Genomic DNA, 142,649 nt, shown 5'->3' with positions numbered 1-142,649 from the left:
TATCATGAACTCTTTGACTTTATTTTCAATCATATATCAGGTTGCTGCTTGGCTGAGACCACCTTTGGCTGGACGTATCACTACATCAACAAGACCATGAACTGGACCAAGGCCCGAGAGTGGTGCCAGACCACGTACACAGACATGGTAGTCATCCAAAACCAGGATGAGAACAACTATCTGGTGTCAAAGCTTCCAAACAGAACTGGGTCCCCCTATTATTGGATAGGAATCACTAAGCAACATAAGAATGAAACCTGGACCTGGATTGGGAATAACAGCACATGGATTGGTAAAGAGTCATGGGCGGCCAATGAGCCAAACAACAACCACAGCACTGAGTTTTGCGTTGAAATCTACGTGAGCCACAATGCAAATAGAGGGAAGTGGAACGATGAGAAATGTGCTAATAAAAAATCCCCTGTCTGTTACAAAGGTAAATAAAAAATACTGTTTTTGGAGGGTTGTTGGAGCTTCAAAAGTGGTACAAGATGGCTTAGTGTTGCTTTTTTTTCTTCACAGCTCAATGTGAGGAAACATCTTGTGAAAATGGGAGATGCCAGGAGTCCATTGAAAACACAACCTGCCTCTGTGAACCTGGCTTTGAGGGGGACAGGTGCCAAACAGGTGAGTAAAGAGCTCTCTAAAATCAAGCCAGTGTGTACATTAATTATCTCGTACTCATATTGAAGCAAGTTTTTTCTACTGACACTTAGTTTACAGTGAAATGAGTGGTGGATTTTACAAAAAGAATTAGCATGACAATGGCAATTGCCGTTGCTGAACTATGATCGGACAGTGGCTCTTCTTCTAATCTTAGCAATCGACCACTTCCCAGCTAACAATTCTTTGAGCTATACATTTTCAGAATGCATTAGCTGCTGTTTCACAGTAGTTAATGGGTTAGCAAAATGTGTAATTACTTGAAGTATGTCTGTGAGGATAGCTCAACTATGATTGCTAATAGCACTTACTAACTTAGCAAACAGTTTAAATTGAAACATGAGCTTATGTCCATGAGGATATTCATTTTTACTTGTCTTGGGTGATCGAACTTGAGGTAGTAACGTTTTGACAGCATTCCTGAATTTTACATTCTTAAGACTGCCAACGTGGTACAGCATATATATTATTCATTTTAACATAAAACATTTTCCTCTTCCCATTCATCGTCTAACCTATGTTTTAAAACATTTGTATGTGCCCACATAAAAACTGATTTGGTTGCTATCCTTTTTAAGTAAATGAAAAAAGAAAACTGAGTTTCATAGGAAGAATTGGTCGTAAATAAAGAGTGATTTCATTTCCATCCATTGTGAGCTTTGAAGCCAAAAGGTCGCTATAATTTGCATTGTTGGAGCCAGGGCATGCATACAAGCGGCCAGGCTGGGTGCGACATGGGACTGACGTTACAAACATGACGCTAAACAAAACATGTATTAAACTTGTGGAAACATGTTGAAGATCCCTCAGATCCCTTCAGCCCACAGCAGAACAGATTCTTGTGTTGATTTGAAGCAGGCACTTATGGCTTTGGAAAGACCCTTGTGGTTAAGTTTGCAATGTTTTCTCTAGCTGTTCGTCCAATGCCCACATTGGTCAACAGAGCTGTCAATCATGATGTCACTTCCTCTCTTTTTAAAATAATTAACTAATTCAAACTAAACTTCTAAGAAAAATGAGCACTTGGACAGTGGCGGTTCTGGGGATGGGCCAACAGGGGCCGGTGCCCCTGTAAAACTGAACCTGGACCCCCCTGTGGACCCCCCCTCCAAACAAATATTATACAATAAAAAAAGCTTTGGTATCGCGCCGATGTTACAGGCGGAACACATGCGTGTGACACTTGGTTCCAGTCCCTTAGAGCGCTAATGGACTCATGTTGAGTATAAACAGCCAAACAGCTGCTGTCAGTCTGCATTTTGATATAGTACACAGTACTATATATGTCTAGTATATAGGGATGCACTGATGTTTAGCCAGTTTGTTCTCAGCCGGTCCTCGCCCTTCTCAGTCTCTTTTGTCAGGGTTGAATGTGTCCCTCTGACAGCACCCTTGGCCCCAGCCTGGCCCCCCCAGTAAAATTGGACTAGAACCGCCACTGCACTTGGACAAAAACTAACTATCATGGCCGATACTGTGTTTGAGAAAAATGTTTCTTACATGTATTTAAATTTTATAGTTTGAATGATGTTTCCTCTAGAATAATGGCAGAGGCTTGGTTATTACCTATACTGCAGCAAGTCAGCAGTGGGTGCTGTAAATCTCCTGGCTTCAATCAGATCCAAACTGACAACATCTATTTTTATTTACAGTTTCACCACACAGAAACTTCAAGCAAAGCAAACGGTTCCGTTAGCTAGGAAGACAAATGCTAAATTTCCCGTTGTTTGACATAAGTTAGTGAGTTATTTTTAAATATGGCCCAGTGTCCCTGACTGTATGATATTATTTTTAATTGTCTCAAAATACAGACTTACTGAAGCTACTTAAAAACAAGCAAAGTTATACTAATATGACAGATTTTCCACATTAATATGACATAATACAGTTATTATCGCTTCCTACCATATGCCTAAGGTTTTAAAAAGCCCAATGCAGCTGTATTGCTAAATTTAATTTTCAAAATTTTCCATTTCCCAGTCCACAGCTAAACTGCTGTGATTCACTCTCATGCACTATACCCTGTAAGAGACACACTGAAAATAAGCAAAGTTAGCTCACATGGTACATTTATTGAACATATGCTACTTTTTTCTAAGCTGCATAAACATTACACAGAAGTGACAGCGTGGACAAAGGAGACACCAGACAGGGCAATTAAAAGGCGTCATTACAACAGTAGCATTTTGATCTCAGGGATGATGATCCCTCTCCATAACTTTTTGGTTTCCTGCTTTGGTCTATCTGCTTCCAAAGAATATCTTCTGCATAGCTAACTGACTCACAGTGCTCTTCTTTAGAATACAACAGTTCTTTTTTTGTCTCATGTAATAGATTGTTATCACAGGTCTTACATCTGCTTCCTGTTTTTCAAGAGGCTAGGCTAAAGATCACATGTAAAACATCTATCAAAATGCTTGCATCAGCATGAAATGAAAAATGTCTTATTTTCACAATAGACAGTTTGAGTTTGGTGTTACATCACTTCATCCTTAGTTACACTTTGACCTGTTTGTGCCCCTAGCTGTGCAGTGCCCCCCTCTGTCTCATCCTGATAACGTATACCTGAGCTGCTCCGGAGGAAATCTGACAATCAACTCAACCTGCCAATTTAAATGTCACTTAGACTTCCTAATGATAGGACCAACAACTGTCACCTGTGGGGCCACTGGGATCTGGAAGGGCCCAAGGCCTACTTGCTCAAGTAAGTCATATAAATTAATGTGTATAGTTAGACATATGATTTTAAAAGTGTCAAATATGTTTTTTAGTTATAATAAACATGTCAACGGTGAATTATTTTAGGGTACGAACAGGCTCTAATGGCTGTGGCTGGGTGTGGAGCCCTCTCAACCTTCTGCTGCATCTGTTTGTGCTGGATGAAACGCAGAAAACGTTGGTATTTCTCAATTTCATACTCATACAAGTGTGGCAAACAAGTGTCGTTACAACAGACCTCTACAGTGATCTGTATGTCTGTTCACTTCTCACAGGAAAGAAACTTGCACAAGAAAGGTGAGTGTTGAAATGTCAACTGTTCATTGCTGCATAAAAAGCAAACTGCTTCAGTCTCTTGACATGTTGAGATGTTGTTTCCTTTACCTTTAGTTTCCCTGTAATGTTTATCCGATTGTTCTTCACAGGCAGCCTGAAGAAGCATTTAGTCCACCCAGTGAGGCACTGGGATGAAGGACAACTGGAATTTATGTTTTACTGTAATATATTTATAATGACCAGTGTGTTGAACAAATATCCATTTTAGTACTTTGTATAAGACTAAACTAAACGACAGGCTGCATGCTGGAATAGTTGGTTAACTAAGCCTATATGTCTAATGTGGTATATTTTTAATCTTAATATACATATATCCTGCATGAATATAAAGTATGTAGTTCTAAAGTTTTATTGGTATATACGCATGTTAGCTCATAAAAGTCATGTAATAATATTGCATTTTTTGTAGTCTTTACTTAAGATAAAATAAAACCAAATTAATATGAGTACTAGAAATGTGCACACACGTGTGTCCTCGTTTGTGAGCATAAGTGTGTGTGTGTGTGTGTGTGTGTGTGTGTGTGTGTGTGTGTGTGTGTGTGTGTGTGTGTGTGTGTGTGTGTGTGTGTGTGTGTGAGTGTTCCAAGAATGTTATGGGTGTTGGAGTATTGCCCTTCCTGAGAGGAAGTTCTAGCACAGTGATATTTCAAAATTTGTGATTGACACATCTGCTGAGGGACAATTAAAATTTTGCCATCGATCCTCGGCACAGCGGAGTAAATGCAGAAACAAGAATGAGCAACTGATTTCGGATCAAATAGTAAGATACCTGATATGTCAATGTAAGTGTTGTACCTTCAATCCTGCATGACTAAACTTTGCCTTTTCATGCTCATATGCAGTTGAAAAAAATACTCTGTTTTTGTTTCAGATGTTTCTGGAACCTAGTGATACAAAACCAAGCCTGGCTCAAATGGTGCTGATAGCTGCACTCATTGTTCTTCCCCAAGGTTGGTTTTCTCTTGCAGATTCCTTTTTTTTCATGCTTCTGTAGTATAGTTTTGTTCATTATATGTGTACCTAATTATAGACCTGAGCAGCAAAGGAGGAGCACAGGCATGGAGCTACAGCAGCAGTTCAAACCGCAGATGGCTTGAGGCCCGTCAGTGGTGCAGAGAGCACTACACAGACATGGTGTTCATCAGGAGCAAGGAGGAGAATGACTACCTCAACAATCTGCTGCCATTTAACTCAAAATATTACTGGATAGGTGTTCAAAAAGCAAACGAAACATGGATTTGGGCTCGAACCAATCAGCAGGTGCCTCAAGAAACTCAGAATTGGGCACCCAATGAGCCAGATAACTTACAGGCCCAAGACTGTGTGGAGCTTTACATAAAGAGGGAGGTAGACACAGGCAAGTGGAACAATGAAGGCTGTCGTAAAAGGAAGGGAACCATCTGCTACAAGGGTAAAACACTAATCTTTCTTTAGTCATTGGACTACTGAATCATGATTTCTGACTCCTTCAGACTTATTTCAGCATTTCTCTTTATATATGCAGCATCTTGTGAACAAAATTCATGCAGTGCCCATGCAGACTGTGTGGAGACCATCGGGAACCACACCTGCAAGTGCCATCCTGGCTTCATGGGATCAACCTGTGAAGAGGGTGAGCGATACTGTCAGAATGTATTTAAATGACCCATGACCTCTTAAAATGAGGAGTTGAATAATGTCTCTCGCTGTGTATCTAATTCTCTCTCTCTTTTTGAGGTTTTATGAAAATGTATTTTACCTGTTTTTAAATTCAGCAATTGAATGCAAACCCTTGCTGGATCCAGAACATTGTTCTCACTCCTGTATCAATCCCTATGGGTCTGCACGTTTCAACTCTTCCTGCAATTTCCGATGTGAACTTGGCTTTCAGTTAAAGGGCGTTCCCGAATTGCTCTGCCAAGCCAGCGGTCAATGGAACCATCCGGTTCCTCAGTGTCAAGGTATTATGGCTTAATACAAAAAGTAGTCAAAATGTAAATCGTACTCAGAAAATGACTCTCACTGTCTGTTTTAGTTAAAAAGTGTCACGTTCTCAACGACACCATCATCAGCGCAGGTAGTATGAACTGCAGCCACCCTATAGCACCTTACAGCTACAACTCCACCTGCAAGTTCAGGTGTAATGAAGGCTTTGAGATCAGGGGACAGGACCAGATACGATGTGATCACACCAGCAAGTGGACAGCCAGTGTCCCAGCATGTACAGGTAGAACAACTGTCATTAATTTAAGTGTTAGACAGAATCATTGTCTTAACCTAACTGAATTGTCATTGCTTGTTGATGATTGTAGAGGCAGGGATGGGCTTCTCACTTTTCACTGGGAGTGTGGGTGTGTGTGCGTGTGTGTTTGCGTGTGTGTTTGCGTGTGTGTTTGTGTGTGTGTGTGTGTGTGTGTGTGTGTGTGTGTGTGTGTGTGTGTGTGTGTGTGTGTGTGTGTGTGTGTGTGTGTGTGTGTGTGTGTGTGTGTGTGTGTCACTGGGGCTGACTGATTGCCTAATGAATATCACCTGCAACTGCCTGTGAATCTGTTTGCCTTGTGCAGGGAGAGAGGAGGCAGGGTGCTGATATTTCTGTTGACAGCTAAAGCTTTTTACCACCACATAGTTCTGTTCTGCAAGTTCATCTACATGAAATATATTTTTGAAAGTATGTTTTATTGAGAAGGTCAAATAAACACCCTCGAATTGCAGTAACAGCTTCATGTATCCTCCCTTGGAGTCAGCGCGTCAGACAGATCCCTGTATCCCCCTCTCTGTGACTAATTTAGTTTTTGATGGTCACGCAACAATCATAATGTCTATTTTCTGCTCTTTAACTTTTTATAATACTCAACCCTTATTACAAGAATGACCACCCTCTTGTCCAAAACTTAGCTGAGTCAGTTTGTACTCATACCCTGTCTAGACAGTAAAACAGATTAGAATCAGGTCACATTATCACACCACTTTACACTCATTTATGCTAACGCTACACAAACATCATTGTAAATTAGAGTGGGTAGCCTGTTAAAATTTCCTGTGACTGCAAATTATGTCAGCATGCTCATTCATACTCCCACACCATGCTCATGCTATGTTTATAAAAGTGTAGTCATAATATGCAGAGCACTGATTACCATGTGTCATTGATATCTGTGTCTCTCACAGTGAAAAAATGCCCCCCTATTTTGTTTCCTGTTACGGGAAACATGACATGTGTGGACACTTTGGGCTCATTCTCCTTTGGCTCAAGGTGTAACTTCACCTGCCAGGAAGGATATGACCTGACCGGTGACAACACACTTGAATGTCTGGCCTCGGGAAAGTGGAGCAAACCTATACCTTCATGTAAAGGTGAGTCACAGAAATAAAGTCAGGTCTACCTCAAAATAACACACGCTTCCTGAAAGTACAATGCTCTTTAGGGTAATTATTCCTCTTCTTCTGCAGTGGTACAGTGCAACAGTCTGAAGGCTCCAACTCATGCCTCCATGCAATGCCAAGACCTTCTTCAAGTGTTCAGTTATGGCTCAACATGCAGCATCGAATGTGAGGAAGGATTTGACTTGATTGGCACAAACATGACAAAATGTTCCTCACAGGGGGACTGGAGTCATGCACTTCCTGTTTGCAGAGGTATGAACACAACTGACTCAGTGCTGAAGTATACCCAGACCCATTGTGCAGTCACTGCTCCTTAAGTTCAAAAATTATATATTTATGTTTTAAATGTGTGTGTGTGTCACCAATAAACTCTCCCCCTCATACCCTCATGTTTGACCCAAAAGGGGAACGCTTCTCAATTATTTGGTTTAGGGGGATTTACTGCCTTTTTTGTTTAATGTGTAGACCTATTAAAACAAAAAATTGGTCTATCCTTTCTATTCTTACAGCAAGGAGATGTCCCTCTCTGAGCTCCCCCTCTCATGGCTCCGTACTCTGCTCTGATCCCTATGGAGGGTTTAGTTTTGGTTCTCAGTGCCAATCAACCTGTGAAGAGGGCTTTCTTCTGAATGGGACTGCAGATACAGAGTGCATGTCTCTCGGCAGGTGGACTGCAGAACTCCCAAACTGCACAGGTAAAAATGATCTCTAGCAAAATCTATGAATTATGAGATCCATATTCCCACAGCAGTCATTTTCCTCTGCTAAACTACTAAATACAGATAAGAGATAAGATAAACTGTATTGGTCCCCTATTGGGGGAAATTATTTTGTTACAGCAGCTTACAACAAGGGACAGGGGAATACAACAATGTACTAACGTAGTTAAAAAATAAAACAACAATAATAATAGCAATGATAAAGGTAAAATAGAATAGAATAAAATAAAATAAAATAACAAAATATAATATGGCAACTATTACAGATGTATACACACTATGTACACTTCTATCTGATAAATAGATAAGGTAAGTTATTGCACGAATAAAATTGCACCAGGTTATTTAAACAAACATACACAGTATGAAGAACAGTGCGATTCAGATGGATACAGTATTTATTTGTGAATGTGCCAAGTCACATAGTAACTTCCATGTAGTGGAATGAAAGATGAGAACAGATGATTAACGGGACATTGTAGTGCTGGTATTAAACAGTCTGACTGCAGATGGGATGAAGGACCTGCGGTAGCACTCCGTCCTGCAGGGTGGGAGTCTCAGTCTGCTGCTGAAGGAGCTGCTCAGGGACCCCAGAGTCTCATGCAAGGGGTGAGAGGGATTGTCCATGATGGATGTCAGCTTGGCTAACATCCTCCTCTCACCCACCTCCTCTATGGAGTCTAGAGTACAGCCCAGGACAGAACTGGCCCTCCTGAACAGTCTGTCATTTCCTGTCCCTAATGGACTACTAAACTAAGATGTTGAAAAGTTCAACTCTTCCTAATGCTAATTCATCTATTAGCAACTTAAAAAATAAATTCCTGTGAAAATGATGAGGGACGATGGTCCACCGTATATAAACCATATTTCACAACCAATTTGCTACCAGTAAATGATAGCTTGTTGTCATTACTGTTTGACACTGTTACAAGCTTCAGTAGAAAATTCTTAGCTAACTTAAACGTTAGTTAGCAAACAAAACATGTCAATTGGTTAAAATTGCTCTATATTTGGAGAGAAACAGTAGCCTAACTGGTTGAATGATCATTTAGAATGCTGTCATGTATAGCTGCTGGTTTTCCTGTTTTGTTTTACCCAGAAATTAAACAATGTCCCACAAGATTTTCACCTTCAATCATACCTATGCAGTTAGATTATTAAGAGTCAACATGACAACTGTTTGTCAGTTTCCTCATGGATATGTGATTTGGAAATCCCAGAACACATCAGTCTGACATTGTTACACAACGTGGGCTTATATGAGGCCACAGAGGAGGAAAACGGCTGGCTTGTGAATACGGTTAATTAGCTAAAGAGCTTGAATGTCATAGTTTGTAGAGAGTGCTTATGTCACTTTCAAGCTCTAAAATATTTTTTTGGGTGCTTCCTACTTTTTTACTTTACAGCTAAAAGATGTCCCACTCTGAGCTCCCCCTCTCATGGTTCCATGTTTTGCTCTGGTCCTCATGGAGACTTACATTTTGGCTCCCGTTGCACATCAACCTGTGAAGAAGGCTTTGACCTGGATGGGACTGCAGACACAGACTGCACCTCTTTGGGCAGATGGAGCACAGATATCCCCAAATGCTTGGGTAGATATGTCAATGATATTCTGTAAATTGGAATCCTCTTTATTTAATGTTTTAGACGTCCTGACTGTAATTCTTCCTCTTGTCTTAAACATCCTTGTCTCCTCTCCTCCAGCTAAGAAATGTCCCACTCTGAGCTCTCCCTCGCATGGCTCCTTATCTTGCTCTGGTCCACATGGAGAGTTTAGGTTTGCTTCTCAGTGCACATCAACCTGTAACAGAGGCTTTATCCTAAATGGGACTGCTGAAACAGTATGCACTTCTCTGGGAGAGTGGACTTCAGACAGGCCACGTTGCTTAGGTGAGACAAATATATTTCAAATGTGTTGTTCCAAATCCACAAAAGAACTCTTAATTTCATGGCATCGTCTATACAGCAATTTATATTTGAAACTCACGCTAGCTTTTGCGTTAACTTGTCTTTAAAATGTTGTTCTTGTTGGAGATATCCCATTATTTTAAGAAATCATTCAGTTTGAAGTTATGCTCATTTTGTTCGATGCCATCCACAGCACACCCATGCCCTCTACTGGCCAAGGCTCCACAATATGGGAAGATGAATTGTAGTCATCTGCACTCACCTTTCAGTTTTGGCTCCCTCTGTGACTTTGATTGCAGTGAGGGGTTCAGCCTCACAGGAAATCCAACTCTGGCATGCAACCAGTCAGGTCTCTGGAGTCAGAACCTCCCCACTTGCCAGCGTGAGTGTCCAGCATGAGCCTATAATTTTGAGTTTTGTCTTTCTGCTCTGATCAAGTCCTTACAATTTCCTGCCTTCTCTCCTTGTAGCTGTACAGTGTGGTGCAATTCAGGCCCTGTCTGTAATTATTTCAATGAACTGCTCACATCCTCTAAGAGAACACAGCTTTGGCTCTCAGTGTCACTTTACCTGTAGAGATGGATACTCTCTGAATGGCACAGAGATGCTGTTTTGTTCCTCTGGTGGAGTTTGGAATGACAGCCTGCCACAATGCATGGGTAAATAGATTTTTGACTGCATTTCAACATGTTTTAGTACAACATAATTCCTACTATGGTCCTTTTCTTAATTTAGAATGTTTACATACACAAAAGTATGTAACTTGAATGTTTGACCTGATGGTGACATCAAAAGTTAGTTAATAAGTGATCAGAATTGATTCTGAGGGTCATATGTTATGATATGTAAATTTAATGTCGATCCATCAAGTAGTTGTAAAGATATTTCACCAAATACCTCACAAGTAGAGAGATCATCCAGATTAGAAGGATACATCCTCTGGGAACAAAAAAATGCTGCACAAAATTTCATGTTCATACTTTTGCTCAGATGGTTAAGTTATCACTCTCGGGGTGAAATTTTTATGTCATCTTTATGTGTTCCAGTGGAAGGTATCTCACTGGGGGCTGCCCTCCTGATGTATACCGGTATAGGAGCCGCCGCTGTTGCCGTGCCTCTTCTTCTGATTGGAGTGGCTTTCTTGATTATTATACAGTTAAAGAAAGGAGGTGAGACCTTCTGTAATTGTCCTTGCAGTTTTGCACTAAACATACACAGCATGTTGTGGCATTAACGATTCATTCTTTATTCTATTTTTTGTCTTTGCAGATGATTCAATCTTGTCTAATACATCAGCATGGGGAGACAGAGAGAATCCAGCGTTTGAATTTGATTGATGGGTTTCTTAAATACTCCAATCTAATGCATGCATTTTTATTTCTGAACAAAAAAAGGATTCAATCATAATTAAACACTTGAATATTTGAGATTTTTTTCATGCACTTTCTCTGAAACCTCAATTCTGAATAATCACTTTTTTTATTTTTTACAATTCATGAATGATATATGACATAAAGTAAGATGCGTGAACTCCTGCTTGTATTGCTTCTCAATAAAATATTAATAATTCTTCATTTCCCCCCTTCTTGATTGATTTATTTTCCTTTTGATGGCTCACCACATACAATACTAGTATGTTGTGACCCTGGCTTGCTGGTACAGTTCAGTGTGCCCACATTTGACCTCCCCTTTCAGGAACTAACACAGAGGGGTAAATTGGGGAAGTGGCCAAAAACCTCTGAGATTACCAAAGTGCCACAAAGTGTCAGTTTAGCACATTTAGTGGCCAGAAAAACCCTGTCACAGAGTGGTAAGTGGGTGATTTATTATCAGTGTCAGCTCAATGTGTCCGACTGTGCACAGATCCCATATTGTGGGGTAATTCCTCACCCCTACAGTAGCCACAGAAGATTGAATCTAATGAGCAGAATCGAGACTCACACGGGTTGAAAATTTGAATCAGAATTTAGACTGTTTGCATTTTATTCTTAGCTATTTGAGTCAAATCCATTATTTCATTAAATTGTGGCGTTTCTATTGTATGGTGTCTTTTATTCCTGTGTATCTGTGCCAAAAGTATACCATGAGACTTTAAATATGTGCTGCAAAAGGCTAATGGAGTATCTTCAGCAAAGCATGTGCATCTGTCTTGGCGCTGCAACAGCATGAAGCCAATTATAGCGGTTAAAAGACAGAGGGTTTGTGGCCTGTGGTTGGCATGAAGGGTGCAATAAATAACCAAACTGTTGACAGGGAAGTGTTTGGCTACCGTCAGAATAATAATGAGGTTATTGCTACCCGCTGTGGCCGTATGATCACGGTTTGATTATTTTTTTCATGCCACCCACGGCTGCTGGCAGCCATGTATGCATGCCAACTACACACAGACTCGCGCACAAGAAGGTAAAAGACCCCGCAGGTGCCCACCTTGGCTTCTTTCCCTGATATTCAAGTCTGGCTTTTCTTCCTTAAGGCGCAAGGAAAGAAACCTCATGATGTTTTTACTGGCCACAACAAAGAGTGCTTTTCCTTCAAACACATGCACGCCAACAGACACCTAGAGCAGATACAGACACAGATACAGAGGCAGACTCAAAAAAACACACACTGTATACTCTGCTGCACACTTCTTGAGCTTTGGTTGGCAGTGGCATACCTCGGTGACAGACAGTTAGATTGTTCCTGACCATTGACTTGCGCTCTCTGCTCTGCAAGGTCTGATTTCATAGTGGGAAAGATGAGACGGGTCCAGGAGAGGGTTCATGGCTGGGGCAAGGAGGCACTGCATACAGTGGGGGCTTCATATCTCTGTGTCACCCTGGGCATTCTCCCCTCACACAGCTTTCAGCCCCTCCGTTGTCTTGAGGGTTTTCTCAAGCTCCCTCCCCAGGATGGGTGCATTCCAGCTGGGCATAGAGCCTGGGTGGTCCCTCCCTCCCCAATCCTGTGCGCTAAGACTAGAGGAAGGAAAAGGCAGAAAAATGCAGCGAGGGCCTTTGACCATGAGGAGCACAATGTGAGCGTTGATGATGGCGGCGTGGATGTGATGCTTACCTGCCACTGACCCATACAGCTGTCACAGCCCGGAGTTTCACAATCTGATGATCCGCCCAAAGACCTGGGGAAGATGCCTCACTGACCTGTCACCTAGATTGGACCGATAAGCACCGAGGATGGACTGACCTGGCTTTAACCCTAAGCATGAATACCCCGTCTTTATGACAAATCAGCCTGTTCTTTATATTCACTTTACACTAAATAGTCACTGTAACATAACCATTATTTATTGATTCATTCAAGTTGATCAGCATACACGCCTTGTAAGAATAAATACAAATACACACCCAAACAGCTATGTACATTAGTAGATACAGATATAATCTTATAACCAACATTCAAACAAAGTAAGAGAGGTCAGAAAGTATCGTGCATACACAGTCTGTGTGTACAATGGGACTGTAAAGCGTAAGAGGCAGTAGTGTATTAGTGTTTATATGGAGGTGCACATGGTATATTGCCTGGTATCACAGTGTCCCCACATCCCCTTGGCATCGATTTTTGCAACCACTCCTTCAATGTTCTTGTGCACGGTACAGACAGATAAATAAAGAGACCAGAGTGTCTGAGCTCCCCCCCTCAGGAAGTGAAGTAAGAGTCCTGCATGGAGTAGAGGCGGTCAATAGGGGTGAGCAGAGAGGAGTCACCCAGAGACAGGCAGTCGCTGTTGGTCATGTGACACAGAGGGTCTCTATCCATGTCACTGAACAGACCTTTGAAACCTAGAACAGAGACAACATCACTCATCACTGGGGAATTCAGCTGTATGATTAGATCAGTATTGATAAAAGGAGCACCTCACTAATTTTCCTCATAATAAGTTGAGATTAGCTCGTTAAATCTGTTGTTAAATGTTGCCTGTTGGTCTGAATGAGATTTAAAAAAAATATTTGATATAATTTAGAAAGTCTTTGTTTGTTTTGTTGTATTGTTCTGTTTTAACCCAGTGTTTTGTATCTGCAGTATCACAGCAGTACCACTATAAGGAAATATATAACTTGGAGAGCTGTTAGAAGAGTCTGAAATTTAATAATCCCTCTACAAATGACAGTGAAATCAGAAGTACATCTGACAGTATTTTAAAAACCACGTAAGACCAGCAAAAAACACACACTTCATTTAGAAAATATGATCCTCATTTATGTTGTCGCTGCACATGAGAGAAGTTGATTCAGGCTGTCATTGTGCTGTTTTGTTGTATTTTAATATGTTATAGGATATCCGTTTGGGGTGTTTATTTCCATAACTTATCCACCCATGAAATATAACCTAACTCTGATTGAAATCTGAATGATAAACAAGCTTTCATGTCAGAACAATACAATCTTAACTTTAGCTCCTGAAACTGCATATTATGTCATTTTGAAATCCCTAAAGCTACTGTGAGTAACTTTTATTTAGTGTAGGTTTTGGCGCCCCCTGTGGACAAAGTGGTACATTTTGACTTTGAGTACCAAGAAAAGCACTACAAAAAACCTATCAATTATTGTTATTATTATTATTATTATTATTATTATTATTATTATTATTATTATTTTAACATGAGTGAGTGCTTCCCTTTTTTCTTTCTTTCTTTTTTTGGGCATTTTTGGAGCAGAGAGCTGGGCAGGATTAGCAGCTAATGGCCGTGGCCAGGAGTCGAACCAGTCACTGCTGTGACAAGAACCACAGCCTCTGCTCATTGGGCTTGAGATAAAACTGCTAGGACAATGGCGCCCCAATGAGTATTTCTGACCAAAATTGTATACCCCTTTCCAAAGCTTGATCCGTAAGGGAAATGGACTGGTAGAAATTCTTGAAGATGCCTTACAGATCAAGCTTTGGATTACCATGACCTGGATGACTGAGAACCTTCACAGATGTATACCCCTTTCTTTAGACAGTCGAACAAATCTCCTTCTGTAAAACTTTGTTCTGAAACATGTTAACAAAGGCTGTCTTTGTAGTGTGCTGTCAAACACGTACCCCATGGCAGCCTATAAAATACCAATATAGAATAAATCATTCTTCTTGCTGATGGTCTCATTTGTTGAGTTGTCAGTATCAACTTCATGACCGGCCAAAAAATTACTGACAGTAGCTTTAATTTATCATTTTACCAATAACACATAGATCACTATTCGAATCACTTAACCCTCCACTGATGTTTGGTAGAGGTCTTTATTTACCGTAGGGGTGCATGTGATCCCCTGGCATCTGAGGAGGGGTCAGGCCCTGTCTGAAGGGGTCCATGTCATAGTCCTGCTGCTCCAGTGTGGTGAGTCCCATCTGCTGCTGCTGCTGCTGCTGCATATGGGTGTAAGAGGACCCCAGGCGCTCTATCTCAGAGGTCAGACTGCCACGGGAGGGCGCTGTGGAGCACACACAGGAGATGAGTTTAACTGCTGTCTGTTACAGTTGTGGCTTTCAGAGAGTGTTTTTATTTTCTCTGCTTTACAAACACAGCCACTTTGGAGCTATAATCCTGACCATGCAACTCTGAAAATTCAATCAAAAATCTTTAGTCACATTAAAAGATGAGTTTAACCACTTTTTGGATGGCAAATCACATGTATTTACTTACTCTCTGAAACAAACGTATCAAACATTTTAATACCTGTGTTATGCGTTGGGTGTTCCCGCTGCTCCTGAGTCTGCTGCTGCTCTTGCTGCTGCTGCTGCCTCCTAGCCAGTTTCTTCATCTAAAAGCACACATATCAAACACACATATCAAGCACACATACTGTACAGGCCAAGTGTAAAACTTCTTTTAAAACTCCACAGTCCCTCTGCCACCCAGGCATAAGAGTGTGTTCACTCAATTGCAAAGTATTAACAGTGAGGTAAAGGACATCTTTCAGTGGAGCAGGGAAACCACACATGAGCCCACTTTGTGAGGAAATATGGGCTTTAATCTCCAGTGATCTCCAGTGAGATGTCATCAGTTTCCTGTATGGACAGATAACCAGGCTGATTTCTACGCTGGCATACAAACACAGTGCAGAAAGAAGCCTTTTATTAGTAGTGCATATGACTGTGTGTGTACGTGTGTGTGTATTACTTTGGCTCTTTGGTTCTGGAACCAGACCTGAACCACCCGGACGCTCAGACCAGTCTCTGCTGCCAAGGTCTCCCTTACCTTGGATCAAGATACAGGGGGGAAGGAGGGAGTAAAAGAGGGAGGGTGAAAAATCAGAAAAAGAGGTTATTTGAAGGTTGAAAATCAGCACCACTTCAGTAACCTTACTCAAACATGGAGGAAAGCATATCGTATTAATTAAATATATATTTAAGGGAATAACTATTGTCCTAAAGTAAGGGTGGTTGGATGTTCCTCTTTGTAACTAATGGCTAAAGCATACAGTCATGGTAACTTAACTGGACTCTCATTCAAAGGCAACTCTATGAACCTGCTGTTAAGTTCTCACACAGTCTATGACATTTTATGGTTTATGCAGCAAAGCCTTAGTCTAAACTGGCATATAAACTATTAAGTGAAGCATCTTTGGAGTAACACAAGTCTCCCATGTGAATACTGAAATACAACGTCTACCTTCCGGCAGGGTTTGGATGAGACCTCAAAAGAGGCTTTAAAAGTCCGTCTTTGTTGCGTGGTCAGAATAGTGCGCGGCCTTTTGGGACGTTTGCTGTCTGAATCTTCTGATCGGACTCGTCTGCCCGTCGTCCTCCCAGATTCCTCTTCCTCCTCTTCTTCCTCCTCCTCATCACTTTTACCTGGGGAAGAAAACAAGACAAACAATGACAGACAAAAGTTATTCACTGATAAAGTGTTTTCTGAGTTCAAACTTTTCCCCATCAATATGTCCAATCACTGGTTTTGTTTTCCCTAGAACACCTTTAAACAACCTTGAGTCCCCAAAAACCTCTGGACCACCAGAATGTAGAAGTTGAGGGAACAGCAGTGGCCATTAAAGTTTCAATCATAAACATCAAAATAAATGCACAATAACATTGTCTCATACATTAAAAATATCTTCTTATTGCTGAGTTGCAGGAAATTGAGCCATTACCAGGGTGTTTTTTCACACACTGTAGCTGTTATTTTATGATATTACTAGTGATGCACCGATTCAATCCTGGTATCGGATATTGGCTAGATCGGACTCAAAAAGCTAGATCGGATATCGGTGACAAGGGGCCGATATATAGTGCCGATCTATATGGCAGATCTATTCATCTCAGTTTTATGCTTTTCTGTGTTTACAACAGCAAAGTGCGTCTTCTACGTCTGTGCATTTTTGCCTGGTGGAGCATGATGGAGGATAACTAAAGAGGCTCTGCAGTTTTGGTGCATGTCAAGCTTCTTTTGCTAACAACTCTGCCAGAAACTTGCAACATGTGCAGCGGTAATGTTTCGACAGATGGCAGTCGCGCTGAAAAATATAATGGAAGCCCAAAGGAGAAAGTTTACGTCAGCTGTAGCCTACTGCAAAGAAGCAAGAAACCTTCTATTAATGGATTTACAGTATGAAAAAACAGGTTATTGGATTTAATTGTTCCGACAAAGTCAGAAAAGCCTGAAGTTGCCAAAACATGATTCTATCCTCACATTAAGGAATAGAGATTGTCAAATCAATACCAGGATCAGATCGGCTAGTATCGGTATCGGCAGATACCAAAGCCCAGGTATCGATTTCGGTATCGGCACCTAAAAAGTGAGATCGGTGCATCCCTAGATATTACTGTCAGATTTATTACCTGAACCAAAATATGATTATCTAAAGTCTCTTTAAATCACAAAAAGTTCAGTTTTTCCTCAAAACTGTCTCACATATCTTGATAGTTCATAACAGCATGCATATGACTTGTTAAGTTGCAAAAGACATGCATCTTTCAACAAGCAGTAAGAAACAGTGATAGGTCAATTCAAAGAGAAGCAGAGACCACAGCAGTAAAAAGATATTCACACACAAACACAAACACACACCTGTGTCGGAGGAGGCCGGGCTGGCCACACACTGGTGGTAGTCGTCTCTGGCACACAGTAGCTGTCCCTCCCTGAGGACGCAGCGGTCTCCGGTCTGCAGGCGGCAGGAACAAACGCTGCAGGTGAAGCAGCGCAGGTGGAACACAGCGGCCCCTGCACGCAACACTAACTCTGCAGGGGAGATGGCCTCCGTACAGCCCCCACAGCGCACGGCAAACAGACTGCAGGGAGGGAGAGAAGGGTGGTGGTGGGGAGGGGGGGTTACAAGGGAGGAAACAGAGAGAAATAGTGAGAGGTCAGTAAATAACTTTGAGTAGTGCTTTTGTTTGGCTGACTAGAGTTTGAGTAAAAGCTGGGACACTTGAAGACCCCTTGCTCCTCAGGAAGGAGGACTCCATGAGAAAAAAAAAAAAAGCTTGGTTGACTCACGGAATGTTGCTGAGTCGAGCTGTCACTCAAAACAACTGCCAACCTGCCTCCTCCTCCACCCCTCCTGCCCCGACCACGCAGACACATACCCATAGCATGGCGGGTGTGCATCTTAGCGCCTGGCAACCGGCACTGGTGGGCTCAGCCTCAGAGACTGTTGCCGTGGCTCCGGCTGCCGTGTCCGAGGCTGTGCTCCTGGGGAGGCGAGAGAAAAGCTCTCGGCAGGCCATGGCTCCAGGCAGAGGGGGGGAATCAGATGTCTCGGTGGGAGAGGCTGAGCCGCTGGTCCCATGAATTATCTGTGGAATTATCCCTAAGTCTGCTTAACCAGAGCGGGACAAAGAGAGAGCCAGCCCCCGAGCAGCAGGACCATTGTCCGCTGGCTGACACCACCGCATTTTGGGTCTGTCACGCAGGATGATGCGTCATCATTCTGGAGCTGGTGTTTGTCTCAGTCCTGACTGGGTCACCAGACCAGTCAGCCCGGAGGCATGAGAAAGGGATCTGCTTTTTGCTCCACTATTTTGTCTTCACATGGAAACACTTGGAGGGGAGAGTTAATTTCAGATTCTCATGCAAAAGTGGGAAAAAGCCCTTAAGATACAAACTTACATTGGCCTTTCAGTGCTTATGTTGTGTTGGTCACCCAATGTAGATTTCACCATGTTGTTGTTGTTGTTGTTGCAGAAAAACTTTATTTTTCAATGCTTTTTTTCAATAATTAAACATTTTAATTGTACATTTGTCCAAAAAGACAACATTTTTTTGATCAATGCTTGTATTCAATATTTGAAGTTAGTCTTCAAGTTAAACAGATATTGCATTTCAATGTCTTTTGTAATCCATGCTATCAAAATTCAAGCATGTTGTTACAAACAAACACAAACTCTGTCTAGGCACAGAGCAAACACATCCCTGTAAAAAGAGCTTCAACATCCTGAAGTCAAACATTTCTCAGACCTCTCCTTGTTGCCGTGGGGTCGCTGGGGAGACACCAAAGCCCCTTCCCAGCAGCTCAGGAGGGTCAGACGAGCTGCTTGACCTGTCCGAGTTGTCTGTTCCATGGCTTCACTGGTATGCGCTTTAATATGGCCAACATACCATCTGTGGTATGTGCATGCCTGTGGCAACACAAGATGCATCTAAGAATCATTTTCACAGGAAGTGTGCTGGAGGAAATGCCCCGAAATGTTCCTGTATAATGCAGCAAAGTGCTTCATATAATGTCTCAATGTGATGCTAATGCTACATGGCAGCGATGGAGAAACCCTGCGCATTAGTGTTCTTATGTTTCGAGAATCGCTTTTCCATTATGCACCTTGTCCCGTTTGTCTCATTATACCAAGTATTCTTAAGCGTTGTTAATGCAAAGGTAAGAGTACCTCCCATACTTATGGAGCAGCTCAAGGTGTTTAATATTTCAGAGTTTCCGTTGATGTGATTGGCGTTTGGAGGCCCTGCAAGGAGAGCGGGAACACTCAGTCACGCTGGATTTAGTCATTGCAATTAGTGACAAGATCATAATGGAGAAATACGTCAGCAAAATCCAAGCTCATGCATGAAGATGCAGCCAGAGTCAGGCACTCTAAAGGTAGATGCACTTTACAGTAACAAACACGCACATTTAGCCCAGAGAAAGCCCTCCTCTCTTATTGTTCCTGACCAGACCTCAGTGCTGGCCTTGAGAAGTCAGGCAAACAGACTGCTGGTCCAGTGGACATGCAGAGGCACAGATCCTGTTTCTGGATCAGGTTAACCTGGATCATTCCCCGAACACACACTCTGACACAGAGTGTGTATCAGATACAGATCGGCGGGTCAAGTGCACTGACAGTCAGGTTGCTGAACTGGCGACCAATCTGATGTCCAGTTCACCTGTCCGCTGAACCGTTCAGCCAAGCTGAATCTGCAGACAATCTACCACACCTTAACATCACATTACACTGTAGGACAGTGTACGTGTTGTGTGTCTGCTACAGGTCAAGCAAGATAACTATTATACTAACAGGGGCAATGTCAGCTGTATTTTACATTTTTTTAACAACTTCTTTTCAAAAAGTCTTTTTTTTGTTATGAAAACCCTGCCAGAATAAACCTCATGTACCATATTTTTTAATAATGTTCATGATCATGATCATTAAATCATGCACGTTATTATAAATCTAAATATCTTTTCTGAATGCAGTAATGAAAGAAACATTGAAACAAATCCAAATTTGTTTGGTAAATTTGTCCAATCATCAAGATCAAAAATCATGACAGTGTCTGAAATTTGAAAAGGTTATTAGGTTAATCTTGGTAGGAAAAATGTAAACCAGTCAAATGAATGTTACACATAGTTTCACTGAGTTTTTAAAAAAAAAAATTAACCTTAGACATGAATAGGAAAGACGAAAACACTTTACTTCAGTTACATAATTATCAGCTCATAGAGATTAAGTGTCCATAGTTTTAAGATAATTAACACCATTGTTAGTCCTATAAATGTTCTTTTTTTCTTAATGTCTGGCGCTGCACTGCATAAGATCAAGATTCAAACTATCACCAGACAGCCTGAAGGTTGGTACAGGTTTGAGAAAAACGTATTCTACTTACTTTAACCCTCCTGATATGTTTGTTTCTTAGGGACAGCAATAATGTTTTAGGGTAAACTTGACCCAGGGCGAATTTAATGATTCAAAAGTGTCAGAACCCAAAAAAATCCCAAAATATTTTTAAAATCTCATTATTAACTCCATTCCTAACCATTTAAATCAATATTTAGTGCATTGGTTTTATCTAATCCTCACAGATCATAGTTCAATGAGGATAATTCACTCCTTTTTTATGAAAATTCCTGTTAAAACCTTTTTTATGTACATTGGAAAGTGATTGGGGCGAAATATGTCACACAGTTGCAAAGAAACATTTAGTATTTGACCCTTCTGACCCCTTTTAACCTCCACTTTGACTGCAGGGTCAAATTGACCCACGAACAGTATCTTTGTAATATAAACATGCAGGGGGGGTTGCAAATGTGTGAAATGTACCATTTTCATTTCGTTTTCCACGCTAATTAAGCAAACCAGCAGAAGTTTCATAGCGAAAAAATACTTTTAACATTTGCTTTTTTGCTTTTTGAGCTTTAAAATGGGTCAATTTGACCCGCAACATAACAGGGGGGTTAATCATTTGACCAAGTACTACATGAGTTTGTGTCTGCTTGAGCTCATCCACAAAGAATTTAGTGAAGTCATATAGTTTGCAGTGTTTGTTAGTTTAATATTCTAGTCCATTCTTTAAGGTTTTAGATTTCGCGACAGCAGTTTGTTTTTCTTTAAATTGTTAATTTAATGGTTTTTACTATTTTTGACTAATACTATTTTTTTCTGACATTGGGAGGAAGTTGGTTTAAAGTTGCCTCTGTCCTGCGTTATCTTTATGTTTGAAGATACTAAAAAATACATTCCTTTGTTCAGGCTATATTCTGGTATTATTGTCTTTGAGCTTCCATGGTGGTCTATCACCACACAAGCACAGGGGAAAACAGGCCAAATTCAGGCTGGAGATCCAGCGTGTGTTAGGAGACAAATGTTGTCACAGTGCGGAATAATCGTCACTTATGGGCTGGCTTCACACTCGTCCTGGACGATATGAAAGGGAGGGAGCTGAACACAGTTTGAACTGCGAGAGAAACACTGGCACAGTTTTTAAAAACCCTCATGGTAGACAAAAGCGGTGCTCATGTGTAATAAGGAGCCGTAACCACACACAAGGATGGAGCAGGGCGGTGGAGATGGGAAAGCTCGGAGGCAGAGCTCTGGCACTCGGCCTCCTGCTAATTGGTCAGGTCAGATAACTCACGGTTGGCTGGGCTTTGTCCCATCGCTCGACACGCGGGCTGCTGTGAGTCGAGCCTTCCAGATGCCACAGCACATAACGCCAGGCTCATGGAGCGCTCTGTCCCCCAAAATAAGTTCACACCAGCGGCAGCGGTCTCTGTTGTAGGGATGCAGCAGACCATCTGACATATGGCTCTACTCTCCTAATTACCCCTCAGTCCTACTCTCTGTGATTCAGCCAAGTGCTATCACCTCACGCTAAGTACTTTAATTTGAGTGCTTCATAGGAATCCACTAAGATTTAAATTTCGTTATGTGAATGGTCACAAGATTCAGCATCTTAAATGTATATACATGACAACTTTAAGAATACGTGGAAAACAGACACAAGTCACTTTTCTGTAAATGTGTTAACCTTTTCTGACTTTATAACAAAGTACAGTCTCGATAGAGTCTTGATTCTTTACCTCATTCTACAGTCTTTTTTGTTTATGTGCCTGTTTTCTTCTTAATTTAGTGTGTTATTCATTTTCATATAGAAGCCAGAGATAATATTTTGAAAAAAGAAATGTATGATCATCACCTAACATACACTCTATTATATAAAGAACACAGGCCTAAAAAATGACTGAAGTGTTATCTACAATACCACAGGGTACGATAGGATATGATATAATATGATCACTACAGCATGACATTGCAATTTGATATGCTACCTACCTAGTGTAATAATTTGATACAATACGATACAATGCAGTACATGGTACAATATGTTAAACTATGATATGATACCAAAATCATACAATACCATTCTATATGATTCGGTATCATAAGGTTCTGCTGTGCTGAAGGTAATTGGATCCAATTAAACAAACAAACAAACAAACAAACAAACAAACAAACAAACAAACAAACAAAAACTTTAGGATACCATACCATACCTCAGGATATGATACGACATGACAGGATAATATAAGATACAATATGTTACTATTCCATACCATACCAAACACTTTGACACACTACAATGTGGTACAATATGTTATTATTTTAATATAACATAGTCCAATACAAAATGGCATGACTATGTTACGATAAACTTTAGTGACCCTGTAGGGAAGTTTATGTTTACAAGTGCTGGAAACAACATTTGTTTCACCTACCGCCACAGCACAGTTATTAAATAAAATAAAATAAAAAACCAATAATCCTCCAGTAAATTTAGACTAAGTGAGAAGCACTTTCTGTTAATCTAATAACTGAATTAATGGCAGAGAGCATTTTGGACAAGTAAGAATAACATTTCATGTTTTGGCAGATCCATGACCACTAAATTGTTCAGAAACAATGTGAGCTGCTGCCTGTTAGGGGTGCAGTTTTGGTCTCGGCTCTTTAGGTGAGAGCATGTTTGGGAAGAGGAAAGAGAGGATGAGGCAGTGGGCGGCGATGGGTGATGATGGTGGGAGTTTTGGAGGGGGGTGCCTCAGCGACTAGACCATATGTTGTCCCCAGCTTGCAGTTGCCACACCGATGGGCCTCCAAATTTTAACACATTTTGACAATGTGTCAGTTGAGCTCTACCCCTGGTTGTGTGCTGTATGTGTGTTTGCTGAATGTTTGTGTGCAAAGGTGTGACTGTGTTATTTTGCTTGTGTGTACATGCCTGTCTATGTGTGTGTGTGTGTGTGTGTGTGTGTGTGCATACGTGGGTGTCCACTCTCCAAAAGTGTTCTCACATTCCAGCTCCCTCACCACCCCTTCCTCCTACAGTCACCTTGTTCTCTGGGTGCGCTGTGCCAAGTTATCTTGAAGTCAACTTACACTATATACTGTACATGACTGTTATCCAAGCTTACACACAAAATCAAAACGCCTGTGTCTTTAACTATAAAATATACCCAGAAGTATGGTCCGGAAAGGTAAAGAATACACTTTTTTGAAGGTTCAATAAAGAGAAATCACTTCTTTCTCCACTCTGCCTCACCCTGAATCCCTCACTTTCTCTCTCTCTAAAACACGCGTACGGTACACACATGTTCTTTGTCAAGGTCAGATCTGGACAAAGGTTCTGTTGTTAAAATTGGCTTAATAACACAAAATAACTTCTGCCTGTGGGCCAAAAAAAAGACAACACAAAGTAGACGTAAACTGATGTTTAAACTTAATCAGGATTTGTTTTCTTGTAAAGAATACATTTTAGGAAGTTTTTTTTGCAATATATATGTGTCAAATGTTAAAACATAGGACAGGATGGCAATAATTACTATTGAACATTAAAAATATAAGAAATGAGTTTGCTTAGATGTGATCAAATGAGAAATTGCACAGCTCCTTTTGGAAATTTACATTAAAGATCTAAATAATAATAATAATAATAATAATAATAATAATAATAATAATAATAATAATAATAATGAAACAAAAAAATTCGGAGTAAAGAGGCCCACAGTGTGGAACCAGGCTTCCTTCATCAGTCAAATCTCTTCACCCTCACTTAACTGAGGCAAACAATTAGAGCCTAAATTGTGTCTTTTGTGCGTTGATATCAAGAAACAGATGAGAGGATGAAAAGAAAAGTTTAAATCCATCACTCACTCAGCGTAATCCCTCTTGCAGTAAAGTTTATGGTCCCGCAGAAAACAGGAGTTGGTGAGCGCGTCCCCGCACGAGGCGCACCGCACACACTCCTCGTGCCAGAGTCCGTCAGAGACCCTGAGCAGGAATCTGTCTGAGATCAGCCGGTGGCATCCGGCACACACTGCCCTCTGATCCATATCTGCAAGCATGGAAATCCTTTAATTAGAACACTTTTCTGATTAGCAGGACGCAGTTCAATTTTGGCCTCATTTGATTGAACGAAGTTTGAAGGAGGGGGCCACAAAATCCTGATTTAAAGGGATAATGTTTGTTAATATGGCACCATAACAGACAAGACTGGACCAAGTTTCTTTGAAAAACAAAGCCAAAAAACAGCAAAAATTGTTTTAACCAAAAATGAACTAAAATGTGCACTTAAAAGTGTGTTGAAACGTCAATACTGTATAAGGAACGAATATGAAGTGTATTTGGCACACATCCTCCAAGAATGGTTCAGAAAATCAAATACTAAAAGTAAAAAAACATATTAATAAGTTATTTTTAGAAATATGTATAACTGACCCTTAGTAACGTAATAATGTCATCACGTTTTAACATCCTTAACATCCTTTACACAGATTCTGTTGCCGATCCAAATTATTTGTGTAGAAGTAGGTTAATATAAAATACACGTGATTGAAGTATTTTAAAAAGACACTGAAGTATAAAAGGAAGAAAAAGTTCTGAATTATTGTTCGAAAATAGCTGCCATTAGATTTGAAGAAGCTCTTACCTTTTACGCAAGCTTTACGTCGGTAGAAAAGTATTTGAGCTCTGGGTCCCTCTCAGAGCATCTCCGGTTGTAGGCTAGAGACTCCTGCTGCAACTTTCTGTCCGCAGCAGAGAGCAGAACGACCTCCCTGATTCTCTGTTATTGACTATTTATCTATCAATTATCCTATTAGGACTGAACGGGAAGAGGAGAGAGAGAAAGTTCCTCCATGTGCAGGTGCCGGCTACCTCTCTCCCTTCCTCTCTCACCCCCTCTCGCTCTTTCTCACTTTCTGACCGTGTGTGTGTGTGTGTGTGTGTGTGTGTGTGTGTGTGTGTGTGTGTTTGTGTGTGTGTGTGTGTGTGTGTGTGTGTGTGTGTGTGTGTGTGTGTGTGTGTGTCCTCCCACGTTACAAGTTATCCATCAGAGACCTACATGATACATTTATTTTTCAGTTAAAAACAATATTACTTCAGTGTTCAGGAGTTAAAGTGCAGGTTGAGAGGCCAGATGAATTGATCTAGATCAGATATTCCCAAAGTGTGGGTCGGGACCCTCTGGGGGGTCGCAAGATGTCTTCCAGATTTTTTATGATTTTTTAGGCAATCAAAATGTGCTTATTTTACCCATTATTGTAAAAATACAGACTAAATAGTAGTTACATTTGAAATAAAATCCTGCAAATTAGTACATTTCATAGCCTTTCTTTGTTGCCAGATGACTCCTAAAGTCAGGGTTCAGGTTAACGAACAGTTACTGTAATTCACAGAAGGATCAGTTGCAGCAGGTTAATTCACAGCAGCACAGGAAACACAGACACGTGCCTATAGGTAAACTTATTTTGAAGTATGGAGTAAATGAAGTATGAAGCAATATTTAATCACTTGGAGGGATAGTGGGGGTTACAAGTGGTACCTATATATTGGGGGTTGCAGGCTGAAAAGTTTGGGAACCCCTGATCTGGATGGATGGATGGATGGGTGGATGGATAGATAGATAGATAGATAGATAGATAGATAGATAGATAGATAGATAGATAGATAGATAGATAGATAGATAGATAGATAGATAGATAGATAGATAGATAAATAGACTTTGAGTCAATTAGAACAAACACATCTAAATGCTATATCATTGTATCTTAAAACATGTTTCACTTAATATTTTGAGAGAATAATGTCTTTGTCACATTACTACATTATTGTTTAAAGGAGTTCATTTTTCATTTAGCAAACGTCATAATGTATCATGTTAGCAGATGAAACGTTGCATTTAGAGTTCTCTGACAGACTGGAAAAGGTGGGAAGCATAAATACACTAAGCTATCCTATGCATAACTTGAGTTGCAGTTTGTAGCCTATGGACCTACTTGAAGGATTGAAATTATAACGTTTTGGTAAATTATAATACTTCAACACAGCAATTCTTGAGCTAAAATGTGCTTTTTTCATTCCTGTGCATTGCTCCCATATGATATTATTATCAACAGACATTTGTAGCTAGCTAGGCTACTTACTTTTGGTGAATGACCACTTTACCAAACAATGAATCGACCTGTCTTATATCTTGTTCTGTGTCCATTATGTTTTACCGGTTTGTTCCTCTTTGCCCCTAAAGTTCTTTGTAATTAAGTCTTCTTGGTGGTGAAGATGAGCTTTGAGGTTCAGGAATCCTCAAAGACTGCAGGACATCAGACATGCTTTAGGGCAGGGGTGTCCAAACATTTTTCAAAGAGGGCCACATTTGATGTTGTCAGAATACCTCAGGGCCAGTGGCTCCTACTGAGACTTAGGAATCATAAAAGTTATATATGAAATCTCTATTTAATAACAAATATTTTACTTTTTATCTCAATAAATCAGTAACTAGGTAGTCCTCAGTTCTCCACAAGCCATGTAAACATTAGCAAACTGTATCTTCTTCTCGAGGAAAAATGTTTTTCATTTGGGTCGGGCAATGTGGGAAAAAAATATTGTCTCGTTTTTCTATGGCAGGATCACGATCTGGATTTCATCACACTTCTTTTTCATGTTGTTTTTAAGACTTTTCTGACCAGCAGACAACATTTTAAGAACACAACCATTCTTTTCCTGTGTTCTAAACAATTTGTATGCACCAATTTAGCCTTTTCTGGAAAATTTTCTAATTTTGATCTTGTCTTGTGTCCTCTTTTGTGTCTTCTGAACTTTTATTGACATTCTCACATCGTGATAAAAACATTAATTTGAAAACCTCTCAACTTTAAGAGTTCTTGTGTTTCTTCTTTACTGCTGTCTTGCAGAATTCCCAGTGTTTTGGCTTTTATACGAGTAGTCCATGAAGCTTTTTGAGACGTTTCTGGATTGACTTTAGTTTTTTTTGTGTGCTTGAAAGAAACTGCAAACGTACAGATGATTCAGAATGTGATTTATTTCTGTGCTATACTTAACACATTTTAAGATGGAAGCTTGGGGCCATAAATAAATAGATCATGGGCCGCGATTGGCCCCCGGGCCGCACTTTGGACACCCCTGCTTTAGGGCATGTTTTTTTTTCCCCATTTACACTTTGAACGCCATCTAGTGGACAAAGCCTAGAAACTAAATGACAGGACAACAGTTGCTCTATTCTGAGAAACTCTTGAAATAATGAACATTTTATGTTCAACAAAAATGTATGTACTTGTTTTTAAGGCAAAAGCTGGTTCATCATTGCTCACGTATTGTAGTTGGCATATTGATAAAGTTTCCTTTATTTCTTTATGTATGAGTCATCCATCGGATGATGGTTTAGTTTTCTTTCAACCACTGAAAACTCCATATAAAATGCTGTTGTGTTGACTTGGAGCAACATAATAATAATGCAGTTTTACATGATCATGGGTCAAAGCAAAAAATTAATAGATAAATATTTGGAATTTAGTAACATCAGGTAAAACTTTAAAATATAAAGCACTAGCTTCAAAAGCCCTTTTTAATTCAGCTTGAACTGTGATGGAGTTTTGTGCTCTCTTATATATGAAATGAAAATAAGACAACACAAACATTACAGAAACATTTTTAAATAACTTTATTCTGTAAGAATTCTCAAATGTGTTTTAAGAAATGCAAGAATGGTTCTGTTTTTATACAATTCCTCTTCGAATAAAATATGATTCCTTTTTAAATTGCATTGGGTTGCTCTTTAAATGGACACCTGAAATTATCTATTTACAAAAGAAATCTGTTAACAATTCTATTAGAATTCATTTTGACAGCGTACTCCATCCTCCGCGTCATTACTCCATCCTCCCTACAATCTCAAAATATTTTTTATTTCATTTTTAATTACAATGTTGTGCTAGGTACAAAATATGCTGTTTTGCAGGTTTAATCAAGTCTTTCTTTAATCCATCTTCACATCGCTGGCAACGGGGGAGTATATACAAGGGGGAAGGGGGGGACTGGTGTCATGTGATCTGATGCGGAGCCTCCAGCATCTCCATCAAAAAGGTGTCGATGGGTGTGTCCCCGATCAGCTTGAAAAAGAACAGATGCTCCAGACACTTGAGGCCAATGGAGCGCAGGGCAGGCAGGCGGAGCAGCAGCTTGGCAAACCTGAGAAAAGAGACAGAGAGAAGACAAAGGTGACTTCATCATTATCATCATATTAATAGTTTTATACTTGTGTGACATTCATATGAAAATGTTACGCAACCATATTTGGAAATTCACATTCACAATTATAATAGTATAATTATATTATAATAAAAGTATTTAAGTGCACCCCCTTTTAAAACTTTTTATCTTTCACAAACAGTCTGTGACATATGTTTTTTAATCAAAATTCATTACTAATTAAGTGAGAAAGAAACCAACAAACAAGAATTAAATATATCAATTGGCATTTAACAGAGGGACGGGCATTTCAAGAACAGTAGAGTCACTCATATTGCAGCTTTCTTTGTAGTACTCAGCTACAACATAGTTCTGTTATATATCACTTAGTTAGATACCCTAATACACCCATCAGCCATAACATTATGACCACCTGCCTAATAATGTGTAGCCCCCCCCCTCTCATCGGATGAGGACCAAAACAGCTGTAACCTGATGAGACATGTACTCCACTGGACCTTTGAAGGTGTGTTGCGGTATCTGGCACCATGACGCTGGTAACAGATCCTTAAAGTCCTGGAAGTTGTGAGGCTGGGCCTCAGTGGATGAGACTTAAAAAACCATAGAGATTTGACTACATTGAGAGCTGGGATAGTGAATGTTAAGTCAATACAGCTGAGTTCCTCCAGAGCACCTTCTTCACGGGTCCAGTTCTGATGCTCACGCCCCAATTGTAGGTCCTTCTGCTGGTGAACAGGGGTCAGCATAGACACTCTGACTGGTCTGCAGCTATGCAGCCCCAGCCTCTGATGCACTGTGTGTTCTGATACCTATCTTTCAGAACAAGCATTAACTGTTTCAGGAATTTGAGCTCCAGTAGCACTTCTGTAAGATCAAATACACAGGCTAGCCTTCAATCCCCTCCCTCGTCAAGGAGCCTTGACCGCTATGACCATGTCAGCTTACCTGTTTTTCTCCTTTGGACCACTTTTGGTAGGTACTGACTCCTGCAGACAGGGAGCACACTACAAGAGCTACAATTTTGGAGACGCTCTCACCCAATCATCTAACCATCACAATTTGGATTTTGTCATTTGGATTTGGAAGTTGCTCACATCCTTAAAGTTGCCTATTTTTCCGTTTTACTTGCTGCCTAACATATCCCACCCACTGACAATGCCATCTAAACAAGATAATCAATGTTATTCACTTCACTTTCAGTAGTCAGAATGTTATGACTGATCTGTGGATATTTGGGTTCCACTTCTGGATGCCGAAGTGTAAGCTGTAGCATAATATAATTTATCTTGCAACATTTTATATGAATGATCAACTGCAACCAATTTCTATAAGTAACACCACAATTAGCCCATATCCTTTTAAATGTAAAGCAAGTAAAGTGTATAAGCTGAGTAATGTACCATTTGTATCAATATGCACTGGTGTCATGTGTATATTTTTGCTAAAATGAAATATATTTCCTACCTGCCAGGCTGGTCTGGGTATTTCTGTTTCGTATATGACTCCAATGATGCGTAAACTTTTTCCCTCAGACCTTCGACCTCTGGTGGGTTTGAAAGACCTTTTGCATCTAAAACAAACAAATACTCAGAGTCAGGCCAAGCATTACAATCAAAAAACATTAAATCCAAGATCTGTCTTCTAGATGGGTTTACAGTGAAGTTGTCATAAGGGTAGTGAGGGTATCAAATTCATAACAATCCATCAAGTGCATCATGGGGTTGTTGTGGTAAAACTTAAAAGTCAGCAGTTCAGTATTTTTGTCCTGAAAGCAGCCATCCATCCAAGTAATCACCTGGGTTGAAGAGGACAATTGCTCGTAAGCAGCCAAGCTCTGTCTTATCCATCTGCATGTCTTTCATTTTGGAAACCAGCTCTGTCAGCACTCTGCAAAACATTGCATGAAAAACATTCAAGGGTGAGTTTCACTTCAGTGAAATTGAAATACTGTACAAACAAATGCAACAGAAGCCTATACATGCCTTTGCCATATTTTCTGCCTTAGTGTACAACATATACTCTACATCTGTGGATGTTGGGTGGAGTTGTTGATTGATACATACAAAAATAATATATACTCATATATTTATATACATCACTTTATAGATAAAAGGGCAAACAGGACTCAAATTGTGAAGAAGTGGTTCTATAACATCGTTTCATGTCTTGTATGATAGATAATAATCTCTTTCAGTATTTCTCTTCAGTGTAAAAAGATAATGCAACATCTCTGAGAGGTGATTGGAGCTACTGAATTCATTTAACTCTTGCACTATCTGAATGATTCCTACCTATCAAAGATGGAGCCCACTCCAGCACTGTGGGCGCTGCTTCTGTGTACATGGAGGCCCGTTGCCAACAGGATGCCATCTTTTACTGTGACTGAGCGATGCGAGAATGAAGCAATAAGAAGCTCGTTCCAGCCTGGAGGGGAAAGAAAACACAAAAGCTGTGAACTCTCCATCTATGTATTGAAAAACCTCTCTTAAGTTTGCATCACATCACATTTTCTTTTCTGTGACTTGTTTGTCCATTCATTGTTAGAAATACATTATCAGGTCTGCATCTTCACACCCTCATTCAGGCCTGTGTGTGAGATCTCTCACCAGCAGGGGTCAGCAGTGGTGCAGCTGCAAAGTGCACTGTTGGGACTTGGCAAATAGTCCAGTTATATTTGGTTTCACTGCTCCATTAAACTAGATGGCAAAAATGTGTTGAGCAAATGTAAAAGACTCAAATAGACTGCCTGCCGGGGGATGAATAACTGCCCTGGAGGAAATATAACACCGCCATGAGGACAATGGGTTACAGAGAGGCCTGTTTACTGTAGTATGTATTGTAGTAAGAATATCTATGAGTGTGTTTGTGTGTGTTTCTCCATGCATACACGTCTGGACACATGTCTGCTGAATGCATGGGACTGTGTGTGTGTATGTACCTGCTCGTAATAGGATGACCTGGTCGTCGAGGGGTAGTTCAGAAAAGTGCGGGATCCTTTTGGCCCACTCCACCAAGGTGAAGAGCTGCTTGTCTGCTGCTTGGCAGATATTGGTGACAGGGTCATTGGTCTGCAGGGGAACAGGAAAAGGAAACACAACAACAACAAAAAGTCAGATCTATCAGTGATTTTAAAGTTTGTATTATGGCAGTTTGCTTTATAAACAAATAATTTCCTCACAAGATTTTTGAACGTTTAACACTAAGGGACAAAAAAGTTCAGATTTTATTCCACCATTTAGCTTTGCAAAAGCCTGCTGTATTTAAACTGGTTACACATATTTTGCCCATTACTGATGAGACTTACAAGATGAAGCAGCATATTTTTAGCATACAGCGGGTCCCTGAACTGTTAGAAGCTGCCTCAGCTTCACGATAAAAGAACAATGATTAATAGTTAATGGGTTTAACTATATCAGCTTCGTCTCTGCTCCTTACTGAGTTGCTGGGGCTGCCTTCATTGTACGTCTCTGTTTTGGGCTCAACAGCCAGCTCAGCATCCAGGATCTTGTCCACAGGCATTTCTTCGTTGAAACTGCTGGTAGATTCCACCTCATTCTCCCCCCGCTCTCTCCCACGCTGCCTCTCTTCCTGCACAGCTGAACACACAAGCACACACAGACACAAACATATATGGTTAAGGTGAAACGATTTGTGAATACTGCCCTGTACTAGATGTCAACAAAACAATTAACTTTACACTAGGCAACATTAAAGGAGTTTATCAGATCATCAGTTTAAACATAAGCAGGCGTAGGAAAAAAAGGCATTAAACATTTGAATCCCTAACTACCAACGAATACCTGAAGACATTAAATTCAGTTTGTTAGATGTATTCCCACAGAGTTAAGTCTGGTATATTACTTTGGATCTTGACTAGAATTTCAAACACAACTCATCAGGGTTGAGCTTGCTTATACCCACAACATGAATTTATCATGATGGTTTTGTGGGGTTTTAAATATCAAAGAACCCAAGCCTACAGCACATGCCCACATCTCTCCTGACGCACTCACACAGATGTAGGCACACACCTTCTCTCTTCATGCCCATGGCCAGGCACTTCTGGTAGCGACAGTATTGGCAGCGGTTTCGCTGGCGTTTGTCAATCAGGCACTCCTTCATGTCTCGACACGTGTAGGTGAGATCTTTACGGACTGTCCTTTTGAAGAAGCCTTTGCAGCCCTCACAGCTGTACACGCCATAGTGCTTTCCTGTGCAAACAGAGTCAATAGTATCAGTGATGCTGTGGGCCAGCAATATGCCACTTTCTCTTAGTGTATGTAATTCAGTTTGAAAATGAATGGTAATGGTGTGATGTGAAATGGTATGGTACTTTACAATTTGGTGTAGTACGGTATGGTACGGTACAGTATGGCACGGTATGGTATGGTACGGTATGGCATGGTATGGCATGGTATGCTATGGTACCGTATGGTACGGTATGGTACGGTAGGGTACGGTAGGGTAATGTTCCTCGTGTGTCTCACACAAGCGCCGGCCAGAGAGCTTTCTGTTTTTATGCTCCTAAGCTATGGAACTCTGCCTCTGGACATTAAAAAGGCGAGCTCTCTGGGTATTTTTAAAAGTAAACTTAAGACTTACTTTTTTAATCTAGCCTTTAATTTGGAGTAATTTATTTTTTGAACCTGGACTGCATTATTATAATAATAATAATAATTATTATGCAGTGTGGTATGGAAGAGGATGGAATGGTATAGTATTGTATGGTAATGTGGTATTGTATGGTATTGAATATGAAGGCTTGACAGTAACAAAGCCTCAGCAACAGCAAAAAGCAAGGCAAGGACACTTTATTTGTTAGAACATTTCATATACAAGCGCACTTTGAAGTGCTTTAAAAGCAATAGTTTAAGTAGATGGAACAAGATTTAGCTGTTTGATAAATCAAAAAATTGGAAATAAGGTGTGAGAGAGGTTTGGTTTGGAATCATTCAACTGAAATAAAAAACTTTCTCCATTCTGAATGAACACCATTCATTCTTGAATTAATTTGAGATGATAAAATGCTGGATTTAATTATTGCCATGATGTTACTGCTGAAGGACAAGACCAAAGTTGACAAAAACGTCAAGGTGTATAACTCAGGTTTCACCTTCATATATCAAGAATTATGCTGCAAAATGACTTTCCTCCTCCTTGTAAAACACAATAATTTCAGATTGTAAGAAAAATAACGAAGACCATACCACAGCTGGCCATTGGTGTAATCTGTGTAGCCATAATATGCATAATAACTGAAGTACATAATTTGACATTGATGAAACATGTCACTTTGAATAATAGTGGTCCAAGAATTAAACCCTGAGGGACTCCACATGTCAAATTGATCTGGTCAGACTTGTGATCACCAATGGCAAATATATTACCAGGGCATTTAAGGAATGATGTGAAATAACTGAGGACTAAGCCAAATAATTCTACAAACTATCTCAGTCTGTCAAGATGTATTTTATGGTCCACAGAATCTAAATTAACCCAGCAGTTTTGTTTTAGTTCTTATTGAGACAAATATCATTCAATACAAGTTAGTGCAGTTTTAGGGCTGTGATGAGGACTGAAGCTAGACAAAACTCTCTCTTTAAGGTGATATCATATTGAAAATGGTATTGAACAGTATCAACTTTTTGTTTTTTCACTAAAAGGAAGATAACAAATGAATCTGTAGTTAATGGATATGGAAGGGCTTGCGTAGCTTTTATGGAGACATAGCTTTACATTAGATTTAAAGCTGCTGTAGGGAACTTGTAGCTTGTACTCATTTTGGCATCCCCTGAGCTTATCTCTTTGCTGATTCTGTCCTGTACATTAAAGCAGTGCATTTTTCTTATCTGCACCAGCTTTCTTCAAACTGGAAAATGTATCACTTATTGAGAATCTTAGCTAAAAAAAAACCCAACAAATTACAGTGTGCTGCTAATCACTTCACCTGACACCTACCCTGTGACAGAAGTGTCAGGCTTTTAAAGTTACAAAATATGAATGTTCCATCTCTCTGCTGATGGTCCTGTTTACTTGTCAAGGTCATAAAGAGGCATCAATATTACTTTCAGGCTGTTTCATGACCAGCTACAAAATCCTCACCAAAGCTTTAAAAATATGTTGATATTAAAAATGACAACAAAATATTTACATTATTTAGGAGCGCTTACCTTGTTTGGTAATAGGTCATATTCTCAACATTTGTAAACAAGATTTATTTACATTCTTTTTGGTGATATTAAATAAAAAACACACTCCTATTTCTTTTAGATATGTTGTCAACAATGACTTTTTCTCCATTTGTACTCATTTCCTGCAGTATTCTTCACATATGTGACTTAATGTGTTTTCTCATACTGCTTCCTGCTATGAACACGAGGTTTATACTTTGTAAAGCCTAAAGATGTCCATAACTCTTAGGATTTCGAAATTTTGAAAGCTAAATTCTAAAATGTACCGGTAAACCTGATAGACAACTTACAAGTAAATGTGAAATCCCTTCCTTCCATTAAAATGGTGATAAGTTAAAGGGGATGTACATTTTTTATGCCCATCCCTCTCCCCTATCCTCATCATCTAACATTACCTGAGGAGCGGTCCCCACATATGGAGCAGATGTGCTTTGACATTCCCCCGGGGCTCGGACACTGGTAGTTGATGTTTCCCAGGTTCTGTAGGCCTGGCGGAGGCTTGATGTCCTCCGAGCTGCTAACACTGTTCATTGAATTCATCTGAGGACAACAGGAAGACAAAAAAAAGAGCAAAAGACACAGAGTTAAAGCTGAAGTGAGCAGAACTGAACGGAAGCAGAGGGGAAGTCAGTGCTTGGCCATCTCACAACACTCTCCCCCTTCCCCTATTTTTTTTTTTCTCATTTTGTCTTCCGCTCACTCATATTATTTTTTTCTCTCCCCTCCCACGCACTTTATTGTGAAAGTGTCTGCGGGTGTGATCACATGCTCAGTTAGTGGGAGGGGCTTGTGTCTGAGGCTTGTCATACAGGTTTTTTGTTTGTTGACAGGGGGGGAGGCTTGTGAGGGGAGTCACATGTTCAAAAGGTGCAGCTCCTGGACTCAAACAGCAGAGGGAGCTCTAAATGTGTTGTTCAGACACATAGATGTCACACGCACACACATTAGAGCACCACTCTGACCTTTTCTTTCTATTCATCATCAGCTGCTTAAAATGGAATCAAAGGCGGGTTGAAAACAAGAAGCAACCTAAAGTGACTCTAATGCCATAGGACATTAGAAAGTCTCTATGATGCATCAAAAGGGTGAGATTACAGAAGTGGGAATACCTAGAACCTCAAACTACTCAGCAGAGCAAATAAAACCTGCCCTTGCCTGAGCAACAAGTCTTCCTTCCCCAGACTGCTTCTTGTATCTCTCCTTCTTATCATTCTTGCTCAGTTTGACTGTTTCCAACTCCTGAGCGCCAGGTGGGATGCATGTTAGTGTTGTACATTTTTGTTTGTTTGGTTGTTTATTTGCTAACATCTGCACTCCAGGAGGAAACAAGATTGACCCAATTATGTCCTGCCGTCCTATATATTTGATGCGGCATGACATAAAGGACATCGTTCCCACAGTCACCTCAGGCTCTTCCTATCACTTATTTACAATGAGCACTCTCTTCTGAATATCCTCCGATGGCCGACTGAACTCAGGCCTGTGACCTTGCAGCAAAGGACAATGTGCAAGAGATTTTCTTTTTCTGTCTCTCTGTTTTTCTTGAGCTCACTAGATCTTTTCACCACCACCTACTTCTAGTCTAGACGGTAAACAGTCACACTTATATGAACATTCAGCCCCTTGCCTGCTTTCATATGCACACCGCTTGACACAGTTTTCACAAATAATTGATTTTTACACGTGTGGTAGGAAGAAAATAAGCCTTGTGGTGCATTCAAACATTCAAACAGTTGTTGAGACACACATGCGGCCTCAGACAGACAACATACTGCTGCTGTAAAGAGCTACAAGCACTGTATATGGATTATTGATGTGTCATACATTCTTTATATAACACATGCTATGAGGAACACTCTGCATCATACATGAAAGGTTTACTACAGATTTTAATGGGCTAGACTCATGTCTCCACTATTCACAGAAAAGTCTTGGATCTCTCAACTTAATTTTTATCTCAAACAGAATTTAACCAATATCTGATAAGATGATACAACTAACCCGCAAACATTCTGATAATGGACTACTTGTTTGATTTAATCTAAGCCAAGCGGGCCAGCATTTTGGGGGATGGAAGCATCCTTGGTTAAAATATTTGCTGGTTCCCTACTCTCATAAGATATATAACAAAAAATCTTAGGGTTTTGAATTGTTTGTAGATAAATCAGGCAGTATTGACACGTCAGCATGACAATCAAATAATTAGCTGATTGCTAGTTTCAGGCCATATGCTTAAAGACAGCATGTAAAATTAACAGTATGTGTGGGAGCAGCTATTAATCACAAACTGTTTGATAGAGATATTACAACATTAATAAAGATTCATAAACTCTGTATTTCAGATGCTTCATATTGCTGCTGTTAAAGGCATGGTTGTAACTAAATGAAGCAGTGAAGTGGTACAAATCACTTAAAAAATTAAACTGTGTGTAATTATTCCATTATAGGTGTCATACACTAACAGAAGGGATTGAAAACATAAATAATTACAGTACTGACTCCTACTATCAAACCCGTACATTCTATGTACAATGCTATAACTGGAGCACTGAATATATTTATGCTGCCATGAGCCAGCACTGTACATGAACTCCAGTTCACCCATGATAATAGTATAAGATGTTACATGACACAGTGACCTGACGGAGGCTTGGTTGCTGGCTGTTGGCGATCAGTGAAAAGACGGTTTCACCAAACATACAATTGTATCAATGCTGACAGAGCCGGAAGGCACAGATCTATACTGTGATTGAACTAATGTATAGAACTGTCTGCTGTGCCCTGCAGCACTGGCCTGGATCCTAGCTCTGAAGTACTTCATGTGTATGTACATATGTTTTCACTGTGTAGCCAATCACATGAGAGCACAGAGAGCACTTAAAGACGCAGCTCAGCAGTAAAAAGAGCAGTTTTGTGGATGTTTCTTTTATTGTTTTAACTCAATGTAAGAGCTGTGCCACTTGCAACCTTACAGAGGAAATGAGGTGTGTTTGCATCGAGGGCAGCTCGGGTCAAAGGAACACCATACAGTATGATTTGGCTCCCACCAAAAGATGAATGATGCAGATCTGATGTGCAATACATAGTTAGATAGATGTGACAACAGAGACTAACATGATGAAAAAAGGTTACTGTCTCTTTAAATTTTAAGGTGAACACGTTTCAATCACATGATGAAAAAAAAGATACAATATATCAAACCTCTGAGACCTGACTTTATTAAAATACTGATCTGAGGAGAAAAAAACACAATATATTTTGTCAAAATTTTAAAAACTATTTGAACACCATTATTTATTATTTGCAGGTACAGTTATACAAGACAAACTGCAGCTTCACTTCTGTTTATTTACTTAATTCACTCACCATTATTGCCATCGCTATCTCTCTGGGTATATATATTTATGTTGTGGCTCCTTTCAGTTGTAAAAAAAAAAATAGCATAAGATTCTATCTTAAAAGAAATAAGGCAAGGACTTTAAAGCTGGGGTTGGTGGTCAGATTTAGATACACTTTTTGTTATACTGGTTAAAACTTTTGTGTCCCGATGGCAATCAATACATAATGTGTTCTTAAAAAAAGAGTGAAAAAAAAGCTGCTATCTTCAGCCGGAGTAAACCTGGGAAAACACCAACCAATCCCTGCCATCGGAGCCAAATTATGGAACCAATCAAATCCTGTCCTGCCATTCTGCGCGCCTCATGCACGTACATTTCAAGTTTGTTTGTGTTTTTAACTTTCACTATGATAATGTTTTGGTGTTTTCTTACCGCTGAGTGAGACATGAGTTGACTTAGTGCAAAACATAAACCATGTGCTGAGGACCGGTTTTGAATCAGTCGTGAAGCAGCGGCGCTCATGTATGTGAGCGGGGGAGTCGTTTTGGAGGAACTTTGGAGGAGGGAGGGGGGCGGGTTAGACGGAGTCGTGAGGACATTCTACATTCAAATTCATGCTCGTTTTCCGTGACTACCAACCCTAGCTTTAACAATGCTACAATTTACTCATTCATTTTTACATATATTTTTTTTAATGGATCTGTAAATGAACCACCCTCATTGTGTTAATTGTGTTTGTCAGTACTCTGAGGCAATAAAAAAGCCAAACTCAGACTAATTCTGGCAGGAAAAGTCACAGGAAAAGGGAAAATATAGGAAAATGAGGAAAAATGTTTAGGAAGGACAAGAAATGGCTGAGAAAAAGAGGGCCTGCTCTTTTTCCCCTTCCCCTCATTCAGTCATCCATTAAATGGGGCTAAGAGTCGCACTGCATCTTAAGACCCCTCGCATGACAGCAGTAACACAGAATTCAGGGATGACCTTTAGGGCGAGAAGTTTAAAGGTCAGGAGGAGGGTAGGAGAGAAAGGGAAGCCAAGGTATGCCTGCCAAACACTTTGGATATGGCTAACCTCCAGTCTCCTGTCTGCCAGACCAGATTCCAGGAATTAGAGGCACATGATCAAGTTAATAACATGATAGTTTAGCGCTGACAGACTTTGCAGTAATCTAAAAGAACATAAACCTTTGTGGAGGAAGTTGAGAGCTTGACAGAGTTAAGCAACTCTGTAAACACAATATAACTTCAAACTAACTTTTACAAACATCACTTTGGATATATCAAGTTAACACCATAGCGGTTTAAAACATGAACAAACTCAGTGAGTAAGGGGAAGCATCCTCTGAAGGTCATGGCCAACGTAGCCAGCAAAATGTGCTGAGGACTATTGGGTTATCCGACAGAATCTTTTTACGTCATCAGCTATTCTGCCCTTACTCTCTTGTTGCAAAGTGCTGCTTGTGTAGCATCAAGCAACCTATAATGCAAGATATCATTTGAAATGTCAAGGCTCAGTTTTGTTAATTACATTTGTTTTCCAGCAATTCGATGGAACCAATAACTTACATTGAACAGTGTGTTACTTGGCCACTTCAGGGTACGCAATCTTGTTTTAATTGGTGCGCAATGAATCATAAGATATTTTGGGCGGCAAAGGATGCACCCGATGCATCTTTTGTGGACGATGGAAAAGTAGGACACATTTGAAGGAGCCTTTTATACAGTACAGCCTTTGATGCACTGCAGTGACGCAATGGCTCTTAAAATAAATAAATGGATTAAAAAAAAGCAAAGAGGTAAAGTTGAGACCAAAGCCCTTCTGCCTGGTAACGATGATAATCATATGTGACTCATAGCGTTAACATTACCAAAACTGATGACCTAAAAAAAAATTCACCTCCCACACAGTTTTTCTAAATAAAGAAATGGAGAGAAGAGTCAAAAACAGATTTTGTTCCGGTTGTAGAAATATTTAATTATTTTTTAATCTTCCTCTGTAAACTTAGGCATGTTTTTATGTGCTCTACTTGGTTTACACTGCCTTTTCTGGGGAAGCCTCAAGTGGGCAATTGAGGAACTGCAGTTCTTTGCACTTCCACATTGGCTTTAATCTTCATAATTGGAGGTTTCATTATTAAGCTCTGTCATGGCCTGATACAGAAACATGGAGAAACTATGGATGAATTTTAAAATTATATTCACAAACAGGATGCACTGAACACTCTTTTCCCTCATTCCTTAGACTTAAGTCCCTTTCTGATGACCACTGAACCACCCACATATTCTCTTACCTGTGGACTGTTGAGTGGTCCGAAGTTCATGTTGGGTGTGGACGGTAGAGATACAGCGGGTGAGCCGAGAGAGGATGTAATGACCGGGTAGGGTGAGGCCAGGCCATTCATCGGCGAGCCCAAGGTGGACATGGGAGACGGTAAGGGTCGCGAGGTGCTGATGACAGATGGGTGGCCCATCATGCCACCCATATGAGGGTGGTGTGTGTGGGCTGTGCTCATTGGGCCTGTCGAGTCTGGAGAAGAAAATATTTTTTAGAAGAGATACCAGGTAAGAGATTGACACCTGTACAGTCATATGCAAACATTCTTTGGACATGTATATTTTTTTATTTACTATAAAAACATGGTTGGGCCAAATTGAGGGGATGGAGAAGTCAGAGTGTTTTATATGGAACAGTACAAATACAATTTAACTCAAATAAGTCTGACCTCCTGAATTAACCTTCAAATGGGAAACTCGGTACAACATGTACAGCAAGCATAAGTTTTAAACATGTATCAACATTTTTACAGTCATCATTAATCAAAGCTTTAACTATTGCAAGCTGCAAACACAACACTGACAGACAATCTATTTATGGTCAGAGTCACGTTTAAGCTTTTTACCAAATCTTAGGTTGAATTTGTCCTTTAAGTTGCAGATTGTTCAACAACTAGTCTCTGCTTTCTCATGATAACCAGCGGCGTGTCCAGGGATTTTTGACTTTGATGGCTCAACTCGGTCACTGACTGACTGATGCAGGGGATGAATTGTGTGCTCCCTACATTTCCTGTCTCTCTTCAGCTATCCTATAAGATAAAGGCAAAAAGGCCAAAAAGGCCAAAAAGGCCAAAAAAAAGGCCAATGCCAAGTCAGGATTTTGAGTACTGAAAAATTTACAAGCAAACTCCAGCACAATATCAAACTGTCAAAAATGTATTTATAGTTAACATTTCATGACTGATGGACTGGTGAACTGGCCCCTCTCCTAAACACCTGGCATTTAAAAGAGACGTGTAATTTGTAGAAAAATATTTTTCAACACATTGAAGCAGAAAAAAAACATATAAGTATGTCCATTTTGACAGAAATCATGCCTCTAACGTAGCATATTGTCAATCATAGTTCAGAGTATCAGGGTGGCACCTTAGGTGGCCAATCAGATTTCAGTGGGGAGGACATTAAAGTGGCTGACCATCAAACCAAAACAATTGCTGAGAGACACTCTCACTACCTATACAACAGTAAAATTCATGGCTAGTTTTTGAGCTTTCATTTCAAAACAACAACTTTTATATTAAAGTTCATACATTTTGTTGGCATGGTTTAATTGACACACTCAGAATAAGTGGACCACCAACTATAAAGAAAACACAAGCTTAAGAATTTTAGACACAACAAAAGTAAAACAATATGGCATTTGAGGTAAAACAGTAAGGTACATTTACAAACTTCCATGTCTACAATAAAACAAGTCTGGAAATCGAGAGAATAAATGGTCAACGACAGAGTGATATGTGTGTATCCTGTGGATGTAGTATAAATAAGGCTCCACAAAGTGAAGCCCGCCTAACTTTAGTCACAGGGTGCTGACTTTGCTTTGCATCCATTGATGTGAACCGACAGGCTGGCATTTACATAGATGACCTACTTAGAAAAGCTGTCAGTCGTTTGGGTGACTGGGCGTGGTGTGTAATTTCATGCATGTGCTGTAGCTGTGAGGACATTCATTCATCACCAACAAATATAACAAACAGCAGCCTGCACATACAGTACGTACTCATAGGGACTGACATGTTCTATGACATAATACATTCAAATGTCACGGGCTGTCACAGTTTGTTCTGGCGCCAACTGATGCATGAAGCCATATCTCTCTGGGCCAATATCAATGAGTCAAAGAATCAAATTATATATGTACTTTTTTTTAAAGTATAACTGATAAAGAGTGGCATTGAGGGGTCATTGAATGAACATAAACATCTAAACATCAAAGCTTTGGTTTGCATGTCATTGTATCATCCCCGTCCCACCTGTAAAAATATACAAACACGCTCTCAGTATGAATCTGGGCCCAATGCCACTGTTCCTCGTTAAATGTCACATTATTCTGGTTGTGTGTGTGTGCTGAGGTGTTCAGCGGTATGACACAATGACTTTCACTGAACAGCACCTCTGTTTATGTTTCTGTAAAAGTTTGATTCTGTTTCTACTTCAAAGCTTCACAGGGAGCTCAGAGATCACTTTTCAGGAGGCAGACTTTCTTGTTTGTTGAACCGCTTTCAATAGGCTTCATCACAGGATGCACAACTCCTTTACTTCTCTAAAAAACACTAACACATCTAGTCTTAGAACCTAAATAACATTAAGCTTTATCTCTTAAAGGTGGTTTTATGTGACACTTCAAAATGTCTTTTCAAAAACACAATAATGCACCCAATTGATAGTGAGCCAACACATTTTCTAAAGTTGCATAAGATAAAAGTTTAATTATCAAGCAAATATTTCATTGATTTGTTTCAGTGTCTTTCTCCAGGCTGCCCTGATTTAACCTCAGTTTAATTGCAGCATGATGTCTCTATATTTATCAGTATTGAGATTAAATTGGAACTATTTTTCCAGTTTGTCCTGGAAGCTATTATGAGAAAAAGATCATCATAATGACCCCAGTGATATGTTTTTCAAACCTTTTTGGTAACTCGCTCACATAGGTTTGTTTTACATAATGACTTGTTATCAAAGGCCCTGTTATATATGTACAGGCAATGCTATAGGCAAAAAATATTCTGGTGATGTAGTCATGTGATGAGAAATATCAAGAAAAACGTGTTACAACACCTATGCACTTATAATGTAGTGTCATATTTCTCACTTTGAACTAGCTCACAAAGACGAGAGGTCACTGAATTTGGTTCTTTCTTTAAATCTAACTTCTCCTTTTGACCTTCCTGATACTGAAAATGCTGTTTTTGATTAATTCCACACAGATAAGATCAGCACATACATTTGGAATTTGATTTGTAATGCTACATGCAAATACTTTCAGACTGAATTCAAGGAAGAAAAAAACTTCTGCAAGACTACAAGTATTGTCTGTCACAGAAACATCCACTAAGATGAATTTCTTGGTGTCTTATTTCGAGAAATAATTGCTCGTGTTCACAAGCAGCCCTGTGTTTTGACAGTTCACGCCTGCAAATTGTGTTAAAGTGACTCCAAAGAACTTATTGTCAAGTACTTTGCAATAGTTTTGAAATCACTCCCTCATATTTAACCTTTTGTCAGCGATTAAGCCCACATTTTTTGTTTTTTTCACCACTGGATAAGACAAGAATAACCTCCATTAAAAGGAAATGGAAGCTTTGAGTAATACAACCTTTCACATTTCAAGGAATTGGGAAACAGAGAGGAATGACACATTGTCTGCTTGGATGCAGGGCTTTTTGCATGAAGACGCTCTAAATCACACAGCTGGCCGTTTACTCCCTCTCTCAATGCCAAGGAACAGATGTTGTGCAACTTCCTGTTTAGGACTGAGACTATAGCCTCCACCCCCTTTCTCCCTCGCCCACTTTCTCCAGCCTTCCATGAGTGATCCACAGGCAAATATGTATCAGGGCCTCCCTCTCTGTCCTATAGAGCTGACTGAATACACAGCATATACTGCAGTGAAACATTATCTGAATGAAGCTTAAATCTTTGACCTGTTTGCTACCCTTATATTGCAAAAGGAACACTTAATGTTATATCTTTCTAGGGAGTGTGTTCCAAACTTTTTTTCATAGCACCAATTCATCTAAATAATGAGCTTATGTAATGGTGGAGTACTGTACGGCATGTACTGTGTCTGATTTTGTGCACTGACCCCTCTCTTTATGTGCATGACAAATTCCCTTTGGGGCTCGTAAAGATCTATTCTATTCTTGAAGTGCTGAGTAGGAGATATAATAGCAGGGCACTCGTCACTCCTCAGGCCGGCAGTCTGACAACGTGCACTCAAAGACATTACAACCAGCAAGTATTCGGATTGCTCAGGCCAGACTTGGAAGATAAACAAGATAAAGGTTATTGTGAGGAAAGATGTGGAACATGACGACAGATTTTTTGGGACAAACACTTGAAGGCAAAACTTTTGCAGTTATATTAATCATGCAATATCACACATGAGGGAGTGATAATATAACCACAGATTGATGTGCTGACTCTGACATTGTACATTCATCTGTATGTTTACAACCAGTGAAGTAAGAGTGCTTTGTGTGATTCCGAGGTACAAGTTTGATCAATCTAGACAAAGATCGCCTACCATATTGTTAACTGTATTCAGAGCACCTGGCTGAGTCCGGGTAATACTCCCAGTAAGTCCCACTATGTTGTACTCTGCATTAGCACTCATGGAACACCTCTTTTCCAATCAGATTACTTGGTCAGAACTAAATGTTGTATAAAACTGTATATACAATGAAGAATGGACTGTAACTTGTTGTACCCTTAAAATCAGGAGAAACTAGCGAGTCAACCATAAGTGAAGATCAATGTTTACAACCATTGCTGCAGGATTTTAAGATGTTCTGAATAAAGACATTTAGTTGATGAACTGACTTAACGTAATAACCCTTGCTACACCAGAATCAGTAGTTGTTTAAACAAATTGGTGGCCATATGTATGTCGAAGCAGTAGTGTAGCCCATGGCTGTAGCTCCGGTTAATAGCTACCGCCTTAATGCTATAATGCTCTACTACCTGGATGTAAACAAGCACAGATGACGGATGCCAGCGGGCGCAGTTTGGCAGCACTTTGATCTAGATAATGGGGATTGAGTTGTATGTCCGCCATGTTTGGTTAAGCTGGCACCACTCAAAGTTAGAATTCTGCATCCGGCACAGGCATGTGAACGTTAACCTGCAAGAGGGACTGAGGGCTCCGCTAACTTATGCCACACTTGGCAAACTGATCTGACATTGTTTCCCTGCAAACTCTGTCCTACTGTGTTGAACAGATTGTACTGATTTCTGTCTGCTTATTTTTTTGTTTTTCTACACATCAGACTGGGCAATGAGTCAGAAATCTAAATTTCTGTTTCTCTGACTAGGACATTAGTTGCTTCAGAACATCCAGAGTTCAGAACCAACCAAGAAACTAAAAAAAAGAAGAAAAAAAAGAAAAAGTGAAATAAAAAAGAAGAAGAAGAATGAATCGACAGTAATTCATTCATCAACCTTCTCTGGTTCCAAAGTTTTGAATGTTTGAATTTGCTGCTCCTTGGTTTGTAGATTTATGGAGCTGTAAACTGAACTTCTTTGAAAATTGGACTCCTAGTTTGACAACAGTCCAAAAACAACCACAGTCCTGTTAACCTCAGTGAACTTTTGTAAATTTACTAAATATATGTTTAAAAACAACAGACTGATCAATCCAAATAGCCAATACATTTCTACTTACACATATTCAGTCTTGGTCTCGGCTAAGTGACGTTTATGTCAACAAGACTTAAAACTGTCTTCAACATGCTTTACATGTTTGAGGCAAGTCGAAAGAGGCCTGCACTTTGTCCTCACCTGAGAGTCAGTGGGGCTTCAGCACATAGGGGTGAACAAAAGCACATGTACGTATACAGTCAGCTGGTGGGATGCCTCACAGGGAATGGCTTGCGAGTTGAGCATGCTTCTGAAAGGGAGTGTGTGTTTGTGTGTGTAAGAAAGCCAACACGTTGAGCAGAGGAAGCATAAATTGGCCCAGGGCGGCTAAAGGGGCTTATCCTTGCATGACCCACCTCAACTGGCTGTTCTATCTCCATTATGTGTAAATCACCTCAACTCAAAGAAGCTGCAGGAATGTACAGACTTGTAACAACGCAACTACAGAGAGAAAGATAAACTGGGAGGGGGTTCATGGACAGCCTGAAAAAACTCATACTAATAAACTTGCAGCTTTCACAAAGATTGTGTTCCAGCACTTCTTCCTGACAGTCTTTGTTGAAATCTATACAGTGCTGCAAAAACACAGGCTTCTATCTGAGAGCAAGCAAACAGACACAGCAGTGAAGGGCACCTTTGACCGCTGGCGCTGCAAATCAAAGGTCGCCTGTTGCCAAACTCTTGAACCAAGTTCAAAAGAGTTCCTATCTGCAGCAGCACACAGATACACTGATCATGACCACAAATAACTGTCATCTACACAAAAAAACCTTGACATTTACTGCTGGAGCTGAATGTCTTGTATCTTTCTATAACTGCTTCAACACAGCAACATTTCACTGAGATTTAAAGGCACCAAATTACAGTAGTACACCAAAGGGAACTGCAAAGCATTCTTTAGAATCTCTACATTAAACCTTTAGAAAATGAATCACCAACTTTATCAATATTTTTTTTGACTATTATGAGTGGAGCCTCTGTTAGGCGAAGCGGTTAAATCACATGTACAGAGGCTACAGTCCTTGGAGCGGGTGAACCAGGCTCAATTCCAGCCTTGCAGCTCTTTTTCGCATGTCATCCCCCACTCTCTCTTTCCAGTTTCCTGCTCTGTCCACGGTTCCATCCTCTGAATAAAGGTCTAAAAGCCCCAAATTAACTTAGAATTCTCTGTTTGTATTTTATAATGTGTGAGGATTCTCTTTTGTAACTATTTGAAAGCATTAGAAATTACATACTTTGAGTATTGGGACAGTTGGTAAAACAAAACAAGCAAGCTTTATGAAGTGCAGTACTTAAATTCATGATAGGCAGAATAAGATGGAGAAATATTTGATTGAAGAATTTGATCATGAAAAGGACTGTTTACATTGCAAAGGCATTGCTTTATATAATTACAGTTAGCTTGAAATGCTGCGTAACGTTTTTATGTCACAATGTAAGCAACCAATCGGAATCAGCTCCAGTGTAAACAGCACAACATCATCATCACTATCAAACAGCTGCTGTCTGCATTTGAAGATCATTTAAATAGGCCAAACCCATTTCATCCTTCCCTTAGTAATAGAGGACAGCCAAAGCCACAAATAAAACCACACATGTATCAATCTAATCCAACAGGTTCAAAGAAACATCACGGACCACAAACCCGGTAAATCTCTCACTGTTAATTACTGGTTACTGGCTGGATGGAGCACTCCTCTGTGTGGTAATTCAATAAGCTCATGGCCCACTAACTAATAATATCTCCTGTCTGGAGAGCAGAGTAGAACTGGGAGCATACGGTGGCCAGTGAGGGATATGTGGCAGGGATTGGGAGCGACAAATCGACTCCTGAAGAACAACACAAGCCTCAATATCAATCTGATTAGCCGCTATGAAGACGAATCTTCAGCGCGTGCATCGATCTGTTTAATACCTGCTTCGAGTGTCTCCCATGGGTGTGTGCGTAGTACGAGCACATGCTCTCGTGCTCACATGCTCACATGTGTGGCTGACAGTGCTGCAACCATATGACAGAGAGCAGATCGCCTCCTAAAGTAATCAGACGGACAGCCTGCGGAGCTCATTAGATACAGTGGACATGTAATTAAGAAATCGCCTTGCTGCCAATCCGGCTCATGTACAAGAGCTACAAACCCTTGTTCAAAACACACTCATCATGAGTGCACACACTCACCATCTTTTACATCAAAAAAAAAAGAAGAAAAAAACGTGCAGATTGTTCATGCACTGTAGCACAAAATCACAACCCGTTAAACATTCATTTCATTGCTAAATGAGGTTGATGTCTGATCAATTGTGTCAGTAAATCCTCTTATCCCCGGGTAAGTATCTGCAGCTCAGCAGGCCAGCTGTCAAGAAGGTGGGAGGTGGAGGATGAGGGGACGGAGTGTGGGATGGAGCCAGAGAGTAGGGGAGGAGAGGGGGTGGATGGATGGAGGGATGGTTGATGGAAGGAATGATGGGTCGACGGGGGAGGGTACTGCCCATCTCTGAAAAAGCTTCCCATCTGAAAGCGCACATGATCCCACCATGTACTCACAGACAGACACACACAAACACACACATACAATGTTAATCGCTCGGCCTGGCTGGGTATATTAGATCATCAATTGAGAAAAGCCCCTCTATTTTCCTACAGCTGTGATTTAGGAATTAGTAATGGTTATTATTGGTTGGAGAAAAATATTCTCTGTTACATTTTCCGACTGCTTTTTTAGAGTGGAACAGCCAAAATAAGCACATCCAATAATACAATTGAACTATATTAAAAAACTGATGCTATAGTTGCTCAGCATCCCACAATGAATAGAAAGCATATGGCTGTGAAAACATAAGCACTGAAGCATGTGAACTTTTCTGACCCTAAATTCTGCTCTGTAGTGAACTCTACGGTGAACTCGGGCACAATTTCCATGAAAAGAAGAAAAGTTAACCCTGACTGTTTTTGTAGTTCCTTCTCCTCAATCTATAGAAGAGCAAAACAAAACACAACAAGAGTCAAGTCAACAAGTCAATGTACATAAGGTACATGTTCATACTATATTGCCTAAGTTTAAGCTGTGTCTCTGCATCCACAAATCCTGCAGTCTTGCTGGTGGGATGCATTTTACACTGAGGATCGATGAGGAGGCCAGGGCTGAGACAGAGACCAGATAAAAATTGTTTTGCGAGTGATGAAATGAGTTTGGAACTTGAACAACAGGAGATAACACAAGTCCGCTTGCACAAACACGCTGACCAAGCGCTCCTGGAAAACAAACAAACAGGCAGACCAGAGGGCCCAGTGCAAACCGAAGCATCAATGCTAGCAGCTCTGCCTGAAGAAGTATTTAAATACAGTTCCTATTCCTAAAGGTTTTCTGTTAACACGAGAGGTGGGTATGTGTTGTCAACATACACACACACACACACACACACACACACAGACACACACACACACACACAAGCACACACACACACACACACAGACACACACACATACAATACACACACACACACACACACACACACACACACACACACACAGACACACACACACACACACACACACACACACGATACACGCTAACCCATTAGTCCCCTGCTGTGACCCTGTTAGTGTAACCACAGTGACCTGACCTCTGAACCTGTGACCAGGTTCTCGAAGAACTGCCAGACTACACAGCCAGCTTACGAGATACAGTTAACTTGAGTTCAGTCTGGTTGTAATATGGCATCAGAAACAATATGTAACACTATTTAAAGAAAACAGAAATGGCAAATGATGTTCTAGTTCTTGTTTAAACTTTCAAGTCTGTGTTGATGAATGAGAAGATCATAACCCTTAACAAACTAATATAGGGAACACAATTATGTATCTCTATCACATTCTTTCATTTGTTTTGGATTTGAGCCCTACTTTAACTCATTTTGCCCTTTTTTTCTCCAAGGGTTAAACAATGACTGACCAGAGAATAAATGCACTAGGTCATTGAACTTGACCACTTGAACAATTGACCTGCTTTAAAATGATCTCTTTTTTTAGTACATGACTACTGTGTTCAAGCTGTTTGAGTTTTCTACTAACATCACTTAATATCTTCAAAATATAACTGGTTTAAAACTTTAGTTATTCACATTTTTTTTTTAATATATATATTCAGGAAATAAGTCAAATGAGTTCCATTTGTTGTCAAATCTGGTCAGGAACAGGAGCAGCTTTGTAGGGCTTTACTTTTGTACAGTAGTACTTTAGCTAAATGCCTATGCCTCAACGCTAGCAGCTCACAAGGACAATACTGTCATTGTGACGTTTAGCCAAGCGGCAGCCTCCGGCTGTGAGAATTGAAGCTGATGCGGTTGTGTTAAAAACGGCTAATTTCTCGATCGACACACACTGTACGGGGGTGAATTTTTTCATAACGCAGCAAAATATTAAGATTATGAGTTTTCCATCCAGCTGACTTGATTGACAGGCGGGAACACTGTAGCTGTTGGCGACGCGTCTCAAAGCCCGCCTCTTTACCTCTTTAGCTCGACAGTAGTTAGTTAGTTCAGCATTTTTATTATGTTACCTGCCGATGATCAACTTCAAAACAGAATGTTTAGAGTGCCTAATAGTTCAAAGTTTGTCTTCTTAGCTGAACAGATACTTAGGAAAAACATATTAAGCTGTTTGCAAGTCCACAATTATCTTGTCATAAAAGTATTTGAAAAAAACATATAATGTGAAGTTAAGCTCTTAAAGAAAATGCAAGCGATCAACAAAGACATCAGACTACATCCTTCTGAGGGGATGATACATACTTGAACATAAAGTCAGCAAAGCAATTCATCACATAGTTGTGGAGATATTGCAGTAGCCTGGACCGACCTGAATCATGAATCAAATAGACTGACAATGTCACCGCTTGAGCTATGATGCCAGCATGGCTAAAATGGTCTTTCAATGACTTTAAGCTTTGCATCCGTTTCCTCTCATTCTACAAACTGTGCTCATTTTTCTATTACTGCTCCCGAGTATCATCATAAGCAAAGGATAGAGTAAAAGTAGAATAATAAAATGGAACCAAGAAAATGTTAATTTCTTTGTTTTTTGTCTTTTTAGTTCATTTTCTAACAGATTACCTTCTTTTTTGCACAAGCTCTAATCACAGCATGTTCATTCTTACATCATACATGTATGACAAAATACAAATCAATGCCTTAAAACTGCTATAGATAAGAACCAGTGTATGGAAATGGGCAAACCTGTACTTCAATTTCAAAGCTTTTATTAAGCCTATAGGGCAGTGGTTTAAGGGAATTGGGACTTCCAATAAAGCCTCAAAGTTCTCTTCCATCCAATACTTCAAAGGCATTATTGCTGTTTAATGATAAGCACAATGACTTTAATCATCATGTCACAATGTACATGAAATATGGATGGATTAGCGTGGATTTATGGGTCAAAATCAGAGACAAGAAAAGCTTTATGAAGTTTGTCCACAATCCTCAATCCCTTTTCAACCCTTAGCTGGGGAGTGAATGAATATCTTTATGGTTTCCAGAGAGGAGGAAGTACAGTTGTAAACAGGGTAGTCACATGCTTCTTCCCAGGACACTGTGGAGAAGCATTCGTCCTCTACTATCAACACTACACACACACACATACACACACACATGTGCACACAGTGAGTCAGTTAATAGGCCGACTACAGTGTGGATGTGAGATCAACACTTCCCACACCTATTCAAACACAGGAAAGCGGAAAAGGTGGAAAAGCTCATCAGAGGGAGTGCTGATGGAAGGAAGCGGGGTGACGGACAGCAGACACAAACAGAGAGAGAAAGCAGGACGGAGAGAGCTAATAAGATGAGACAAGTGTTGAGAGATAAACAGATAGGGAAGGACAGAGCAATGGGAGATGGAAGTGTACTTCTGGGTTGACTGGCATCCCTGCTGACCACACTCACAAGCTTTCGACTGGAAGTGCAACAGCACTTGTAAATCCTTTTACCTGTCACAATCGGTTAAAACGATCTGATGATTTTAAAGGCAGGAACTAAGCAGTTGGGGGCCGATAAGATCATGAAATCTGGACTTAAAGTTGCAATCCTGGGGGAAATTAAAGTCCTCCAATCAAAGCAAGACATGTCTAACAGTGAGGGTGATCTGCTTGGAAGAATCTCAAATTTTCACCACAGATAAGAAGAAAATCCCCGGATGAATTTGTTTCGCAAGTTGCAGTTTTCTCCTGCATGGGACATGACTTGTTTAAAATGCACAGGGATTAGAGGCTGGTAAAACAGAGCAACAGCAGTGAAAGCAGGCAACATCTTTAACCACATAAAGTTACTTCTGATTTGACTATTTCAAACAGAAAGCATGCAAACACACACTTAAACACACAGAAAGGAAAGACCAAACCCAGCTACTCACAATGGCCATAACCTATCTCCCTCCCAGGGCTTCCTCCAGTTGCAGGTGATGCCATGGGGTGCCACATGCCTACCGTGAGAGTGTGGAACTGGCAGGGTGCCAGTCACTCAGGACTGGGACTCAGACTTGAGTGTTGGCTCGCTGACAAACTCAAAAATGATGAGGACGCTCTGATCAACTGCTTTTCAGGACGGATCAGAAGGGTGGACGTGGAAAAGGGGTGGGGTTGGAAGGGGTGGGGTTGTGTGTTAGTGAAGAGCAGAAGAGGCGGAGTTCCCCTGGCACTGGTTATAGGATTACCCAGATTATCCTTCCCCTGAGATCAATCCGACAAGAACTGTTTGCTGCCCAACTGCTGCACAAATCAGCCACCCTGCCGCCCACTCGTCACGTGTTCCTCTCTCTCTGTCACTCAGAGTGTGTAAAACTATCTGTTCAGAGACACCTGTTGTAATGGTAGAACAGCCTGTCTGGCATGGAGGGTGGGTGAGGGGATCTGGATAGGGGGGGTAAAACATGGTACAACATAAAGTTTCCAATTACCCCTCTAAAAGGGGACAGAGGCTGTGTGGTACTGATTTCCCTGAAGTTCAAAGAGGTTTTTGCCTCTTAATGACATTTTTAAACAGATGTTCTTATGTTTTGCTGAATGTTTACATCTAACATGACAGTCATAAAAAGGTGTATGAACGTTGAGAATGGAAGTGACAAGAAGTAAGGCAAAGGCCTAAGAAATCTACCTCCATTGAGACAGCTTTAAATCCCCTCAATGCCAAGTGATATCTGTGCCAGCATGCAAGCTTAACCATACCAATGTGGCCTCTGCACACATTGTTTGTATGTTTGTGTGTTTAACAAGTGTTATAGCATTCCAGGAAGTCAGGAATTGTCTTTTTCAGTGCTTTAGGATGGTCGAGCAAACATGCAGCAAAGCGAAAACCCAGATGCAAACAAGGCCAAAAATATACCTTAAAGGCAGCGAGGAACAATACATGACAAACGCTAAGTGGAAGTTAAATAAACCACACAATTCATGCAGATAGATTCAATCTAGACTTCATAGCCCTTTTGAATAAAATGCCTTGGTGAAACAAACAGCAATAAAACCAGCCTGCAAGAAAGTTAGTGTCAAGCTTTCAGAAGAATGGTGCAGGCAGCATGTGTTCTTGACCACGGAAGTGTTTCATATCATTATCACCAAAAAGTAGCCCAAGCCAATCAAGATAAAAATGGCACAGATAATTAACCGCAGCTGCCTTTTTCAATTTATCCAGCCAGACTATTGAATGTTAACCGGGTTCTATCCTTCAAGTTTTTGACAGACAGAACAACTTGAGAAGTCTAACCCCCATCTGTTTGGCTTACAAGACTCAACATTGCTTTCTTTTCCGGAGCACCTGCAGGAAGCTGGATCAAATGTCCATACAGTGCTGGAAGGATGGTCACCTGTAACCAGAACCACTCAGTGACAGCAACCTGGCAAGATACCTAGCAGCCCAAGACACAAGACGAGGGGAAAGACAGAGAAGCATATGAGATGCTGGCCTCTCTTATGGACCGAAACAAATCCCTCAGGGAGCAGCTAAAATGATACAGTCCTTTTTGAACGAACGCTGCGTTACAATAGTGTGTCATGGCCCACATAAAACACACCAAATTAACCCTGAGAGCCATAATTAGCATTCATAGATGTATCACTGTGAGGAAATGGGAGGATAATAATTGGCAACCCTTAATTTAGAATACACTCTTAAATGTCAATTCTGAACTTCTAACAATCTAATCCGTTTTGTCATCTCTGTTGTTCATATTTGTGTCTACAAATAGTAAAAAATACAGGGGGAAAATATTCAGACATCATGGTCAGAGGTCTGTTCGAAGGAAAAAGCAGACAGAAAAGGAAAAAACAGACAGTAATGTGTGCTTGGATGTCACAGTTATATGTACACGCTTGCATGTGTGGGTGTGAGACAGGACTAGAATGGCACTCAGAGCTCTCAAAATAGCCCAACGAGGTTTCCACACGTTCTTCATGTCTCCTGATGGAGATGTTTAATGAGATGTAATGAACAGGTTGTTAACCTGTAACTCTCAGTTTGTGCTCCTGTTGGGCATATAACTCCCTCAAATCAACTTCTACTAAGTCATTAATTCCCCCTTATTAGTCCGTCCCATGAATTTAATTCATCTTGTTAATGGTGTAAATGAGCTCAGTGGTGATTAAACTTTCTTATCACTTAGTTGATTTTGGACCAACTGAAGGTAGAAGGCTATAAAATGAAAGACTGGTTTCCTTATTGATCAATCTGTGGAATAACTGATTATTTAGTCTATAACATGACAGAAAATCCAATATAGAAGGTTCAGCTAAATCTGATATCCCAAATTCTTGGCACCCAAAGTATTACATTAATAGCTTTCATTTAACAGCCAGCTGTCTAGATTCAGTGTATTAAATTTCACATGATATCAAACATTGAACAGCAGAAAATCCTCACATGCGAGAAGCTGAAACAACAAGATCTCTGGTTGGCATTTTCTTGAAAAACCTTATCATTAATTGAGCATTAAGATGGTGATCATTTCTTATATCACTCACAAGATTAATCAACCAATCCTTTCGGCACCATTAAGTGGAATAACAGAACACTGTGTAGCTTTATAGAACTGTGTCAAACGAATTTACACCCTAATTCAGGTCCTGTATGAACTTGCAATGTTCTGCCTTTGTCTGCCACTTTATTCCCAAACTCCATTATTTTTTCACTCTGCTGTATCTATTTTATTTCAGGTATGATTTTTTTTTTAAAAAGTTCAACAACATTATGAATCACCCAACTGTTTATGAAGAAGTTTCACCTCACCTAACTCCAACATTTGCACTGGATGGCCAGTCTTCTTGAACCTGTGTTTAAACTGTGAGCATTGCATGCGTGCAAAGAAGCATTACTGACCATGAAATATGAGGAGCTATTTTTGACTGTATAGATGCATTATTTTCAAATCAATAGAATAACTTATGAGTCAATATTTTGTGTCCGTTTGTGAATGTCTTTGTTTGTTCGGTAACCAGGTAATAAGCAAAATATGGGCCTTGTCCACCCTGTCGGGAATCTATTTGGCATTATCAGCGGCTAACTAAACATTAGCCTACTAATTACTCCGCTACCAACTAACTATACAAACAAGGTGACACCGAGTATTGATCTAAAGGTAATTTAATTGATTTAAAAATTATTTATCTATTCAGCTAAAAAAGTAGTCCCTCAACAATGATATTCTTATCAGATGTGCTGGACTCCAGCGCAACAGCTACTACTACTACTACTACTACTACTACTACTACTATTATTTGTCTCATCACTATCATCTCTCTCTCTCTCTCTCTCTCTCTCTCTCTCTCTCTCTCTCTCTCTCTCTCTCTCTCTCTCTCTCTCTCATTCTCCTGTATCCCTCTTTCCAACCCCAACTCGGTCAAGGCAGATGGCTGTCTAACATGAGTCTGGTTCTGTTCAAGGTTTCTTCCTGTTAAAAGTTTTTACTTGCCGCTGTAAATAGCTAAATACTGCGAGGTGCAATGATCAAGGTGGATTAAGATGAGATAAGATTGAGTCCTGTCACTAAGAGGGGACTTGAGATACTGTTTGTTGTGTTTTGGCGCTATAGAGATGAATTGATTGACTGATGATTGATTGATTGAACAGCCAACTTACAGGTTATGTATTTTCAGTTATGGTAACGTATAAACATTATCCTACTTTACTGTAATAAATCACATTAAATTTAACATTTTCATACATGGGGAAGTCAAACATTGGCAATTTTGTGTTGGCATTATTAGCAGATGCAGAAAACAACAGTAGCACCTGTATAAGGCCCTCTACCCCATGGCTTGTCTCTTTTTTTCAATTGTCTCTTTCCCTCGGCTCTTTGTGCGTTTAAACATTCCTTCCTATCTCTTGTTTTTTTTCATTTTTTCACTGTTCACCACTCAGCTAATAACCCCCAATCTCAAGTTGTGTGCTCTTTCAATAAATGATGATTAATAATAAAAAAATCCCCCACATTGTTTACCAATGCTGTCAAAAGTGTCAACAGGAAGAGGTAAAATGTATGTATAGATGCGCTACAACTCCTTTTCATAGATTGGTATGTTTGAAGTGTGTGATCTGGTTGTCTCGAGCGTTGCTTGTGCTATGCAGAATTAATAACCAATGTCGAGGGATTTTGACCAATCAGATTCATGGAAATCAGGGATATACATTCTCTTACACAGAAGTTCCTAACAGGAGCTTTAAGAAAGACTTTGTACCCAGGACTTTTTTTCCTTTAGTGGAGTATTTTAGTGTGGCAATAAATTAAACATTCGGAATTCTTCTGTCATCACCGAAGACATGATTATTTTTTAATGGCCAGCCTAAAATGTTCCCTCTTTCTGACTCTAAAGAACTCAGTGAGATAACCCTTTGAGAGAAGATAGTTATTTATTCATCGTTTGATGTCATGTTTATATATTTAGCTGTTGTGCCTTGAAATTGATGAATTAATCAATAGTAAACACTGAAATGGATAGATGCTTGACATCAGAAAGATATGTCATACATAACGTTGTGTATGGAAATTACAGTTGGTGTGCATCTGTGTGTAACATGTATGCTGTTGCTGCATAATTAGAAAAGAAAATAGCTATTTACGTCCCATAAGCTAACATCGCTGCAGCCTGTGGGCCTCTCAAGGTTCTCTGCTTGATTAAAGCTGGAATTAAATCAAGGCTTTGACCTTCTTCACTAATGACTTATTACTGGCAATTAGCCCAGAGAATGGCCTCCGTATGCCCCTTCTTTTCCTTCATCCTGTTCTCACAATTAGCACCCACTCAAACACAGCCAAGACAAGCAGGCCCTTTTTTACACTGATGCATAAATACAAGACACTCAATCAATCGTGCCCCGGTATAACCCACTTTGTGTTTTGTGTGCTAATGCAAGTGTCAGCATCGCAGGTCTTAAGCTATAGAATTCTTGAGTAAATACCTGCAGAGAGCCACACCCTCTACCTGTGTGGTTTATCTATCTCTGGAGGAGTGGGTGGGGAATGCTCTGTGTGCACGGATCAGCCAAGAGAGCAGGTTAAACACAGTGTTATAGCACGGCCCGCATTCTTTAAGTCACATGATATCACAGTCACATTTTTCTGGACATAGGAAGTTGGTGTATATGCAGCTGTGAAGTAAAGGCACGAGTGTGTGTGACTAAGTGTGTGTGTGTGTGTCTCTCTGACCGTGTGTGAACTGGGAGGTGAATCATTGACCCCTGGCAAGTGATGAGAGTTCACATCAACTAGGGTGACCCCTCAATTTCACCAACCTCCCCACCCCCTCCTATTTACTTCCCCTTTATCTGGCTCCCTTCACTCTCCCATCCTGTTCTTCTTCTTTTAGCCGTGACTTCCCTGAACACTGAGGTAAAGACGATCTCACTGTCATCAGAAGGCAGTAAGAGCTCGTCAGCGTGTCTAGAATCACTTCCACTGACGGAAAATAAAAAATGCTGAGGAAGAAAAATGTTGATTCTACTTAAAGGCCTGCAGTGTGGCTGCATCAAAGCTGCTGAAACACAACATGTCTGGGAAAAAAAGCTGAAAGGATCATGAAAAATATCCATATATATCCACCAGACATCTTTAGGAGATATTCTCTCCAGTCCAAGAAATGAGTGGTGCTTATGGCCTTATTTTCCTCCTTCATGTTTTGGTGCTTGGACTGTTGATGCAAAAATACACCACAAATCATAGCTGTAGGCCAACTCAGGCACAAAAACAAGAACAGTTCTTCCTTGTGATGTACTTGTGGTGGTTGTGGCTTTCACTCAGAAAAGGCTCAGTGGCTTAACTTCTAACTTTTATTACGTAAACTCAATACAAGATATGAGCCGTTCTCAGAGAAGGTTAAACTGACACTCTTAAATAGCTGCTATTATAGTCCCCCATTTTGACATATTTATACTACAACAATTATGAATATTTTGCTTTTAGAATAGTTTGTTGCTCATTGCACGCTAATAAAGCTGCCACTGCGTTGCTGTTGGACCGTAAAGGCACAGCATAACTGCAAAGAAACCAAGAATGATCAAATTCTTTGAGAAGAGAAGTTTTCAAACAGTAACTCTCAACGCCCAGAAAACATTGATAATAACAGAGAATCAAAAGTGCTTCAATGATGTAACTGAATAATATAAGCTCATTAACAATAGATAACATCAGCACAGCAATGCACCAGTTTGATGCTGTCCTGATGTGCATAAATATTAGGATGCCACCACTCTCTGATCAGGGTAAATCTTTAAAGACAGACATGAAAGACTGAGTGTCCCAAGAGACAGCTGTTCTGTTACTCCTGTACACTGTGGGCTTCCCTCCACATGCTCTCACATCCAGATGTCTCTCTCATTCCCCTGGGAGCAACATTCATTACACAAACAATTTCCAGACCTTCCGAATGGTGTCGAGATATCTGTGACAACATAAAGGGGCTGCTAGATTTAGTCTTCAAAGAGTGTTTTTTATTTGCTTCCTTATAAACCCACATTATCACCCCCCACCCTTTGAAAAGTGAGACAGTGGTTTTTAGGCACATGGCGTTTCTAGCACAGTGGTTTGACAATGAGAGTATCTTCCAGGGGAGAAAAAAACATCACATGATAAATGATGCATATAGAGTGTGACTCAGTGAAGCTTAAAAAGCCTCACTCTCCAGTTAGAGTCTAATTTGAAACGGTTTGGTCTACAAAAACAAAGGCCTGGTACTTGTTTGGCATTCTTTCGAGCAGCATATGTACAGTGTCCCACATGTTGAAAACTTGCGACACATGTCTCCTTCTGTGCTGGTTTTATGCTGTCACAACAATCCTGATAATAGACGAAAGCTATCAGCCGGTTCAAGGGCAAAGTCACCGAGTCAGACCAGAGTTCAGCTTTGCAGAGCAAAATCACATCAAGCTGTCATTCAGCTAAGTACAGGCACAGCGCTGACCGGGGCGCGTCTTACACACTCCTTCCACCACATAGCGCAAGTTTGTTTATCAGTAGAAATCCTCCATACCGCAAGGCAGTTCCATGCATTTCTGTCTGAACCTCACGGCCATCCCAGACCAATAAATTGCGTTTCTGTCTCAAACAGTTTAGCAAGAGACGCGCGACAAGCGCCATAAATTACATAAGCGCAATTAAAGTGCCAACCTCTGACCTTGCCTGACCGGCACAACCACGATCACCTGACTTTTGCATTGGCCGCAGCTTTCGTTTCATTTGGCACAGCTGCAAAACGATTATCACCAAAGAGAGCCGCATAACAACCGGATTCACAACTAGGAGTCGTTTGTTACAGTCGGCGGCTGTTTCGCGCACAGCTCGCAGACTGAGGAGAAGAAGACGCCATGAAACAAACGCACTCTCCTCTAAGTCAAAACAAGACGCATTAACCTCGTGAGAAACACAGCGGACCGACTGCGCTCTAAATCAATCGTTCAGGTGTACTTACTCAGGTGTAAATAAGGATCATTACTGTCCATACTGTACGAGTTGTTGCGTCGATTTCCTACAGTCGGTGCTGCTCCGCATCCCAGCGCATTCCTCTCCCAGCCCGACTCAACTCTGCAAGGCGGCTCTACACGGGGGCCCAGCGAGGGGGGGCGGCAAAACAGGGCTTCTCCCAATGACAACAGTGGTCGATATCAAGCTCCAACACGATCGTGACGAAATCTCTCCTGCAATGACACCGTGTTGCATTTGCACAGCGAAATGTTATTTACAGAGACAACGGAAATAAGAAAAACAGATAGTGTGTGTGTGTGTGTGTGTGTGTGTGTGTGTGTGTGTGTGTGTACGACATGCATGCATGCATGCATGCAGCTTCCTATATGTTCTTAACATACCCTCACTATACTAACACAACTCCAGCATTCAAGTCTGTAGAAACTGAACAGCACTGGGAAAGGTTTTAATCAAATGATATCATAGTGGATGAGTCTAATTTCATTCCGATTATTTAGAGCAATTTATGTGCTTATACATATATCTAAGTAGCATAGACTGTGGTGACCTACTTTTACCATTTAGGCTATAGCATATTGTTTGCAATTAATGTGAGTTAAATGCAATTCCACTGAGAGAAAAAAATGAGCTTTCACCACATAAATATTCGTGTTTTTACCTATTGGCTCTAATTAAAACTCTGCAGTGTCAATACTCTCCATTTCACTTTATTTTTAAATACCTTTCAGTTTTCTACACTGTTTTTAATCTCCTGCAGACTTTCACTGAGGGGACATACCCACTGTTTACCTATTTGCTAGAGCTAGTCATGGTCTGGGTACCCCCCGGAGTCCCCCCACACCCCTCTTCAGTGTGCGGGGTCATGTAGGGGTGAGGCTCCCGGTACCTCAGGAGGTTATGCAGGAGTCAAGCCGCACTGGGGCATTCACAGTCCTGATCTGCGGAGCGGGCAGACGCTCCGTCAACGCCGGCCCGCTGACCACTCAGCAGGGCCATCGGGCTGCCCCACTAATGGGACAGGCACCCCCGGCTCTACCGTCCTTGTAACAGCGACCCATAAAAGAACACAGGAGGATGCTAACCAAGATGAATGGCATTTTTTTCTAGGCTCATTCTACACTAATCAGAGCTTTTCATTTGTTATGGCCTCGCGCCAGCCCCTCCACCGCAGCCTCCATTAGAGCCGGATAACGTATAAATTCATTAAAGTCAAAGAGGGACATTAAAATGGCCATTTGTCAGATCTCTCTTTGTGTGTCCCTAATGGTGGCACATGGTTCAAGGCATTGAGATGATTTTGGAGGGGCTTTTTTTTCTCTCTGTAGTGCATTAGGAGAGGAACGTGGGAACTGAGGAAACGTGTGTTTTCACTTTTCAGGAATGATGGCTTCGAGGAAATCTAAAGTCCAAACTATTGAGTGTTTATTTGTCTTATTTAAAAAGCTGTCTTAAAGATATCAGGGCAATTACCTATTATATTGGCTTTTTTTTTTTTTAAATACTTTTTTTGTAATTAGGTGTTTTGTTTTGGTGACCAATACATCTGTCATTTCAGAAAACCCCACCCTTCCACCTCCCCACACATACAAACTCACAGTCACAGAAGCAACCTACTGCACTAATTCTTTTATATTCATACCAACGTTCCCACCAATGTCCTAAAGCCTAATCCCAAACCAAACCCTACAAACCTGGCCCACCTGATAGCAAGTTTAGTCACAGTGCAGCCAAAAGAACATCATGAAAAAGGAGCACAAAAAAGGCATATTCTGACACAGGCACCCACACTTTCTTAAAACTCCTCTCTATGTTTTTTTCTTTTTTTGGCCTCCTTCCTCGGTTTCTCTCGCCGTCCTCCTCTGGCTTTAGCATGGAGGTTCTGGCTGCGTCGTCATGGGAGATGGCTCTCTCCATCTGCCTCTGCTGTCATTAGCCAATCTCCATCTCGCTTTATCAGAGGGGACCCCCAAACATCCCCCCACCATTCCACCCTCCGAGACCCTCTTCAGCGTTCTGACAACCCCTGCCCCCTGCTCCATACACAGGCCTGAGATGATAAGTGTTCTCGCTCTTTGTGTCAGCCAGGATAAGACAATGCCACACAGCACTACAGAACATCATCCATCTCATAGGTCATCAATCTGGGACACAAAAGATGAAATGTGGCCCGAACTCCCTTTTGCAAAGAGGTTTCTTTTCGCTTAGAAGAAGCTTGTCCTCCACCTCTCTTGCTGCTTTTCACTGCTAGGTTAGTGGTTCACCAACAAATTCTTTAGCCCTGTGTAGCTTCATGGGAGAAAAGAAGTAAACATAGGTTAACTATTTGAAATATTATACATATAAAAGTAATTAATTTAAAGTAATTAAATTATGATATTATTATAATTGTGCAAAAAAAGTACACTTTCCAACATTATTTCAGCTTCCATGGTGAAGCTCTGTTTAAGTTCCTCTGGATCACCTGATTGAAACAGTCTAACTGAAACTGACTCACTAACAGGCCACTGCCAAATTTACTTGGACTTTTGTGCTAGTAAATACTAATTATTAGCTCTGTGTCACTTAAAGAGCATTATCTACCTTTTGTTAGTCCTCTTTTGTGCCTAATTAGGTTTACATTGTCTCAGCATGAGCGTGAGCCTTCTTGTCTTTGGTCTTTGTCTGTGACAGCAGTGTCTTGTTCAGAGGTTTTGTTTGATTTACATATGATAAAAAAAACAAATCACCTCCAAAAAACAAGAAAAAACAAAATATTAAGTTAGAAGATAAAACACAAATCACATAAAAAATCTAAATGATGCATGACACTGATGTGCCATGACTTTTTTGTTCATTGGTGAGTTTCAGGCACTCTGCAATGACATAGAGTTATAAGTACTTGAAGCTGTATAGCTTCAAACCAGTTCCAAACTGTGCTATGTTTGTGTAGGTAACAGCATGCTAACACTATATTCAGGAATGTGAGAATGTGTGGGCCAAAGCAGAATTGTGTTCATGATAACTAAACTCTAGTGAATTGTAGTGTGCTGTTTAATCTTGTCTCATCTCTTTTAAGTGGAGGTAAACTCTTATCAACTACAGCCATCATGGCTACAGATAACAAGAGGGAACTAGCACTGCAGCCAGATTTTGTTTAAATACCAATACCATCCCGTTACCACTAACTTGTGGTGTTCTTGTTTATTTCTTTTGGGAGTATGCAGAGCTCAGTAACTTTATACTGCCTACCAATTTGTTAAATTGAACCATTTCACCTAAACAACCTCTCTTTAATAGTTTATCTTTGAAATTATACACATTTGTATGCAGTCTTCATCAGGAAATTCTGCCCAATAAGTATACATAAATTAACACCATGATGTTTTATATTTAATATAACTAACTTATCATTGTATTTTATAAAAAATATACTGGTCAAACTAAGATTATAATAGTTGTGCATTATTACCCTTCTTTTTTAGGCTGCACTTACACATGAAAAATTAATCTTGGTTATTAGATAGATCTTCTGATATTTAGGGAAATAGTTAAACAAACTGTAAAAGACAGACCTCATACTCCAGAGAAATGACAAGATTTATTATGGCAGTTTTTAAAGTACTAGTAACACGACAAAGCCATGTCTCCAAGTTTCCATGTTATCCAAATGTTGTGTTAAACCCGTCTACCATCATATCAGGTTAACTTGTTAATCTGCTGTCCTTGTCTCCGTCTGAGGGACTTTACACACAATCAATATGATGAGCTCTGATCAGTCCACAGCCTAAACACACTGTCTATCCCATTACCCCACCACTCTAATCAGACAGGGCTGGAGTATCACTATTAGGTCACGTGATACAGGCTTTTATTTTGAAAAATGTGTTACACCTTGTGATACAAGGCACCCTTTGATTTTTAACCAGATGCACAGTCACTTTAGAGCTAAAAAGCACATAAACAATATTCTGGACTAGATATTTTACATTAGTTGATTAGGTTTTATGTTGTAGGAGGTGTACAGACTCTAGGCAGATGGTTGACCTCAGTTTTGGTCTTTAACCTGCTGTAATAAGTTAATACAGACCGGGGGTTTGTTCTTTTAATATGAAGCTGAACCAATCAAGCAGGGAATCAACCAGACCACCTCAGGTTAATCTCACTGAGACCTGAAATGCCCATGAGGGATTAAGCCCAGCTACTGATTTTAGGCACACAATGTCTGTTAATGCTGTGCCTGTGCCATTTAAAAATCACAAACAAAGTCTGAGAATGTCCCATGTAAGAGAAGCTTTATTCTGTGACAGGGTTAACATGGCCGTACATGACATTTGGATACTACGACACCTGTTCACGGATTGATTGTATAGTGAAACATTTTTGGAATAGCTTCTTTCTGAAGGTGTACGATGTCGTCAGTGTGTTTGCCCACAATATATTCTAGTTTCAGTTCTGTCTAGTTTTCATTTTCTGTCTTTCATTTGTTTACTACTTTTTACTCATGCACCCTCAAACAGAACTGGGCTTATGATGAATAACCACATTTCTACTCTATGCAGGCATCAGCATTAATTAGGCTCTGTTAAGGCTTAAAGGGGGTTCAAAGCCAGATGATTATACACCCTGTCGTGACACTAAAGCACAATACACACCAGCATTGACAGGTCAGTGCCACATAAGCCCTATGGAAGCATCTATCCATCTAATAATCACCAACGATCTGATCTCTGTTATGGCTGGCACTGTCCTCAGAACCATCTGTCCTTTGAGCTCCTCACGGACCGAAGATTGTGCTGAAAGTTATGACAGTCAGACTATGTTCACAAGGCTGTCTAATGTAAAAAAAGAACAAAAAAAGCAATGGTAAAAGAAAAGAAGATAATATGTGGATATGTCTCCTATGAATAATTCAATACACAAGTTGTTCAACCTCAGCAATGTGGTTTTCTGACAATTACCAAAATATGCTGAAAAAAATGCAAAAGAGGTCACAATCAGAGGAAAGTCTTTTTTGGTCAGATAAAGTATGCCATTAAGACAATTAACACTTATTTCATCCTAAAACCATTTCCCAGGTGGTCTGATGTCAATCTGCCTTCATTAATGTGGATCTTACTCTCATGTGATTACCATGTTGCCTTTATTAAATGTGACATTAGATTGCAAATGGCCCAAGACTTCTAAATGTCCTTGACCTTAAATCAACCAGGGGTATAAACAACACTCCTTGAGTTGGGATTAAAATCTCTGTTACAAAATCAAAAAGGAGAGTTTTAAACCTGATGTTGTGCTAACTGGATAAAGAATAGTCAAATCTCACGATCTTCAGCAGTGACCTGAACTTAAAAGTGTATACCACAGAAAAAGCTGCACAGTGAATGCCTCTCTGCACTTCTGGATTGAGCATCCTGTGTTTTCTAATCCGGTGATATGTTTGAATTTTAACTTGGCATCCTTCATCTTCTTCTAAACTATCTTTTTATACTCTATGTTCTAATCCAGCTAGCAATTTTGTGTTCCAAAAACATTCTATAAATGTTACTGAGAATGTTACTGTAATGTTTTCAGCAGGAAGTTTCCTTCATGTTCACAGAATGTTCGTGGATAACATCCTCTAAAAACATTCATAAAATCTTAAGTGACAACAGTACCCTAATGTTCTTGAAAAGTTTTCAGCGGGTACTTTTCTTTATGTTCTTAGATTGAGTACTCTAAAAACGTTCAATAATCTGTGACCCAGAGAATGTAATCAAAACATCCTTAGAATTTTAAAGATAAAACATTTTGTCTTTGTTCTAATGAAATATCACCGGAATGTTCTTAAATAAAACACTGTGATCAGAAACATCCTGAAAACATGTTTTACATGTTGCTTGAGAATGTTGCTTCTTTGTTATCAAGTAGCATTATAGCAACATTTAATAGAAAACATTCAATAATCTGTTACCTAAAGAATATTATCAAAACATCATCTGAATGTTTAAGACAAAATTTTCTTCTTTCAATTATAGTTAACAAAAAAGGAACATTATTTAAATTGATAAACATCCTTAAGATGTTCTTTGAATGTTACACTCAAAACTGTATCTGTTACCTAAAATATATTCTCAAGACATCCTCTTAATGTTAAAGACAAAATGTTCTTTCAATAATACTTAACAATAAAGGAACATTATTTAAATCCATAAACATATTCTTTGAATACAACACTCAGAACCTTGTCTTGAAACATAATCAGAACTTATAGGGAATGTTAGCCAATGTGGTGAGAACATTCCCTGTTAGATGTGAAGCTTTAATCTGCTTCTCCAGTACAGGCCTATAGGCCTGTTGGGGGTGGCAGTAGCTCAGCCCATAGGGACCTGGCTTGGGAACCGAAGGGTCGCCGGCTTGAGTCCCAGTATGGACGAACCTTGGCAAGTGGACTGGTGGCTGGAGAGGTGCTGGTTCACTTGCCTGGGCACTGTCGAGGTGGCCTTGAGCAAGGAACTGAATCCCCAACTGCTTGGGGTGCGCTGGTTGATGGCAGTATCCTAACTCTGACATCTCTCCTTAAGTGAATGTCCACTGCATGTGTGTGTGCACGATTGTATGTATATATACCAAAAACTGTGCGTGTAGCATGACCGAAAAACTACACAATTGAAAAAAAAATAATTTTAATAAAGTACGTTTCTTTCTTTCTTTCTTTCTTTCTTTCTTTCTTTCTTTCTTTCTTTCTTTCTTTCTTTCTTTCTATCACCTGTAGATTGAGCCGGGTACCTTGCCTGAATGCCACAATGCCTGAGATATGGTATCAATACTGCTCATGTGCCACCTTATTCAAAACATTTCTTCGACTTTTTCCCTTTCTGTCATGAACTCAATGACTTCTAAAGAAAGGTCAACTTAGTGGTTTCTTTCCATACACTGGTGTCCGCAGTACTATCCTGCCGCCTTGTGGCCTCATTAGGCAGCGCTAGTGTGGTGTTAATTTCTAAACCCCTACTTTGTTCGCGTTTTAACCTTTGGTCCCTCGCCGGCACCCGTAGATGTGAAGTAAAGTCAGACGTGTATTACTCCTGAAACAGGAAGTGTCATTCGAACAAGCTGAAACATGAGAAGTTCTACGTTCCATTGCTTGATCACGTTTTTATTGTTAGAGACGGTCTACTAATGAGTTTAAAGGAGGATGTCATCCGACTTAACGTTAGACTTCGATCCTCGTCCACAGTTTCCTGTGATGGAGACGGGCAGCATCTCTTTCGACCAGGGGAGAGAATGGGGTAAGACAAATCCTCTGTGTAGAAGGTTTCACTCAGGGACACAAAGTGAGCCAGAACGTTAGATAGCTACTTCATATCTATACATATTCTGAGATACATTTTGTGTCATTGTTTTGGTTTCAGATAGACTCACACCTACGCTCTAAGTGTACATGTGTTTGAATACACCTAAGGTAGTGAGCATTGCTAGCGTTAGCTGTGTGTGATGTGCTGAGATGATGTAACCTGCTCCTCCTGGATGTAAATAATGAGCAGCTGTGCTCAGAAGATAATTGGGTTGTTGTTATAGATCAGGGGTTCCCAAAGTGTGGGTCGGGATCCCCTAGGGGTCGTGAGACACAAATGAGGGGTCGTGCGATGTCATCCAGAATGTTTTTTAAAAAGTAATTTAAGTATTATTTATTTATTTTTGTTTATTTACCTTGTTTTCTTATGTGTATCTTCCTTTTTGTTTGCACTGTTTATTGTTATTATTTATTTATTTACTCTTGCTCTTATTCTTTTTATTTGTATCTATTTACTTTTTCTTCTCCTTGTTGGTTTTATATTACATATATCATTTGTTAACTTGTGGTGAACAAAAAAATACTTAAAAAAAATGCAATAAATAAAGCGGAATGACAAAAGTTATCTAAAAATAGTACCCATTTACAGTACAAAATGTTGACAAAAATAGTAGCTAACCTTGAAATAAAACCTGAAAATAGAAAATATAATGAGTTTTCTGCCTTTCTTTGTTGCCAGATGACTCCTAAGTTTAGGGTTAGTGAACAGTTAATTATCAAAAGCATCAGTAGCAGGAGGTTAAAAAGGCATCCAAAACCAAATCATTATAATAATAGATAAACACAATCAAAATCAAAATAAATAAATAAAATAAAATAAAAATAAAAATAAAGGGGGGGTGAACTAGTTCAGTGGGCAAGCAAGAAGCCGGGTCAACCAAAACAAAGGGCTACAATACCACAACCACCACCACTAACACCACCAACAATAATAATAGTATTAAGAGTAATAATAATAATAATAATTATAATAATAATATTATTTATAGATTGATTTGATAAAAATTAAAAATAAATAAATAAACCAATAAGAAAAAAAATCTTATAACTAAATAGTAAATAATCATAGTCATGATAATACTAAAGGTGATAATATCCATAGAAGTAATAATAATTCTTAGTATCATTTAAATATTAACCTTAACCATCATCATCTCTGCCTCTTCCCTTCACCTGGAAGTCCCTCCACTTCTCCAAGTTCCCCAACATCAGTAATGATGATTTTTTGAGACATGAAGATTATTTTGCACATTTTTTGTTTACCTTGTTTCACTTTCTTTTAAATGTATTTGGTTGTAGTGTCTGCAAGTAATAATAATAATAATAATAATAATAATAATAATAATAATAATAATAATAATAAAGTATAATTGTTAAAAACATATGTAAAGTTTTATGAATTTGTCATTTTTATATAATTTATTTAAAGAAATTCCATAAGTAATCGTCTAATTGGAAAATAAAACATGTTTATTTACGGTGGCCCTGAGAGCTCACAGCACTGCAACTTAAGAAAACATGCAAAAAAGACAAAACACAAGCCAGGTAAGAAAACATCTTCATCAATTTGACAACACATGTGCAGCATTTAGAAAACACGCTGCAAAGACCACAACACAACACACATTAGAAAAATGCGCTGCAAAAACCACAACACAACAGAAGTGTTTCCAGAGGACACTTAAAAGTGATGCACAAGTCTGGACTGTGGTATAGGGTGAATCATGTGATCACAATGTTAAAATAAATCAAAAACACTTACTTTTTTAACTCATTTTCCAACACCACTGACGGTAAGATAACCTTAATAGCACTTTGACTGAAAATCTGCTTCTACAACAAGCTTTTCCGGACGTGCGCATCACTTTTAAGTGTCCTCCGGAAACACTTCCGTTGTGTTGCAGGCTATTTGCATCCTGTTTTTCTAATGTGTGTTGTGTTGTGGTCTTTGCAGCGTGTTTTCTAAATGCTGCACATGTTGTCAAATTGATGAAGATGTTTTCTTACTTGGCTTGTGTTTTGTCTTTTTGCATGTGTTTTCTTAAGTTGCAGTGCTGTGAGCTCTCAGGGCCACCGTAGTTATTGGTATTAAAGACGCTCATTAAAAGAATCTGCAGCGCATTTAGATTATGCAATACTCGATTTCCACCTCTGCTTTAAACTGCAGCTACACAAAGACGACACCAAGCTAACCTTTCTCATGGTAATATCAGAATCCTGACTTCCCTAAAACTTAGCAGCCGTGTATAAAAAGATCTTTAGGGATGAAATGTAAAAGTCGCAGAGATTAACAAAATGGTAAATTCATGACAACACATTCTTATCTGGTCATGATTTTGTTTTATGTAATTTTCCCTTTTTTTTAGCTTATGTCAATTTATCATTGTGTTTTTCGTTTCTTTTCGTGCAAAATCTATTTTAATTAATTAATTAATTTATTTATTGTCTGCTTGAACCAATTCATTATTGTAATTTTATATCTGGAACTAACAATCAAAAAGTGTCCAAAGTAGGCAAAATATTTATTAAGTATAATGTTGCATAACTATGTAGTTAAAGTGAATGTGTTTACAGTCGCTTTTCACATTTGTCCGTTAGCTTTAAAATCTTAAAGCTATTCTGCCTGCATTCTGGTGGACTTGTTGTGATAATGTGAAATGCTGTACATGCATTCCTCTGTTCCATTTATTCAGTTGGATAACCAGAGACATGATTAGGCTGTGACTTACACTGGGTAATGAACTGAAACCAGCTAATGTTTTGTTCTTGTTCCTACGCAGACATAAGCCTGTTTGATGAACTAGAACAGCTTGGAGATGCAGACGAGCTGCTTGAGGCCCTGGAGAATGCTGCATATGTGAGTAACTCATCTTCTCAATATGCAAATGGGAGTCATCAACTGGAAGTGTTAGTTTCAAAATAGAGTGAAAAACAGGAACCATGGCAGCTAAAACATGCAATGCAAAACATTTGTAAAATGTGAGCTGGAGACACAGGTGCATCATTAGCTACTGTAGTAGGACAATGTTAAGGAAACGTGACATGAGAAGATGAGAAGAACATTGTACTGCACATTTATTGTGTCGGGGTAAGGCATACTGCAGACAGTAACAGGAATGACAGTTTTTTGTACGCCTGCAGTTTCAACCCTTACTGTATATGTCTTAACAACTCGGCAGAAGTTTATTCTTAGAAAAAAAGTATCACAGTATGTGCACACTGCTTGGGCTGTTAATCAGAACACTAGCCTTTCTCCAATCTGCAATAAGATCAGGTTCATTGTTTAAAACCATAGACTTTATAATTAATGGACGTAGTATCCTTGACGTCACCCTTCTGTTTCTGAAGCGCTTTTTTTGAAGTCAATCATCGACGGGAGCCATATTGGAATTCAACCCAACTTCTGTTGAGCTAGTGTGAGGTAAAGAGGTGGGCTATGAGCCTCGCTAACAGCTATAGTGTTCATGCCTGTCAATCAAGTCAGTCATATCCTTAAATGGGCACAACTCGCAATCTTAATACCTTCTGAACTGTCACGTTAGAAAAAATTCACCCCCCGTACAGTGTGTGCCGATAGAGAAATTAGCTATTCAAACCTAAACCATCTTTTAAACCAGGCTGTAAACATGTTTATTAAAGCTGTAAAGATCGTCTTATTTGAATTGCTCTGTATATGGTTTCCGGTGTTTCTGCAGCCAACCTCAAGGGGACGGTCAGTGAACTGCAGTTTATAACACTTCCGCATGGGCTTCATATTTTTAGACTGGAGATTGCCGCTTGTTTAAAACATGTTTTTTTTTTTGTTTCTCAGACAAACGTGGGGCCAGACCTGGACTTTGATATCGACATACCGCTGTGGTATGAAGTGGAAACAAGCAGCACCTGCACAGGTACAGAAACACAAAATTATTCAACTACTGATTGTATCCCTATCTAGTTAATCTAGTCACTACTTTCATGATGAGTCATTCACTTTACAAATGTCAAAAACTGTGAAAATGTTTCCAGGGATGTATTTAATTTGCTTCTTTGTCCATCCAAAGCCCAAATACTCCTTATTTGATAGAAATGACAAAGATAAGCAGCGTATCCTAACTTCAAAGAGGATTTTTTCCTTTAATGACTGGAATAGTTAGAAAATTACATGAAAATTCATCTTATTTTGGTACATTGTTTGACTGAAATACATACGTAGTTGTTACAGGTAAGGTGACGACGTCTGACTCAACATCCCTCCCATATTCCAGCATGGTGAAATCTGTTCTTACAATAGATGGTCTTATTTTAAAGTTATACACCTTTTTATAATGTTAATTCTTCCTACATGTCTTGAAAATGTAGAAAATAATGACAGTATAACTTGGATGACTTGCATGTGTTTCGCTTAATGATTGATTTGCAAACCCAACAAAGTGTGTATTTATGGGATTCAGTAGTAAATGAGTAGAGGATATAAAAAGGGTACGCGTGTTAAGTTCATGTGCTGTAATCCACTGGGGTAGTAAATCCAATCGGATGCTTGATAAGCCTTCATATGTAACACATTTGTCTTTGTCCTTGTGTGTCCAGATGGTGAGGTGAGCGTGGACTCTCTGTCACCTGCTCACACTCTGAGCTCTGTCCCCTCTTCTTCCTCTGTGGAAGCACTGTCCCCGTACTCCTTGATCGTAAGTCTTTGTTTTTTAAGTCTTTGTCCTTCTCTGTTTTTTGTCATTTGAGTGCTATTTCCATTGCAAATTCTACCTGGGTTGTCGGTTGTGAAGATTTGCATATGTGCCCTTCTTTTCATCCAGATGGTGTCCAAACATTGACAGCTGGAACTAGAGACACACATACACACTTGAGACTCCTATCAACAAAAGCCTTAAACACCTTGTCTCACTAATAATTTGCTGCCCATCTGAGTTGGGTTCCCGCCCCCTCGTTAAATAAAAGGTGCTGACAACTTCAGCCGTATTAGCATAATTTAGCGGGCAGATGTTTTCGCTCTGTGTCAAAATAAAAACCTGGGTTACATCTTTGTCTGGCCCGATCACCATCTGCAGATGTTTGTTTGCTTACTGAATCACCTCAAATAAACCCAAGGGCACATTTGTGATCCAGAGACTTTGGACGTTGACAAGGACTTTTATTTATTTGATGTGCGTGATGTCACAAAAACACTCTACAGTAATACATAGAGTATGAGCTCCTTTTTTTTGTCAGAAAGGGCTCTCACTTTTTTTCTACTGTAGTTTATGATCAATGCAATTTCAGGCAAGCAGCAATATCCCATAGTACTGTGCATTGTTTAACAGTTTCTTTGTTTTCCTATGCAGGATGAGGCCCTGTCTCCACAGTCACAGCTCTCTCCTGTTTCAGTCTGCTCAGAGTCCAGTGGTATTTCTGTAAACGCTCCCCCAGCTAAAAAAGCTCCAAAGAGGACCAGCCAGACCACACGAGGTGAGGCTTTTTTTCACCCTTATCTATATTTGCACACTTTGTCCCAAAAGCAGGGGAATTTCTGCAGCACACTCTGGAGTTCTGAGATTAGGCCGGCGATAGAAATAGCTACATAAGTGGTCTCTCTCTAGAAAGGAGTTTCTTAAACAAGTTTAGGCTTCCTTGTATGTGTAAAAATATCCCTGCTTGAGTCTCACGTCAACCTGTCTTAAAAAAATTGCAATTTTTGTTTCCTTGTTTCCCCGCTCCTCTCTCACACATATACCAGCCAAACAAGCTCAGCCAACCAAAAGGCAGATTCAGATTGGCCCGAAGGTTTCCATCCAGCCAAAACCGCTGATTACAGCTGTGCCGCTGGCTCATGCAGCAGCTCCCCTGCAGGCCAAGACAATCATCATCCAGCCCCTGCAGACCACCGCGCTGCCTCTGGTCAAACCAACTCCCATCAACATCCAACCAGCACCCCCTGCAGGTCAGAGCTCACACTGCAACATGACCAGACTAATTTCCTCATGCCACACTTTATTGCATCAGAGCAGTGGAGCAGTGAATCTAATAACAAGTACTTCATTCTCTACCTCACTTATTTTTTGATTTGCTTATGTAAAGTGACGAAACGATGTATGCATGAATGTAATGTCTGCAATTTACCACCATCTACTTGGCCAGCAGATGGGGCTCTTACCACAGTTTTAACTTCTCCAATCCCCTCTTTTCCAATCTACTGTGCCTGATAGTTAATAGATACATAGAGAACGAGTTACATCCAGTTACCTGTATCCAAGAACTGTCCAGGTTTGGGCAATGTAGGGAATCAGGCATCATTAATATTCAGTAAAGACTGTTTGTTTTATAACCCACTGATAAACCAAACAGTATCAACATGCTGCAGAGGTATAGCCTTTTCACTTGCCTGTTGTGCCAGTCTGGTCGTCTCTGTGTTTAACATCAGCTTTACCAAGTCCAATGTTGGTTTGTTGGACCTAAGTGGGTGGAGTATCTGACCTCTGTTGCCTTGAATTTGACCTTGGCTCTCCTTTCTGTGTGTCTGGTGGACAGATGCCTTGAGCCGAGACGTCTAAGTGTGGGTCCTCCGATTGAAGTGACGTCAGTATTAGTTAGTGTTGTAGGTCTTTTTGGTTTAGTGTCACATCAGTTGTTTGGTTTGGTCTGAGGAGTGAGCCCTGTGCATCAAACTGTTGGCCGAAAGAAACTACAGATGTGTCCACATTTAATAGAGTCTGACTCTGGCAGTCATGAAATTTGAAAGAAAAGGCAAGCTGACAGGTAATTTGTGGCTTCTAATTTCTTTTGACTTCCATCCCCATGAATTCCTCTGACCAATGCAAAGGTTTGGCACAAATCACCTCTGTGGTACCGCACATTCATTAGCATGACTGGCTAACCCTTCAACGAAATGAGCACTGACAGATTGTTTAGTATTAGTGGTGAAACGTGTTGGGTCATTTTGAGGGATGGTTCCTGGCACAGTCTTACTCTGAAGAGGTGGGCCACCCTGCATTAGCAGGACATTCATAAACATGGACAGTATTTTGAGGATTTGCTGGTGTCTTTCATCTAGCTCATGATCCATTTTGAGTGTGGGTGCACGTGCATGTTAATGTGTGCTCATGCAGTTAAAAGTCAGACGCCCTGTGGAATGTGGAAGTTTAAAGACCACAGGTTGGGATGGTAAACATCTTCTCCACCTGTACTCTAAAAAAAAAAAGAGTCCTGTTAAAGACAAGGGGTTAACATAGGTCACCAAAGGTAAGGGTTCAACGACCTGGACCGTACATCTGCAGCAGGAGGCTCTTCAGCAGCAGGCCGATGCTGCTTACTTTTATATTTGTGTCAGATGGCACAGTTAAAGCTCGATACAAACATTAACACAAACAAAACAAATTGACAGACACGTAATCACAGTTTTAGAAGCGCCAGCAGGCTTAGTGTTAATTAATGTTAATCACACAGTCCAAAAATGATTACAGTACAGCTCTGAGACCTGTAATTTTAAAATCTGTATGTCTCTCTCTCTCAGGACGTCCCATAGTGCTGTCTCAGCCCAGCCAGGTGCTGCAGATCCAGACACCACAGACCATCACAAGCAATGTGGTCACCTTGCCAATGCTCAGCCAGGAGAGTCAGGTCTCTGTTGCTGCTCCTTCAGTGGTCTCTCTCACTCTTCGATCCCCCTCCTCGGATGATGACGTGAGTCCTGCCTGCACTCTTAACACACAACTCCCCCCTATTCAGTTAAACTGCTCTGAGGTACGAATACAAAAAGCCTAGATTAGGTAAGTCATGCGCAATACAAAAACGTGCTCGGAGAATTATGTAACCAATAGAACTGGCAGTCTTTAAAACTGTTTGTGCTCTTAATTTGCTGGAGTAGACACAATTTTTGAGATGAGTATGATATGCAGAAACACTTGCCCTCCCCTGTTGCTTTTGGCTGAATTACTCATTCTGTTTCTTTTTGGCTGGCAGGTAATCTTCCCCCTCCAACCTTCAGTGCATTTACTTATTATGTGTTTTATTACAGTTAATTGCACACACACAAAAGTGCTACCTTTTAAACGTCTCTCTATATACATTGTCGAACACCCCAGTAAGCTGTGAGCAGCTTCCCTGTGTGAAGAACAGGAGTCTAAAATATGCTCAGACCACTCATGTTGCACCCAGCATGGTCTGGAGGGGACTCCATCTGTTTTTATTTGGTTACTTGTTTAACAAGTGGGCGGTTGTTTACTGTCAGTAAATACACGTACTTGAAGTTAAGTAGTCCAATGTTTCCAGACCCAATTTGTCTTAATGGGTACCTGATTGCACAAACAAAATGTCAAACACAAGATTTGTAAAACATCTTGCCCGCGCAAAAATGGGTTTAAAATAAACACCACTGTCATTTGTCCACTAATTTTTCCTCTCATCTGTTGAACATTTTCCGTCATGCTTCATAAATGTCATCCTCTTGAAGTTTTTGAATAAAAACAGAGTATTTATTAGATGAGGTTCCTTAATGGGATTATTTGGATGGCAGCATTTATAAGCAGAAACAATCAGTGATTTACATAAAGCACTGTTTAAGTCAAAATGTTGCTTTGAATTGAATTATTTGAAGCAAGAGAAACCTTTACAAAGCTGTGGGAACAGAGGTGATGTGCTGCACTTTATTAGTTTCATTGAACAAAAGGCAGGAACATTTCGAATAAGCTGCAGCTGTCGGATGAATGTTTTACAGAGACCTGTTAAGACACGATTACAGCATTGAAGATTGCTTTAAAAAAAAACATCAATAACTTTCCCAAAGTATTGCTATAGTTTAAACTTATCTGTGGACCAGGTTTGTCTTAAACGCTTGTTGGTGCGTGAGAACTTGCTGTTGTGATTTTGCACGCAGCTCATAAGTAGCAGCTTGGGTGTGCACACACTCGCCCATTAGGTCACTTCAACACTGTGGTTGCCATGTTCACACCAACTCTGGATCCAGTCCAACATAAACTGTCTCATCCTAACCTTTTTATAGTATTTGTTTTAGTTTCACAAACCATTAACTTTTAATATCTGTGTAAAATATGATGATAAAGTGTTGAGAGAAACTTTTTTTGTTTATGACACTGAATGTAATTTTCCACTCTGAAGAAAAGTAATTACACCGTGTGGACCCTGTCAGCATGTACAGGTACTGGTTGCTTCTATCCTGAGGTGAATAAATCATGTTTTTGATGAAGTGATTATTTGTAACTCTTGTTCTCATAAAAGAGACACATCTGTTTGGTCTTTGTCTGAATGATTTACATTATGTAACTGTAGTTCAGACAGTGTAAACGGTGGATTTTGCTCCCCATGTGGATGAAACAGGGTGGGTCGCTTTTGTGTGTTGCATTCAGAGGTGATGTCAGGACAGCTGCGGTAAACAGAAGACACATGCACAAACACACAAATCCAACTCAAACTCTGCTCATTTCCAGTACAACACGCTCATCTCTTTCAGATCTGTGTAATGGCAGGAGAGTATCGAGTTTGGAGGGATTATCATAAGATACTTAAATTGCTTTAGGGACTTCACCAGAGATTTAAAGTTCATAAAAAACTCTCTTAAAGAAGGTTTTGTGAGTGGTGTAGGCTTGTGGTCTCTCAATAAACGCTCCCCATCTTTTGTGCGTGCTTTCTCCTTTTGAGTGGGAGAGTCTGATGTTCTTCTATAAAGACCTGGGGCCAGTTTGTCGGCCTGTGTTTCTCATTCGCTTTTTTTTGTTGCTTGAACAAACTGTAAAAGCCTCCACTGCAAAGTCAGAGATGTCGTGACTTTCCTCAACTTTGCTGTTGTTTCAGGCATCGGCCCCCAGCACAACAGTTCCCAGTGGCTTGCTGCTTTTTGAACTTTTAGCGAGTTGAGAAACATGTTCTCAATCGTTCTCCTCATCTGTTTTGTCTTGTTCGTAGGAGCAAGACTTCCATATTTAAAGTGTTTCCCATGTGCGGCTGATCTCACACTGACGTGGCAGGGAGGTCGCAGAAATGCATCGTGTTTGTTGGGAAGCTTTTTTATTTTTTATTGGGACGAAACATGTGTGTCACATTAGTGGGATGTTCTTCAAATCATCTGTGGTGAGGCTGTGAAGACAGAAGAAAGTTGATCCAGTTAATAGCTGTCATCATCATACAGTCATATAATCACTGCAGGAACCTTCAAAATGTCACTTATGACTCAATTGCCACATTGTTCTGTTTTAACAATCTACTCATCCAGGCAGATTGTTGTGATGATAAATATTGGTTACCCTAACTTCTGGCTGTAAAATCAGTCATCTCTATTGACTGTATATGAATCTACCTTGGTCTTCTCCCACTGTGAGATGTGAAGCCAGTAGGTGCCAAGTATTGCACTGGTGGAGCCAAGGCATGTGCAGAAGTGCTCTGGCTGGTGGAACCACGGGTACTGATGTCACAGCTTTTCCGCTTACCAAAACATACATTTAACTTACCAATTAAATAGCTATAATACCTGAGGTCGGAACAGTCCACAGCAGAAGGGATTCCTTTGTTGGTTTGAAGCAGACACTCGTCGCTATGGAAAGTTCAGTGACTCTGGTGTTAGGGTCTGTTAAGTTTTCACTCATGGTTCCTCCTCTACTTTGCTAATCTGATAAAGAAAGCTGCAGAATCTTGGATTTGTCAACAGAGCTGTCAATCATCTTTTTAACAACAAAAGACCTTTCCAAAAAATGAACACTTGCACATGAATCAGCATGATAAGAAATTGCTTCTATAATCAAATATTATGTTTGAGAAAAGTAATTCAACGTGTGTTTTAAGTTTTTAGTTTGACCCATGTTCCATCTGTTATAATGGAGGAGGTTTTAAGACCTACACTACAGCCAATCACAAGGGGGTGTTGCAGCATTTTTGGCTTCACTCTATAAAGCTGTTGTTCCGTCAATAAGATATATATAAACTATGGTTGGCCCAGAAAAGGGCCTGTAAGGAACATGTCCAGTTATCATGAGGATAATCAAGTCTGGAGGGAAATACACTTTCCAGACTTCAAGAACCATGTCCAGGAATTTCAAAGCCCTGAGGCCCTGAGGCCAAAACAAACCCACAACTCAGCCATTTGTAAAGCTAACGATGTCAATTAAGTTTACAGTAGCCTATTATTATAAATAAATAAATGGGTGATCAAAGGGGAGGGACTCTAATCATTCATTGTGTGAGTGGGAATAGGACTGGGTTTTTTTGGAACTGGGAGCTCCATCCAACACTTCATTTTTAAAGAAATGAAAAAATACATTATTGCCAAAACTGGGTGTTGCTGTAATGATTTAAAATGAGACTACTTAAGCTCTGCTTAATGAAAGCCAGTTTAGCCACAAGGAATAATTATAGCGTTAGTAATAGGTAATGGCAGTACAAATAGTAAAAGTTGCACAAGTAGGGCAGAGTCATAAAGGAAGGGGTTTCTCACTTACACAGAATTATCTGTATAAAGTTTGCTTTTCAAAACATTAGCCACTACAAGCTACTGGTCACACCAGGCCAAGCACAACTATAGTGTAGAAAAGGGAGTAAGTAGTTTATATACATTTCAGTGTATGAAGAGAATGTTGTATATCTCTTCAGAGTTGCATAGTCTGGCTTTAAATGCACTTCAGTGTTGTTTCCATGGCCCACTAAGAAGCACTTGAGCCATGTCAGTGTGTGCACTAGCTGAGAGTGTGCGTGTGTTTGTGTGTGTGCGTTTTAGTGCTGGGACCAGCTGCAGCTGTGTTACTTTATAACCTCACTGTGGTTTGGCTGCAGCACAATGTTGGACTTGGTGGGCTGTGTAAAACGCCTGTTAAAGATGGCATGCTAGTGCCAGGTGTTACTACTACATGCTGTATCTACAGTGTTTATCTATGTGTGTGTTTCAGTGTACATGATGTTTTTTTAGATCTGTACGCTGGGTCATAGTCGGACCCTGTAAGCCAGGGTTTTAAACGGCTGCTAACGATTACATGCTTCAGACAGGTGCTGTGCAGGATGAAGCTTTTGCGACAGCTGTAAACAGCCATCAGGGATTGGGTCACTGTAATGTAATGAACTCTTACACAACCTGGGATTTAGCTTTCTGTTTGTGTGTGTGTGCATGTGTGTTTTTACTCTGGAACTGCAGCTCTGACCACCCCCATTGATACGTTTGGAGGGCAGTAGGATTCCCCTCCTTTTCACCACTAAAGACTATGCTTTCAGCCATTACATGACAAACATGATGAAAAGCTGTATAGCTTTTAGTAGCATGACTCAAATTCAACTGACTGTTTTGTCTCATTAATCAACACACACTGGGAGAAATCTTTCAGTAAGACAGAATTACAACTACATTGTATCTTGGGTAACACAAGCCTTTTATAATTCACCCAGTGTTTAAACATTCCATCCTTTGGTGTGTTGAAAATCTGTTGAATATTTCAGATCCCTCAGATTTAAGCTCATGCACCTGACGACGTACCTAAGTTTTTATGATCAAAATGTGCAGTTATAGAACAGTTCCTCCAACAACAAATACTTTAATCCAAAAAAAATAAAAATAAAGCTAAAATAAGACTTTAAACAACACACCTTTGTATTTGCTCTCCGCCCTCATGTTTATACCTCAGCACTCACAGCAGTCTTTTTCATTTCGGAAGAAATTTGTTTCACTTTTTTATGTTTCGTGAAGTCAGAAGTGAAATTTTCACTTTTTTTCATGTATTCCTTATTCGGATGAAAAATGTTCGCTCTTTCATGGTTTTTTTTACTTCAGAAGAAAAGTTTCACTTTTGAACGTTTTTTCCAAGCGGCAACCTCTGGTCTCAAAATATGAAGCCCATTCGGAAGTGTTTTAAATTGCAATTCATTGAGAATCCGCTTGAGGCTGGCTGCAGAAACACTGGAAACCACGTACACACCAATTCAAAAAAGAAAATCTTTGCAGCATTAATAAACATGTTTACAACCTGGTTCAAAAAATGGCTTGGCCCTACGTAGCTAATTTCTCTATCTGCACACGCTTTACGGGGGGGTGAATTTTTTTCTAATGCGACAGTTTAGAAAATATTAAGATTATGAGTTTTTGCCCAAATAAGGACATGACTGACTTGACTGACAGGCAGGAACACAGCTGTTGGCTAGGAGGCTCAAACCCCGCCTCTTTACCTCACACGAAGTTTGGTTCAGTTCAGCATTACCAATATGGCTCCTGCTGAAGATTGGCTTCTAAACATAGACTGTAAATAAAAATGGACAGCGTTGCTCCGCCTCTTCCCATTGTACAGTTCTGAAGCCAAAAAATCCCTCTCCTGGGCGCAGCCATTGTGCAGCCAGAGCCTGTGAAGCCACTGTAATAAGCTCCGCCCTACAGCGCAACGTCACAAGACGCTGTGTGTCCTTTGAAGTTTCGTTCTACGGCGGCTGTGAATCAAAGGAAACAGGAAGTAAAACCCCGTTTTTTAAACTCTAATAACTAACGAAAAAGAAACTTTTCAGAAAAAAGAGGCCTTGAACACAAAACAGTCAAATACTAACTACATATAACCACAGCATACGGATGTGAGAAACATTCGTACGACGTGTATTTATTTTTTAAAGTTTGACTGCTCCCCCATTCAAATGAATGGGGGAGACTGATTTTTTGACCTATACTGCAGCCAGCCACCAGGGGGCAGTCACACTGCTGAAAGCCTCACCACCAGGGCCGTATCCGGCAGGCTTGCTTCTAAACAGCGCTCAGGAACAGATGGTTGATGTCAAGGATACTGCGTCCATTATTTATACAGTCTATGTTTTTTTCACGTCATTAGTGATATTTTCACATTATTAATTTTTTTTCGCTTCTAAACCAAAATTTTCACTTTATTATGTTTTTTTTACTTGTAAGAACATTTTTCACTTTTTCATGTTTTCTTTCAATTCAATTCAAAACGTTCATTTATTCTCGAAAAGACATTGAGGTTTCCCACATTTCCAATGCTGTCGAGATCACAGGCACATTAGAAACCACGAACAAACACAATCATACACAAAACAATAGATTCATGGTCTGAGATCAAAGTCTTATATTATATTTTTGCAACAGAAGTGAAATTTTCACTTTTCTCTTTTTTTTCGTTTCTAAACTGAAATTTTCATTTTTTCAAGTTTTTTTGCTTTAGAAGAAAAAAAATCCCTCAAAAAAGAAACTCAGCAATAAGACATTAAACAACACACTCTGGTTTTTGCTCTCCGCCCTCATGTTTAAACCACAGCACTCAGCAGTCTCGGATAAGCACTTAGTCAATGTTAAAATGAAGGAAATTGAGTGCCTGAAGTGTGAATTGCCGTACAAAACAACCATTAGAATTCAGCATCACAGCTTCACAGTTATTTCACCTGTGGAAAACATGCCACAGTCAAAGGTGTTTATGAGCTGTAGTTAAATCAGGACACGTTTTCACTCGAGCTTGTAAACCTCCCCTCCCATTTGGAGAGGTTAATGGTTCATCACACACTTCCTCCTGGAGTAACCCCGTGACTGCTGAAGGAGCAGCCTCTCAACAGCAGTGTGACAGTCAGGCATGCTGAGATCTGTTAGCTTAAGCAGCTAGGGTCTTGTACCATTCTCATCAGCACCTTTACATGTTTTTTCCAGAGACTTTTCCCATCATCACCCATTCAAGTGAGCTTTGTTGAGAAATGCCACTTTGCCAAATTTTTCACCACTGTCCCTACATTTTCCTCTACGTCCTGGTGGTGGATGCTGAGTTCCCCATGCTCTCCACTCCCTGGTAACTGCTTGCATGCAGTGTTCCCAGGCTCAGACTAGTGGCACGGCTCCCAGATCTGGATCTGGGAGACAGAGGGGTTTCTCAGGAGACAGAACACAAATACAGGGATCCAAATAACTTTAGTCACCAGCGGGGCGATTAGGTCCAGAATCTCAGGGGCTTACCCTTGGGGAGGGTGTTTGTGTTTGGAGAAGGCTGGTAGAGGGGTGACTGGTGACCAGTTATTCAAAGAAGGTTCTCAGATGATCACGTCAGCCGTGGGTCGTGTTAATTTGGAATGGGTCATGTTTGGATATTTGCTGTTTGGGTTGGTGTGCAAAGCTTTGATTTTGGTTTTCACCTTTGGCCTTGAGTGGAAGGAATCCCATTGGTTCCGCTTCCTGTAAACAAACTTTAGAATTCCTCCAAGCTGTTTATTTATTAATGAAAATGTTTATTTCTTCTACTTATTATCACTTTTTATTGTTATTTTGCCTCCTTAGACTTTAAGACAATCTTCTTTAGAACAAAGCCCCTGAGCTTAGGTGGAAAAACACTGAATATTTTCTCTGTATTTTCAAAGAAACTGAAGTGTTATGAGACAGTAATTGCAGCAATTTAGACTGACTTGCTGAACATGTTTTCTCTTACCTCCAGGCCTATAACATATATATAGTTTGTCTGTGTTTATGCGTCTCAGATGTGGACCTCAAAGAGTGACATACTCTGTAAACACATATCGAACAGAGGCATTGCAGGAGACCTTCTGACCTCTCAGAGGATGTCAGTGTAAATATTTTCCGAGCGTACGCTTAATCTTGTGCACTTTACGGCTCTTTGGGGCAATGTCAAAGCCCTGATTTGTTGCAGGGGTGACATTAACCTTTCGACACATCTTGAACATGTCCATTTATTATTCCATCACTGCAGTAAACTGAAACATCAGCAGGGTTTGTTTTCCACCCAAGAATAACATTGTCGACCCTGGCTTTCATGTCAGTGCCTCCTCCCCCTCTTTTGTTTACTTTCTCACCATGTTGTCAGTCTTTTCACTCTCTCATGCCAATGTCCCCCCTTTTGCAAACTTTCTCTGGATTCTCCCACTTTTTTTAAGGAATTTCTTCATTGTGCCACAATCATCCTGGGTGTAAATGAGCAGAATGAGCAGATGTTGGAGCTTTTGCAGTTGAACAAGCATATAACACTGAAGATTGACTTCATCGTCGGTTTTAATGTGTGTGCCACTAATTCCTTACAAGTCCTCTTGAGACTTAATCATTGTTTTTTAATATTTGAGAAATAGATGCCATATATATAATAAATTAGGCCATTTTAACCCCATGACCCTGTGAACAGAGATGAAGATGATGTCACACTGGTGAAATGATCTAACAGGTGGCTCAGACAGGCATTTCACTACATTCTTGGGATAACCCATTTCCTGTGTGGATATAAGTGAGTTGCTGCATCCAAATGCTTATGATATGACATAACATAAGTCATAACTAGACCTGCATGAAATCAGTTTAGCGAACACATTGTTCAATATCCGGATGAGGATATGAAGTGTGTAATTCTAACTTCTGTGCTTCATGTTGCACTACACCTGAGTTTAAAACATGTCCCTCCTTAATCCAAATAAATCCAAAAGCATTTTTTCTATCATTGAATTACTATTATTATTAGCCGGCTGCATCAAAATGGAGTGAAAGCAGTGCCATTATACACAGGCTTACATCTGATTGGTAGAATGTCTGCATGCTCAGTGCTGAAAATTAGAATCACTTTCTTGTTCTGTGCAACACATTCAACTTTTGGTTCTAATTATTATTTCTTAAAAGCTCTTATTGTCACTGCTGCTTATTGTGCAGTCCTAGTAATAAGCTATGTTTCATTTTATTCTTTGTCTTCGTATCTGTTTTTGTTACTCCAGTCAAAGATGTCACAGAGGCAGCAGCGCATGATAAAGAACCGCGAGTCGGCCTCCCTGTCTCGGAAGAAGAAAAAAGAGTATATGCTCTCTCTGGAAGCTCGCCTGAAGCTGGCATTGTCGGAGAATGAGGCGCTCAAGTCTGAGAATGGCAGCCTCAAGAGGCAGCTGGAGGGCATGATGACTGAAGTGAGAGGCTGCAGCTCTGCTGCTTCAATTTCAACGCTGCCTACACTTATTTGCATGCCTGTGCTGCGCAAAACAGATGATGAGAAATTTCCTCAGGGACACGCAAATGTATTGCTTCTAACTTGATCCATATTTGTGCTTGCAGAACAAGGTTCTAAATGTAACGGCCCCCAAGAGGAGAGCTGTGTGTCTCATGGTGGTGTTGGTGTTTGTAGCGCTTAACGTCGGACCAATGAGGTAAGCATGCAGCGTCTAAAATGACAGTGGATCTTTTTCTGAGTGCAGATGATGGCAGATACTGTAGCTGAAGATTAAGGAGGATTAACTGCAACATACTGTAGATGCAGAACAGTTTGATCATGGGAGGAAATCAAATGGGAAGCCCCATGACTCATTTTGGGAATAACGTCTCTCATGACATTACCCAAAAACATTGATTGAAAACAGCGGAGTATGTTTCCAATTGAAGCAACATCACACAAACTAACTTCATGCACATTTTCAGTTGCTTTACATGCAAAAGAAAAAGATAGTTAACCAATAAAAAGTCATCTCACAATCTTAAAATAAATTTATAGTAGTTTGTTTAAACCTTGGAGCAGAACCAGCCAAGCTTAATGCTCTCCTTGTCGTACCAGAATAAAGGAGTCCAACAATGAACATGCTGTATAGTTATATCCATCGTGAGAATGGTCAAGTTGGTCAAGAAACTGATAATTAATGGTTCATTCCCGCCAACTGGCTCTTGTGTGTATTTTCCGTTCCTCTATTATTGTTTCCAGAGTTTATTGGACGTTGTGACTAATGGGTGAATAAGCCTCGAAACACCCTGCTGGAAGTGAGGAAAGTAAACATTTATTACTGCAGAGAAAAAGAAAGTAATTTCAGGCAACAAAAGAAGTAAAAGGCTTTTGTTTATGGAAGTTTTTCTTATCAGTGCTTGTAATATTAACAGTGCTGACAAATTGTGATGAGTTACATAAATCTACACCAGGGATAGAGCTCTGATTCCATCCAGTAACCAGATGGAGAGATTATGTAATTTCCACAAACCCAAAAGTCACAGTCCATCTCCAAATGTTAACGATGATTCCTCTGTTCTCATGGTATAAAAATGTTTATTTTCTCCTGGGAAGAACTTTCTCAACAAAGATGCGGACCTCTTCTCGCCTGACGAAAAATCTGTCTGCGCTCTGAGCTGGGAATATGTTTTTTTCATTGTTCTCAAGAGCCTAAAAGTCAAAAAGGTTCTAGAGACTCATACCATTTGAGGGCTATTCAGTGTAGCTTAAGTCTGTGTGTGTCTGTACCTGTGTTCGCATCTGTGTATTTTGTGTTAGGGCTCTCCTTTGGAATGTAAAATATGCCCGCTTTGAGGTCAGATCCCTTTGAAATGAAAATGCCACCCAGTGTAGTAATACCGTTGAAAGAGACTGTGTGTTGTTTCGCTTGTGTGTGTGCCCCACAATACTTTGGGTTATACAGTCTAGATCAGAGTTCAGATCCTGCTTGTTGCCAGAAACAGGGACCCCTTCTGTGCGCAGGAAGTGGCCCAACTTGGAATTCAGCGGTCATTCCAGTCCAGTCCTCTAAGTTTGTTTCCTACAGTCAAAGTGTCCTGATTTTACCTTTTGCTAATCTGCCTTCTGTCTCATCAGTCTGTTTCAGGGTGGATCAAAACCTGAAGTCTATACAGGGCAACACAGCGGCAGACACCTGTTGGATTTCTCCTCAGAAGACCAAACTGAGATTGTGATGGGCCCTGATTCCCTCCGCAGTGGCCCCTCTGAGGTCGCAGACAGGTAATGATCTCAACCCCTCTACTCTGAACACCTTTCACAACACCACGCCATGTCAGCAGACCAGGATGCACCTGTGTTGGGGCTCGGCCTGAACTGGTACAGCTCATTACGGCACGTGTAAACACGCCTGCCAGCCGGTTACCAACTTAGCTCAAACGTCTGTCTTTAAAATGCCTCCAGGCCCCCGGCTGGTTAGACGGCTGTTGTGCTTTAAGTAACAAGGTGGGAAATTGCGGTCAGGCCTCGTTTGACATCCAGCTTTATATGCCTGGTAACAGTTTATTTTCCGAAAGGGTTATATGTTATTCTTTCTTTTTTTAAACTCCAGAGAGGCCCAGCAGACTCATTTGTAAATTGCATAAATAACATTCTTGTTTGGTACATTAGCTGCAGCCTCATGTCCTGAAAATGATGTTTTTCAAGGTGGTCAGAGGGTCTTAATGTCTGCATGGCACTACCAGCCTGTGTTTTGTCATATCTCTGCGTAGGGTATGTTACATGTTAATGCAAACCATTCAGCTGGGGTATCAGGTTTCCCAGCAGCATTAAACCAGCGCAGGCAGGAAGGAACACATTAGCCTTTACAAAAGGGGTGACAGCACCAGAGAGACAGAGATGAGGATGATGGGGGGGTATGGAACCTAATCTTGGGGTCCCACTGAACAGGAAGGTGTGCGTGCGGGGAGGTTAATACAGGCCCCTCAGCCAGAGTTATAATCAGGCCTCTGTGGTCTGACAGGCCATCTCACAGAACCATTTCCAGAATGTTTAGAGTCAGGAAGGCGGAGCTCAGTCGATGTGTTGGCTCTGATGAGGGGGGCCTTGGGGAGGTATTACGTCGTTGGCAGACATTTAGGTAACAAGGCCTCTGCAGGTGGGCACTGACTGTGTGGACAGTCTACATCATCGCCTCGATCAACATAATCACTCATTTACTGATGCCTAACAGTTGTGATTAAAGTCCTGGTAACGTCCAAGGAGGAAAGCCAAGTCTTGCAATGCTGATCCCTGCTCTGCCTGTAATGTTTGTGAATCTAACTTAAGAGTAAGAGCCGACAAAAAAGCCGGATTTTCTTCAGGCATTATCAAAGACCAAACCGATGTCTGTCAACCTGCATTTCTCTGTCTCATGTTTATGATCAGTCTGAGCAGGAAGAACAGCAGCGCGTGGATGTTATGTTTTAGAATCTCTGCACCTCCCCTCTCAACATTTTCTTTTATACAATCAGCCAGCAAATCTCTGCCACTTCAGCACATGTCATGTGTCAAGCATTTGGATCAATAAAAGTCATTAGTCAGCACTAAAATTAGACGCCATGAAGCCAGGCGTTTTTTTTTTTGTTCTTTCCTTCCTGTTTCGCAGCCCAATTGAAATGTTTCACCTCCAACTGAGGGCAGGCGGCCATGTTGGCTTTCAATTTGCATTCACAGCATTTTCTCAACATGTGGGGGAAACTCGTAACAGATTGTTCCTACGAAGTTCTTGCACTGACATGAGGGCATCAGAAGGTGCCTTGTAAAGTATCTTTCCTCTCCCTTGAACACCTTCTGTCTGTGTCTCTGTAGCTCTGAGGACAAAGCACTGATGGTGGTGAAAGATCCCATCTTCCTTCGACCACCTCCCTCCTGCCAGCCTCCTGTTAACAGGACCAAGTGCTTAGAGTAAGTTAGAAGACCCTATTTTCTCTTTTCACTAAATACCGCAAAGTTGCGTGGAATCTCCCTGAGAAAAAATCTCACGTATGTTGATTGGCAGGTTGGCGCACGAGTTGAGGGGTTGGGTCCACCGTCATGAAGTGCAGCTGACCAAAACCAGGCGCATGAGTAACAGCAACCACAAACCCACCAGGACCATTCTGGTAAGTCACAGTTTGGGAAACATATCCAACAGAGCGTGCAAAAATCAAACAGACAGAAGTGTTTCTAACAAAGCTTGCAAACTAAAGTCAAACTGTATGCTGTTCTTTTTTTCACCTCCCCTCACACCTTCCCTTTTTCCGGACTCACATTTTTCTTTATTGGGCCAAGTTTAATCCGGCAGCCCTGAGAAAGTAAACACAACACTAAAAGGGAGAGCTGTAGGATTATTACCCCTGCTCTATTTTTTCCATCTTTCTTTTAAAATCGGTCGCAGAAAGTCTTATCCATTCAGAGCAGCCAAGTTAGTATAAAGCTACTTCTCATTTTACTAGATATAGAAACATAGATGTGTTTATGTCTTATATAGATTGAGCTTTTTATCCTTACATACACATAAAATAATGAATGAAGACTGTATTTATATGTTTGACAGTGTTGCCAACGGTTGATTCTGCTCTTGCTTTTGGTTTGTTTAACTGAATATATAAAGATTAAAGCTAATTCTGTCTTTCCTCCCAACAGAAAACAGAGAATAAGGAGGCTCAGAGTGCACAGATTGCGACGGTCCAATACACAGAAACTACAGAAGAAAAGTGAGTAAAGATCTCTTTCAATGTTTCTAGAACAAACTCAACAACTCTATCTTTTTCCCAGGTGTAAATGTTTTGCTTACAAACTCTCACACTCAGTTTTAACGCTGCATTCAGCTTCTTTTGGTAGCTAGAGGGCGAAACATACTGTAGATAACTGAGCAAATACATAGCAATTACTCCTTGTGTGGTAAACCGTCACTGTGTTGTAAACTCAAACAGTGTGCTGTGATTTGTTTAGAGCTGCAGACAGGGGTGTTTATTGTCTGCAGGATCAAAGAAGTAAATTATGTAAAGTAACTGTAGTTAAAACACACTGGTATGTTTATTGTTTAAGAGTTGTTTTTGACCAGAGTGGCTCTTAAAACAGATCTGCAATGGAAATAAATATTCTGCCTTCACGTCATTTTTGGCAGTTGCCTCCTTTTTAAATTTCACAAACTGACCGATTTATGACACAGTGGTTTCAAGTGTTGACCCTTTTACACTGCTGCAGAGATTTGGCGGTCAATAAGAGCCTTTCCTCCTGGACTGCACTGTGTAGTTCAGATCAGACACATGGAGTAGATAGTTTGTTAGCCACCTGTGGTTTTTCTTTCCAAGTAGTAAGTCTATGAATGTCAAAATCCACAGGACAGAAAGGAAAAAAAAGTTTAAGGAGGCCCTGGAGACAATAAAAGAATAGAAGTACAATATTGAGTTAAGATCAAAAATACACAAACTAAAAACGATGTCCCTCCTACTACACTATGTTTAGAATTGAACATTGGTCACAGCTGTGGGACGTGCTGAAGCTTTGGCCTCCTCTCTTTATTTTATAGCTGGTACAAAGTAAACAAGCCACTGAAGGGCCGCAGCTATCAGGGATTGTGGTTGTGGATTCATCTGTTTCTATTGTTAACAAATGTTTCAATTTACAAACATACATTTGTTTAAATTTTGCTTATCACATGTTATAAAGATATCGTTAAAAAAGATGGATCCAGTGGCTGTGTGGACGACTTATTGATTGTTTAATGGTTATCTAGATCAGGGGTTCCCAAACTATTCAGCCCACAACCCCCAAAATACATGTGCCACAGACTTGTGACCCCCACTGTCCCTCCAAGTGGTTAAATGTTGCTTCATACTTTATTTACTTTATACTTCAAAATGAGTTTACCTACATGCACATGTGGCTGTGTTTCCTGTGTTGCTGTGAGTGAACTTGCTGCGACTGATCCTTATGTTAATGAACTATTAGCTAACCCAAACCCTGACTTTAGGATCCATCTGGCAACAAAGAAAGGCAGAAAACTAATGAAATGTAGTTATTTGCAGGGTTTTATTTCAAATGTAACTATTTTTGTCCATATTTTTACAATAGTGGTTAAAATAAGCAAATTTAGCTTACTTAGAAATAATACAAAATCTGCACAACATCTTGCGACCCCTGATCTAGATGATTGTGTACTAATTTGATCTGTAGTATAGCAAGTTTTGGGCATGTGTTAATTTTAAAAGATACTATAGACCTATTCACCTGATATCAAGACTGTTCAGTGTTTCATGCTGCATTATATTGAAATATAATACATTTATTTGACATAAAACGTGGATTATCAGCACTTAATCTGCTGCATTAATGCCATTTATTTTACAAACATGTATATCAGATTCCACTTTCTGTCTCTTTCTCCACATTTCCTGTATTATTCAATGTCCTTCTAATATTTCTGTTTTTTGTTAATCATTAGGAATCCTGGCAATGAGCTGCAGGTGTACTACGCACCTCATCACACCTACAGCAACCTCTTTGATGAGATCAATCGTCGTGGTGACACTTTTTACGTTGTGTCTTTCCGCAGGGTAAGTTTCAGCTTCACTCCCACTCAGACTTTTACAAGAAATCACAAAGGGTCAAAGTTGAGGGAGTTTCACTGGAAGTTTTCGCAGCTAATCATTGATCAATTTATTAATGTCTGTCACAAGTTTTCCTCCTCCCAAAGAAATGATAGCAAGAGTGAGTTATGAATCGTAGATGATGTGTCATAGGTCTGTGCATCAACAGAGAGCTTTAATGTGAGGGAAAAGTTAAAGGGTTGGGGAGGGGATGAAATGCACACGCCACAGGGTGTAACTACCCTTCTGTGGTCTAGTTTTCTGTGTCCACTTGCAATCAGGAAAACTGTGTTTTAGATTTTCAGGCACCACCTAATGTCAGTGTTGATCTACAATGTCTCTTTTCATTGGAACATGTTTTTCCTGATTTAAGCTGTTGTGTCTGTTCTTAATTTTCCCCTCCTGATATGATTAATCCTCCTCTTGTGTTCAGAAAGACATCTTTTTGGGGTTTGTTTCTGTGACTGATTCTTTAAGCCCCCAACCTTACATCCCTTTGTTGCTGAGTCATAACCAACTAAAAAGAAAACAAAGCTCAGCTCTCACTCCTCCCTGAAAACAAATTAATGTTTTTTCTTTGCTATCACAAAAAGCTTGGCCAAGATCATCTCCCACAATGCACCTCTGGAGGCCTGGAGGATGTGAAGTCCTTTAATCCTCAGAGGGGAGGGAGTCTTTAGCATGCAGTCAAAGATCAAGACCTCTTGTCACCAAGCGACTCTCACAGGTTTTGCTCTCAGTCGTCATGGTGACAGCAGGGACAATGGTGACAATGGTGTTACTAAGCTGAGGGCCTCTACAGGTCAAGTGGCTGTCTTTCAGTTTGAGGCGGCTTTGTGTTTCATAAGCAGAGAGAGGGAGAGTTGAATCATTCACTGATAAACAACGTTTGATAATTCAACTTTTGAATAATACAGAAAAAAGACTCATTTAATTTAAAGGCAAACTATTTTTGTTTTAAATGTCCAATGTATGATTGTTCTTCCAATTTTAATCCTCAAATAACATTAAAAAATGTGTAAAAGTAGCATTAAAGAACAAGAACATGTGATTGAAATTTAACTGTAATTGAAAGAAAAGATTACAATTGAAGTAACAGCAATTGAAGGGACATAAGCGTTTAAATATCCATCATATACAGTTGTGCTCATAAGTGTACATACCCTGGCAGAATTTATGGTTTCTTGGGTAGTTTCTGTTGCCATTATGATATAAAAAGAGTAAACACAGTTGTTTGATAAAAATGTTGCTTCACCCAAACACTAACCATGAGTGAAAAAAAAGTTTTTCTCTTATCATTTATATTCTCTGAAAAATGGCCCAAAAAAATCACAAATTCTGCCAGGGTATATACACTTATGAGCACAACTGTAAGTAAAGACACGTGACTTTTATTTATTATTTTGTGTTTAATCTTTATGCATCAGAAACAAAACGTTCATGAGGAACTGTAAGCAGCCATGAAAGTCCACATCAAAAATACTGCCATAAAATTCTCAAGATATCTCACCCTGAAGGGATTCTATTTGGCATAATCACCGGTTAACTATACATTATCCTGCTTCATTACCAGGCTACCAACTAAATACACCAACTATCAACTAAGTATTGATCTTAAGACGTTTTTATGGATTTTGATTAATTTATAGGTCTAAAAAAAAAACCCAGTCCCTTAGTTTGGATGGTTGGTAGCACTTCCTTGGAAACAGTATTCTTGTGTTGGGTGATATTGCCTTTTCGGCCCCGAAAAACCATTATCTGTTTGCCTCTAGATTTTAGGCCGTAGGATTAAAAGTTTGTTTTATAATAGATTTAATTTGGGAGATAGTGTTGAGTGTCACCTTTTAGATTACCCAGAGTACTACAGCCATATTATAACACAGGGGTTCCCAAACTTTTCAGCCCCCAACCCCCAAAATATAGGCGACCCCCACTGTCCCTCCAATCCCTCATACTTAATTTACTTCATACTTCTAAATTATTTTACCTACATGCACATGTGGCCGTGTTTCCTGTGCTGCTGTGAATTAACCTGCTGCTACTGATCCTTATGTTAATTAACTGTCAGCTAACCCGAACCCTAACTTAAGGAGTCATCTGGCAACAAAGAAAGGCAGAAAACTAATGAAATGTACTTATTTGCAGGGTTTTATTTCAAATGTATCCACTATTTTCATCTATATTTTTACAATAATTGGTCAAATAAGCTAATTTTGAATACTTAAAAAAATTAAAAATCTGGAAGACATCTTGTGACCCCCCATTCGTGTCTTGTGACCCCAAAGGGGTCCCGACCCACACTTCGGGAACCCCTTTTATAACAGATGAGGTTCATATATGAAACATTTTTAAATAGCAAACCACTGCTAGATTACACGGCAGAGGGACTAAAATTGGGTGGGGGGGTGTTACTCTCCAGTGTTACTTAAAAGTGTTACTTAAAGTAACACTGGAGAAAGAAGTCCTTTGTGATGATTAAAAGTTGAGAGGTCGGCTAACACCATCTGTCTAACTCTATTGATTATCTGTGTGGTCTGTCAATGTCATGAAACAGGGAAAATTCCCTTGAAAGCATCAAGTCTTGTCTCTGTTCCTCTGGGTCTACTCTCTATGAGAGAAACTTTTTTCACTGTGACCTTGTTAATTGCAGCGGACCTTGTTGTTAGTTTTCCTCTGTCAGTTTATTTGCTTGTATTTTGTTTCCTGGGTTTCAGGGTGTCTCGTGTGTGCGTGCATGTGGGTGTCTGTAAAAATGGTGTGTTTTTTTGTGTTTTCTTTTTGTTACATCAGTATGATGTTATTTCTAGACTGCCAAAGCTCTGGATTAAATTTAGTATTTGTTTAGCTTTTAGAACCAATCAAGAGCAAATTTGACTTTTGTCCTTCTCGCCTGAAATCGTTCATCACGTCCGTCATGGCCCTGCTCTCTTCCTGGCCAGCAGTTGAGGTCAGCCTCTGCAGGATGTTGCACGCCCAGAATGGTCATGCTCAGGTCAAGGTTCCTTTAAACCCTCATCAGACACACAACCACCTGTGGCTTTGTTTAAGTGTGAAACAAGCTGAGGTGATGGAAAACATAACAAGAGCAAAATATGGAACTGCTCTTACTCTGCTGTCATTTTGTGGTTTTGCTTCAATTCTGGTGTTGTTGTAGCACCTGTGGCTTTATATAAGTGTGCGTTGAGGTGACGTCAAGGAAACACTGGCTACTTTCTCTGTATAGACTGATCCAGTGAGGTTTAAGGAAAAGTCACCTGGTGTCATGGCAGCTGCAGCACCTCGTGAGCTTGACAAGCTCCATGGTCTCCTCGTGATGAGCAGTAATGTGAATTTGTTTTTTACCTTATGTCGTCCAAACACAGTCAGGTCTCAATCTCATTTCTCTATGATGGTTTAGTTCCTCATGCCATCACTATAAATCTCAATAAAACTTATAAGGTGAAAAAAAATCACTTCTCATGAAAGATATGCAAGAGTACTGATTTGCTTAATTTGATGTACATTCCTCAGCTTGTTCATTGACAGAAATCACACTGAAAAAACAATCCCCTGACCCACTCTTTATTCTCTTTTTCACACTTTATCCACACATCAATGTTTTATGTCTAACACTTCCTCCATATTTCTCCTTCCTATCTTTCTCGCTGTATGCGGTTTCCCAACCTCAGACTCTACTCCCGCCTGTCATCACCTTCACCTCTCTCATTTTTTATTTCACTGAGGCTGAGTTTTCCCAGCGGAGTTTTGATGAAGTTAAACAGGTTTTGGTTGGACATGTGGTTGAAGTTTCTGTCTTGCAACTGATACGGACAAAATCTTGAGTTCCTTTCCTGCATGTCTCCCTGAAATTTTCTTAAAGGGGCATTTGACTAATTTTACTCATGAAGATAAGTGAAATCGTCATGAGTGAAACTAGTTGCACAAGACAAAGGAGCTTTACAAGTTTTAAAAAAATATCCTTGTTGAAGTCAGAATCTGCATCTCAGAATGGATTGGAGGAATGGGTTTTTAGGAAGCAGAGAGGTTCTAACTGTGTGTTGCTGTACTTAATCTTATCCTTTTTTAACTCTGTTGAAATGATTAAAGTCACAGGTTTAAATCTGATGACAGATCCAGAGCCAAACACAGCATTAACTGTGTGTGAAAGTCAGTATATTTGCACATTAGCACATTCCCCCTCACCGCATTCCCCTCTGAAGTGATGAGCTCAGATTAAAACTTCCCTTTCACAGTATCAGTTGTGAATTAGGCTTCTCTATTAGTTTCAGAAACTGGAGTCCTGCTGTGATCATATATTTGTTCTTGTTGGGACAAGTGCAATAAGTGCTAAATGAAAAAGGAGACGGTATTGAAATTAGAGTCACTGTCGTGTTAACACAATGGGGCGAGGCATGAAAAGAAATTCGCAATTTGAAGGATTATCTGACTAAAAAACCCTCATGGAAATATTTGCCTCACTGAAGGACCTTCAAACCGCCCACATGACCATTACATCATCGATCGTTTCAAATTGTTCATTTTAGTCCTCCAGTTGGTCTCTTCCTCAGAGTTAGAAAATCTACGCCAAATCTTGATCAACAACCAGCAAATTCTTTCATCCAGCCACTTTTTTTTAACTTGACAAACTTCTCCTCTTTTTGTTTTTAGGACCATCTCCTACTTCCTGCCACCAGCCACAACAAGGGAAGTCGACCTAAGATGTCTGTGGTGTTGCCAGCTATGAACATAAACGGTATGCACTGCAGCGCAAACACAACAGCTAGGGTCACTCAACACAATGAAACAGATGAGAGGCAAGCCGGGAGCAGATTCAAAAAACACGTCGCCCCACAGGAATGCAATAAATGTGGCATAACACGCTTGTAAGGAAAAGCTTTTAGGACCAAAATAGTGCACTCAAGCCTTTAAAGGTGATATTGATCCTTTTTTAAAATCTGTGCAGGGAAACTTACCTTCTTTAATCTACCCTCTTGGATTTGACTCAGATGAAAGTTTCTTTATAGGCTGTCTTTGCCAGAAAGTTTCTTTGACATCTGGCGTCTTGTCCTAAAGGTCTTCACTCCCTCTTTCTGGGCCCTTTGAGGTTTCTGTTTTGTCCTTCAGCATCTGATTATATACTCTCTGATGCTTTTAGCAATGCTGTCAAGTGTCTGTACAGCCACTAAGTAAGCCACACAAAGACACAGAGGCTGACAGAATATAGCTTATTCCCTGAGGTAGGACTGGGCAAATGGCAAAAATTTCATATTGCACTTTTTTTTCACTGCAGAATCAAGTTCTCGAGTTGCTGTCCCTTCTTTCTCACGTTTCTTTTCTAGACTATTCTGCAGGTTACTGATCAGTACAACCAAAGTTATTTTCCCTATTTTAAAAAGATATAGTTCCCAAAGAGAAAATAACAATTGATAATTTAACCCAAAGTACCTTTTTGAGCGCATTGAATCTGTGTGTGTGCAATTTTGCCTTCTCATTTCAATTACAATCAACAATAAACAAAAGTGTTGACACAGATAAAACCTAAAGTACTCTCAGTCTCAGACATTTTTGCTGAATATGTTTCAAAAGATAAACAAGTAAGAGTTTGTAGATATTTCAGTATGTGATTACTATTTTTCGTTAAACTTGAGAGTGACCTGGGGAGTCCACAGGATGCGTGTACAATGCGTTGCAAGTGCTCTCTGTTACTGCATACACATCTCATAGTGTTGCTATGATTAACCCTAATGAAATGTAAATTTGTGGTTGTCTTTTATACCAGGTAGCAGAGGTTTATACTTGTACATTTTTAGCTAGAAATATTAATTTGACCAGGGAAAACCAGAGATTAAATAAAATACAGGTTTTACTTTACTTTTCCTACTCTAAATCAAGCTTTTAAAGCCTTTATTTGGAGGATAGGACAGGACACTAGGAAGAGAGTGTGAGGGAACAATGTGGTAACTTACTCGGAGGGCTTAACCAATTCACTCTGAGTTTACTTTTAAAATTCCAAGAAACGGCCATTTGATGTTCGGAGACAATGAGCTCCAAAGTTTTGGGACATAAAAACGGAATAATCAGAACATACAGAATTATGTTCTTGTTCATTATATTAGGGTTACTACAGGCCCTCTTTAGGTTTTAGGGCATGACTCATCTAAACTGCTTCACTTCTAATAGGGAGGACAATTAGTGTCCACAGCTTGTCAGAGTGGTTTGGAATCAGAGTGCACTTAGTTTGATGAGGTGCAGGGTCCTTTAGCCTATTAAAGAAGCAATCAGCCGTTTATTTGGCCGCCATAAAAGAGACCCATCCAAAGAATTTCAGCACTTGATATAAGCCTCAGTATCCGAATACCTTATTGGCTGTACCTTGGACTTCTATTGGAACATTTGTTGCCTAATTGTTTTATATGATTAATTGAAGCAGTTGTTATTTTTTAATTTCCACAAGGTTTATCATAGCTTTAGTCGAATGGTCTTTTAATGCTCTGGATTATCGATCAGGTAAGTCTGGTTATGAGATATTTCAGTGGAAAGAATTCCTCTGTGCCAAAAACTTGAGATTTAATTATCAGATGGATTGATTTTCTCAAAGCCTGCAGGACAGGGTACTGACGGGAAGTCGACCCAGGAGGGATCGTGTTTACTCAAGGCGTGAGCAATTAGGAAGACAGCTTGTTGTTGTTGGCTGTTAACCTGGCACTTTTATCTGAAATCCCCTTGTTCTTCAGTTACCTCCCCGTCTTGTTATTTGATTAGTGTTTCAACCAGCTCTGAGAGGAGTGAGTCAGTGGAATCTGAGCCTCTTACTCAGCAGGGAAGACATGGCCGTTGGGAAATAACTTTTTTTTTCCCTGGGAGGGTGGTGTTAGAGATGAAGATTGATGAAGGTAAACATTGTTCTTGGTTGGTCTTGTCAGGGAGGAATGTTAAAGTCTGTGCCGGTCAGATGGCCCATTGAAATAGCAGCAAATTGTGAAATCCAAGACCTCCTTTTCAGCTAATTGTTGAAATGGCCAAACAAAGGTGGCATTCAGAGAGAGATATCAGGTCTTGAAGGATTCTTGTGAGCTCAAGGAAAGGGTCTTGGATTTGCATGATCTGTCATGGAAGCCTGTGGAGATGCCAAGCTTTGGTTTCACCCGAGCTTGTTGCAAAAGACTGTGTTTGCATCCAAAGTCTTTGCTGGACCATGTGGTATCTCTTAAAGGGAGGGCTGACACCAGTTTTATGTTAGCACAATTACAGTAGCTTCAGAGTCAGATGCCCGAGTTGCTCGTCCTGGTAATCCTCATTGACCTGACAGCAACAGTGCTGTGAAATAATGAGCCAACAGAGGCTGACAAATCCAGAAGTTGGTGATGATTCCCCAGAAGCACAACACCCTCACAGTCCCATATGTCACACAGATGACAGCCTTCAAGTAGCGTTGGAGATTTGTGCTGTCTTTGTTTGAATCGTTGAACTGATTAAGTGCAAATGTACATAATCAGCTGGGCGTGACTCTCAGCAAAGCAGAAACACTGCTGTCACACAACCATGGATAATTCTTTCCAGCTCCAAGTTGCTGCTCTCCGTTTGGAATGCTTTCCTCTTCGAGTCCCTAGATGATTTCATCTGGAGGAGGTGGAGTGATTGTTGAGCCTTGAGCGTTTGGTCTGTCTTGGTCAATAACTGAACATGGGAGATAGAGACTTTGATGTAAGCCATCGTCTGTTTCTGTCTCGCTGTGCGTCCACGGTTCAGGGGTTCTGTTAAAGTAACTTAACCTTGACGCTCTTGATCATCTCTGAAAATGCAAGCAGCTGAGCGGCGGTTCCTCGAAAGGTCTGAAAGGAGTGTTTATTTAACAATTCTCTGAGTTTGAAAGTAGCTCAATCAAGTGGAAGCGACATGTTTTGGGAAAGGAATGTTTTTGAGATTACATCATTTACAGGTGGATCGACTGTGGCCGACGCACTGCAGTCTATTTTTACTTCTATGAGACTGTGCATGTCCACTGATGCTAGCAGGCAGCTTGCACAGGGGGTTCAAATTAGAGCTCCATGCCACTGAAAAAGTCAGGGGTCAGATTTTCCTGCTCTTAACTAAATAAATATACCCAGCAGTGCCCTGAAAGCAGTGCACTCTAATTAAAACAAGTGTTTAACCCTTGCCATAGTTACTAAATAAATTTCAGCTTGTGCAAGTTTATCTTCAGCCAAGTAACTTATTCCCAATAGATTATGTAAATCTAGATACAAGTCATTCTATCCGCATGGATGTTTTTATGGCAGCAGTCTGACCACCACTTTAGTGCAGACTAAAAGATCTCAACCATATTTCATTGATAGCAAAAAGATTTTATACAGACGACTGTTTCCCCAGACATTGAATTCTCACTGACTTTAGTGAGTTCATATCATTCAGTCTTGCACCACGATGAAGATGGCAGTTGAATTTTTCGTGAAATATCTATCTCAACTCAACTCGTTTTTTTATTTATATAGCACCTTTCATACATTCATGCAGCCAAAAGTGCTTCATTAGAGAGTAGAAACAGAAAACAACAGTAATAGGTAAAAGTGGAAAGGATAAGGGATATAAAATACTTAAAAATAAAATCATGACAACACAATCAATAAAACAAAATCAGATAAATACAAGAAAAAGAATATATAAATACAATATATAATAAGATAGAATAAAATAAAATAAATCAAAATTATGTTAACAATGGTCATAATGGTAATAATGCAGTCCAGGGCTAAAAGGAAATTACTCCAAGTTAAAAGCCAGATTAAAAAGGCGAGTCTTAACCCTCCTGTTATGTTGCGGTCTGCTTATGTTATGTCTGCTTGGCTTAATTAGCGCAATCAACATATAGAATAATTTATCAGCATCACTTCATAAAATAAAAAAATTAAATTAAATGTAAAATTAAATTAACAAAAATACAAGTCATGTAAAACTATTGTAATTATATTTAGGGCTTTCCAATGTGCATTAAATAAAGTTTCAACATGAATTTTCATAAAAAAACGAGTGAGTTATCCTCATTGAACCATGATTTGTGAGAATTAAAAAAAAACATTGCACTAAATATTGATTTAAATGGTTAGTAATGGAGTTGATAATGAGATTAAAAAAAATGTTTATTGGGATTTTTTGGGGTTCTGACACTTTTGAATCATTAAATAGGCCCCGGGTCAAATTGACCCAGGAACATTATTGCTGTACCTAAGAAACAAACATAACAGGAGGGTTAAGTATACTTTTAAAAACATCCAGAGAGCTTGCTGTTTTAGTGTCAAGAGGAAGAGAGTTCCACAGTTTTGGTGCATAAAAACAGAAAGCTCTCTGGCAGGCATTTGTGAGGGACACATTTAACATTTGAAAGGGAAGCATTCTAAGATAGTGTTGTAGACTAGTCATTAAGCTAGAGCATTTAACCCAAATTTAGCATGTTAACATGTGAAACAAAGATGGTGGATATGGAGCGGAAAATGCTTAACATGCAAAATTCTGCACAATATAAATAACAAGGGCCTTATCTAATGTAAACTGTGAGCATGTTAGCATACATATTTTGGCAAGAAGCTCAAAACTGTTCCAATGCAAAAGGTAAAGATGCTTGCGTGGCTGAAGATCCACTAGTTATTACCTGTGACATCCTTGATTAGTGTCTTAATGTTAAACATCCAAACATTGTTTTATTGTTTTAGAATCCCTGATGCATTCCACCAGAAAGCATCACAATCATTCATCAAAAAATGTTTAAAGATATGTCAATTTTGGAGGAATCTAAATAAATGATCCTTAGAATTTGCTGGAGTGTTTAGTTATGTGAGCCCAAATACCACCAGACCTATGTTTGTTTAATTTACTCATATGGAGCCTTTTAATCATGTATTCATTTCAATTTAAAGAACTGTATCTGTTTATCTGAAAGTTCTTTGTTATGAAAACATCAGTGCAAACACAACAAGTAAGTGGACAGACTACAAACAAATTGCAAGAGCGGTTTGAGAAACTGTTTGAAGAACCACCAATAAGAGCAAGTTGGACTAAAATTAGGATAAATTGCTTCCTTTCTTGTATATATATAAAAAAGTTCTCCTCATGAACACGTCCTCAGAGTTTGTGCCAGCCTGGCAGCTTAAATCTTCCCAGGATGCACTCTCAGGTTACCTCAGATGCATCTCTGCCAGAAAGGAGTGTTTTATCAGCACACACCAGCTCACTGTGTCGCTGAAGCCCTCTGGAAGGTCTCCAGATGGCACCAGTCAAAGGGGGAAGGGGATCATGTAAGAGCAGGATGGTAGATTTGGCAGCTTCTTCAAAGAGCTGCTGTTTGAAGTTTGGCCTCATTGCTGTGTGCGTTTGTGTGTTTCCTGTTTAACTGTTCAGGCAGCTTAAGCAGTTGGCTGAATAGAATCAAGACATTGTGGTAATTTGGAACAGGGAAGAAATGTGTCTCCAAATTGGATAATGTCTTTAATTTTGCCGCAGCAATTACAGTGTAATTGTTTGTAATTATCGGGCACTTACAAAGTAATTAAGAGAAGTTGTACAGTAGTTTTGCAAAGTAAAGGAGCATAAAGTCTTAACATATAGATGTTCCAATGTCCACCTTAATTTTTTGATAATCATAAAAGCTCTGAAATCAAGGTTAGTTTTATCTCTGTTTTGGTCTCCACCTATAGCTGCTAATTTTGAAGTACTATACAGATCAGCTATAGTATGAACCAGTTCTTTTTGTCATTGCTCTTTTTACAAATGAGGTAAAGGCAAGGGTTACTGGTGCGAAAACTGGGAAAACAAACTACTTAAGTCATCAACCAATACTTATTTAGAAATCAGTATAATGCCAGTCAAAAAACACTGAATGCTTCATATCTACTTACTTTTTAATTTATACGTTTGGGGAAAAAAAGTAACACAGTATGAAAGCCAATAATCCTTTATTATTAAAAATAATCATAAACTGAATAATTACTGTTTTGGCCTGAATAAAGGACGACCTGATTGAAAGACAACCCCCCTTTTCAAGACTAGTTTTTATGTAAGAAACTCATTCAACACATTGAATGCCTTATAAAATGAATCATTACATTTCTGAGTACATGTGTAAATGATGCTCTAGTGGTATCAGTGTTTTAATACCATAAAATGGAAACAACGTGCAGCTCAATGGATGGATGACAGATCCAGTATTGGGTAGGGCTGGGCGATAAATCGATAATGATAATTGTTGTGATATAACTTTTCAATATAGATATAAAAAATGTTCGATAAACATTTGACATATTTAAACCAGTAATTACACCCCTAAACCACTGGAAAGGGTGACATTCTTACTTAGTACACTTAATTAAATATATTTTCTTGATGTGGGTAAAGGAAGAGCAGGAAGACGCCTTCTGCTGTGCATTTTGAACACTAATGTCCACCGTGACCGTAGTACAACTGAACACTGAATAAGCGTGATGCTTTAAGTGCACTGTGGGACACAATATCACTCTGCCCTCTTAGTCACTCTTAGTAATCTTAAAGGGACCTGCACTACTCAAAACAATACTCTACTACACTGATACATAGTATACAATTTGATTTATCTTTTTTGTAAATTTAAATCAGATTATGCAAATTATCTCAACCTGAGAAAAATAAGACTCTACAAACTAAAACTTCACAAAAATGTCATCTTTCATTAAAGACCTTTTCTCTAAGCACTGTCAAAAAGGAGGAACTCAAGAAGCTTATGTGAGTACTCAATTCACGACACAAGCTAACAAACTGTCTGGTTTCACTCAGGACCAAAAATCTGCCTTGAAATTTAAATTGAATAATAATTAGATATTTATCCCCGTAATTATCGATATAAAATTGTATCGGGGTAACATCTTTTTTAATATCGCCCAGCTCTAGTAATGGGTATACCTTCAATTTGATTTTCAGAAACTTACGACTACTCAGACTCTCATTTTAAGACAGCCTTTTGGTGCTTACCATACTCAAACATAACTCTCTTTGACTTCATATTTTTCAGCTGTTTGAGAGCTGTTTAATGTCCCTGCTGCACTGATGAGTGTCGGCTCTACAAAGGCATCATACCTCCGCCTCAGTTGTTGGTGAACTTATCCGGCTCTTAAGCATCTTTGTTCACCGGGTCAGTTCTGTATTCCCGTTTATTTTAAGACTTCTTGCATTTTTTCCTCCATACACTCCTTTTGAATAATGCACATTAGATGTTCCCACTTTGTGCTGCCTTGCTGTTGAATGTATTATTGTTCGATGGAAACCAGCTTGTTGTGGTTATGTCATAGTGTCATTTTTTTTAACTGAACTGAATTCAACTGTGCAGTAATGGTGGGGAGGGGGACTGGTTGTGATCTCATAAAGCTATAAACAGATACACAGAGAATATGTTTTCCAGCTCTGCTTCATATAGAAAGTTAATTTGAGATGGATATAGCGTGACATAGAGCAGAATCCTCTCCAGAGATGTCTTCTTAGACACTGAAGCCAAATTCCATTTTCCTTGCAATGTAAAAAAAAGTAAGTTGAGCAGCAGATGAAGTCATACTCATCGCAATGTCTTCGAACCTTTTAATGATATAAACATGCGTGGAGTCTTCCGGCTGTAGAAAAGGCTATTGAATTGTTACTGTACCTTTTGATAAGCTCTCTCCGCCTCCACCTCTGATTAAATCTGCAGAGAGGCAGACAAAGCTGATGTCTTGCACAGGTGTCTGAAAAAAGCTGCAGCCTTTTAAACAACTTGCAGCTCTCTTGGGTATTTTAAAGACACCTACAGCTTCTTTTCTGGTTCATATATGAGCTGACTTTACTGACTTTGGTGCGTTACTCTTGTGCGCTCCATATGGAGGACATTGTTATTATTCTGAACCTCTTGATGACAATCAAAGGAAGCCGAATGTTTTGGAGTTGTCTGTTAATGTAAATATAAAAGTGATCCCTAAACGCATCGTTAGAATAGCTTATTCTAGCAAAAAGAATCATATAAGCATGTCCACTTTGAAGGATGTCCCTCCCACCGGCTGAGCAAAGCCAGGCTGTGGGAGACCACTGACCATGAACCACACCATTGTCTACAGTCCAACATCTTTTCCAAACATACATTTCCAGTCCAGTGTAATGAATTACTCAGTCAAACTTACAAAGGCTGACTTTGTGACACTGTTTTGATAACTAGCTTCAGTTCACCATCCCACTGTACACCATCTGTTGAAGTCTCAGGGTGTGTTTTTTTTTCAAACACAAAAGCCTGACTCATCAATATTGATCACATTCAGTCCTTTATTCTTGCCAGAGTTATTTTTTCTCCACTGAACACAAGATGCCTGAAGGATCCTGACTCATCTTTTGTGATTTCTCCTTCTCTTTTTTACCTCTCCCACATTTTGCCAGTGTTCTCCTCTCTTAGTGCAAGTCCTCCTCTTGTTTAGAGCTGTTTTGTTTATCTCCACGATGGAGAAATCTAGTGTGTGTGACTCACCTCTGGGCTCCATCTGTTGTTCTGCCTCCACCAGAGCTTGTTGCGGTTTTCAGGCCTCCAACTGTCTCAAACAATAACCCTTACGCTACCAAAACATACTCATGTCGTGTCTTTCTGCAGCAAACAGTAATGAGTAAGCCACTGTTTCAGGAGCACTATTGTTGTCTTAAACTGATTCAAATAATTTACTATGAAATACAATCTACTGGTCAGGGAGTAAATACACACTTTAGTCTAATTGATTTATGGATGCATCCAAACCTAACAAACCTCTGCTCTGGTTTCTTTGATTACAGACAGCATCATAAGAGACAAAGACTACGAGGTGATGATGCAGATTGACTGTGAAGTAACGGACACCAGGATCCTCCACATCAGGTCCGCCAGTATCCCGCCTTTGCTGAGGGTCAACCACACAGACACTTTTTACCAGCACTCTCCCACTGACAACCAGGCCGCGCCTCCTGTCGGTGTGCTAATGGGGTCTGCTTAAGATCAACAGCAGCTCCAGGACTCTCTATAACTCCTCAGTAAAAACTCATGAAGACAAACAGAACACAAGGCCTCAGTTAATTTGTTTTAGTGTGTGTGTGTGTGTGTGTGTGTGTGTGTGTGTGTGTGTGTGTGTGTGTGTGTGTGTGTGTGTGTGTGTGTGTGTGTGTGTGTGTGTGTGTGTGTGTGTGTGTGTGTGTGTGTGTGTGTGTGTGTGTGTGTGTGTGAGTTTTAAATTTGGTGTACTACCACTGACTGTCTGATTGTGATTAAGATTTGAATGAAATCCAGTCATTTAAAATACAAAGGTAACTCAAATTGTCAGCACTAGTCAGCCACATTCCTTATTAGGGGCTAATATCCGGAGGTATTCTGTAATAGGGTCCGAGCAGATGCTAGCTCCTTGTGTGGCAACATTGACTTCTCCCTGTAACCCCAGACAGCCTACACAAGGGTAATTGCTTAGCGGCAGGGTGCCGAGCATTGAACCCTGAGTCACCCCTTCATAACACAAATACTTTAACCCAAGAGCAGTTCTTCTCAAGACTGCTCTTTCTTTTGGGGTTTTTTTATTTCAGGACAAGCTGCAGAGCTAGAGGAGAGCTGAAAATTCATATTCAACTTAGGTTATTCTCATGGAGAACTACTAAAGTCAGAATGACTTGTTTGTGATATCAGTTTGTAGAAGCACAACAGAGTCTGTGGTCGAATCTTAGCTAGATGTTGGAGTCACAATCTCTCAGTTTTTTGCCTCTCTAAATTAAGCAAATTGGATTGGTGGCATAGTATGTCAGGTAGATCAAGTGGTGTTTGCTTATCTCAGGAAATCAGGTGATCTATGGAGGCTAGCAGGCTTACCACTATGTTGCTGGTTGGTTTCCCAAATTTCAGGTAATGAGTTTTTAGTATTGTATGATGAAGGATTTCTCTTTTCATTTTTCGGGGGTCTTTGCACTGTGCAAGTTAAAAATAATCACTTACCCTACTTATTTATTTGTTATATGTAACAGCAATGCCAACGTCTGTGGTTTGAGGCAGTACTCTATTTCTATTTTAATATTGCTTCAGTTTAAATCTGCTGTCTTTGCTCTATCTGGCTCGGTTGTAACTTTCTAATGGACCAGAGAAACTTAAAAGACATACTGGATAGAGCCTCCCTTGAAATTTTGAATGGCCACCCCAGGTGCCTTTCCCCCAAAATTCTAAACTGTGATTGGATGTTTGCCTTGTTATAGCGGGGACTTGTTGTTGCAGCAGGCTGTGAGTACTTTTCTTTGCATTTAAATGTTGCTAATTTTCTTGTTTTTTGGTACTTTAAATTTCAGGAAAATTACCTTGTGCATCGACTTTGTCAGATGTGCAGAAGAATCAGTTCATCAAAAAATACAAGCAAACTCTTGTACACTGTCCGTTAGAAGAATCCTAATTTGCAACGTTCTGATAGTGTTGGAATGTTGCCTTTTTTAAAGTTTTTAAAATTGCTACTTTTGCTTTCTATGTGTGTAAAATTAATCTATTGAAAAACATAAGACTTTTTAGATGTTGCTACTCGGTTACTTTTTGAGGTGTCAAATGTATACACAGGAATACAACATCTGCACGATACTTTAATGTTAGTAATCAAGGTAGATATGATTAGTGGACTGCATAAGTCCGTGCTCCAGCTTGGCCACCCCAGCCAAAAATGTCTTGACACACCCCTGGATGAATAGCAACTAATGTTGGAAATGGTAGTGCTGCGAGGTCTCTTTGGTGTTGAGGTTTTTTGGACATCTATGGGTTTACTGTCCCCAGAAAATATATCCTCTAACCCTTTTTGACAGCTGATCCAATAAGGTTAACATTTAACATGTCACCACTTTTCAAATGCAAATTTGGAATCCTGACCTCTCCGTCCATCAGCTGTATTGCACTTGTGTTAGGTGCACTGAAGCCTGTATTGAACAATAATTATTTGTCTAAAGTTGCACTATAAATTTAGAATCTATGGGGGGTCATATCTGGCTTTGATTGCTTCATGTTGACATGTCAGTAACAGTGTGGGCTACTTGCAATTGGGAGTGAAGTCTGTATAACATAAATTATATATCATCAGAATTAGTAACATAATGCTGATATAGACAATAATTGTTTTGACTGTATCCATACAAATCTTTCTGAAATGACATGTCACTTGCCTGGGTTTTGTCAAGCGATGCTGTCCTTGTGTGTCTTTTTCTCTCCTTCAAGTTTTAAAGAATATATTCTATCCTCCACGTTGTTTTCACTGCCTCCAAACAGTACTTAGAAACCAAGTTGTTGTGAGGTTATTTTTATTTTGTATTTTATTACACCAAAATAAACACTGGATTTTGCCTAATACTAGTTTGTGAGCTGCCTACTTTGCTTCATTTTTTTATTCACTCTGTTTGATCACTGGATAATTTTCTTTGACAATAACTCAAATGTTACCCGCTAACACAAATTATAATTATTTTCCTATTTAGAGTTAATCTGCTTGTTCCTCTTTTCTGCATTCACTCCAAGCAGCAACCTCTGGTCTCAAAATATGAAGCCAATGCAGAAGCGTTATAAACTGCAGTTCATTGAGCGTCCGCTTGAGGCTGGCTGCAGAAACAGCGGAAAACCAAATACACACCAATTCAAAAAGCCAATCTTTGCAGCATTAATAAACATGATTTTTCTTTAGAACGAGACAGTTCAAAAGATAATAAGATTACAAGTTTTGCTGATTTAATGACATGACTGACTTGACTGACAAACGAGCACCCTGTAGTTGTTGGCGAGGAAGCTCAAAGCCCGCCTCTTTACCTCACACTAGCTCGACAGCAGTTAGGTTGCGTTCAGCATTTCCAATATGGCTCCTGCCAACGATTGGCTTCAAAACAGTGCTTCAGAAACAGATGGGTGACGTCACGGATACTGTGTCCATTAATTATACAGTCTATGATTCGCCCATGAGCAGCAATAAAAGCCTTTTTTACTTTGATTACCAAAACAAGACAAACTTTTTTGCTAGCTTTTCCGACTTTATTGTACTTTTCTGAGAACAGTCTGATATTGAGGGATTAAGTGCTTTAACAAGACAAAGGTCAACAGCAATATCTTTGACATTACCAAATAGAGGACCTGTGATAATTGAAGTAGAGAAAAAGTAATCAAAAACAATGTATTTAAAATAAAAAATGTAACTTTTGGATTTGTTTAACGAGTATGCTCCAAGGGATTGTTTCCATTACACCAACTGTCAAAGTTTTCACTGGTGGAAGCCATGAGCTTATTGTTTCTACATTCATTTAAGCAATGAGGCTTTCTTTACAGTAAGACAGTATATACAGTACAACTTGAATTGTTGGCAGAGGCTCATTCCTTATTTATTTTAGGTAAAAATTAAAATAAAAAAAAAAAAAACGTTTTCTCATAATACAGTGAAGTATATTTATACATTTGGCCCTTGTTTATCTCCATACTAAAGGCCATGTGGACTGATCTACAATCCATTCAAACCATAGTATTAACTCTTTAAAATAACTACTGTTGAACCCTCACTAAGGGTCTACTAAGGCAAACTCAATGTCATATGTGACTTGGTGTCCATTGTCCCATGCATATAAAACCCCCTCTTTGGGATTGTAGTCTATCTGCGTGGTGTAGGTGTAGTTGTTGGTGAAGGGCATTCTGGGAATCATCCGAGTGTTCGTGTGCGTGTCGAAGGCGTACTCCAGGATGGCGTCCTTCTTGTTGTGGCTGTCCACGGCGTACAAGACGCCGCACACGATAAAGCAGTTCCCGTAGTAGTGTCTTCTGAGCCCGGTTCTCCAGGTGGTCTCCCTCTGCATGCTGAGGTCTGAGGGGTTCAGTCGACTCAGAACAACCACTTCCTGCAAGTAACCCTCATCATCTAGCGCCGGGTATATGATCCACAGGCCACTCTCATCCACGGCAAAGTCGATGTTTGAGTGGCTGCGCCATTCCCACGGTACAGAGGACTCTTCGAACAGAACATCATGCAGCATGGTCCATGCGGCTACATAACGCAGGCGCAGGTCATACTTGATGATGTCACGGGAGAGGGCTCGGTTGTAGTAAAAAGCCCCATTGTAGACAACATGGCCTGTTCCAATCCAGTGGTAAGGAAGCTTGTATGAGTTGGTGAATCGGCCTGGAAAGGTGAAAGAGCAGAGGAAAAATGGAATCAAACGAAAGGGGGAAAATATTCTTATTCAATAAAATCTTAAGTGGCTCTGACTTACCTTCTTTGAAAACCTCCAGGTTACGGAACTCCAGCAGGTTATTTCCATAATGTAAGTTTGTAACATAAATTTTGTCATCGGCAGACTTTGGATCCTTCATCCATGCTCCTTCACTCCTGCCGTAAGTATTGTGAGTCACTGGCTGTGAGATTGTTGCCAAAGTGTCCTTACACTCCCCTGAGAAAGAGTCAGAAAGCCACTGGTAAGGATTAAGACATCATCGAGACCTACGTCAGAGAGTTTGAAAATAATCAGAGGCTTTTGTTTTAACTAGCTTCAATCATGGAAAGAGTGAGGGTGCCACAAAGAACAGAGGACTGAAATTACAATGCTTGAAAATTCAAAGAACAACACCCACTACTGATTCTTCTTATGACAGGCTGAAAAATAATATGAGGAGATTTGGAGTGATGTCAGCTGTTTCATTTAGTGTGTCAAACTAATTACAGCAAATTTGAACTTTAAAGCCACAGTAACTTTTCTTTTTTGGCAATATGTTTGATTGAAAGCTTTTGTAAGTAATTGCTGAGTCCTTTGCAAGCCTCTCCAGCTATGATGCTCTCAGGATGGTCTGTCTCCGCTATTTGGTCCTAAGTGGAATATCTCTATAACAAGTGGATGGATAGAATTGAATTGTCTTCAGGCAATCGGACCAAAGCCGAAGGACGAAGCATGCTGATTTTGGTAGCGCTGTCACCACCAGTCATGGTAAACCTTTAAGTTTTTAGAGAAATGTCTTGTCAATACTTTTGTGGGATTGCCACAAAGTCTGGAATGATCTAAAACTTTGATTTATAATAAAGTATAGACAATGTGAAGAAAATTTCCAGCAGCAAAAGATTTACTCTACGAGTACTGAATAGTATCATAGCATGCAAGCTAACATATTAAACTCAAATAGGTAGAATGTTAAAATTATGGGTTATAAATATTGGAAAAGTTGGGATGCTGAGTGAAATGTTAATAAAAGCAGAAAATCATGGTTTGCAAAAGACAGCACATCAAATGTTGAAACTAAACATTTTTGTTTTATGAAAAATAAATGCTCATTTTAAATTTGATTCTAGCATGTTTGATAAAAGTTGGGACAGGGACAACAAAACACTGAAAAAGTTGTGCAATGCTAAAAGGAAACACTTGGGGGAACATCTCTCAACTAATAAAGGTTAATTTGCAACAGGTTAGTAACATGACTGCGTAGAAAAAAGGAATTCCAGGGAGTCTCTCAGATGTGAGGATGGTAAGAGGTTCACTACTCTGAGAGAGACAAATTCATAATAATTTTCCTCGGTGAAAAATTACAAAGAACATGAGGATTTAATCATCTATAGTACATAATATCATTAAAGGGGCCAGAAAGTCTGGAGACATCTCTTTACAAAAGGCAAAAAGCCAAAAACAATACTGGTCAGTTGTGATTTTCAGGTTAAAACTGTACCATACAAATAGGAAACCATATATAAACAAGATCCAGAAACAGTGGTGACAAGGGTTGCAAAATTCTGGGAATTTTCAAAGTTGGAAACCTTCTATTGGAATTAACAGGAATTTATGGGAATAAATGGGAATAAACCAGGTATTTACTAAATTGAAGGTTGGCTGTTAAAAGGGAACTTAAATATAGTTGGGGAAAATATATTTTAGCATAACCCTGACTAAAACCACCAGATTTCATGCAAGTACAGTTGAATATCTATGCTATTCCTAAATCACATGCGCATAGCACACTGCTTACTGCAGGGATATTGAGACCACACCCCCTACATGCAATTTTTATTTGCATGTTGAATGGGACATTTTTGAGGGAGAGCGGCTCTTTTCATTTAACATTTTGAATGGGACTTTGTTGGGATTGCATTTTTGTTAATTTTTGAATGGCTTGGGTCAGAGGCATGAGTAAAATTTAACTCAACATTCACGTTTTTGTTCTTCAATGAAAGTATTGATTGTTCAATAATATATTTAACACTTGATAAAGTTCTACTTACAAATAAATCTGTTTTAATTGTATTATTTTGGATGGATGTCTGCTTATAACAAAACAAATATTTATGCTTGGATATGATACTTTTCCATTAAATTACCCTAAATCCCCAGTTAATTTCCATAAATTCCCATGGAAAGTTTCCAATTTAAAATATTTCCAAAAATTCCGCAGCTTAACTTCCCATGGAAATTTACCCGAAACTTTCCGGAAATTTACCGGAAATGTTCCACCCCTATGTAACCCTACTGGTGACTGAGGTGAAGTAGAAAACTGTCCTGCGGTCAGTGTCAGTGTTGATATTGATATTGACAGTTCAAAGCCAGCATTCGGGATGGTATGGGGATGTATAAATGCCCAAGGCATACTTAGCTAGCTTACACATCTGGGAAGATGCCATTTATGCTTAACAAATTTACAGGTCTTGGAGCAACATGCTGCCATCCAGACTGTCTTTTTCAGGGGAAACCCTACATATTACAGCAAGACAACGCCAAACCACATCCTGCATGTATGAGAACAGCATGGCTCTGTGGTACAAGAGTCTGGGTGCTAAACTGGTCTTGATTGGTCACCCACTGCAAACATCATGAAACAAAATGATGACCAATAAGACCCACAGAGTGTTGTTAAAAGAAGAGGTGATGCAACACAGTAACATGCCCGTGTCCCAACTTTTTTTTTCAGTTTCAACATATGATGTGTTGTTTTTGTACTATTTTGTGCTGTACACAAGAGCAGAAACATATTTGGTATTAACTAAAGCTAGCAAAAGATACATTAATTTATACAAATATTTTAACTAAATACAAATCTTGTGAAATGTTTACCAAAAATCTCTTTACCTTTTTTGCTTTGTGTAGATTCCTCCTGCCTTTGCATAGGCTCTTCAAGAACTGGATGCCTGTCCTCCCCACCTTCCTCTTCCCAGCTGATCTTGTATTTCCGTTTGACTTGAGCGCCCTGCCTGGTGGTAGTTGTAGTTGTAATTTTAGTGGTGGTTGCGGTGGTGGTAGTAGTGGTGGTGGAAGCAGTTGCAGTTGTAGCTATTGAAGAGGTAGTCTCAGGTGTGGTGTAGGGAGGAGTAGTGATCAGTTTTTGGGTTGATGGCTGCAGAGTTGAGCCTGGAGAGAGGGTAGATGTGGTTCCTTGGTCTGGTGTTGTGGTTGAAGCCTGGGTGGAGGCAGCTGTCGTGGTCAGGGCAGCTTCGGTTGTGATGCCCACAGTGGAAATTGGGCTTATAGTTGAAGGTTCTGTGGCTGGGTTTGGTGCAAATGTGCTTAAATGAGCATCAGGACTGCTCGGTATGGTTAGTATTTGGTCTTTTACCTCAAGAGTTGAAGTTTCCGTTGTGGTTGGCTGTGTACTTGTTGTAATCGCTTGTTGGATTTCCGTTGTGGTTGTGTCTCCAGATGGCTGAGTTGTGTTCATTGTAGCTTTGGTTGTTTCATTGGCAGTTATGAATAAAGGAGTGGCGGTTGATTCAGTCATCAGAGGAATTGGTGACTTAGTGATCAGAGCTGAGACTCTTTGAGTGGTTAGAGGGGGAGTGTCTGTTGTTGTTTGGCCAAATGTGACTGATGTGTCACTTTGTATATCTCTTGACACATCCAATGATTTGGTTCCGGTGGCACTGATGAAGTCGTTTTCTGAAGTGGGCTCAGTTTCTTTGTCTTCTGTTACTTCACTAGCCTTCTTGGAACTGTGGGAAGGACCTGTCTTCTTTGGTCTTGGTGATCTTGGTCCCGCCCTTGTTCTGGGTCGAGGGACTCTGTGTTGAAGAAGGTTCTCCTCCATGAAGAGGTTAACTGGGCCGTCACCACTGAATCCATGATACTCAAAAACTAGAAAAGAGAAAGGAAAACACTTGGTGATTTTTTTTCTTTTTTGACTATCCAACGGTTTTAACCTTACGTGTGCTGAAACTTATTAAGAAGCCACAGGCAGAAGGGGTTCCAGGAGTAAATCTGTTATGATTCAAATGTTTGCAGCAGCTGACAGATGGTCCTGACAGGCCGCTCAGATAAGCACCACGCTTTCGTGACTTTCTTTCCATTCACCCCTGAAAATCAATCCGAGTTGATTTTCCATCCAAATCACTTAAACTGTTCCATTCAGAGTGTGTTTGAATAAGAAAAACTGAAAAGTATACTTTCAAAGAAAAGCATTAAATTGGATGACCACTTGAACTTACAGTTCTCTCCAGGCTCCCCGTCATCTGCCACCATCGGATCTGGCTCAGATTTATAGAAAGTCATCCCTCTGATGATCATTCCATTGGGGCCAGTCTTCGACACCTGAGACGCCTCCTTGTTAGCCACGTTTTTCGGAGTCACCTGAGGTCTGACCTCAATGATCTGAGCAGAACCATCTGTCTTTAGGAAGGATGGATTTTTCCCAATAAACTTCTCCTCATACTTTCCCTGTGAGTGGACAGAGAGGGTTTAGTGTAATTTGATAATGTGAGGAATGTTTCAGATCCACATTCATCCTGTTAATTTGGAAAATTTGGAGAAATTTAACAAAGTGAAAGTTTTTCCAAGGATATCTTAGGGCGTTTCTTTATTTAGTCAGCACTTAGGAACATTGTGACATCAAAACAAGAATAGAGAATCAGATTGACTGTAAACAAACCAAAGATTTGCAAGATTATTAATGCTCTCATTGTTTATTTAACTTAGCACATCCAAAATTTAGAGTATAATTTTTTTTAACAAAGATAACTGAGTGTGCACAACTGAAACACAAACACTTGGTTAAAGCTGAACCAGGAGGTCAGTCTGACCTGTAAATGGTGTATCTTAAAGAGCTGCCCTGTTATTCCTCTAGAACACTACACTCCCAGCATGCAGGCCTGCATCGTACCTAAAGTCTCTAAAAGCAGAATGGGAGGTATAACCTTTAGATATCAGGCACCTCTCATTTGGAATCATCTACCAGTCAGGGTCTGGGAGGCAGACACCATCTCTACTTTTAAGATTAGGCTTAAAACTTCCCTTTTTGAGAAATAGCACACCGACACACTGGGATCCTATCTCACCCTCTGCCCCCCCTTCACTCTTTTATTCACCTCTATCCCTCTTCCCAATCCAAACTCGGTCGAGGCAGATGGCTGTCTAACATGAGTCTGGTTCTGCTCAAGGTTTCTCCCTGTTAAAGGAAGTTTTTTCCTTGCCGCTGTAACTTGCTAAATACTGTGAGGTGCAATGCTCATGGTGGATTAAGATGAGATAAGTTTGAGTCCTGTCAGTAAGAGGGGACTGAATCGTATCCTGTCCTGATGTTGGGTCTTTGTTAATAATTTAACTGTCTAGAACTGCTGTTTGTAAAAGCATCTTGAGATTACGTTTGTTTTGATTTGTCTCTATACAAATAAAGATTGATTGATTAACAACAGACATCTTGTGTAATACTCCTTTCCGGATTCAGTTAAACCAGTCAGTGCCTACACAATTTAAAATACCATATCAGGCATTCTGGTCTATAGCATTTCATCAGTATTTGTCTTACAATGAGAAAATGTTGATGGATGTCACACAAGATGTAATCATAAAATTTTGCTATGGGTAAGTTTCACCTTTATTTAGCTGCGATTTTACTGTGTTATTATAGCAGATACGTTTCTGTCTTTGAACCCTGTGATATCAGTGTTAAGATGTCACACTAACCTCAGGGTTTCTATAGACTGCAGCCCCGTTGACCTCCCCAACTCTCTTTGTGTCCTGATGCCGCTTTGGTGGTGAGGTGGGTGGTTGTTCGGTCACATCCTCCAGGACCCGAGGGCTTTCCTGGGGCTTAACTTCATCCATGGTTTTGTTCAGAGACACCACCTTCATAAAGTGATGGACAAGGTTAAGATGACGCTTCCTGTAAAATGGGACCTCCACAGAATTTGTTTCGTTGCACTTGATCTGCATCTCCAGGGACTCATTTTCAGAGTTTCATGGCTCAGACCAGTTGTATTTTATCACAAGACAAATAACCAGTTCAATATGGAGCGCCATTTGTAGAGTTGTGCATTGAAATAACAGCAACATTTCTCCACATTTAGCTCCAAAACAGCATAAAACGTAGTGTGAATTTTTAAAAGGCCCTTTTTAAATCACATTTAGAGCAATATTTGTGAACTTCTTCACATTTAATTTTGTACTGAAAATATATATAAGTTACTATCACTGTTAAATCAAAATACTATATATATATATATATATAAATTAATTTTAAGAGTTAAATCTAAATGTTAAGTCTAAATATAAATGTTAAATATACATCTAAATGTTAAATGTTGAATTTAAATGTTAAATATAACTATAAATGTTAAATCAAAATGTTAAATGTTATATCTAAATGTTAAATGTTGCTCTGCGATCCTAAATATTTAGCTAATATGCAGATCCACACAGCTTTTATTTTGGAAATAATGGTGCCCAATACTAATTCACACTGCCGCCTAGCAGGAGTACCAAAATGAATAAACCTGAGTCTGTGATATACATTACAGCTTTCTGGCATCAGGTGGTAAGATTTGGATTACTCATGTGACTTATTGGTCACTGCGGCCCCCCGCATAAGATTATTTGATTAGTGACCCCTATGTGGTTTTTAAAGTCAATTTCACCCTCTAATTCAGCGCCAAAAGGGAGTGACAGATTACAATCATAATGAGGACAGTTAGAGATACAATTTCAATCTCACAATTGATTTGAGGTGCTTCAAGCCACGGCCAGCTGCTGTATGTAGTAATGAGATCACGCTCTCATGGTACACTTACAACTAAAAAGCCCTCTGCTCTCGTCTGGACATGTAACCCTCTAAGTAGTTGCTGCACCCGTTTGGTCGGGACAACTTCTGATTGATATGATTCAACTGCCTATGTGAATTGCTGTTACTTTTGGTGCAATGAAAGTATATCTGGTCGGACAAATTACTGATTCTGCTTCTTAAACACTTGGCCTGGCAGTCTGAATGCTTCTGAATTTTAGCAAACTAGAAATACTACTGTACATTATCATTTTAATAATAAAAGAGTTGATATACCAGAGGAAAAAGGCCACATAAGCGTTCAGTTTGCTATATAAAAGAGGATAGTTAGTAAATTCCTTGTGATGGAAAGCTTGAGCACCCCTACCAGGTCCAGCCCCTAATAAACCTGAACATTGGCCCATGGACTCTTTTGTGTTTTATTGTGTAAACACACCTAAATCTATAGTTTGACCAACATCTCCCTGTGAATCCCTGCAAAGTAAAGGTACAATTTTAATGTACCTTCTCTATGGTTTCCACTCGACTCAGAAGCTTGGTCGTTACGGAGTGCAACTTGAGTAGATCCATGCCATAGAAGGAGCCCTCCAGCAGCTCCAGGATGGTGGACAGCTGGAATGATCAAGTGGAAACCGTCAAAAGGGTTTTTGACCAATTCAAGACATGTCGTGCGTAAAATAAGCCCATTGCCCCTGCCCATCCAAACCGAGAGTCTCTGATTATGTTTGAAAAAGGGATTGGCCCCTTCTTTATTAAAAAAAAATCGTGACATCTATACGCCAAATAATCCAGGACTTTCTAGAAATCAACCAGAGGGCAAGGCAGGAGCCTTGAGCCTCTTTGCTCTTGAGCATTGGGACTTTAGAGGCTTTAGTATGCATGTGGAATGGACAGGATGAAATCTTCACCTTGACATTTTCTTTCCCAGCTTCCCTAAGTTTTTGCAGCCTGAACTCTCCCTCACACGGGTTGACAGCTGATGGTGGAGCGACGCAGGCGCACTTGCACTCTGGTCCGGATGAGATGGTCTCCACGGTGAAGAAGTCCTGCACAGAGGCGCTCCCTTCTTCTATCCGTTTGCAGGCGCTCCTGCTCAGGGGTCTGACAACACATTTACAGCGACAGTCAGAGCCTTCCGAGAGGGCTTTCACTTTGTCATAATCACCCAGCAGCTACAAAGAGAAGAGGATGGATGTATTTCCAACAAGGTTCACATAGGTTTGAATTTTTACGCATAGAAACAGAACCATTAAAAATAAGAATGGGAGAAGAGTGTTTTTTCGTACCTTTGAGAGGATGCTCTCCTGGTCATCAGTTCCCTCCTGCAGCCTGTCATCCTGCTCTGCAATGATCTCATATTGTGAACCGGGATCTTCAATCCCGGTCATTGGCGCTGCAGAGCCCCGTGGAAAAAGCACACAGCACCCCACGATGACAATGCATAACTTATACATGCTGTGGAGCTCACAGTGCACCGATTTAAGAAATAATTTTGAAAGTTTTCAGCAGGCTCAGCCTGTCACGAAATGATTTAGCTGCCAAAAAAATCATAGCCTGCTCCTGGCTCCAAAATTACAGAGACGCATCCAGAGGCTTCATCTGAAAGATCAAGCTTTATGAAGCGAGGTCATATTTTCCATTGTCACAGTGAACGCGGGATCATTTAGAGTGCAGAGAAAGCGTGCAGTCTGTGAGAGAGCAGCCGGTATCTGCTGCAGCTGCAGCTGACAGGAGGCGGACCCGACCACACAAAAGGAGGAGTTGAGCTGGTTCAGGGGATTCCTCAAACCTGGTGGGTAATAGGAGTTTGAGTCGACTTAAATTAGTCAATGGTGGCTTTCAATTTCGAATTATCCGAGATTCAGCCTCCAATTTAATGTCCACAAGCATATATCCGGTTTAGAAACACAACAGCAGCTTGTTGCATGTTTGCAGGTTGCTAGAGTTTCAGCCAGGTTTCAGTTGATGTATTGCTGCTCTCTAGCGGCAGTAGTGTGAACTACAATGACTAAAGACTTCATCAATATCAGTGCTTTATTGTAAATTAAGGCACATTTAATCTATCAAAGTGTTGACATTATATTTTTCCTTACCCTTGATAAATGTATATTTGTACAGAAAATGGAATATGAGACTTTCAGTTAAGGCATGTGGCGCCATGAAGGTTTAAGAAGTTACAGAAAATGTTTAAATAAACCCTGTGATGAGATACTACAACAATACTTCCACCTTATTATTTGATCTTTAAGATCATTATCCAAAGGAGAACAATCAGGCTTGACATCAAATAACTTTTAAACTTTACACAAATCGCACCAACAAACACCAAGATTAGACATTCTAATAAATCCACAAAATCTTCAGTTGGATTATTTTTTGTTGTGCAATTTTTAATAATTTACATATTTTTTAAGAATTTACAGAATAAAGAACCACTTTTTTGTTTTCTGATAATAATTGTCTGTAGAAATGAATACAAACATCCCTTAGTGTTATGCTCATAATCTTAATTTAAGACTGATGCATTTGTCTGTAGTATGCTTCAATTTACCACATGTATGAAAAACCTTTGGATGTGCGGGACCTCGGCTACGAGCCTCAGGATGACTGAGGTCACACAACGCAACATTCGAGAAACAGGCAGAACAGTTCAGTGAATTGACTTGAAGTTAAAATAAAAATGATTATGTCCTCTAGCATCCATTGTGCTCTATCTTGTCCTCTGCTGCCACAGGCAGGATGAGGTGAGAAATGCGACTCCACAGTCCACCATACTTGTCCAGGTCCATCCTGTCATAAGATACTGGATGGCCATCTGAGAGGAACTTCTTCTGAAGGTGGTCATCGACCATCTCCTCCACAGCACTCAAACGACTTGTGGCGGGAATCTCCTCTTCCTCCCCCAGCAGCACTGTGAAGATCAGGAAAGTTTTCTTGTATGCAGCATTCTCATGGTCGCAGTATCGGTAAAAAATAAGTGTGGAGCTTGGAGGCAGCTCCTCGAAGCGGTGAATGATAGCAACAGGCTTGTCTCCTTCAAAAGCTCCCTGTAAGTAAGTATCAATGTCCAGTTTGACCTGGTCGCTGTCCTGGCTGGCTTTACTGGCTCCATCGATGTGAAGGACGGAGGCGTTGAGAGCAGATGAGAAGGCAGAGGCCATGCCTTGAGCCAGGCAGTGCAGCGTCCTCTCACCTCGGAGGCCAGCAGTCAGGATCAGGCTGACTGGTTCTGTGGGCTGAGCTGTCTGGAGGTGCTTCAGCAGGTGGATCTTACTCCTTTTCCAGAGTTCAAGACGCTGGTTGGGGAACTGGGTCATTATTTTTTCCATGTGCCTGAGGAAGATGTCTACTTGCTGCTCGTCATTTTTCTGAGGTGGAGTTGCTGGAAGAAGTTGGTTTATCAGGAAGGCAAGAACCAGACAAAACACTGCCATCAGATATAACCTGTTTCCTGTGGAGAGAAAGCAGTGATGACATACACAAGTGATGTTCTCTATTCATGCAACCTACGACTCCAGAGAGCTCATGTTTCCACTAAGATGGAAAGGTTCTTGTTGTCATTGTATAAGTGAAGTAAGGAGACATCAGAATTACCGCCAAAAATGTTAACAGGTTCACGCGTCTCCTCTGTGGTAGGACCAATGGTTTCAACATCATTTCTCTGCAGACATATCGGTTCTTCCACTGAGATTTTCGGTTGCAATTTTGCAGATGGGGTGGTTAAGTTCTCTTTTTTTTCTTCTTCTTCTTCTTTGCCTTCTTCTTCTCTGCCTTCTTCTTCTTGTCCTCCTTCACCTTCTGCTTGATTCTCCTCGAGGCTGCTTCTCACATCTGACCAGAGGGATAAATAAGGAAGTTAATACAAACTAAAATCTTGCCTGACACTCCCTAAAGCTCAGCGCCACAAAGCAGGCCACTTAACAAAAAACAAACAAGTCAGTTAATGAAATATTCAAAAAGTGTGGACGTACCATCCTCTTCTTTAGTACTTGTGTTGTTGGGTCCATCTACGTGGTCATCCTTTCGGTCATCCTTTCGGTCATCCTGGGGAGTTGCGATGTCTTGCGCTGCCGTTTCTCCAGTGTGGTATTTTCCTGATAAAATTTTAACCATTGGGATAGATATGAACAAAATATACAGCTACCACCTTTTACTCTCTGGGAATTAACCTTAGAAGTAAGAAATACACAGTACAAGGGACAACACTTATAAACAGCTGCTGGATACAGTGCTGTTAGAAAATGACCATACAAGCAAACTCAAGACCTACCTTTTTAGTCTTGCTTTCAACAGAGTCTTATTCTCTTACTTTATTTATTTCTGATTTAGTTCAGACTTTAGTCATTTCTTTTAGTATATACTGTTTTATTTTAAATTATTATAGACATATATAATATTTATTAGTTTTTATTTTGTATTTATGGTGTGTTTTTTTATTCAGTTATTAATTAGATCTTATCATTTTATGATTTTTACATATTACCTAGTTTTCTGTTTTACTTTGCTGTATTTAGTTTCAGTGTAGTATCTTAGTTTATTTTACTGGTTTAATCTTTTATTGTTTTTTTATCTTAGTAATTCATTTTATTTTTGTGAGTTTTAAAATCTTATTTTATCTCCAGTGTTTCATCATTAAGATATCATTTCAGCTTTCCTCAGTTCGTTCACTTCTTTTTTTTATTTTGTATTTATTATTATTATTATTATTATTTTCATATATCATGTTCTTAACCTTACATATGGATTGGGGAGTGGGTTTTGGGAGTCGGCTTGGGATTGGGAGGTCTTCTTATTTATTTGTATTAATTTATGCTATTTTATCATTTTTTTATGTACAGAACTTTGTGTTACAATATTGTATGAAAGCGCTTTACAAATAAAGTCTGAATGATTGATTGATTGAAACCGTATGATTGAAGGTGGGTTTGTTTATTTGAAATAAACACCAGGGGGAGGAGCCTGAACATTGCACTGACTATAGTAAATGGATGTGTTAATAAAGCACTTTTCTTCTGACCACTCAAAGCGCTTTTAGATTACACGTCACATTCACACCATATTCATACACTGATGGAAGAGGCTTCTATTCAAAGAGCCTGTTAGTTTTAACCAATCCCATTCAAACATTGGTGGCACAGCCACCTTGGGCAGTTTGGGGTTAAGTGGACAGCAGGACCTGGGATCGAATCCCCAACCTTCAGAGTGAGAGATGACCTACTCTATTACTGAGCCACAGCTAGAGCTGGGCGATATTTAAAAAAAATATGTTATGCTGATAAAATGTTTCAAATCAGTCGATAGATAGTTTTGGGATAAATATGAAATTATTATTTAATTTAAGTTTAGAGGCAGATTTTTGGCCCACAGTGAAAGTTGAAGGAACCAGATTTAAATTCACATAAAAGAAATATCAAATTGTATACTGTGTATCAGTTTAGTAGAGTATTATTTTGAGTAGTTCAGTCCCCTTTAAGATTACTAAGAGTTACGGACGGAGCGATATTGTGTTCCACAGTGCACTTAAAGCATCACGGTTATTCAGTGTTCAGTTGTACTACGGTCACGGTGGAAATTAAACATGTTCAAATTGCACAGCAGAAGTTATCTTCCTGCTCTTCCTTTACCCACATCATGAAAGTATATTTAAAAAAAGTGTATTAAGTAAGAATGTCACCCTTATAGGTGGTTGGGGGGTGTAATTATAAGTTTAAGTATATCAAATATGTATCGAACATTTGTTATATTTATATTGAGAAAAATTATATCACGTTAATTATCGTTATCGATTTATCACCAAGTCCTAGCCACAGCTGTAAGAAGACCATTAAGATATCACAGAGAACTGCTGTAAACAAAGCATCCAATTACAGCAAGATATTAATGATGATCAGCCAAAGCCCATGAAAACAAAGCTCCCAACTAGGCTAACACTTTAGAGATGATAACAGAAAATAATCATTTAAAGCAATTAAACAATTTCTGTAACAGATCAATAATTTGTAGTCTATTCTGGATGATTAAAATATCATTGCTCTAGCTTTTTCAAGCATTTGAGTACAATAAACAATTGTGTCTCAATTGTTTGTCATAACACTTTGATGAAAACACTCACTGGCAATCTCCTCAGCTGCCTTGGTTGAAAGCTCATTTCTTTTTGTCTCTCCTTCACAATCTCCATGAGCTCCATCATCAGCCTGAGTCGGGGGGTTGCTCTCTTCAATCGGCATCTTATCATGATCTGGAGAGGCTGATCCTTCTGTAGGAGGTGCCATCTTCTCTTTAGCTGAATAAAAAAAAATCAAAAAAAGAAGATGAAAAACTGATATAATACAATTACTTACGATCATCAGTGTCAGCCAGCTCCATGTCTTTAGGTTTAATCTCGCTGATTGTGCATGATGAAGCTAAATGTTGATGAGTGAGACATGACCCAAACTGTATTAGTACAGGAATACACAATGCAGAAACATGTTGGTAAGAATGCAATAGTTGGATGAGTTTTGACCTTCCTCATATTACTCACCGTCTGGTTGTTGCAGGTTTACACCCAGAGCATTATCAGCCTCCTCTGGTTTGCATCCATCATGACATGTTGTAGTGAGCTGTGCGTCATCTGGGAAAAAAAAACATTAACACAAAGAAAATAAAAAAAATTGCTCCAAATTTTACAACAGTAGTTTAAATATAGATGATTTAGTCTTTGTCAATGTGGTGTGTCAGTACCTGCTGTTTGCAGATGTTTGGTATCTGGAAGTTGCTCAGCCATGTCTCAGGGTGGGGGGTACCTCAGAGAGGATAGCAGGCAGGGTGTTCCAAAGCTGCTTTAAGAGAGAGGCGATAGTTGGTCACATCTCTGTGAAACACTCTGAGCTCTCTCAGTAGATGTAATAAATAGGGTTGCCAACTGTCCCGTATAGGCCGGGACATCCCGTATATTGGGCTAAATTGGTTTGTTTTATACGGGACCTCAATTGTCCCGTATACTGACTATTAACTCTTGTAAATACAGCAGACTGCACTCTACAGATCCTGGATCAGATAAAACGGCAGTGGCAGATCATGTGCCAGTCACACCGCCTGTCATCCAATCACACAGGATTTTCTCTCTGATGGCCAGTAAATGGTCAGACTCAAGAAACAGATGCAGCACAGAGCTGATCAAAAATGAACTTCAAATATCTGTAAACTGTGACTTGTCATGTAAGGACTTCTCTCTGGCTGTGCAAAAGGACAAAAGACTGCTTGAGTCAGTCAAGAGCAGCAACAAGTATCCATGGAAAAAGTAAATTTGGTGAGTCATACTCCTCTTTTGCATTTAATTTTTCTTTTGCCTGTTTTTTAATGTAAAGAGCCAAATTATGGTTTCTTTGAGGTTTATTCATATGAGGTTACATAATGATACAGTAAGGATTAAAGGGAATATACACACTTTCTGCATTTCCAGTTGAATCAGAATCAGAATATACACTGAATTCACACATCATGCTCACACCACCATGGCACCGTGCACCTGTCCCTTATTTAGTAGTGTGAAAGTTGGCAACCCTAGTAATAAACAATGTATTGACAAAAACATGAAAGGCTGTTAATTATTCAAACTCAAACTTGGAATCATTGTTTTCCAGGGATAGCTAACAAAATTTAGAGTCTAAGCTTCAGTGGTAGACAGCAACAAAGTAAATTTACTTAAGTACATTTTTCGAGTATCTGTACTTTACTTGAGCATAATTTTGGGGGGGAACTTATTACTTTTACTCCACTACATTCAGAAGAAAATTACTGTACTTTTTACTCCACTACATTTCTATCAATGCTCTAGTTACTCACTACTTGTGTAGTGAGTAGTCAGCTCATGAATTTCCTTCTCATTTCTGAAATCTGATCCCTAAGACAGTAAAATGTGTTTGTGTAGTTCTGTTTGCCTCAGTGGTTTAGCCATACCTGCATATCAAAACACAGAGCAAATTTCACTCAGATCAGGCAGTTCATTTGTTTAATTCCAGATGAACATGTCCAACTAAGTCGTCTGTGCTTGGAGTAACTTAGTTGCCGTTTTTATTCCATGGTATAGTTTTTACAGATTTCAAGTAATGGTTTCTAAATAAACAAAATGTAACAGAATGTACTTCTATGTAGTCTTGACTGCACTTGTGCTTTGTGAAAATACAATGTTTTCAGATTTTTTAAAAAAGTACTTTGAATACTTGTATGTATTTTTAAAATCAAGTACTTCGGTACTTTAACTCAAGTAATAATTTGACAGAGCAACTTTCACTTGTATTGGAGTAATATTAGACCGGAAGTATCGATACTTTGACTTAAGTAATGAAGGTGTGTACTTTGTCCACCACTGGTAAGCTTACGTCCAACATAATTTATTGCGTTGTTTGTTTCAATCCTTTAATCATTTCAAGGCGGAAATGTAGTTTTGCTTTCTGTAAATTTAATTTAAGTAGATTTGGTAGACAGACGTTTGCATTAAAACAGTGTTACCAGCAGAACAAAGCTTATGACAACATTTGAGGTTAATAGTTAATGAAGAAACTAGCAGGTGAAGTGTCACAGCAAAGCTAACCAATGTAGGGATGCTAGCTAAGTTAGCCAAACGGCAAGCAAAACATTTTCAGGGAGTGACGTATTTATGTAACCCTTTGAATACTTAAGTGAATTAATAAAGTGTGCGCTACTAATTGATATCCATAACAAGATGTTCTCTTGTTCACATATCCACGAAAAATACAAAATATTACCCTTTCGTTTCCTTATGGTTAGGTGAGTCCCATCCGCACTGACAAGTCACCAACACTCAGGCGGAACCTTTAGAAGAGCTCGTGTTTCTGTGGGAATAACTTACGGGACGTCTAGGTCGTCCTGTCAAAAAATGTTTCCCCTCATAATTACAGGGAAGTCAAACTGCTTTCTGTTCGTGACCACGATGTTTGGTTGCATTGTTTAATTGATGTTGTTTTTAGCACCGCGTGAGTTGTATCCAATCAGAGATGGATCCAGAAACCATTGTGAGACGATCCACAAGGATTTCATCAGCTCATGGTAAAGTATCAGGAAATGGTTACAAAGCTAGCTAGCTGAACAACTAAAGCTAACCGAATTAGAACTCTCGAATATAACAACAATATCATTTTAAGGCTTTAAAACAAGTAGTTTAGCTTAGTTTAACACAGTATATTGTCATTAAACGTTGTTTTTACGACTTATCTTCTTTGATACGGAAGCTCTAAACAGGACATGCTTCCATGTTTACTTCGTTTCCTTCTCGTCTCAAATTAATATACAGAATTTTTTTGGGGGGGGGGGGGGGGGGGGGGGTTCAACCTTTTTTTTATTGTTATCCCAGAGGATAAAGAGAAACTATGACAAACATGTATTTGTTATAAATGGGGAAGAAAAGCCAAGTTGGCAAACTGACAAAACGGCTAGAAGTTATTCGATGTATTGGAGTATGAAACGTGTGCATGAGGCTTTTACACTTGGGCATGTTGATGAGTTTAGTGTCCTGTAGTTTTGAGGATTCTCATTCATCATAATAATAATAATAATAATAATACGGAATAGGATTAGGGCCACTGAAAAAAAATAAGTGCAATATACAGTTGTGCTCATAAGTTTACATACCCTGGAATAATTTATGATTTCTTGGCCATTTTTCAGAGAATCAGAATGATAACACAAAAACTTTTCTTTCACTCATGGTTAGTGGTTGGGTGTGTCAACCACAAACAACTGTGTTGTCATTTGCGTAGTAATAGCTTTCTTCTGGCGACTCCACCATGCAGCCCATTTTTCGCCAAGTGCTTCCTTATTGTGCATCTTGAAACAGTCACACCACTTCTTTTTAGAGAGTCCTGTATTTCAGCTTAACTTATTTGTGTTTTTTTTTTGCATCCCGAACAATTTCCCTGGCAGTTGTGGCTGAAATTTTTGTTGGTCTGCCTGAATGTGGTTTGGTTTCAACAGAATCCCTAATTTTCCACTTTTTAATTAGAGTTTGAACACTGCTGATTGGCATTCTCAAGTCCTTGCATACCTTTTCGTATCCCTTTCCTGTTTTATACAGTTCAATTACCTTTCCCCGCAGATCCTCTGGCAATTCATTTGCTTTACCCATTACTCAGAATCCAGAAACATCAGTGCAGCACTGGATGAAAAATGCAAGGGTCTGTCAGGAGCCCAGAAACTCACTGACCTTTTATACACACACACTTATTAAAAGCAAACATATCACAGGTGAGGATGGTTATCTTTAATAGCCATTCAAATCCGTTTGTGTCAACTTGTGTGCATGTTATCACGCCAAAATCACCAGGGTATGTAAACTTTTGATCAGGGTTTTTTGGGGTATTTTTCTGTTGTCATTATGATTTAAAAAAGTAAATACAGTTGTTTGACAAGAAATGGCTTCACCAAACCACTAACCATGAGTGAAAAAAAAGTTTTTCTCTTATCATTCATATTCTCTGAAAAATGGCCAAAAAAATCACAGATTCTGTCAGTGTATGTAAACGTATGAGCACAACTGTATATTTTTTTTATTACTGTAAGATTAAACTCAGAATTCAGATTTTTTCCCCCAGAACTCTGACTTTTAATGTCAGAATAATAAAAACATGTATTGCTGTTTAAGGTTTTTTTTTTTTCTGTGGCCCGTATAGTCAGAACCATCATAACAATAATAATAATCTTCTGCTCTGTTTCAGTTTTGAGTGTTGAACCAACACCGAGAGGTCCCTTGAAGCGGACCAGAAAGAGGTTAGAAAACCAAGCATCTGCTGCAGCCATGAATGGGTCCAAAGATGAAGAAAATTATCCAGAGGATGGTGGTGAGATGACATATCTAAACAAAAACCCCAGTTGCATTTACTCAAGGTGCTGTAAAACAGTGGCTCCCAAAGAGGGTGTTGCGAGATGCCTTAAGAATAAAATAATAATTAAATTGTTTCAAACTGCATATACAGTATTTCCTTTTCTTTGTGAAAACACATCAGATACAAAGATGGTAAATCCTAACTAATACCAACTTGATTTTTTTTTATTTACAGAATCCCCTAACAAGAAGAACTGCTTGGGGACTGATCAAGAAGCAGGTGGTGGTGGTGATGGTGGCCTTGGCAATGACATTGAGATGGATGACCAGGAGTCAGCAGAAGAATTGGAAAAAAAATCTTCTGCTGAAAACAATCATTATCAAGAATTTGATAGGACACAGGATCACTTTCAAGCAAAAATACGCCACAATTTGGGTAAGTGCATTTTTATACAGTGCGACTGACCAATTCTCCTTTGATCCATTACTATTCACTAATATTAATCCAGTAATTCAGTAGGCTATGTAAATATTGATCATTGACAATTTTAACAAGCACAAAAAGTAGCTCAATTTGACGTCTTTCTTACTATGTGTGGGATAAAATGTAATATAAAATGCATACAGATGTTATGAAATGACAAACTTCCAATTTTCAGAGGTTTTAATACAGATTTTCCTCCTTATTAATCAGGGGCCCATGGAGATATGAATTTTAACCCTCGGGTAGCTCTTGGTGAACGCTGCAGAGCCAGTCAGGCTATTAAAGAAGATGCAGACTCAAATATAACCAGGAGAGGTACATAAATCCTATTGCTTTATTCTGCATAGAAGTTCAGTCATTAAGGAAGCATAGAAATGTCATCAGATCCTGTCATGTATCTTTTTTTTTCTTCAGTAAAACCACCATCAAAAGGACCTGTAGTCCCCACCAAGTCTGCTGAGCAGATCAGACCACCAGAGCACAGACACAATGAGTCGAATCTTAGGGTTACCAGCATGGCTGAATACAAGAAGAAGATGGAGGAGAAGATGGAGGCCGAAGCAAAGAGCTCAGGTATTTAAACATTTTTTTAATCCAGATCTCAGTCAACAAAAGCATTTGGCATCTTTCCAATGGATTTACAGCTCATAAAATGATCAGACGTATACATAAGTAGATTCTGCTTGATCTTTGGAATTTCCAGCTTTTAACCACCATGTCCCGAGAGGCTATCCATCTCCAGAGAAACCACATACAAGACAAAGACACATGAATAACTTGATGAAACAAAGAGACGCTGTACAGCCCAAAAAGAAAGGTAACAGCTTCATCTTTATATTATAATCCTTAGCAACACGAATGTATCTGTGCTGTTTGTAATGAAATGTAATCTATTTTAAAAGAAATCAAGAAAGCTGCTGCAATAAAGAAAAGCTCTGGACATTCATCAAGAGGTAAGCTAATATACGTTTAATGTCGTTATGGTGTTTTTACATTTAAAAATAATTGTGAAACATTATTACTTCAATTGATTCAGTATTGCCTTGTTTGTTTTCAGGTTTCATGTGGTATTTTTGCTGCTTGGTTCTCCTGGCGCTGTTCGGTTGTGCTGTCTTTTTGGCTTACAAGAGCATCACTGTACAACGAGGGGATGAAGGCAGTGGTGGTGAAGTTCCATTCAGGGCTGTGAAGCTAGAGTTGTTTGCAGATCAGCTGTCTCTTCTTGTGAATCAGTTCCCCAGTCAGCGTCCTGATGTGTGGAAGAGGAGTGGGATCCACCTTGAGAATCACCTCAAAACAGCTCAGCCCACAGAGCCAGTCAGCCTGCTTTTAACAGCTGGCCTGCGGGCTGAGAGGACGCTGCACTGCTTGGCTCAGGGGTTAGCCTCTGCTTTCTCTTCTGCCCTCAATGCCTCTGTCCTTCAGTTTGATGGAGCCAGGAAAGCCAGCATGAACAGCGATGAGGTCAAGCTGGATATTGACAGCCAGCTACGAGCAGCCTTTGAAGGAGACAAACCTGCAGCTGTAATTCACCGCTTTGAGGAGCTGCCTCCAGGCTCCACCATTATTTTTTATCGCTACTGCGACCATGAGAACGCCGCATACAAGGGTGTGTTCCTGTTGTTTACTGTGCTGCTGCCTCAAAATGAGGTGGGGGCTGAGGTGAGTCTGAGGGAAGTTGAGGAGACGGTGCTGGACTTTCTTAAAGAAAGGATGGTCGGCTCCAGTGGCCAAACTGCTTTCAATGAGATGGACAATGACAAATTTGGTGGACTGTGGAGCCGCATCTCTCATCACGTCTTACCTGTTGTGTCTGAGGAGGAAGTAGAGCAGAAAGGATGCTGATGAACCAAGTCCGCATTAGAGAGGAAGCTCATTCCCTTTTAGAAGCAAATATCACGTTATATTTCAGGTATAGCCCTGACTGAAAATGTTCAAAGATTGATTTATTAACTGTCTCTTTGAGAGATAAGATTGTAGTGAAGCTGCATTCCTATGGTCCAGTTTATCTGCTTCTAAGATGTCCAGCACTGTTTTTTTTCTTATAATTTTGCTTCAGAGCTGCTTTAGTAGCATTTGCTTCAGATCTGCTTTAGTAGCATTTGCTTCTTGTTCTCTGTCATAAATCTGTTTCAACATCAATTCGTTCAACAATTTTTAAAATTTCCTCTCTAAAAAGTATTTGGTTAATTTACAGCACAGCTTACATTTGATTGTTCTTTGGAACTAAAAAGAAAGAAAAAAAAAAGGAAGGGGAACAAAACATATTTTTGAGGTGAAGTTTTTTTTTCAAGTTAAACTTCACATCATCTGTTCTGTATCACATCGCTGGACCACTGCTGGTTGAATCTCCACTTCCTGTTTAAAGTGTTCATGGAGGTCTCCATCTCTTTTCTTGTCTACATGATTGAAATGGTTTGCACTAAAAAAAATGTGTGATTTTGCTTTAAATAACAATCTAAGAGTACAAGCTTTTAAGAAGCTTTTTATGCTTTGTGTTTCTGAGCTGTTGCATACTTTTCGTATGTTTTGAATATTTTTGATAGTTGTATTTATTGTTTATTACAAAAGCTTATTTGCATCTGTTCAGACACCACTGATATGTACAATTTTCACTCAGATACATGAAAGTTCTCATGAAGTGATTTGACTTTGTAAAAATAGTTTGACTGAATATCATTCAGCAAGTCACAAAATGTGCCTTAAACATTCACATGAAGAAGATTGGACTGTATATAAAAAACAACAAGTCACTTATCAATGAATTGACACTGTGTTTTGACAAGTCGAATGCAGACAAATATTCCTGCAAATTAAAGTTCTGAAATACAGGTAAGTGTTCCTTTATTAGTGATACCACTCATTCCTCTTATGTCATCATTCAGAATGATTTATTTCCTTTTATATCAGCTGTATATGTATGTGTGTAAGATTTCAATAAAGATTATTTTGATTACTAGAAAAGTTAACTGTAGCCCATGGTTGTGATTTACTCTGACTTGTCACTAAGTGAAGAATTATTCATCTGCTTCATCCATCCATCCATCGATTATCTTGAGTGCTTATCCCATTCAGGGTTGCGGGGGATGGAGCCTATCCTAGCTGACTTCTGGCGGAAGGGCAAACATGGAGAGACAGACAACCATTCACACACTCACACTCCGGGGCAATTTAGAGTGACCAGTTAATCTGGTCTGCATTTTTTGGAATGTGGGAGGAAGCCTGAGTACCCGGAGGGTACCCACACATGTATGGGGAGAACAAACAAACTCCACACAGAAAGGCACCTGTCCGACTGGGGATTCGAACCAGGACATTTGTATGGAGTAACTTGTAAAAACAACATTAATTAAACACAGGAAAACAGACAACAATGGATCACACACAAAATCTAAAATATGAAGTGAAGTCTAAAATGAATACTGGTATCAAACAGACTGATAAATACATATATAGGAAGAATGAAATCAAGAAAAGATCAGTCTAATAAGAGATACAAAAAAAAAAGAGTTTGACGAGTTGGTTAAAAGATGAGAAGTCCTACTTTTCATACACGTGTAACCAGGGAGTTACAACTCTGCAACACAGGAGCAGTTCAATCATTTATGAAGTGGCTCAGAGGCTGGCTCAGGTCTGAAGACTGTTTACTAGAATGAAATAGGAAGCAGTATAGATTAAACATGTTTTTACATGTAATATTTGCTGACACTGCATGTCTTCATTTAACATTTATAAAAAAATTATTTTGGGACTCAAGTGTGTAAAATGTTTCCTGTTCTCTAGGACAGGGGTTCCAAAAGTGTGGGCTGGGACCCCATGGGGGGTCGTGATACACCAATGGGGGTTCGTGAGACGTCTTCCAGATTTTTTTTTTTTTTTCTGAGTTATCTAAATGTGCTTATTTTACCCATTATTGTAAAAGTATAAACAAAAATAGTAGATACATTTGAAATAAAACCCAGCAGATAAGTACATTTCATTAGTTTTCTGCCTTTCTTTGTTGCCAAATGACTCTTGAAGCTAGGGTTAGGGTTGGCTAACAGTTAATTAACAAAATGATCAGTAGCAGCAGGTTAATTCACAGCAGCACAGGAAACACACCCACATCTGCATGTAGGTAAACTAATTTTGAAGTGTGAAGCAACATTTAACCACTTTGAGGGACAGTGTGGGTTACAAGTCTTAGGCACCTATATTTTGGGTGTCACAGGCTGAAAAGTTTGGGAATCCCTCCTCTAGTTAACAAGAGGCATCAAGGAGAAAATAAATGAGAAGCTGTAGCAACTTCTTCCGAGTTCTAAGAAACAAGGAAGTTGAAGCAGGTTCAGTCATTTGCTCTGGGGTTAAAAGTCATGTGCCCACATCCTGCAGAGATCTGATAATCAGGTGAGTCATCCACCTGAACACTGACGTACTGCTGGCTGCGGACGGCTGGCTTCCGAAGAACCATAAAATCATAACTTATTTTTGAACCAGACCAGTCATCATAGTATTTATTTCTGTTGTAGTCTTTGGTTCTGTGGTATTTGCTGTAGTCGTTGGTTCTGTGGTATTTGCTGTCGTCTTTGGTTCTGTGATATTTGCTGTAGTCTTAGGTTCTGTGGTATTTGTTGTAGTCTTAGGTTCTGTGGTATTTGTTGTAGTCTTAGGTTCTGTGGTATTTGCTGTAGTCTTAGGTTCTGTGGTATTTGCTGTAGTCGTTGGTGTGATGGAATTCAGCAACAAACTGGACACTGGACACAGAAGACTCAGGAGACTCTGACGGCTTACGTTGAAATAGTTTATGTAGAACTTGGCCAAGGAGAAATAACATAACAGTACACAGGCAGGAGAGTGCAGTGCAATGCCAAGTCAGTTCTGACAGACAAAACCCTTGGCATGGTATTTATTCCCTCTGAAGACGACACTAAAGTTAGATAACCATGTTTGGAAAATAGGAACACAACAAGTGGGAAGAAGACCTGTGCTCTAGTTCTGGAGACAGTAAGTCGGCCATAACACATAGATAAAGACAGGAGCAGGGGGAGAGACCTTGACTACTACCCTGACTCTATCTCGCCCGTAACAGATGACATAGGAAACAAGTTACTCTAAACATGACATTTAGACTGAAAGAATACAATAGTTAAACATTCTTATATACATATATATAAGACTATGAAAATTCCACGACAGTTGGTTCTGTGGTATTTGCTGTAGTCTTAGGTTCTGTGATATTTGCTGTAGTCTTAGGTTCTGTGGTATTTGTTGTAGTCTTAGGTTCTGTGGTATTTGTTGTAGTCTTAGGTTCTGTGGTATTTGTTGTAGTCTTAGGTTCTGTGGTATTTGTTGTAGTCTTAGGTTCTGTGATATTTGCTGTCGTCTTTGGTTCTGTGGTATTTGTTGTAGTCTTTGGTTCTGTGGTATTTGCTGTAGTCTTAGGTTCTGTGATATTTGCTGTAGTCTTAGGTTCTGTGGTATTTGTTGTAGTCTTAGGTTCTGTGGTATTTGCTGTAGTCTTAGGTTCTGTGGTCTTTGCTGTAGTCTTAGGTTCTGTGGTATTTGCTGTAGTCTTAGGTTCTGTGGTCTTTGCTGTAGTCTTAGGTTCTGTGGTATTTGCTGTAGTCTTAGGTTCTGTGGTCTTTGCTGTAGTCTTAGGTTCTGTGGTATTTGCTGTAGTTTTAGGTTCTGTGGTATTTGCTGTAGTCGTTGGTTCTGTGGTATTTGCTGTAGTCTTAGGTTCTGTGGTATTTGCTGTAGTCTTAGGTTCTGTGGTATTTGCTGTAGTCGTTGGTTCTGTGGTATTTGCTGTAGTCTTAGGTTCTGTGGTATTTGCTGTAGTCGTTGGTTCTGTGGTATTTGCTGTAGTCTTAGGTTCTGTGGTATTTGCTGTAGTCGTTGGTTCTGTGGTATTTGCTGTAGTCTTAGGTTCTGTGGTATTTGCTGTCGTCTTTGGTTCTGTGATATTTGCTGTAGTCTTAGGTTCTGTGGTATTTGTTGTAGTCTTAGGTTCTGTGGTATTTGTTGTAGTCTTAGGTTCTGTGGTATTTGTTGTAGTCTTAGGTTCTGTGATATTTGCTGTAGTCTTAGGTTCTGTGATATTTGCTGTAGTCGTTGGTTCTGTGGTAATTGCTGTATTCGTTGGTTCTGTGGTAATTGCTGTCGTCTTTGGTTCTGTGGTATTTGCTGTAGTCTTAGGTTCTGTGGTATTTGCTGTCGTCTTTGGTTCTGTGGTATTTGTTGTAGTCTTAGGTTCTGTGGTATTTGTTGTAGTCTTAGGTTCTGTGGTATTTGTTGTAGTCTTAGGTTCTGTGGTATTTGTTGTAGTCTTAGGTTCTGTGATATTTGCTGTAGTCGTTGGTTCTGTGGTATTTGCTGTAGTCTTAGGTTCTGTGGTATTTGCTGTCGTCTTTGGTTCTGTGATATTTGCTGTAGTCTTAGGTTCTGTGATATTTGCTGTAGTCTTAGGTTCTGTGATATTTGCTGTAGTCGTTGGTTCTGTGGTATTTGCTGTAGTCTTAGGTTCTGTGGTATTTGCTGTCGTCTTTGGTTCTGTGATATTTGCTGTAGTCTTAGGTTCTGTGATATTTGCTGTAGTCGTTGGTTCTGTGGTATTTGTTGTAGTCTTAGGTTCTGTGGTATTTGCTGTAGTCGTTGGTTCTGTGGTATTTGCTGTAGTCTTAGGTTCTGTGGTATTTGCTGTCGTCTTTGGTTCTGTGATATTTGCTGTAGTCTTAGGTTCTGTGGTATTTGTTGTAGTCTTAGGTTCTGTGGTATTTGTTGTAGTCTTAGGTTCTGTGGTATTTGTTGTAGTCTTAGGTTCTGTGATATTTGCTGTAGTCTTAGGTTCTGTGATATTTGCTGTAGTCGTTGGTTCTGTGGTAATTGCTGTATTCGTTGGTTCTGTGGTAATTGCTGTCGTCTTTGGTTCTGTGGTATTTGCTGTAGTCTTAGGTTCTGTGGTATTTGCTGTCGTCTTTGGTTCTGTGGTATTTGTTGTAGTCTTAGGTTCTGTGGTATTTGTTGTAGTCTTAGGTTCTGTGGTATTTGTTGTAGTCTTAGGTTCTGTGGTATTTGTTGTAGTCTTAGGTTCTGTGATATTTGCTGTCGTCTTTGGTTCTGTGGTATTTGCTGTAGTCTTAGGTTCTGTGGTATTTGTTGTAGTCTTTGGTTCTGTGGTATTTGCTGTAGTCTTAGGTTCTGTGATATTTGCTGTAGTCTTAGGTTCTGTGGTATTTGTTGTAGTCTTAGGTTCTGTGGTATTTGCTGTAGTCTTAGGTTCTGTGGTCTTTGCTGTAGTCTTAGGTTCTGTGGTATTTTCTGTAGTTTTAGGTTCTGTGGTATTTGTTGTACTCGTTGGTTCTGTGGTATTTGCTGTAGTCTTAGGTTCTGTGGTATTTGCTGTAGTTTTAGGTTCTGTGGTATTTGCTGTAGTCGTTGGTTCTGTGGTATTTGCTGTAGTCTTTGGTTCTGTGGTATTTGCTGTAGTCTTAGGTTCTGTGGTATTTGCTGTAGTCGTTGGTACTGTGGTATTCGCTGTAGTTGTTGGTTCTGTGGTATTTGCTGTAGTCGCTGGTTCTGTGGTATTTGCTGTAGTCTTAGGTTCTGTGGTATTTGCTGTAGTCTTAGGTTCTGTGGTACCTAAGATAAGATAAGATAAGATAAGATACTCCTTTATTCGTCCCACAATGGGGAAATTCATGGAGTTACAGCAGCAAAAAAGAAGGTGTACAGTCCATCAGAGACGACAGCTTGGACATAATTCTCCTGTCAGCCACCACCTCCACAGGGTCCAGGACTGAGCTGGCCTTCTTCACCAGTTAGTTCAGTCTTGCTCTCCTGTATTCTGTCCGCCCACAGCAGGTGAAATCCTTCCAATGTGGCTTTCGTCTCCGGTGTTAGCTCTGTTAGCATGATGCTACTCTGCCAGTATTCCCTCTGGTGCTGGGTTAGCTCGTCCACCTTATCCTAGATAGATCTTACATTCCCCATAACGGTGGGTGGAAGGACAGGTCGATGTCATCTTTTCTTAGCTTGTACCTCAGTACCAGCACGTTGTCCTTGCCTCCTTCTCCTCAGCGCGCAGGGAACATCGGGCCTAGCATCGTTTAGCATCAACATGCTACGGGCTGCTAACAGCTGATCTCGTATGTAAACAATGCAACCATGGTGACACAGGATCTCTTGACACACACAGGAACAAAAATAGTAAAAACACCACTGCAAACGTAGCCAGTTTGGTGTCCATGGCCAACAAATGAGTCATTAAAAGTCATGACAGGCTCAAAATACAAAGATAACTCAACAGATATAAAAAAAGGTTGAAAAAAGAACAGCGAAGAGAGAGCTGCTGCAACTAGCAGCCACTCCAGCGGCGCTTAGCATTGGTTCGGTGATACTCGGTGTAGGCATTGGTTCGGTCATACTCGGTGTAGGCATTGGTTCGGTGATACTCGGTGTAGGCATTGGTTCGGTCATACTCGGTGTAGGCATTGGTTCGGTGATACTCGGTGTAGGCATTGGTTCGGTGATACTCGGTGTAGGCATTGGTTCGGTGGTACTCAGTGTAGTCTTTGGCTCTGTTGTACTTTGTTCAGTCTTTGGCTTTGTAGTACTTGGTGTAGTCTTTGGCTCTGTGGATCTTGGTGTAGTCATTGGATTCCTAGTACTTGGAGTAGTCTTTGGCTCTGTTGTTGGTGTAAGCTTTGGCTGGGAAGTACTTTGTGTAGTATATGTCTTTGTGATACTCATTGTAGTCTTTGGCTCTGTGGTACTTTGCTCAGTCTTTGGCTCTGTGGTACTTTGCTCAGTCTTTGGCTCTGTAGAACTATGTGTAGTCTCTGGCTCTGTGGTACTTTTTGTAGTCTTTGGCTCTGTGGAACTTTCTGTAATCTTTGGCTCTGTGGAACTTGGTGTAGTCTCTGGCTCTGTGGTACCTTTTGTAGTCTTTGGCTCTGTAGTACTTTGTGTAGTCTCTGGCTCTGTGGTACTCGGTGTAGTCTTTGGCTCTGTAGTACTTTGTGTAGTCTTTGGGTTTGTTGTACTTCGTTCAGGAGCTGTAGTTGTTACTGATGCAGAGTTTAGAGTTTGAGAACATGCACAGTTTATCTGTGATGTGACATTTACCCAGTAGGTTGAAAAAGAACTCAAAAATGTGGCCCTGCAACAAATGGCATGGACAGTATTTAAAGGTTAATATTTTTTCCAATAAAAATGAGTATTGAATGTAACTGGAGCATGTCATAGAGTACAAATACCTGAAAAAAATATTTCTATTGAGAATTGTGACCGGTGGTGTCCAGTTAACCTCAAACAACGTCTTGCGCTGATTGTTTCCTTGACTCACAGCTGAGGCCTGTAGATGACAGCAGAACACCGCAGCCACAAGAAAGGTTAATGCAGTTTGACCTTGAAAGTTTGATTCTTACATTAATTCCATTTCGTTGGAAGTTTGAGGACTTTCCATTGACATGTACATCACCTGCCAATAAAACAGAAGACCATCAGCAAGTAAAGAAAAGTCGGGAAAGCAAGCACAACGGCTACTCTGTAAAGACAGACGCAGACAACCCAGTGGCTCAACACTTCAAAGGACACTGAGCTTGGAGGCATTCCAAAAGAGTCCTCAGAGAATAACCTGTACCAACCAAGCGGCAACCTCCGGTCTCAAGATATGAAGCTCATGCGGAAGTGTTATAAACTGCAATTCATCGAGCATCCGTTTGAGGCCGGCTGCAGAAACACCGGAAACCAGATACACACCAATTCAAAATAGACGATCTTTGCAGCATTAATAAACATGTTTACAGCCTGGTTCAAAAAATGGCTTGGCTCTACATAGCTAATCTCTCTATCGGCACACACTGTAAGGGAATTAGATTTTTTTCTAACACAACGGTTCAGAAGATATTAAGATTACAAGTTTTGCCCAAATAAGGACACGATTGACTTGAGTGACAGGCAGGAACACATATCCTAGGAGGCTCAAACCCTGCCTCTTTACCTCACACTAAGTTTGGTTGATTTCAGCATTACCAATTATGGCTCAAACATTATAAAAGAGGAGCTGCACTATACACGTTCTTATGTACTCGCTTTCATTTTTTAGAACAAGCTGAAATTAGACTTAAAACTGTCTAAGATTTAATCAGAACATGGGACATTTAATGATCTATTAATCTATAATACTACAACTTTCCAACAATAAAGAATATATCTATGCCTTCCGAACTTTCTTTTTTAATCATTAAACTAATTTCAGTACATCTTACTTAAAATCATTAATTGAAATTACTAAAACATAGAACATTAAAGTGTTTAAAAAGGCCATGAACTCAGTCCTGAAGAATCTCTTTGAGGTGACTGTTGAGCTTCAGAAGCAGCTGTTTTTGTTAGCATGCTACCTTACTGCTCTTATAAATTAGTTCAAGTTACTTTCCAACATTTCTAGCATACTTTTTAAGACTTAATGTTAACTAATGTAATTAATTTAATGTTAACCAGTATAATCTTTAGCTTACCTCACTGATTACTAACTATAACATGTTTTTAAGATTTAATGTTAACCAGTACAATCCTTTGCTTACCTCACTGATTACTAACTATAACATTTTTTAAGATTTAAAGTTAAACAGTATGATCCTTAGCTTACCTAACTGATTACTAACTATAACATGCTTTTTAAGATTTAATATTAACCAGTACAGTCCTTGGCTTACCTAACTGATTACTCACCAAGAGTTGCTTTCTAAGATTTAATTGTTCTATGTTGAAGCTCAAGATTTCCATCTTTTAGAACAATGTAGGCAGCTCATAATATGACTGTTTCTCCTCGTCATTTAGAAGTTAAAGAATAAGAGTGCCTGCATGTTGGGCACAAAGTAAACATGTTCCTCCAAAGGCGACGCAGGTACATAGCGCAGCCTCTCTCCTCAGCTGTTGGTGGTGGATTGGGCGGAGGTACTCCTCTGTTTGTTCAGTGTTGAGGCTATTTATAGCTCTCGGTCAGAAAGTGCTGTGTGAGGGATCGGCTGAATATAAAAAATAAAATAAAATGAAAAAAAGGACCGGTGAAAGTAGCGACTGGACTGTCCATTGTAACGAAGTTACAGTACATCTTTTTCAGCACAAATGTACTTGAGTAGGAGTAAAAAGTACCCTGCAAACAAATACTCTTAGAAGTACAATTTTTGGAAAAAACTACTCAAGTAGGGGAGAACGGGGTTGGTTGTCAAAGGGGTTTGTTGGCACACTCGTTATATCTCGCCACCAGAGGGCACTGTCTCTCAAATTGGGGTATGGACATTTCCAGAATTAGGATCAGAGCTTCACCTACAAAGTCTTCTCTGGAGTAAGACAGCTGAACTTGAGGTGAGAGGACTCTTTGTGTTTTTCATGTAAAATTGTAAATATTCAGCTCCTCAGTATTTTTCGTCTCGGCTTCTAAACGATGGGTTTATAACAAAACAAGTGTTACCCTTACAAAATGTGAGGGGAAAGTTACAGTTTAGATTTGTATTTGCTAGCTAAGTAGTTGTTAGATGGTTGTTAGCCTTGATGCTAGCAAAAAATTCCAGTTGGGGTTGGTCGTCACATTCTCTTTGGGGTTGGTTGTCACATGTAACAACCAACCCCTATGTTGGCAAAATCATGTATGGTGAAATGAGTTGGAGTGCGCAGACCCTACATTTGCTATCACTGTAACTCAGACAGTGACTGCATGTAGCCTAGTTGGGTCGGCCATTATTGTTAGGCCTATTTGTTTTGTTCTTTATGTTGTTATAAAGGCTGGGCTAAAGATGTGTTTCCGGTTCATGTTCCTTGCTCATTTTAGGTTAAAATGCATTAAGTTATGTAGGCCTATCACTTGTCAGTGCAATTAAACTTTCAAATTTAGTTCTGCCTTCTTGCCTTTTTAAAACGATTTTTCCCATTAAAATACCATTGTGACAACCAACCCCATAGTGTGTGACAACCATCCCGTGATGGTGTTGGTTGTCACAATGTGTCAGAGTGTCTTTGATAGTTAATTGCCTCTTTGTTACCATGAGTTGGAAAATGAGAGGAATATACATTTCAGGTCAACACTGTAAGCTTCAATTTAAAGGTGACATATCATGCAAAATCGACTTTTTAATGGTTCTCTACCTGAAATATGTGTCCCTGGCATGTCTACAAACCCCCCGAGAATGAAAAAAATCCATTCTGCCCCTGTTTTGATTTCTCCACCTTTCTGTAAATGTGTGTGACACAAGCTGTTTCAGACTTCCGTGTTTTTGTTACGTCACAACAATATCCCGTCTGTAATGGAGTCAGAGCTCAGAGCTTGTTCAGCCCATAGACTGTATAATATACAACTCAACTCCTCCGTTTTTCATTACCTGCACACGTGTGCTAACAAGGAGCTTAGGAGGGAGGCATGCTAGTTGTAGGCTGTCTTAATAAACACAAAGGTCGGTTTTACTCCCCACGTCTGCAGATTTGAAGATCTAGTGGATGATTTTTATTTGTCATGGAAAAGTGCTAGCGCAAGTTAGCATAGGCACATAGCTACATGTAGTAGCTGTAGCTGTGTACCAAGACACACGTCGACATACTGACAAATAAAACAACAAGAAATACTAAATCTGTGACCAATCCTTCAGAAAGGTCCTGCTGCCTTTCTGGCAGAGGTCGGTTTTACTCCCCACGTTTGCAGCTTTGAACATCTACTGGATGATTTTTATTTATCATGGATAAGTGCTAGCGCTAGTTAGCATAGCCACATAGCTACATGTTCGTTGCTGTGTACCAAGACTAACGTCTACATACTGATAAATAAAACAACAAGAAACACTAAATCTATGACCAATCGTTCAGAAAGGTCCTGCTGCAGGCGCCTCTTCGTCAGGATCAGATTCTGGATCAGATTCAGAGGGTTGAAGTAACGTGATCTCTGAGCAGCCGTGTATATTCAGCCAACATGTAAACATTAGATCAACGTGCTGGAGAGCCGAGGGCACATCCACTTCCTGAGGGGGCATGGTCAGAGAGAAAACAGAGTGTTCTGAGGAGGGCTGAAGAAGAAGGCTTTTCAGGCATGCCAAAATCTGATTTCAAAGTGTTTTTTTGAGCATAAACTTTAAAGACATGTTTTAGGGACCTCTTAGACCAATATATATTGATGAAAAAAGCGTGATATGTCACCTTTAATGAAGGAATGACTATTGAAAGATGTTTTGATGATGAGCAATCATCAAAACAGTAAAAAGTGTGACAACCAACCCCGTTCTCCCCTACATGTGACAGAGTAAATGTGACGCGTTACTACCCACCTCTGTATATGCGGCAGATTAAGCTTCATTTACTCAAAAACACTACCTTAGTTACTTATTGGAACAAGTGCACAAGAATAGAATTACTCACAAATCAATCCGAAAACCTAACAGAAGAGAATGGAGGCTTTACCCCATGGAAATCAGCATAAAAGAGGAACACTTTGTAGATACAGAGAAAGGTCACCTAAATCTATAAAAAGAAAAGAGGCTAGGCTTAACCGTAAGTAGAAACCCTTTAAGCAGATTGAACTAAGGCTAAAGCATCTTATAAAACCATGATAGAGGTTATATTGGAACACATCCATACATGAGTGCTGATGATAGCAATGTTTTTGGAAAAGAGAAAATGAATTCCATCCATTATCTTGACCGCTTATCCCGTTAGGGGTCACGGGGGGCTGGAACCTATCCCAGCTGGCTTCGGGCGGAAGGCAGGGTACACCCTGGACAGGTCGCCAACCTATCACAGGGCTAACGCAGAGAGACAGACAACCATTCATGCACACACTCACACCTACGGGGCAATTTAGAGTGATCAATCAACCTGAGCATGTTTTTGGACTGTGGGAGGAAGCCGGAGAACCCGGAGAGAACCAACGCGTGCACGGGGAGAACATGCAAATTCCACACAGAAAGGCACCCGCCCTGCCGGGGATTCGAATCAGGAACCTTCTAGGTGTGAGGCAACAGCGCTACCCACTGCACCACCGTGCAGCCAGAGAAAATGAATTGAGAAGTAGAAAACATTTTCTGTCTTCATTTTCTCTGAGTTTTGAAAAAACTCTGGTATAACAACTGCTTCCCAAAAAAGGACCACCATATCTCCCTGGTGAGTACATTACTCTTTGAGCATTCTCCCCAGGCAGCTTTTATTGTTTTAATTTAATGCCTGTTATGGCTCAAACAGAGGCAGGACCTGACTGGAGATCACTGGTTGAAGTAAATAATAATAATAATAATAATAATAATAATAATAATAATAATAATAATAATAATACATTTATTAATATAGCACCTTTCAAAACACAGTTACAAAGTGCTTCACACCAAGGGTACAAATGGACAGGGAGATTAAAATCAAGGAAAGACATTAGGTGTTGGATCTGAGCTGTTAAAAGTGTGTGAAAAATACAATGAGGATGTGCAAAAATTACAGTGAGTAAAACAATTCAGCAAATAAAACAGTAAAACTGGATTCAGAATAAAACAAATGAAAAACAAAACAAAACATTAAAATCAGCTAATTTATTCTAAAAATGCCTTTCTATAAAAGTACGTTTTTAATAGTGATTTAAAAGCAGGTACTGTTTGAGCCGACCTCACTTCCTCAGGTAGGGCGTTCCATAGTTATGGGGCCCTGACCGAAAACGCGTGAGCTGGTGGAACTGAAAGGAGAGATGTACCTGAAGAACGTAAGTAGTGGCTGGGTTTGTAGGGTGTTAGTAGATTTGTAATTTATGATGAGGCAAGTCTATGTAGAGCTTTGAAAGTGATGAATAGAAGTTTAAAATCAGTCCTATACCTAACCGGTAGCCAGTGAAGGGATGCGAGAATAGGGGTGATATGGTCTTGTCTTTTGGTGTTGGTTGCAGTAATAGTCTGGCTGCTGAGTTTTGGATGAGCTGTATACCCTTCAGCGCCCCTGGTGGAACTCCTGACACATCTAAACTGTACTTTTTAAAGCCCCTGTGTGGAGTTTTTAGCTGGCAATGACATATCCTGAAACAAATACTAATATATGACCTATAACAAAGCCATCAGTTAGAGGGGTGATTATTTGTAGATTTTTGTTATTAATAGGCTACACCACATAATACTGAAATATGATTGTTACTTACTTTTAATTTATCACAGTCCAGAAGAGTGGTTGAGAATGCATCAAGGGCTTTAAATGTTCCAACAGGAGGGCCTCCTTCTTCTCGAGCCTCCAACATGAATCCTTTAAATGTACTGGAGTTCTTGCTTTGCAGAGTAACTGAAGAATGATTTCATCAGAACAAAGGTGGAGGGACACAAAGGACATAATATTAATAACCTTTGCAATTATAAAGGAAGACCACAGCAACAGACACTGATAGTAATAAAAAATTAGTTCAAAAGTCTCTGTACCTGTAAAAGGTGCTCCATCATTGCCTTCTTGGTAAGAGATCAGAAAGGGGGGTTCAGTGTCACGAGCTGAAGTTCCATGTTCCGGTAACATTGATCCACATGACTGTGGGAAGCCACCACTTGCAAAACTATGCACATTTATGAGGATGCTGAAGCCAGTTATGATCCACAACCACATCTGTAAAACATGTGGAGTATTATCTGTGAAAAAAAAATATCTAAAGGTGGCAGTGAGATGGCTGCCCTATCAAAGTATAATAGTGTCATCAACATTCAACAATATATAGAGAGTAGTGTTATCAAAAGGGATCGTGCTGACAAATGGATGTTAAAGGTGACATATCATGCAGAATTGACTTTCTAATGGTTCTTTACCTGAAATATGTGTCCCTGGCATGTCTACAAACCCCCCGAGAAAGAAAAGAATCCATTCTGCCCCTGTTTTGATTTCTACACCTTTCTGTAAATGTGTGTGAAACGAGCCGTTTCAGACTTCCGTGTTTTTGTCCGGTCTGTCACGGAGTCAGAGTTTGGAGCTTGTTCAGCCCATAGACTGTATAAAATAATACTGAATCCCTCCCCCGTTTTTCATTACCTGCACAAATGTGTGGTAAGAAGGAGCTTAGGAGGGAGG

The 142,649-nt window shown here is 39.8% G+C and overlaps 8 protein-coding genes across 13 annotated transcripts in view; 4 read left to right on the top strand and 4 right to left on the bottom strand.

Annotated features, from left to right (window-relative positions):
* LOC117808218 (L-selectin-like) overlaps positions 1 to 4,111 on the top strand; it is a 4,360-nt gene extending 249 nt beyond the window's left edge. Inside the window, exons 3-8 of the mRNA XM_034677814.1 lie at positions 41 to 436; positions 523 to 627; positions 3,188 to 3,367; positions 3,469 to 3,558; positions 3,657 to 3,678; positions 3,811 to 4,111. Coding sequence (XP_034533705.1) covers positions 41 to 436; positions 523 to 627; positions 3,188 to 3,367; positions 3,469 to 3,558; positions 3,657 to 3,678; positions 3,811 to 3,925 — 908 coding nt within the window. The 3' untranslated portion in view covers positions 3,926 to 4,111. The remainder of the gene's footprint in view (positions 1 to 40; positions 437 to 522; positions 628 to 3,187; positions 3,368 to 3,468; positions 3,559 to 3,656; positions 3,679 to 3,810) is intronic.
* A 252-nt stretch (positions 4,112 to 4,363) lies between these two features.
* Positions 4,364 to 11,281, top strand: selp (selectin P). The gene is made up of 15 exons (XM_034677803.1): positions 4,364 to 4,499; positions 4,589 to 4,667; positions 4,748 to 5,128; positions 5,222 to 5,329; positions 5,472 to 5,657; positions 5,732 to 5,923; positions 6,865 to 7,050; positions 7,147 to 7,332; positions 7,590 to 7,775; positions 9,206 to 9,391; positions 9,504 to 9,689; positions 9,901 to 10,089; positions 10,178 to 10,366; positions 10,754 to 10,876; positions 10,977 to 11,281. Exons 2-15 carry the CDS (start codon positions 4,589 to 4,591, stop codon positions 11,042 to 11,044), a joined length of 2,445 nt encoding a protein of 814 aa, XP_034533694.1. The 5' UTR covers positions 4,364 to 4,499; the 3' UTR covers positions 11,045 to 11,281.
* A 1,694-nt stretch (positions 11,282 to 12,975) lies between these two features.
* lmx1a (LIM homeobox transcription factor 1, alpha) lies at positions 12,976 to 25,598 on the bottom strand. Its single transcript, XM_034711828.1, has 8 exons — positions 25,312 to 25,598; positions 24,537 to 24,717; positions 17,692 to 17,912; positions 16,297 to 16,478; positions 15,805 to 15,882; positions 15,361 to 15,445; positions 14,933 to 15,115; positions 12,976 to 13,486 (listed from the first exon to the last, which is right to left on the bottom strand). The coding sequence occupies exons 2-8, from the start codon at positions 24,713 to 24,715 to the stop codon at positions 13,344 to 13,346; spliced, it is 1,071 nt and encodes a 356-aa protein (XP_034567719.1). The 5' UTR covers positions 24,716 to 24,717; positions 25,312 to 25,598; the 3' UTR covers positions 12,976 to 13,343.
* A 2,725-nt stretch (positions 25,599 to 28,323) lies between these two features.
* On the bottom strand, positions 28,324 to 60,187 carry rxrgb (retinoid X receptor, gamma b). Of its 4 annotated transcripts, none has more exons than XM_034700044.1 (10): positions 60,047 to 60,187; positions 40,706 to 40,941; positions 35,473 to 35,617; positions 32,900 to 33,097; positions 32,322 to 32,482; positions 31,825 to 31,954; positions 31,178 to 31,310; positions 30,682 to 30,773; positions 30,351 to 30,456; positions 28,324 to 28,865 (listed from the first exon to the last, which is right to left on the bottom strand). In XM_034700044.1, exons 1-10 carry the CDS (start codon positions 60,075 to 60,077, stop codon positions 28,718 to 28,720), a joined length of 1,380 nt encoding a protein of 459 aa, XP_034555935.1. In that variant the 5' UTR covers positions 60,078 to 60,187; the 3' UTR covers positions 28,324 to 28,717. The 4 variants fall into 4 exon arrangements, with proteins under 4 accessions (XP_034555935.1, XP_034555944.1, XP_034555919.1 ...); XM_034700053.1 differs by having other exon boundaries at positions 32,918 to 33,097; positions 60,047 to 60,185; XM_034700028.1 differs by lacking the exon at positions 60,047 to 60,187 and adding an exon at positions 52,510 to 52,634.
* A 6,881-nt stretch (positions 60,188 to 67,068) lies between these two features.
* On the top strand, positions 67,069 to 106,671 carry atf6 (activating transcription factor 6). Its single transcript, XM_034710747.1, has 16 exons — positions 67,069 to 67,304; positions 70,150 to 70,226; positions 71,181 to 71,259; positions 71,939 to 72,036; positions 72,688 to 72,811; positions 73,080 to 73,283; positions 74,853 to 75,022; positions 84,014 to 84,199; positions 84,345 to 84,436; positions 85,858 to 86,001; positions 87,568 to 87,663; positions 87,758 to 87,860; positions 88,384 to 88,454; positions 90,188 to 90,299; positions 94,980 to 95,064; positions 104,112 to 106,671. The coding sequence occupies exons 1-16, from the start codon at positions 67,211 to 67,213 to the stop codon at positions 104,306 to 104,308; spliced, it is 1,932 nt and encodes a 643-aa protein (XP_034566638.1). The 5' UTR covers positions 67,069 to 67,210; the 3' UTR covers positions 104,309 to 106,671.
* A 985-nt stretch (positions 106,672 to 107,656) lies between these two features.
* Positions 107,657 to 117,296, bottom strand: olfml2ba (olfactomedin-like 2Ba). Of its 2 annotated transcripts, none has more exons than XM_034710731.1 (8): positions 116,592 to 117,296; positions 116,214 to 116,477; positions 115,810 to 115,917; positions 114,213 to 114,374; positions 112,739 to 112,967; positions 111,390 to 112,388; positions 108,561 to 108,737; positions 107,657 to 108,469 (listed from the first exon to the last, which is right to left on the bottom strand). In XM_034710731.1, the coding sequence occupies exons 1-8, from the start codon at positions 116,757 to 116,759 to the stop codon at positions 107,856 to 107,858; spliced, it is 2,721 nt and encodes a 906-aa protein (XP_034566622.1). In that variant the 5' UTR covers positions 116,760 to 117,296; the 3' UTR covers positions 107,657 to 107,855. The 2 variants fall into 2 exon arrangements, with proteins under 2 accessions (XP_034566622.1, XP_034566628.1); XM_034710737.1 differs by having other exon boundaries at positions 116,214 to 116,406.
* A 29-nt stretch (positions 117,297 to 117,325) lies between these two features.
* Positions 117,326 to 124,190, bottom strand: LOC117831875 (torsin-1A-interacting protein 2-like). Of its 2 annotated transcripts, none has more exons than XM_034710778.1 (7): positions 124,056 to 124,190; positions 122,029 to 122,126; positions 121,829 to 121,918; positions 121,418 to 121,588; positions 119,277 to 119,399; positions 118,900 to 119,136; positions 117,326 to 118,756 (listed from the first exon to the last, which is right to left on the bottom strand). In XM_034710778.1, exons 2-7 carry the CDS (start codon positions 122,069 to 122,071, stop codon positions 117,999 to 118,001), a joined length of 1,422 nt encoding a protein of 473 aa, XP_034566669.1. In that variant the 5' UTR covers positions 122,072 to 122,126; positions 124,056 to 124,190; the 3' UTR covers positions 117,326 to 117,998. The 2 variants fall into 2 exon arrangements, with proteins under 2 accessions (XP_034566669.1, XP_034566661.1); XM_034710770.1 differs by having other exon boundaries at positions 122,029 to 122,123; positions 124,056 to 124,189.
* LOC117831867 (torsin-1A-interacting protein 1-like) lies at positions 124,138 to 129,442 on the top strand. The gene is made up of 8 exons (XM_034710758.1): positions 124,138 to 124,356; positions 126,021 to 126,143; positions 126,363 to 126,563; positions 126,822 to 126,926; positions 127,026 to 127,184; positions 127,315 to 127,428; positions 127,514 to 127,564; positions 127,669 to 129,442. The coding sequence occupies exons 1-8, from the start codon at positions 124,305 to 124,307 to the stop codon at positions 128,454 to 128,456; spliced, it is 1,593 nt and encodes a 530-aa protein (XP_034566649.1). The 5' UTR covers positions 124,138 to 124,304; the 3' UTR covers positions 128,457 to 129,442.
* Positions 129,443 to 142,649: the final 13,207 nt, after the last annotated feature.

This window comes from Notolabrus celidotus, chromosome 2, assembly GCF_009762535.1.
Source record: "Notolabrus celidotus isolate fNotCel1 chromosome 2, fNotCel1.pri, whole genome shotgun sequence".
NCBI classification, from domain to species: domain Eukaryota; kingdom Metazoa; phylum Chordata; class Actinopteri; order Labriformes; family Labridae; genus Notolabrus; species Notolabrus celidotus.
Note: the sequence above shows the minus strand (reverse complement) of the source record. Positions and strands in the feature narration are given on the sequence as shown.

Excerpts from the sequence above, each read along its gene's own strand:
- LOC117831875 (XM_034710778.1), bottom strand. The coding sequence starts at position 122,071 with ATGGCTGAGCAACTTCCAGATACCAAACATCTGCAAACAGCAG. Across the intron at positions 121,919-122,028 it reads CAAACATCTGCAAACAGCAG|ATGACGCACAGCTCACTACA; the intron begins GTACTGACACAC and ends TTTTTTTCCCAG. Across the intron at positions 118,757-118,899 it reads ACCTGTTAACATTTTTGGCG|GAAACAGGTTATATCTGATG; the intron begins GTAATTCTGATG and ends TTCTCTCCACAG.
- olfml2ba (XM_034710731.1), bottom strand. The coding sequence starts at position 116,759 with ATGTATAAGTTATGCATTGTCATCGTGGGGTGCTGTGTGCTTTTTCCA. Across the intron at positions 112,389-112,738 it reads CGGGGAGCCTGGAGAGAACT|TTTTTGAGTATCATGGATTC; the intron begins GTAAGTTCAAGT and ends TCTCTTTTCTAG. Across the intron at positions 108,738-111,389 it reads ATCTACACAAAGCAAAAAAG|GGGAGTGTAAGGACACTTTG; the intron begins GTAAAGAGATTT and ends ACTCTTTCTCAG.
- rxrgb (XM_034700028.1), bottom strand. The coding sequence starts at position 52,576 with ATGTGGCACCCCATGGCATCACCTGCAACTGGAGGAAGCCCTGGGAGG. Across the intron at positions 35,618-40,705 it reads GACCACTCAACAGTCCACAG|ATGAATTCAATGAACAGTGT; the intron begins GTAAGAGAATAT and ends TGTTGTCCTCAG. Across the intron at positions 32,483-32,899 it reads AGGTGTGTGCCTACATCTGT|CTGTGCAGGAAGAGAGGCAG; the intron begins GTGAGTGCGTCA and ends TTGTGTGTTCAG.
- atf6 (XM_034710747.1), top strand. The coding sequence starts at position 67,211 with ATGTCATCCGACTTAACGTTAGACTTCGATCCTCGTCCACAGTTTCCT. Across the intron at positions 72,812-73,079 it reads GACCAGCCAGACCACACGAG|CCAAACAAGCTCAGCCAACC; the intron begins GTGAGGCTTTTT and ends CACATATACCAG. Across the intron at positions 84,437-85,857 it reads CTTAACGTCGGACCAATGAG|TCTGTTTCAGGGTGGATCAA; the intron begins GTAAGCATGCAG and ends CTGTCTCATCAG.
- LOC117831867 (XM_034710758.1), top strand. The coding sequence starts at position 124,305 with ATGGATCCAGAAACCATTGTGAGACGATCCACAAGGATTTCATCAGCT. Across the intron at positions 126,927-127,025 it reads CTCAAATATAACCAGGAGAG|TAAAACCACCATCAAAAGGA; the intron begins GTACATAAATCC and ends TTTTTTCTTCAG. Across the intron at positions 127,185-127,314 it reads GGCCGAAGCAAAGAGCTCAG|CTTTTAACCACCATGTCCCG; the intron begins GTATTTAAACAT and ends TGGAATTTCCAG.
- selp (XM_034677803.1), top strand. The coding sequence starts at position 4,589 with ATGTTTCTGGAACCTAGTGATACAAAACCAAGCCTGGCTCAAATGGTG. Across the intron at positions 5,924-6,864 it reads CAGTGTCCCAGCATGTACAG|TGAAAAAATGCCCCCCTATT; the intron begins GTAGAACAACTG and ends TGTCTCTCACAG. Across the intron at positions 7,051-7,146 it reads ACCTATACCTTCATGTAAAG|TGGTACAGTGCAACAGTCTG; the intron begins GTGAGTCACAGA and ends CTTCTTCTGCAG.
- lmx1a (XM_034711828.1), bottom strand. The coding sequence starts at position 24,715 with ATGGATCAGAGGGCAGTGTGTGCCGGATGCCACCGGCTGATCTCAGAC. Across the intron at positions 17,913-24,536 it reads TGCAAGAGGGATTACGCTGA|TCTGTTTGCCGTGCGCTGTG; the intron begins GTGAGTGATGGA and ends CCCTCCCTGCAG. Across the intron at positions 15,883-16,296 it reads CATCCAAACCCTGCCGGAAG|GTAAGGGAGACCTTGGCAGC; the intron begins GTAGACGTTGTA and ends TCTTGATCCAAG.